The 144,179-nt window shown below is 39.3% G+C and overlaps 1 protein-coding gene across 4 annotated transcripts; it reads right to left on the bottom strand.

Annotated features, from left to right (window-relative positions):
• Positions 1–64,224: 64,224 nt before the first annotated feature.
• On the bottom strand, positions 64,225–129,803 carry SLCO4C1 (solute carrier organic anion transporter family member 4C1). Of its 4 annotated transcripts, none has more exons than XM_065045480.1 (13): positions 128,561–129,803; positions 124,890–125,153; positions 117,030–117,224; positions 114,632–114,728; positions 113,588–113,709; positions 111,701–111,816; positions 111,256–111,400; positions 108,604–108,799; positions 105,127–105,280; positions 102,784–102,971; positions 100,755–100,819; positions 81,993–82,111; positions 64,225–71,358 (listed from the first exon to the last, which is right to left on the bottom strand). In XM_065045480.1, the coding sequence occupies exons 1-12, from the start codon at positions 128,772–128,774 to the stop codon at positions 82,005–82,007; spliced, it is 1,863 nt and encodes a 620-aa protein (XP_064901552.1). In that variant the 5' UTR covers positions 128,775–129,803; the 3' UTR covers positions 64,225–71,358; positions 81,993–82,004. The 4 variants fall into 4 exon arrangements, with proteins under 4 accessions (XP_064901552.1, XP_064901554.1, XP_005502913.1 ...); XM_005502856.3 differs by lacking the exons at positions 64,225–71,358; positions 81,993–82,111 and adding exons at positions 94,242–97,545; positions 98,769–98,906 and having other exon boundaries at positions 128,561–129,801; XM_065045482.1 differs by lacking the exon at positions 64,225–71,358 and having other exon boundaries at positions 78,680–82,111.
• Positions 129,804–144,179: the final 14,376 nt, after the last annotated feature.

The raw sequence follows: 144,179 nt of genomic DNA, 5'->3' as shown, positions 1-144,179 counted from the left end.
TATTTTTTTAAAATCCATTCCCCTATTTATCACTGACACAGAGTGGTCCTAATCATTAAGTGTGGATGCTTTTGATGACTGTAAGCTGCTCTGAATTTCAACAGAATAAATAACAGTTACTGTCAACAGAAACTATTTCATTATATTCAGCAGGGCAAACTATGTTCCCTGTCACAATTCAGTGAATCTGGACCACATTTATATTTGTAATTTTAAAATAACTCTTAGATTATATTTTTTCTTAAACTTTTAATTACTTTTTTAGGAAGCTTATTAAAGTGTTGACTCTGAGTCTAACTACCTATAGTTTTAGCACTGAATACACTTAACTGTAGTATTTAAGTTATGGTTTATCACAGCACTTTCAGTCTGTAGTTGTATATAATAATTACTGTCTGTTTCATTTCACTATACCTAGAGAGTCCATTAAACTGGGATTAGTAATTCCTTTGCTGATGCTATGTAGCACTGTGATTTGCACATTATGTTTTATAAGATAGAATAGTCTGGCATTCAGTTCAATTCACAGGTTTTCTTAGACTTCATGAATAACATACGGATTTCTGCTCAGAAAAGGAGATAAACTTTGTAAAAACCTGCTTGGGTGTTGAACAGTTATTTCACTTCACACCAAGTGGGCAAAGAGCTTGAAAATAGATCAGATATTTATCCCTGTTACTATTTTCAGTAATACAATAAAAATAATCCATGGTTAATAACACTCTTTCCAAGTGCTTTAGTGTTATATGTGTAGGAAAGCCGAACGGGACAAAAATGTACTATCATCTCTCAGTATATTTCAGGAAGCACAGCTTCTCCTTCCTTAGTTATGCATGACTGAAGTCTGGAGAATCAGACTGAGATTACAAAGGCTTTGAAGGGCAGGTCTGCATTCAGTAATCAATTGTATTGATCCTACCTGGGAGGCTGTTAGTACATTGAGAAGTTACTGTCCACAGAGCAGTTAACCTGAACAGGCACAGCCAGGTGCTGCTCTGTGCTATGCTGCTCTATGTTCCTTGTATAGCTTCTCTTTCACGCCTGCATTCTGCTATGGATATCCCTTGGCTGTAAAATGAAATTAGCTAGCTAATCATAGTGGAGGAATTTGTAGGTAGTACTCACTTGACACTGCCTGAGTGTGCTTGTCTTTATCTTCGAATGACGGAGCATGATCTCACATGAACATCCTTTTCCCAACAACAGAAAAGATGAATTGGATTGTTTTCTTCTAAATAAAATCTTGTAAAAGCTCTAAAGACCAAAATACCGAAGAAAGTCTCCATGAAAGAGATATGTACAGTGTGCTGTGCCCTGACTGGAAGTCTGTCTCAGGGTTTCCAGCATCTGAAAGAACATAAGATTATAATCTTTTTCCTTCTGTAGTTAGTCCAATACATGGTATTTTAAACAATGCCTTATGAAGTCAGAGTACTTTTTTTTACTACAGTTATAACAAACACTTGTCATAGTACAGGAGTATGCTGTGATGGTATTGGGGCCTCCCTATTCTTTGCAAAACAGAACAACACAACATATGTTATGCCTTAAACAGCTGGTTTTTGCACCTTCTGACAGGACTAGATTAAGTGCTGTGGTAACAGAATTTGTGTTTTTTCCTCAAGGTCTTTTCAAAACGAAGGCATACATTTTTGAGATAAAAGAATGAAACTCAAGGCCTACCAAGGCCTCAGTCCTCATTCTTGACGAACTGATCTGGAAGCAAGGCAGGTTTATTCAGCAATCACTGAGAAATAATGAATCACCAGCTACCCCTAGAGGACAAAATGACTCACTTCTAGGCACTTTTGAGAGAACTGACCTGTTTTCCGAGACCAGTGACCTATTTCTGGGACAATATCCTTATTAGCATGAAGAGCAAGTAGAGGGAGGAGATGAGCCACCCTCTCCTATCTCACCTGCAAATAGACTGAAGTATAAAAACTCATCACTTGGGACACTTGTGTATGTGTAGCATTAACAAAGTTTCATTGCACCCACCACCAAGAGAGCTCATCACTGGACTGTCTGACCCTTGGAGTGGTGAAATCTTGACTTTCTTCTGATAATCTATCTCTCTTTTGTCTCTCTTTCTCTCTCTCTAACTTTGTCCTGGGCACTTAAGGGTAGTATTGTTGTGAGTTTTGTTGTTGAAGTATCATGAACTTTTATGATATAGCTACAAACTTTTGCCAAGCCACTATTCACTGTAATTCCACTGCGTTTTTAGTAAATTTGTGTTTTAATTGAACCTCTCGAGTAATTGTTGTTACTCCTGGCTACCACACAGAATATTGAAAAGTTAACTCTGGCCTGACCCCGCTGAGTGGAACAAGACATATGATACTGAGATCCATAGTGCTAGCCCAATTCATCATCGATGGGGGCTCAGGCCCATAGAAATATTTCAGCTTGAACTTAAAAACTAGATGGTTTTCCGGAGATGTAACTTGTTAGGTTTGATACAATGGGCACAAATCTGCATGACCTTGGTTATATATTATTCCAAAACCAATTTGAATTTCACTGCACTCCATCCAATACTCATTTTTCCAAGAAGATTTGTCACAGAGCAACTTCAGGTGTCTTTGCACAAGCTCTCCTTAGTGCACCAAGTGTGGTACAAAGCCTAAGCAAAGTCAAGTATTGAAAACCTATTAAAGGAAACAAAAAGCAATCAGCACCATAGCACCTAGAAAGTTGTACTCAACATATTGTGGGGTTTTGTGTCTTACCAGCTGATAGAATCTGATATCTGATTATCTTGGACCAAGTCTTACCTTCACATCTTGAACTCCGAAATCAAATGATTAAGTCAAAATTTGAGTTATAACCAAAACAACCTCAAGAAGTCAACACATAGGTTCTCAGTGCAATTACTTTTGCTGTGAAGTTGTGTTTCCCAAAGTGCTATTATTTACTTATGCTATTATAGCAGTCACTTCTTAATATAATACCATGCTGCCATGTGTGATGTAAAATGCATGCCCTCAGATTTCCATGTTCAGTTCACTATCAGTTCCCCACTCAGAACTAAATAACTGACAAAAAGAATATTTATGTTTCACACATAAATTACTACTGGCTGGTACCTTCACATTACTCTTGAACTACAGCATCTGAATTGAAGTGCTAAAACAACAGGGAGCTGTATGGTTTGTGAATTAGAAAGCAGCATAACATAGTTTAACATCTTAGCAAAAGGAGTACTGACAAAGCAAACACAGTTTATTCATCTCATTTATTTTATGTGTAATTGATTCTCATAAAAGACAAAATGAATTAAGGTCTGGTACAATGCTACATCAAGAATGCCTTCAGATTTCTAACTACAGAAATTACAACATTTCAAAAGTCATTGTTTTCACTATTTTTGGCCATATAGAATGGAAATGCCACTTCAGAATGGAAACTATCTGGTCCATAAAAACAGCTTAAAAAATCACAGAATTGGAAAGCTATGGTTCCAAATGTCATATTAAAGGTTATGATCCAACTCCATCCTGGTAATTAGCTTTCTAAGATTGTCATCTTATGTATTTTATGCTTACATTGCTGATTTAGCTTCAAATGATAATTCAATGGACTGAACAACTTTCATACAGTCTTGATACCAAAGATTAATTCCAAACTTAGATGCTCATTCTGCATGCATATTCCCTCTGTCTTCTTTTACTAGTATGTCTGAAAGCACTGAATAACTATAGGTAGGCATTGACCAAATCAATGCATCAAAATTCTATTTTTACTTTCACAGATATTTTTCTTATTGTTATGAAGCTGATAGTTCCAAGTATGAGAAAGAGGAATAACAGAAGTTGTCTTAAAGTGATGCAAAACCACTGTGTAGTAAATAGAATTTTTTTCTGATGGTAAAATTATTCTGGGTTTTTAGACCAGATTTCTGCCACATAGGTTATACACACCTTATTAATGCCCAACCATGAAAATATTTTCCTCACAGTCTTTCATTGAGTAATACCCTATCACTGAAGCAAACACCTAAAGCACTTACCTGCTTTACCTGGGAAGAAACAGACATGGTGTCAAAGATAGCTAATGCAACATTAGCATCTACTGAAGTAAGATCATCTTCCTCACTGAGAACTGCACTCAGACAGACTAGACTTATATAAAATATATTTTAGGAAAAATGAGATATGCAGCAACTTGAACCTTGTTGTATAGTTTGTAGCTGGTTTAAATCATATTATGCATTACCACCCAAAATAACATTTGCTTCTTGACATTCAAATATTGGAAAACATGCAAATGTAATGGTTCATTGTAAATGATTCCACAAGTAAAATGAAATGTCAACTACTTCTGTAAATTAAGTGTCATCTAAAAAGTAAATTATACCAAAATGGTCTATCATGGCAATCCTATATCTTGGCTCCAATTTCATGTTCACATATAGTCCTATCCGAACTATGGCTTGAAACCTCCAGCCTTTTGAAGAGTGTGAAGGATTCTACACAGAATCTCTTTATGCAGAAAAATCTGATGTAAGAGATATTGTCGAGCTCTTCCTTCTGCCTATAGAGAAATGGAATTTGCCTCATTAATGAAAACAGCTGTGAGTGCCTTAAGAAACTAGGGTTGTCCCAAATATCCAGATCTGATGACTTGCTAGTTTGATATCTCTTAGATGTTAACTAGAACCTTATCAAAGAAATAGCCAAAGAAAAGAAATAATAGGATTTTTCCTAAGGAAATACAGTTGCAGTCAAACTTGCTAGTACCTAACTATTAGAAGACAGTAAAGTGCTAGGGAAGGCGGTTTATATTTTCATACTAGTAAAAAAAAAAATAAATATATATATATATATATATTCTTTAAAAACAACTGTCTGGTTCTAGAGTTTCAAATATGTTTTTTTAGCAGAACAGAGAAGACATGTAAGAGATTGCACCCATCATATCTGACAAAAGACACTCTCAGATTAGATGAACATGTTGAATACCTGCTAGTTAGGATCACTTCTCATCCAACATGCAAACTAAAAAAATATTTTTCCACAAACAAATTAGCTGGACTATTTGTCTCAGCTTATTTCATAATAACTTTAAACCTTTTCTCTGTTATAAACAAACAAACAAACAAAACCACAACAGTGAAATATAAACAAAAAACATCAAAAATGTGATAAAAAGTGGTTATAACAGATGGAAAAATATAATTTATTTCAGAATTGTAAATCATGCTTCAAAATGACAGGTATTGGAGCCCTCTTATACTTTTATTATACATTTTTTTACAATAAATCTCTTTTGATATTTAAGATCAAAACAGTTCATTGAGTCTCTTTCTTGAAGAGAAAAAGAGAAAAGGACCCCTCTTGTGAATACTAATTGTTCAGAATACTTTTGTTGGCAACTTAAAAAGTACAATTATTTCTACCAATGTGATGAACTTGAGTTATTCCAGATGTAGCTAAACCTGACTTAGGGTAGAATAAATTACTGTATGATTTACTGAAATTCCTCACATCCAACCCCGTTTCCTATTTTCCCATCTCTTCTGTCTCTTGACTGCTAATCCAAAATAGAAAAAAAATGAGAGATAAAACACAGTTGTTGTCACAAAACCACAGTTGTTGTCACAGCCTTTCTTTTGAGCTAAATACAGAGAGTTAAACAAATTCATAAAGAGACCGGGTGATTCAATGGTGAATGTGTCAGTCTAGGCAAGTGGAAGGTCAGATAAGCCAGTACACAAAACATAAATTATGTGTTCAAATCAATTATTCCATTAAGACTCCTATGCTAATCACACAGCAGAGATAAATTAAAATGGAATCTTTCCTCATAAATTTATTTTGATTTAGACAAAATAAACTTATATCTTATCTAATTTAATTTTATTTTTTTCCCTCTAAAGTCAACTATTTTGCATTTATCTTTATTGAATTCCTTTTCACAAATTTCAGAAAAGCTCTCCAGTGCATCAAAATCAGTTTGAATTCTAATCTTGTTTCTCCAACCACTTGCAAACCTTGTTATCTGGCTGTTATCCACCAATAAATTACAAGTCTATTCCTTATCCAGGGATACATTAGTATGGGACAGCACTTAGATACCTGTTTCGGCATGTGTTTCCAAATAGGCACGACCATCCAGCTAGACAGAAAGCCACCAAAGACAACACATCAAGTATAGTTTTTGAACTGTCTGTGCACACACACAAGAGTAATTTCAGCTCTGCATTTGCTTTTTGTCTTGTATGGGAGAATGTGAAGAGCATATAAAGCTTACTGAAGCTTATGATTGCTTCTTCATATTAAAAGAACCACCATGCACTTCTCATCTTCTCTTTTACATACCTACACTTTAATAGCTTGTATCTTTCTGAAAATAACATTAGACTCACTTTTCTCTTGTTGTACACATCTCCATTCTCCCTTTTAAGATGTACTCTCTGATTTCTCTTCTTTGATTTTTGGGCATCACTTACTCTTCATGCATTCTCAGAAACAATAGCTCACAGCTCCATAAAATTCTTTAAGTACTCAATTTCAGTTCATCCTATTCAACTTAAGATGTTTAGCTAACTTAAAGCTTGTATAGTGTATTCCCCTACTGTGGCCAACATCTTCAGTTCCTTTGTGATTTAGATTACCCGTGTTAAAAATCCAGTTGCTTTATTACTTCATCCTCAAAAGCTTCTTATTTTATTATTTGTTGTTTATTTATAAGCTTTGAGCATACTTTCTTTTGTATATTTATTCCTAATATTTATATTTTTTTTTCCTATTATCCTTTGCAGGTTTTATTTTCCATTTTTCTGATTGTCTCTGCCCATGATTGTGTTATTAGTTTGTATTCATTCCTGACACAAAATACTGATTTCCTGGAATCTTTGTTTCTCTCCTTTTCTCCAAATTACAGATCTGTTTACACAATCCAGCAGGTCTTTGCTACATATGATTTGTTGCTGAATTAGATTTATTTTCTGTTGAGTGAGCCATTATTATCCACTCTTACAGGGATCTGACAGATACATTGCAGACTGTTTAGCTGTGCAAGCTTAAGATTTTACCAACTTTAAAATGTCCTGTCACTGGTGTGGTAACGAAATCAAATGGTGTGTACTTCAACAATCATAATTTACCAACTTTCAGACTACTAGTAAAGCTGGTTGAAGCTGACACCTAAACATTTCCCACTTCTGTCATCTGTGGTTTGTAGAATTTAGAGAAAAATCAGAATTGATAACTGAGAATGCCAAAATTTTGCACTTTGCCTCTCAGAGCCTTTTAAAACCTGCTAGTCTCTCTATGGCTTTCTCTTCCCATTGGAATCTCTTCCTAGCATCTCAATGCCTACTTTAGCTGATGGTTTGTTTGGAGGTTTTACATAGTTACCCACTTCTGCGTCTGTCACAACCTTCATTTTATGAAGATCCATCTGAAGTATCTCCACTTCCTGATGCCTGTGACATCCCACCCAAAAGCCTAAGTAAACAGCATTCCTCTATGAACTTGCTTCACATTCTGACATAATTTTGCTCCTAACATACACCAGGAGACATTACTAGCTATCATGCCTTTTCTCCTGTCCTTTCCAAAATACTTAGTTTAGTTTAAATTCCATATTATCAGGTCATGCATTTTAAATACTCCTGTTAAAAAGGCAAATAAAATTTTTTCCATCTCCTCCAAAGCGGATTAAATTATCATAATTTTAGCTTCTTTGCTTCTGGGTACTTTTCTTTATTCAGACACATTTAAAAGCCCTGATTTTCATCTCTGATGGGTGCTCAGGCAAATCTGTGTTTTGTTGATGTATAACATGAGGTATTTCCTCACCTGTTTCTCACTCTTCACGTTTTTTCTGAAAATAACATGCACTACTGTTTTCCTTGAAAATACTCACAGTGATTAGTGTTATAGAAGACTAAAATGAAATGCACTCTGTGCTAATCTTTATCTGTCACAGAGTGATTACTTATCTCTGTAGTCCAAAGGTGGTTTGCCCATCTGAAGCAATACGTTTTCACTGTATACGCATACGCACTGTATATGCATACGCATAGAGATCACCCAATCTAAGCATGGAACTAGACCTACCAAAGCAACTTGAGTGATTTCTCACAGAACAGAGTCCTACATCCCTATTTACCTCAGTCCACAGTTAAATCAAACCTGAATATCATAATTGTGGATGCTAAAGCATATCCATAAACATACCATCTATATATATCTTATTGACACTTGGGAAAACTGAGGTCTTACTATGTTACAAGCACTCTTGTCTTTTGAACAGGACATAGAAGATGTGGTACGTTAGTAAACTAGGAAAGAGAAGCATAATATATAACTGGAGTGTGGGGTCAGAAATACTTCACCTGAAAGAGATGAAAAAAAAATAATAATCGCAGTGACACAATGGATCTGAAAATATAATAATTATTAAACAGAGGGATCAAAATGGAGAATTGGAAGACACTTGAGACACGTGAGAGTTCTGAGGCATATTGTAGCTCAATATCTTCATTATCCCAAAGGAAAGTCTAAGTATAATGGAAATTACTGATGGATACCACTACTCATCCAGACTTATTGGGGAACTGAAATAACTCTAAAAGCCTGCTGAGCAAACATTAAGATCAAAGCACAATTTTCGTAACAGAAAGAAATAGATGACAATTTACAGGCAAGAAACTGAAATTTTTAGTGTTCTCTTTTTAAAAGTCTGATAAGGAAATGTAACAGCAATACCGCTTGTCTTCTTAATTTAGCTATAACCCCACCTTCACAAAGGAAGTGTCATTCAGTGACCTCTATTTTCTTGTGTTAGTGACCCAGTCGATATCTAAAATGAGCTCAGGTAGCTTGGAAAAATTCTCATTGTTGATTTTTACTGTGAAAGTAGTTACCCTAAACTTTTGTGAACCTTTTCGTATTTACTTCCATTGGACAATTCAATCTTTGAAATGTGCTGAGTCAAATTTACAAAGAAACCAAATTTTACATTTCCCACTGCTGCACGCTTGCATTGTAACATAATTTAGATGAGATACTGCATTGCCTATGACAACAGAGCAACAGCATTCGTAGAAGTACTACAGGTAGAGGTTTTTACCAAGCTTTTTATAATCAGCATGGTACACAACGTTTTAGTCTTTGGATTGCACTGAAGTTTTCTTGTTGCAAAAGTTGAAATTAGTTTCTTTGTGCCATAAGGCTAATGAAGCCCAACACGTCAAGTGGAAGTAGGTTCCTTAAGAAAATACTTTTGCCTAGACCTTTTTCAGGGTAGAACAGCAATTACAACAGGCAATCTAACAGGATTTGAAACATCCATTTAACAGTGGTGTCTGAAAGGACACTTGGGAAGACAAGACACAGGTTGTAACCACGGAAGATAAAATAACAAAAATGGGAAAAAAGCACATGGATGCAAACTAATCTGAAGAGCTCTTATTCATCCTTCCAGTACTTACTTACTGAGCAGCTTAGTAACAAAGGTCAGACAAAGGATTTCAGATTCCAAGGCAGCTAACGTATTTATAGGATGGGTCAGGAATAGGTTTAAGTCTGGACATTTCTGAAACCAAAGCAATCAGTGCAATTTTCACATCGATTCAATTCTTGACTTCTTACTAGATCCTCTTCTATCATTGGGAGAGAGGGTGAAGAGCAAAAAGCAATCAAGTAACTTTTGTAGAATCTGCACTAAGCTATTAGGAATGAACCTATGTTCATTAGGCACTTTACTACTCAGGAGCTGTCATATATTATATGTGGGTTAGAAGTAGGACATTAACCACTGCATAAAACAAAGCCTGAAAGAAAAGAATTAAAATACAACCAGTATGTCCAACCCTGATACAATCTGCTGTGTCTTCTGCTTTGATTTTAACATGTAAATCTCTCAAATTCGACTACTAAACCTCTGTTGTACAGAAGGCATTTTACTTGTGTATTTGTAAACAGAAATGTAGAAAATATTCTTAGCTTACTACATGAGGATAAATGACACTGAGTTTTGATTTTAAAGGAACACTGGGAAAATACTTCATACTATCTTATATCCTATGTTTACTAAGTAATCATAATTTCTCTGTCCCTCACTGTTGCTTTCAGAAGATTAATCAATACGTGATTGGTACAGATTATTTTCTTACAACTGCTTTAATTTACTTTCAAAAAACATGCTCCAGCCTTTGCACACAGGAAACATATTAGTGATTAAATGGTTCACTTATCTGTAGGATGTTTCAAGTACTCTATTAAATAAGGTATTCCAATTAAATATTAATTAGGCTTTAGACTACATCATTCTCCTTTTCAAACCATGCTCTTTTGTAGATGCCACCACCAAAACTTTCCTACATTTCTGACACACATTGTTTCTGTTTCAATAAACACACTTTGGTTACTCCCAAGTTTGACAGATACAATGGTAAAGCTCAGGTTATTAGTCAAGTCTTGTGCAATGTGAGTAAACATATTTTCAGTTCTATCCTCAAAATACATATACACACAGAAATTTATACTGTGAAGTTAAAGCACTCTTTAAACCAAAAGGTAACTAAACTCTTAATACTTCATGGAGAAAGGAAAAGTTAATTGCCTTAGCATTTTCTTTTATTGATTTTAATATGGATTTTTCAGATCTTAACGTTATTTTGCAATTTTTACAGCTAAGATTTCCATTATTCTAGTTCACTTGCTTCTGTGCTTGTTTGTGCAGGTAATGGAAGTAGGCAGTAAAGATTCCATGTCCCAGAAACTGGAGGTGAAAAAAAGAAAAATAACAAAACAAAAAATTCCTGTCAAGATCATATAGAAAAAAATGAGTTACTAAAAAGCCAAAAGAAAAAAATAAGCTTGCTTAGAGAAATGATCCCATGAACATCTCACAGAATCACAGAATAGTTGGGGTGGGAAGGAACCTCTGGAGGTCATCTGGTCTAAATCTCTCTGCTCAAGCAGTTGCCAAGGATGATGTCCAGATATCTTCTGATATCTCCCAGGAGCAAGACCCCACAACCTCTCTGGGCAATTTGTCCAGTGCTTGGACACCCTCACAATGTTTCCTGATATTCAGATGGAAGCTCCTGTGTTTCAATTTGTGTCCACAGCCTCTAGTCCTGTCAGCAGCCACCACTGAAATGAACCTCTCTCTGTCTTCTTTTCACTATACCTCCAGGTATTTATATACATCAATAAGATCCCCTTGAGCCTTACCATTTCCAGGCTGAACAGCCCAAGCTCTGAGCCTTTCCTCATATGTGAGGTACTCCAGGCCTTTAAATGGTCCTTGTCACCTTTCATTGCACTCTCTCCCATATATTCATGCCTTTATTTTACTGGGGAGCCCAGAACTGTACCCAGCACTCCAGGTGTGGCTTCACCGGTGCTGAGTAGAGAGAAAGAATCCACTCAACCTGATGGCAACACTCCTGCTAATACCATTCAGGACACTGTTAACCTGCTATGCCACAAGCGCACATTCCTGTCTCATATTCAACCTCGTGTCCACCAAGAGCCCTAAGGCCTTTTCTGCAAAACTGTTTTGCAATGGTTCCACAGCATGTATGTGTGCCTGGGGTTGTTCTGCTCCAGGTGTACTTCGAACTTTCCCTTGTGAATTCCCAGGTGAATCTCTCCCAGTAGGGCAAAGGAACCACAGTCTCCTGCATGACAGGTGTGGATACTCACCACTGTACAAACAAGGGAAACTAAGCAATATTTGACACACTATGCAGTCTTGAAAGAGCTGTAATTTAACCACCTCATTGCTACCATCATGTTATTTGGTAACAAAACATCTGCTTTCTTCAGGTAAACCTACGCACAAAAAATACTCTCTCTAATGTTGTTTTACCTTATTATTCTGTAATATTAACAGATATCATGTAGGAGAAACCAGAAGGAATAAAGTCTCAACTAATCCTGTAGCAATGAAGCAAACCAAAAATAAATTTTAGTTGTTCCTTCTGCCAGATATTAAAAGGTTTGGCACCCCATGGGAACAATTCAGCAATGAACACGAAATTCTAGGATGACATTCATAAAACCATTAGCTTTTGAAAAAATCCCAAATGTTTCTATAACCTTTACTTAAAATATGTTGCTCATATTTTTATTTTGCTTGTGTTTATGACACTTAACCAGTTTGAGATAGTGGCTTTTTACAAAAATGGTAACTTATAGGTATAGTCACTTCATTTCACTTCGCAATCAAAAGACATCTGATAGAGAAATTTAATTTAAAATAATAAACCTACTACCTGGAATACCTAACAATAAAAGAAAAAACTGTGATGTAGTTATAATACACAGAAAGAAGTTGAATTGTTTCCAAGCACATTTGAAAGGATACTATGAGTGATGGTCTTGGGTCCCAGATTGGTTTCAGGCTCAGGAAGGTTTCACTATGATCCCAAGAGTGAGATTAAGACACAAACAAGGTCAGATGCTGCTAAACAATCTATTTTATATTTGCATCAAAAGCTAGAATGACAGAGTAAAGGGGGGATGTAAATTAGAAGGAAAGTTAAGCAAGCGTGCAAGAAGATAAGCAAGAGATAGTCATCGCCAGGGATCCAAACCTCGTCTTCCATCAGGCAGCTCTCAGGTTTCAGGCCCAGTAGGACTGGCAGTTTGCAGGTCTCTAGTCATGCTGGTATCAGAGTCCAGGTCCCAGTAGTGCTGGCAGGTCTTGGGTCTCAGGTCTGCCAGTCTCATGTTACAGGTTTTGGTCCCAGTGGCTGATGGCCACATTTGCAAGTTGTAACCTGGGCGTTTATGGCAGTTGGTGGCGGCTGCTGCCAGAGCACACTGCAGGCCTGGTCCCAGATGCTGGTGGCTGGTGAAGCTCCACCTTGAATAGTGTGTTCAGTTTTGGGCGCCTCATTATAGGAAAGACACTGAGGTTCTGGAAAGAGTGCAGAGCAGGCAATGAAGCTGGTGAGGGGCCTGGAGCACAAGTCTGATGAGTAGTGTTTGAGAGAACTGGGGCTCTTTAGCCTGGAGAAAAGAAGGCTGAGGGGAGATCTTGTTGCTGTCTACAACTAACTGAAAGGAGGTTGTAGCATGGAGAGTGTTGGTCGCTTCTCTACAATAGCAAGTGATAGGACAAGAAGAAATGGCCTCAAGTTGTGCCAGGGGAGATTTAGATTGGATATTAGGAAAAATTCTTCACAAAAAGGGTTGTCAGGCATTGGAACAGGCTGCCCAGGGAAGCGGTGGAGTTACCATCCCTGGAGGTGTCTAAAAGGCATTTAGACCAGGTTCTTAGGGACATGGTTTAGTGCTAGAGTTAGGTTATGGTTGGACGCTATGATCACAAGGGTTTCTTCCAACCAAAATGATTCTATGATTCTGTGATTCTATGATATCACTAGAGCTTCCCTTGAGCTTACACAAGCTTAAAGCATTCTTTGAGTTTCAGCAATTCACAGTGATCACGCATTTTCTGCTTTAACTCATTGTATTTAACCATTTACAGCAAGCCAAATTTAGCAAGCAGTGTGAGAAAGTATTTTTCTGTAACAAACAGGCCTTAAGCAGATTATTTCAGCAAGCAAGCTTTGAGACAATAATTCACAATATCTCAGCCTTCCACACTTAAGCTGTGTGTTAAGAACCACCATCTCTCATACACACTCACATTATATGCTAAGAGCCACTGTCTCTTAAGGTGGTGGTGGGTGTTTACTGTTACAATTTACAAAAAATATGCATGCATATTCCAGAATGCATTAATAAATGCAGAGATACTTAGAAATATTGATTGCTGAATTTACAGGACTTCATTTAAATAGTCTGACCATTACTAAGTCTGGTCTACAGACTATAAACACAGCAACATTTATGTGTCCAATGGATAAAAAAATAGCTATAAAGTGTGTGATGGCTTGCATAGCAGAGCTCCAAATTAAAAGACAAACCACAAACACCTTATTAGAGGAAGTAAAGCATGAGACAAGAATAATGCACAAAACCAGGGCTGTTTTGAAAAAGTTAAACCAAATCCACATTCAACAGATAAAAAAAGATTTTTCAGTTATAAATATATCTAAGGATTATTTTTTCAGATGGCTGCTGTAAAGATGTAATATGAAAGTATTATATTGAAAGTGAAGGATAAAAGTTAGATTTTTTATCATTTTTTTTCAGCTTCCAAATTACAAGATATGTAGAAATGTAGTCATAGAAATAGCTTTTGAGAGTATCTGAGATTGCTTTTAGTCCCTCTGTAAATGTTGTCAAATAACAAAGGGCTCACATATGTGCCCCTTCCTATGAATATGTTATGTCGCAAAGCTAAAGCAATGAAAACATTAATTACATTTCAGTTTATTGACTGCCTGGAAGATAAAAATGGACATTTCCTAAATGCCATTTTTCTGCTTTCTCTACTGAAACTATGTACTGTATGTTGAGGACACCCAAGGGCCGATATGATTGAAGCAGATTTTTCTAGCTATAACTCTCAACCAAAACATATTTCATTAAAGAATTTCCCATTTACTATGCATCATTATTACTGTCAATTTGTTCCCAGGGAGAAAAGATGGCAGTCATTCTAGGTGATATTAGGGCCAATGGTTTCCTAAATTCACGATGAGATACTCTAAAGCCATGGCAGAGAATACAACAGAATTTTGTCATGATTCCTGCAACAGTGAAATGTCAGACCAGGCACTAATAGTGCAAGAAAACCCTTTCTATCAGGCTAGTTTGGTGGCAAATATATTTCTTCCTCTTAGCATTTTGCGGCTAGAATGCAGAAAAAAAAATTATACAGCCACCCTGAATCTTGTTCAATTAAACTATAAAAAGGTCAGTAACATTTTCATAAACATGTCAAGAGAAGAATGGAGATTATAAGACTAGCCAGAAGAAAGTCAGTCTTTACTTACAGATAACATACAGCAGAATTTGTGATATTGTCATCAAAGCCTAATGGTAATAGAGTTTATGATTTACCCTTATGGTATAACTTCTTTGGAGGGAATGCAGTTGTATTGGCTCCTCCAGAGCTGGGTATACTGTGGGACTTTGAGAGCAAATAAAGATAACCACAAAATTCTTCCTGGACCCCAGTCATTTTGTCTTATTATGGATTGACCTGAGTCCAGTCTATTGCCTGCTTATACAATCAGGGGGAGGTACCTTCACTTTTTAGCAAAAAGAATACCGTCAAAGCTTTTGTAATACACAGTAAGTGTGGGAAAACATTAATTGTTGATTTTCACAAATCCCCATGTGTAATGGTTGGGTGCTGTTTATCAATGAGTTTAATTACTGTGCTACACATCTCACATTCAGCATGGTAACACTGCACTCTTATTCAACAACCTTCAACAAAATATTTAGCTGCCATTTTCCTGTGCAGCAAAACAGGAATAACATCATTTGCAGGATACATAGGAAAGAAAACGTAATATACCAAGAAGACAAATACTGAAAAAGAAGGCATCTGTACTATTTCTTCAGCTGTTTTTGATGATAAGGCATTTTCAGGGATTTACCAGAAAATAAAAAGACTTACAGCTGTAGCCCAGAAACACCTGTATAGATCTAGGAAAATGCCCATCTACAAGAAGGACCAGAAGAAGGATCTGGGGAATTACAAGCGTGTCGATCTGACCTCAGTGCCAGGGAAGGTCATGGAGTAGGTCATCCTGAATGATACCCTATGGAACATACAAGACAAACAAGAGAACAGTCCCAGTGAGCATGGGTTTACGAAAGCCAGGTCCTGTTTGACCAACCTGATCTGTTTCTATGACAAGGTGACCCACTTAGTAGATGAGGGAAAAGCTGTGGATGTTGTGTATTTAGACTTCAGTAAAGCCTTTGAGACCATATGCCACAGCATTCTCCTGGAGAAGCTGGCAGCTCATGGCCTGGATGGGTGTACTCTGTGATGAATAAAGAACTGGCTGGAGGGCCAGGCCCAAAGAGTTGTGGTGAACAGAGCCAAACACAGTTGGTGACTGGTCATGAGTGGTGTTCCCCAGGGATCAGTATTAGAGACAGTTCTCTTTAATATCTTTATCAGTTATCCAGATGGGGGGGATTGAGTGCACCCTTAGAAAGCCAAATTGGGTCGAAGTGTTGATCTGCTTGAGGGTAGGAAGGCTCTACAGAGGGATCTGAACAAGCTGGATCATTGGGCTGAGGCCAATAGTATGAGTTTTAACAAGGTCAAGTGCTGCATCCTGCATTTGGGCCAAAACAACCCCATGAAGTGCTACAGGCTTGGAGTAGAGTGGCTGGAAAGCTGCATGACAGAAAATGATCTGGGGATGTTGGTCAACAGCCAGGTCAACATGAGCCAGCAGTGTGCCCAGGTGGCTGAAAAAGCCAACAGCATCCTGGCTTGTATCAGGAATAGTGTGCCCAGCAGAACTAGTGAAGTGTTTGCCTTTCTGTACTCATTGCTTTTGAGGCTTCACCTTGAATACTGTGTTCAATTTTGGGTCTCTCACTACAAGAAAGACATTGAGGTGCTGGAGAGAGTTCAGAGAAGGGATATGAATCTGGTGAAGGCTCTGGAGCACAAGCCTTATAATGGGTGCCTGAAGAAAGTCTGGAGAAAAGGTGGCTGAGGGGAGACCTTATCTCTCTCTACAACTAGCTGAAAGAGAGCGGTAGCATGGAGAGTCTTGGTCTCTTCTCCCAAGTAGCAAGTGATAGGACAAGCAGAAATGGCCTCAAGTTATGCCTGAGGAGGTTCAGATTGGATATCAGGAAAAATTTCTTCACAGGAAGGGTTGTCAGGCATTCAAACAGGCTTCCCAGGGAAATGCTATAGTCACTGTCCCTTGAGGTGTTTAAAAGATGCATAGATGAGGTTCTTAGTGACATGGTTTAGTGCCAGAATTAGGTTAACCCTCAATGATCTTGAGGGTCTCTTCCAACCAAAACGATTCTATGATTCTATGATCACATGTGGACCTAGCACTTGGACACAGATCCTAGTTTGGGGCCTGCCAGCAGTTCTTTGTGTTAACCGCTGTGTCCCTCCCCTCATCTTGTGTGGCCAGCTTGCCTGCAGAAGGGGCCATGAAATGGTGTGTAAGGATGTGAGGATGGTGTGGGGCTCTGGGGAGCATGGAGAAGATGAACTGCCAGCAGGCCAGGCCCTGTGGGGCATGAGTTGGGGTGAAGGAGCCCTGCAAGAGCACTGGCCCAGGTGCCATGGTACTCAAGGGAAAGAGGTCCTGCAAGAGCAGACGGTCTGACTCAGTGGCTCTCAGATCAGCACAAAGAGGCTCTTTAGGTCCATAGGACCAACCCCATGGCACATGAATCAGGAGGGCCCCTGCAAGAGCAGAGGGTCAGGACCCATGGTGCTGTGCTATGCTCTGGGGAAAGACGTGCTCAGAGAGCAGAGGTCCAGGCCCCAGGATAGTCAAAGCAGGGCAAAGAGGGTGTTCCAGACCAGAGGGAGAAGTACACCACACTAAAGTGGTATAACAAGTGCATAGGTCTGGTTGTCCTGAAGACTAATTCCTTTCTAATATTCACTTTTGAAAGTGTAGCTGCCAACCACAGGCCTTTCAGTGGTAAAAAGGGCACAAAGAGCACTGAATTATTCTTTTAGTCTTGACCAATGCAATTCTTTTATGTAGAAAACAAAGCAGAGAGCAGAATCAAAATAAAAATACCATATTCCAAAAATGCAGAATATCATATATGCATACATACACACATATATACATACCTGTATCTTATATATATTTGTTCTTCTTGTGTGGTTTACCTTGACAATGTTACAAATGAATGAATTTTCATATCAGCTGAAACTGAAGGACTGCAGAATCACTTCATGTAGACCTGCATGTTGAGAATATATATTTTGATCTCATGTCTCTTGGAACAAATACAGTAGATTTATTTTTTCATTTGATAAAGGTGAAAACTGCAGTTCACTTTTACTTACCATGTTCAGCAGTCAAGCAATGGTAAAACTTCAGTTAAAGGCTACATACTCTCTCAACTTTAAAAAAAAAAATTTTTAATGAACCAAGAATTGCAGCTTTTAAAAGTGCACATAACTGATGACTTGTTTACCCCAGGGATCGTAAATATATATTTCTAGCTGCTTACTCTATTTATGGGAAGTAAATAGTCACAAAATAACATGATTTGTTGATATTAAAGTAACTTCTCTCATCTGGTATCGTATAAGAAAGTGAAGAATCATTGTCAATATCTCTGTTTATCCTAAAAAACGTGGTACGTTACAACTTACAATGTTTAACTTTCTGCAAAGACCTGTATGCTCCCTCAGAACCAGACTGCTTTCTTGGAAAATAAATAAATACCGAAGACATTTCGCTAGAATGATAGTAATAAAATTATAAGTAATAAAATTGTTATGAAATATTTAAATGACTCCTCTGTATTCAGTGATTTTGTGGTGCTAGCAAAAATCCATGGTCGCCATAAGGAATCATATTCAGTGATTTTCAGTTTCATTTCTTCAATTGCATCCTGATTGTCTTACTTCATTCCACAGCTTTAGCTGTCTGATTCCTCCAAGCCACAAAATATTAATAGCTTATTAAAATAAATAAAACTAATGCCCTTGTGTTTGAGAACAGAAGTATTAGCCAAGCAATTCAGTACCTTTCAAAAGTGTTCAGAATATAAGAAAAAACTTCTATTAGAGCTGGAATAATTAAAATGTCAATCCCTTGTTGTAGTGGTTATTTTATGACAGGTCAATAGTAGCATGCATTGGAGTAAAACACCTATGTCTGATGGAACACAATTATTCTCATGTTCTTTTCAAGTATCTTCTAAAAACCACCAAAGCTTTGGAATACCTCAGTTCATCTTGCTGACAGGTTCTATTTCCTAATGATGTATGAAGTTAAAATGAGGCATTCCCAAGAAAGACAATGAATATTCAGTTCAATACATTCAGTTTATAAGTTAATTTCTTATTCTGAAACTATGAAGGCATCATTCAATAGCCAGACCAGATAAAGTAGCAGTAGATTATGAGCAAAAAAAGCTGACTGTTAAATGCAATGTTCCCAGAGGGTGATTAAATAAACAACTGTGAATAAATTGATTTTATGCCCTATCCATATCTGGAAAAGCATAATTTCTAGATAATTGATGCAAACCATCTCTTCAGTACCTACATGAAAGTTCGCAAGGGACAAAGAAAAAATTGTAAGTATTTTCCCAGCTTAAATGTTGCATTATTTCCGAGATTTTAAATAATGCAGAAGTTTATGTTCTCCCACCCTGGCCTTTTGCTCAAGTGCTCTGTATTTATCTCCGATTTAGTTAAATGTAACTCCAATCGCATGCCTTGAATTCTGCTGATTTTATCTTTGCATGGATCACACTTGGACTTCAGACATTTTATGAAGATGAACATTTAGAGGCTAATAGGATTCACAATGGGGAGCAGTGTTTTTTTCACTTAGTAAATGAGTGAATCCTAGATTGCCATTATGCTTGCTATGTGCCAAAATGAAAGTACCTATTATTGAAAACTCAAGGAAGCTGGAGGTATTACAGTCTGGCAGGTGTGTAGGCTTTCTTTCAAGTCATTCAATATTAAATCCTGTGCAATATCCATATATATTTTTGAGTGAGAAGTTGATATTAATGTTCGGTGTAATCTTGTCTCTTGATGAGCAGCAGAAGCCTAACTGCTTTGAAATAAATGGGTTTTTATTGTGAGCCTCAAGATAAACCATGTCTGGAAAATAAGATTTCCAGAGACCACAAGAGAGAGGACAAATGTTAGTCCACTTGTAAAAAGAATAGTTCTTTGGTAGCAGACATTTAATAGGAGCTCCTGTAAGTACTTCTAGTTCATAGCCTGCATAAAGTCTCCAAGTTGAAGGAGCTAACAGTATGAATATACTCAGCAAGTTTTGAACTATTCAGGATTTTAGTGCAAAATACCCTCTGGAATTTCCAACTGAAAATGCAGATGGTTGGCAACCAGCTGAATATGATTGAAAGTGTTATGAAAAGGCATTTCTTCTTTTTTTTTTCCTGCAAGAGGCATCTATATCAGGTACTGTGTGAAATGAAAAATTTGTAATGCAGTCCTGGATTTCATTTATGCATCTGCCTATATTAAAGATGAATTAACTATAAAATACAAGGGATTACAGCTTTGTCATATGTTGACCTAGCTTTTCTTTCCCTCATAGAGTAAACCTGTTATTGATGATGTTAAGCAGGAAAGGGATGCATTAAAAGATATTCTGAGATTTAAAAAACCACCCCAGTAGAAGGTATCTTGGAATGGATTGTTTCTGCATCTGTTCCTGCTTATGGCATTTACAGTAAATTTCCACTGCATTTCCCTATCTTGTTGAGTCGAGGGGAAAAGTATAGTCTCAAAGACAACCAAGTTAGGTCAATGTCAAAGGGTAGCTATAGATTAGAACTGGGAATAGATTGATGAAAAATAGTGATGTCAGAAAGGAGTAATTCTCCCTGAGAAATAATAAGAGTGATTCCACGGAGACAACAGGCAGTTGAAAACCTAAGGCCAGTTCAGCAATACAGTATATGGCTTAGAACTGCTATTTTTGTTCTGAATATAAAAAGTTACTTCTCTGGTAAACACACAAAAAAGGCAAACTTGAGTGGCTAGTTGACATGTCAGTTTTTCATGCTAAATGTTGACTTCTTTACTTTTATTAGTCAAAGTAAGCCTCCGGTGGTGGAAGTAGCTGTTAGTGACTGTTACAAGACAGGTGTTTAATACTCTTATGAAACAGAATGGACACTAGCTTTTTATTCAGAAAATAACCTCCATAAATGGAGCTCTGCTGGGATGTTCTTAATGAAGATGAAAAGCCGATTTGTGGTCTTTAAGGTGGAACAGTTACAGTGCTTCTCTGTGAGAATAAGCAACTGCCTTTTATTAGCTTGCAAGCTAAATATCATGAGCTTATAGCCTGATATGTCTTGTACTGTTCCAGGTATTCAAGTGACATTGTAATTCCATTGAAATGAAAAGGTTAGTCTGTTACATTTCTACTTTCTCTTATGTCTGAGACGTTAAACAAGATTTTGCATTAAACTACCAAAATTTCTAAAAAATAAAAATCTGAAAACTTGCTGATGGCAAATGGTTAATCAGTTAGTTAAGAGAGTTGACAGGGGTTTCCTGGTGCTGTATACCAGGAAAAATGCAGATGGCAAAACTCTTTAGCCAGCCCCCCTTACTTGTAGAAGAATGTTTGATATATTTTATGTTTTCATACAGTTTCAAATAAACCATCAACAGCTAAATTTCACCTACTTGTTAACTAAAAGTTTAATAATGTCCTTTTAAGGTGTTTGAGATGGTTGGCATAGTGATTCATACCATGCTTAAGAGCCAGGTGCTACTCAAGAGTAAACCAGCACAGGAACTACTTATAGCCTGTTTATAAATAGAGCAGGAAGTGTTTACAAGAAAAGCAGTCTATAGGGACCTGAGAACTTACGTACTTGAGGCAGACAAATCAAAGGCTGGTATTTTCCAGCTGTGAGAGTGCCCCGCAATGCTCTGGGAGAGTAGCATATTTGGAAAACTTGGGTCAAGATCGCTGGAGACTGAACATTGCCAGTTTAAAGATTATAGTGTTGTTTATATTCCAGGTTCTGACCCATGGGTCATAATACTTTGTGTACCATAAAAGGTGAACCACAACCTTGGGTCAGTGATGGATTATCTCAGGTACAGCATAATGAAATAACTGGGTGCTGATCGATTTGTTTGAGGCTACTGAGAGGAAACTTCTTGCTACCTTCTTTTTCCCTCCATCCTATTTTCTCTGACACTTATCAGAACTTCAGCTGAACTGATTCAACGTGCTGACCCGACATAAAAATATGGACCTCACAAGCTTAAATGGCACATCAAGCGGTCCATCAAGCACATAGTATCTGTGCTATTCATATGTAGATTCCTTCAGAGCTATGTTCATTTACTGTAGAAAACTGAAAATGTTATAAATGGGAAAAAGCCTAAATCTATTAATAGTATACAAATAATATAGCTAGGGGAAGCAAAAATGAGTACCATTAAACGTGTGTTTAGCTTTCAAACAAGAATCCTTCTCTCTCTAAGTCTTAAATATATTTACTAGCATTATCCAGGAAAACATTCGCGAAACAGTGTCTGAGAAAGTATATCTACCCAAAATAAGAAATCAAAAAAGGATGTTTCCTGATAAAACAAAAACTCATGTGAAAATTATAAGATACTATAAAGCAGCAAATACTACTTTGATAGGCTGGGATAGACTGAATAAAGTAAGTCACATAACCACAATTCATTCATAAGTTGAGTAAAAATGTGAAATCAGTATCTCCAGCTGTGTCTTGATCTGATATAAGTAACCAACCTATAGGCTAATCTTTTCATTTCCAAGTGTTTCATGACGTTTAGATAGCACTGTATCAGTGCCTTCCACAAGGAAAATTAAGTGGCACACTCTTTTGATGCCACTACTCTGGAGTTCACAGCTTTGTCACAAAGAAGCTATTGCTTCTAGCAGAAAGTAACATTCACTATTTTTAGACACTGACAATGTCTGGACTGTGGGTTACATGAAAGTCAGTCCATGAGGTATCAGATTATTAGAGCAGAATCTGAGGTGGGTCTCCGTGTCAACCAGCTTGAGCTTTGACATGATGTGAAGAATGAGATTGCCTTCTCAGAGACATCTTAAGAAATGTTTTGTGCTTAAATAAAATAGAGAGAATGGATCCTGTAAGACATTCAGTAGAAACTGCAAAAACAAAAAACAGTTTTTCAAGCCTGTTCATAGAATTCCAAGTGTATTTTCAGCTTTAATTAAAAAAAAAAATCTGGACAAACATTCTAATATTTTTAAATGTACCGATCCTAAACTCTGGACGAAATTGAATAATGAAAGATGCAGAACCTCTGAGAAAGGAATGGCCATATGACAACAAAATACTTTAGGAGCTACTGTAGGGTACATTGTCCACAAAATTCAGTAAATCCTGGATAAGCAGTAAAAGTCCTGAATGCTGCCTCAGGCAATATCAGCCAGCAAAGCAGCTAAGGCTGGTGCAGTGGCAGGATAAAATATCACTAGACTACAAAAAGAACAATATTTATCCAAGTGATTAAACAAAATAATTAAATGGAAAAGCACTGTGTGGTAACAAATGACTTTCCAAACCGTCAGTGTCCCAGCTTTGCAGTTCTGCTATGTTTTCTGCTAAACTTATGGATAATGTCAAAATAAGTCTTAGCCAAGAACTCTCCAATCATTAAGCAGAGAACACCACTCATGCATACTGAAATAAAGTTTTGCAAAACCACTTAAAAAAGGACATTTTTTTCTGACGTTTAATAGCAAAGATTCTAGCAATTAATGACTGAATTGTTTTAAGTTCATTGAAGTTATACATATGTATATCTATCTATATATATAAAATAGATCAGAAATATCTATTTTAACAAAAATAATTGTATATTCTTACAAATATTTTTGCCGTCTTCACCTATTATGCCAAGATAAAGGCGGTGAAAGGTACAGGGCAGACATTCTGACAGACAAAAATGAAACTCCATTAAGATCCCTGTAGAACAAGATATAGCTAAAATGAGGATTTCTGCAAAGACCAAATTACAGTTATCATTTCAGTCAACTTGTCAGCTAAAAATATCAGAGTTGATACAATTTCCCAAGATAAACCCCAAATGGAGAAAAAATAAGCAGACACTTTTCCAGGGAAAAAAGAAAATAACTAGTGAAAGATTATCTTGCAGATTTCAGGAAGCTGTACCCCACACCTCATCTGTGAGATGTGTCAGACACTGAAGTTACACACAGAAAAATTAGATTCCCTTATTAAGACTTTTCTTTTTTAATTTCCAAATAAAAATATGGTGATTTAACAGCACAGAACATTCCAATGGGCCAAATACGTATAACTGAGCTTGAGTTTTTACTGTCTGCGGAATCTTGTCAAAATTCAATGAGATAAAGTATTTCTTTAAAAGATATGTGATTCAACATCAAGTTAACCTTTAATGTCCTTGACTCCAAAGCACTCAGTTCACATCTATGACTAACTGCAACTCACAGTCATAGCTAATGTAATAATCTCAACAGTTTCTATGGCTAGATTTTCTCTTCTTGGAATGATGTCATATTCTGGAAAGTCTCTTTGACAAAGATGAGCTGAGCTGGGGGTTAATGTGGTGTACTTAATGACACTGATACTGACCTGCACTTTTTTAAATTACAGAATCACAGAATGGTTGAGGTGGGAAGGGATTCTTGGAGGTCATCTTGTCCAATCCACCCAGCTCAAGCAGAGCGACATAAGGCTAACTGCTCAGGATCATGTATAAATAGTTTTTTAGTATCTTCAAGGACAGAGGCTCCACAATCAGTCTGGGCAACCTGTGTCCGTGCTTGGTCACCCTCACAGTGAGAAAGTGTTTCCTTGTGTTCAGATGGAAGCTCCTGTGTCACAACTTGTGTCTATTGGCTCTGGTCCTATCACTGGACACTGCTGAATAGCGCCTGGCTCTGTCCTGTTTCAACTATCCCTCCAGGTATTTACCTATACTAATAAGACACCTCTGAGCCTATTCTTCTGCTGGCTGAATAGTCCCAGCTCTCCTCAGCCTTTCTCCCTATGCAAGATGCTCCAGTTGAACTTTCTCTGATACATCCATGACTCCTTTGCACTGAGGAGGCCAGAACAGGACTTAGCACTCCAGGTGTGGCCTCACCAGTCCTGAGCAGAGGGAAAGGATCACCTCCCCCAACCTGTGGGCAATGTCTACTCCAATGCAGCCAAGAATACTATTTGTCACCTTTGCCACAAGGGCAGATTATGTTCAACCTGGTGTCCACCAGGACCTTTTCTGCCAATCTTCTTTTCAGCTGGCTTGCCTCCAAGCATATATTGGTGCATGGATTCCAGCACACTTACTGAATCAGATCATTTAAAAAAAGGACAAAAATAAGATTTTTTTTTTTTTTGGGTGTATATTTTTCTCTACTTTTAGGTCTGCAGCAATTGAAAAACACAATTCAAGCTGAAGCTCAATTACAGCAGCCCAACTGCTTGCAAATTAGAAATATTTTCAGTAGAAAAAATGTCTTACTATCATTTTTCCTGTCAGGCTGATGATGCTGTTCCTGAACAATCAGTATGCTTGGGATTTTTATTATAACAGGCCAAGAAAGTCATACACAATTTGGTAACTAATGAGGTCAAAGGGTAACTACATCTTAAATTTAGAGAACCAATTAAATAATTCCTGATATGATGTCTTTAATTTCAAGGGTTACTAGTCCATTTACAGACGTGTATCAAATACACACGACACTTTCATAATCCGCAACTGAAATATGATCTTCTGTAAACTGAAACAAAGCCATTCTTTAACATACAGCATTATTTCTGTGAGTTCAAGCAACAAGGGCCTGCTCAGGACAAGTTCTGTCTAAAAGCTGGAGTAACCACCTGAATTTCGATTGACTCCTGGGCATGCTAAAGAAATTGATCACCTCATAAATGATGATATCATGATATTGCGCCCCAGTGAGGAAGCATTTAACCTAACGCAATTAAACTTGGGAAAAGTGAATGGACTGAAAATTACAGCTCAGCCTTGAGTTTAACCAAGGTTATTAGCTGCTCCAAGGGGGAGCAATACTTGCTCCAGCATCTATGTCAAATATGTTGGGGCTGTTAAACGTTAACTGCATTCTTAGGTCAAAGACGGTGGCTTCAGTTGGAAGCTTGTCAGTGTTCCTTAAAATAAAAATAATCTGTGTAGGTTTCCCTGCAGTATTGATCTCTGCAGCATGTATGTTGTAGAACACAAGAACACAGGGCAGTCTGGAATCTGTCTGGAATCCAACTGGCACACTCACAACTACACCAGAATTGCTGTAAATTCCAGGCTGAATGCTTAACCTTACGCCCCTTGAGGTAGCTGGATGTATATCAGCACTTTCTGCCAACAGAGTGTGAAAGAGTGAACTTCAACACTGTTCCCTGTTGAAGTCAGAGGTCCAGCTCTCTACTGCTTTCTCTATAATGCACCTGGTCCCAGGCAACAGAGGAGTGCAGTGGCTACAGCCTCACTTCCTTTCACAAAAGGGGACACTGGAGACAAGATTTCTAATTCACCAGAATATATTAATTTGTATGTTTGATTAATAAATCTTAGCAGAATATGTTTCTCAAGTCTTTCAATGCACATTCAAATGTATGGCCAGTTACTTTAGGCTTCAGACCAATAGGAATATTGGATAATACACAAGCCTGTGCAGCACAAGTATTACAGTATAATCCATTAAAGGCAGTTTGCACATAGTTACCTTGCAAAGACAGCTGTTTCATTAAATCATATTGTACATTTTTTATTCTCATTTTACATCATATTCATTGAGCAAGGGTTTATTCATTGCTTAAAGAATAAAATGTATCATATTCCTATTGGTGTCGAGGCACCTGTTCAAGTCAGGTGTGCCAAATATGTGCATTAGTCTTTCCCGCAGTGAGCAGCAGGCTGACATATTTCAGCACTTCAAAAAAATCCAGGTACTTGATAAATCATAAACTACAATAATGCTTAGAACTTCTAACCAAGCAGATATAGAACATATACACAAAGGTATATGCTGGCCACAAGAGAGAAACAAAGTGGCTGTGGCTTACCTAACATGACCAATTTGCAGCAGGATAGCAACTACAATCTAATCAAGTCTCAAACATGAGCTCCAGCTTAGGGAACAAATCCTGACCCTTAAATCAGTTGAGCTGGGGGTGGTTCAGGACTCATGCAGTATGGATAATCAGTGCGTAATCAGTGGAGTAGAAGCATAGAACACAGTCAGGTGCTCTATACAATTCAGACCATAAATGTAGCCGTGGCTTTTATTACTCTTATTAATTTGTTTTACATATTCCCAAAATGCATGCTTGATTTTTCCTTGCCTCTTCGCTCAAAAGTGCTTCCATATACAAGTTAGGAAAACAAATTTTTAAATAAAAATACTATCTCCTTGTCAAGTTCCTTGGCTCTCTAAGGTACCCTTGATATATGATACAAACAGCTGTCATTTTTTTGTTCAAAACCTCAGTTTTTTCATATACCTAGCCCATGACAAATCACAGATGAGATAATGCTAGAAGTGAGAGATATTATTATTTGTGCTCTGCTTCTTGAAGTTATATATGTATCTATTATACAGGAAAACCTGCCTTGTGCACCATATTTGCTAAATATGTCAAAATGACTGCTTTTTTTGCTGGCAGCCACTTCAGGGATCAAGCATGTGTACACTACTTAACTGTGCATCCTTTGCCTCAAAAGGGCCAGGGAACTCAGTACTCAGCAGATTCAACTTCTCAGACTGCAGTCTTGCATTGCTCTTTTCACTGAAAATGCAATCAGGTCTATATTCATTTAGCACAGTCTGAATTTCAAAATCCATGAAGGTACTTCATGGATTTCCAGTTTCACAAAAGAAACAGTGGAGAGAATGGACCCTACATATAGGAATTAATCCAGGCTTCTGAATAAGGTATTTTCTGTAATTACAGTTTTATTCTTGATAGAGTGACTTGTGTTTCTCAAGTTATAAGCTATATGATACAATTTGCTGGAGAAAGGCAATGAGCACATGTACCAAAGCGACTGTTTGGCTCATATTTGGATTGCTACAGAGCATTATTCCAGGATCATGAAGGGTTTTAAAATATATAGATACATATCTTCATGTGAAACAATCCCTATTTCAACAACAATAATGCAACCCACAAAAAACACAGCTGGTACACACTTCATTATTTGTATTTTAAATATTTTGTGCCATAATTTTAGCAGGACTATAAGGAATATTCCAGATGATGTCTGGCAGAGAAATACAGGCACAATGCTACAGTGACAAGCATTCCACTTCAGAAAACATTCCCACTGACATTCATTACTCTAATATGCTTTTTAATGCATTTATCTACTATCCTCTTTTGAGGAACAGTGTGGTCACAGTCCTGAAATCCTTATTTGACCAAATACTCCACTGCCACATAAGACTCCAAGAAAACTAACAAGTATTTTACAATTAGGACCAGATTTTTCAGCTTTCAGTGGAGTTCTAATCTGCCTTTCCTTTTATTTAAAATATAATACAATGTAACAAGAGTCATTACCTTTGCCATTCCTTTGAAAATCATACCAAAAGCACAAAATGTTCTTTTTATACAGGGAATACATGGCTTAAATTATATAACACTGTGGTCTTTCTGTTCAAATTAGCATGTAATTTTTGCAAAGCTCTAGCCTGTATTTCATGTTTAAGTAGGTTATCATTACTATACTCACAGTCACCACAAGGACTCTAAGCAATCATCCAAAAAAGCCTAAAAAACTACCCTTAAGCCACTCTTCATGTTGAGAGTTGAAGATTCATGCCTTTACCATTTTATTGTTTTTACCAGTCTAGCCATTCTGCAGAAAAAAAATGAAAGTTCAGTTCTAGAATGGTTATGTCACAGTTAGGCTTCCTGCATTCAGTTATTCACACTGAGCTGAATCATACAGAGCCTCCTTCTTCTGCCATTACAGCCAACAACAGAATACCCCTGAGAATCATACCAAAGACACTAAAAAATTCTACTTTTTTCTGTGCTTTTTTTTTTTTCTTTTTTTAATACAAGGCTGCCAAAATCAAACGTGGTCAAGAGGAGGTTCTGCTTGTGGGTTATATCCTCCTGTAAAATGAAGAAAGCACTTTTAACTCCTTGTTCTTACTCATGATTGCTAATGTTACTTTATAACTTTTAATACCTCCCTATTACACCAGAGAACAATAAAGCCTTATGTTGTCAACTTTTAACGCCAAATTACACCATACTGTAGTACAACTGTCACCCTTTACAGCAGGGTGACAATAAACCGTGGGAGACGCTCTCTGTTAACCCCCCACCTTCTCCACTAGGAAAGGTAATAGGAGGAAAAGAGAGAGGGAATTACAAATTGGAAAGTTCAAATGCTTCACTAATGCTACTAATAAATAGATAAAATAATACAAAATATACAAAATGAAGCTTGAATTTCTCCACATAGCACAGTGGTGGCCTGCAGCAAAACTGGCTGCTCCAGCAGCTACAGAGCAGGCACGTGGAAGTCCTGGGCTGGACCCACCAGCAAACCAGAACTGGATTCAGGGATGCAGGGCCTGAAACTGGGCCTAGAATCACAAGCAGAACTGGCAGGTTCCTCTTCTGATGCTTAGAGAAACTTAGTTGAAAGGAAAATTCACTGAAAGATAACAGATCTTCTTTTAAACAAAACCAGGACAACAACTGAAGAGTAAATCAACTGAACAGCTAGATAATCTTGGATCATAGCTTATATTGATGAATTATTTTAATTAATATTTCTGGGTTTTGCTCATACAGTAATAATTTGATTTTCATGAAGCAAGAGAGCCAAACTGGAGGAAAAAAACCATTTCAGTTACTAGGAGTTACCTCTACATTTTAGTAATTTTTAAAAAATTAAAAATTTCATCTTTATTCAGATACTTTTTAGAAGCCTAATTATGCATTCTAGAGGCTGCTAAAATTGGTGTTCTTGTCCAACAAAAACACAGTCATGCTTTCATCACTTACAATCTCCATGCAGCTGAACTAGCTGATTTGTTTTCTTGGTCTTTGTTTGGTTTCCAGGGTGGATGTTTAGGGATTTTGGGAACCCAAAATGTGGTTAGTGGTATAATGATTCAAGCAACAGCTTAGCTAGCCCATCATTATCCCTAGTATTCAGATTGCAGTACAGTGGGGACTGATTTTGATTTGTAAGATATTTGTCATGTTAGCATATTCCCTTTCCACATAGAGTACTCTGCACTAAGACTGAGATTTACAGGTTGCAGTGTACATCTTCATTTCAACATATGCTTTATGATGAACTATATTCATTCTCCATAGTGAGCTCACAAATCCTGATCGAAATATGTGGACTGAGAAATGCAAATTCCTACCAAATGCTACTAAAATGAGCTTGTTTTATCTATCTGTTGGTTAATACTGTTTTGTATTACATAAAATAATTTAACAGGTTATTCTTCTGCTGGAGAGGATGTATATTCTTCAAAAGAGCTTGTGCTGGCTTGACTGAAAATGAGTTAATTTTATTAATGTAGCTAGAAACCTTTATTTTTCATAGATAGCATGCTCATTATTTGGACTTAGTCTGAGAATAAGAGATAATTCCCCAGCACAGAGTTAATGTTTTTAATTGCCCTGGTCTGAGAGCCAAGGACACTCTGAGCCCTCTGCCCACAGGTGTGAGGCATCAAGGAAGGGGGGCATGGATGGGGCAGAGCTTGACTGACATCCAGACTGATCAATAACAGTATTCCATCCCATTAGTGTCATGCTTCATATTTAAGGAGAGTGGGGCCTTCCAATTTTTTTTCGCTCTCTCTCGGGCTCTCACTCTTGCTTGCTCTGGGGTGCTTTCTATCGAGCCGGGGGAGTTTTGGTTCAGGAGGTTTAGTTCGGCCTTTTGCCATTTTGCAGAGGCCTCTGGGCTTTTCTGCCTTTTTCCTTTTTTCTCTCTTTTGGATCGGCTGTTCAGGACTGGGGTATCACTTCCTGGGACTGGCTGCTCAGTTGTGGATGGAGTTCATTTAGAATTGCCTTGAGTATCTTTTATTTCTGTTTTATATATATTTACTAGCAGTGTATTAGTATTTTGTTATTTTATTAAACTATGTATATCTCAATCCAAGTTTCCCTTTTGATTCTTTCCCCTTATGTCACAAAGGCAGCCCAAGATTAGGTTAAGGGACAACAGGGTCCAGAACAACTTTCATTAAACCGGTGAGAAAGAGGGTTTTAGCACTCCAAAAGCGACTTGAATACAGGTTCGGATATCAGTTGAGGAAAATTATTAAGGGGCAGCAACTAATACAACAGGAGTTCCGTAGTGTGCATACACGTGGCTTCAGCAAAAACAATGCCGGAGCCGCCCCCAAGTCCGGGAAGAGTACACACTTGCCTGAGCCTGGTGTGGGATTATTTTAAAGGGATACATGTACTCGTATTGAGTACGGAAAGTGTACACTCGCGATTCTGCGAGGGTAAATTTATAATACACTCGCCATCCTGCAAGGGTTGATACAGATGCAAATGTGCACGGAATATTACACGTGCTTATGTGGAAGCATAGGAGGAAAATACACCCACGATTATGCGAGGATTAATTTTACATGTGCTCATATTGAGCACAGAAAGTACGTGTGTAAATGTGCACAGAAAGTTACACATGCTTATGTGGAAGCACGAGAGGAAAACACACCTGCGATGATGCGAGGATTGATTTTACATGTGCTCGTATTGAGCACGGAAAGCATGCGTGCATATGTGTACGGAAAGCAGATACACTCGCAGTCCTGCGAGGAGAAATTTTACTCACACATGTGGCAGCAAGGCAAGCTGAGTCTCCATCCCGGGGAGGGGGCTCTCAGTGGCAGCATCTGGCTTGCTCTCCCAGAGATCTGCAAGTGGAGTCTCGACGAGAATCCTGTTTTTGTAGCCTGATCAGATCTGACTGTAGGCATTCCAGAAGCTTCTCTGCACCCCCACACTGTTTGTGGGGTGCTCTGAAGCTTCCAAACATCCCCTACACTGGCCACGGGCGCCCAGTGGCTCCCTGGCGCCTCAGCACTCTTTTCTCCTTTCTGTTAACGGCCCTGGCCAGGGGGCTCCTGAGGCCAAACAAAAGAAGCTGTTAGCCTCAAGCAGCAGAGAGAAAGGGAGTTGTGTCTATCCCTTCCATGATGAAGGAGGGAGGGGGAGGGAGGGGGGTTTGCATTCTGCCACACCTTGTCAAGGTTTAAACAAACCAGGATACCTCTGTTGAGGAGGGGAGTGGGTGAGTGACCAGCTATCGTGTTTGTATTGATAGCTCGGGTTAAACAACAACAGAACTAAACATAGATGTTACAATTAACAAATTTTCACTTTCCTCTTCAATCTCTAGCAATATTAGTTCCAAAATAGGTTTGAATACTCTTTCCCACAACGACTTAGAAACTGGAAAAAATACCTTCAGAAAAAAATTTTCAATGGGCCCACATTATTACAGTGTACAAAAAGTCAGAACACCTCATTATCTTTTTTATACTGCAAAATATATGTTATTCATTCATAATTGCTTTCACAGTCAATGATCTCATGGGATTAGATTCCTTTACAAAGGTATTTCGTGTGACAGCTCTCTGACTAACTGCTGCAAGTGCAGGTGATTATGCTAGATTTTTTCACACTCCCAATATTTTGCTAAGCAGGCTTCTGCCAGCTGTCTCCCTCAGATTATCAGAACTGCTAGGTCCTATTGTAATAAGTCTAACAACAATTCATTTAAGGAATATTCAATAACCCATGGTTACTAAATCAGCTTTATGTTACTGCTGTTTTAGGCACCTACTCTGAAAGCATATCACCACAGATTTTCCAGTATATCACAATGTATATTACATACATAGAAATCATACTGATCTTCTATGCTGCATTCACATGTAACTGTTTAAATCATAAGGTAAGGCAATACCATCTTATTAAAGAGGAAAGAAGGCCCAAGGGGTCTAGCCTCTAGACATTAAGTTTATTTGTTACTCAGCATTACAAACAGTAACTCTTCTTCATACTGGAACCCAAGACACTGACACAGGCTTTTGACTATACAATACCTGTCATGTGCTTAAAGAAAGTTATTTTCAGCATACGGCAGGCCGTAGGCAGCACTGGTGACAACTCAACTGAAGAGAGAGGCACCTGCTCTCCCCATCCTTTCTCCTCAGCATCTAAAGCTAGTGAAGTCTTTTCTTACAACAGACAGTAAGACATATACAGATATATATATATATATCTGTACACATATAGATTCCTAGGCACATTTCAAGCTAAACATGGGAGAATAAGGTTCAACTCTCTATTCTAAAGAAACATTTTGAAAGCAAGCAAGCTCCAATAAAACAGAACAAGACTTCTACAACAGAGAGTAATCAAGTGGTTTCTTCAGACTAAAGGGCAAACTCCCTTCACCCTCTCCAACACCCATCAATAAGAACAACCATCACTTAGATGTACATCTGATTGCAGGTGAACCTTACTGTTGATCAAAAGAAGAAATAGGAACAAACCAGCCTACTATTGACTTCTTTTTTTAAAGCCACATAAGTATTTTGAAGTGAAAACATAAGTGTATAAAGATTGAGTCCAGACAGAAGCAAGAAGTCTTTAATCTAAAATTTTGAGAAACTCATTTCAGGAGGGTTCCAGAGCACTGGAATAGGCTGCCCAGAGTGGCTGTGGACTCTCCTTCTCTGGAGAAATTCAAAACCCACCTGAACACCTCCCTCTGCAAGCTATTCTAGGTGTACGTGCTTTAGGAAGTAGAAGGACTAGATGATCTCCAGAGGTCCCTTCCAATCCAAACCATTCTGTGATTCTGTGAGTTAGTCCTATTGTGAATCTACCTTTAAATTACTTGCTGAAGATACAAAAGGAACTCTGTACCAACAAGAAATCAGATCTGTCTTGCTGAGGTTTCGGGCTAGCTGTACAAATACTTATTACCTTGCATTTCTGTTAGTTTGAGTAAAAGCACTGTTAGGTCTATATCTGCATATCTGTAGTAATATGGTGAAGAGTACTTGTCAAACTAAGAAGCATTTCTTCTTGTTCCTACACTTCCCTAACCTCTTCACATTTTGCTCAAGATTTCTGTCAGGGTTACAGAGCTGTGTGCTCAAAGGAGCTGGTTTTTTGTCTATGTTCTACCAATGGCTGCCCTTGTTGTCTTATCAGGAGAGCTAACAAAACTGACTAGAACAAAAACTTCAGCCTCCCAGAGCTATTGCCTGCCACAGCCTTTGTATCTTAAATGTTCTTGTCTCTCGTTTAGGGCCTGCCCTGACTACTGGCCCAAACTACCTGCCTGCTGGAAACCTTGCCATTGAGGGAGCACCTATCAGAGTCTCCTGGGAGTGCAGATACTGCTTCCACAACTCCTCATTGCCCTGGGTGTGGAGAGTTCATTTCCTTTTCTCCCTCCAGTCCTCTTTGGTGTGCCCTCGTTAGCCCAGCTCAATCCCTGGTGCCTTACTCTGGGAGATGTGGGGGCGCTGCCACCCTCACAGCATTGTTGGTGGTGCAGGTATTTACAAAGGTGTTTGGTTTTATTACGCTGAAGGATCTGGCCACAGTTTCTCAGATGGCACATTTGTTGCTGCAGTTTGTGTCTCATGGCCATGGCCTGCTGGACAGCATGGCTGTGAATCAAAGGCCGTAGTTTTACGCTTAGCTCTGGAGGTACAACTCTGCATTTCAAGCCTGTAGCACCCACTGTCTGATGATCAGAGGGAGTGGGTGGACTAGATCCTGAGGCAGTATCTCCATTGTTGTACTAGTTACCATCATGATGACTGGGAATCTCTTCCTGCTGGCAAAATTTGCTTGCAACAGTAATGTCCACTCTTCCCTCCAGCAGACCATTTTGAATGTACAGCATGGTTTTCACCTCCATGACTAGCCAGCTACTCCAGCATTTGTCCAGGGGCTCTTCCTCTGCAGAACCCTTTGGGCGGTTGCTGCACACATGCTTGTTTCTTCAAGAGCAGCTGTGAAAAGAAAACGCTGGTTGTCTGGTAAACAAGTTTATTCGGTGTGCTCATCTTGTAAGTTGGACCTCCATTGCCTGGGCTCACAGAAGATCATGGCTTGGGTAAGTTAATGTTTCGTCTGCAGCTTCTGCATGCTCCCAAGATTCATATTGTTGTTCACGTCTCCCTCTTAAAACTTGTTCACCCATATCCCCACCTGTACTGGTGCCTAGGGTTATTCCTCCCCAGGTGAAGGACCCTACACTTGCCCTTGTTGAACTTCACTAGGTTCTTCTCTGCCCAGTCCTCCAGCCTGTCCAGGTCTCACTGAATGGCAGCACAGACTTCTGGTGTGTCAGCCCTTCCTTCCAGTTTGGCATCATCAGCAAACTTGCTGTAGGTGCACTAAGTCTCTTCATGCAGGTCATTGATGAACAGGCTGAACAAGACTGGGCCCAATACTGACCCCTGGGGAATCCAACTAACTACAGGCCTTCAACCAGACTGCACCATTGATCACAACCCTCTGAGCTCTGCCATCCAACCAGTTCTCTTTCCATACAACCCACACTTCCTGAGCTTACCTATGAAGATGTTGTGAGAGATGGTGTCAAAAGCCTTGCTGAAGTCAAGGCAGACAACATCACAGTATCACAGTATCCACTGCTTTCCCCTCATCTACCCAGCCAGTCATAACTTGAGAGAAGGTTATCAGGTCAAACATGATTTCTCCCTGATGAATCCATGGTGGCTCTTCCAGAATGAGTTGTTTCCATCACCTTTACAGGGATGGAGGTGAGGCTTACAGCCTCAAATGAGTACCCTAGAGTAACTGCTGCTGCAAAGGAGAAGTAACTGCTGCTGCAAAGGAGAAGCAACTGCCATGGTAATCCAAATACTACGTTCTATGCCTGTATCAAAGTATTTCTTCTCAGACCAGGGCAATGATATGCAAAGGGAGAGGAGGAAAAATAGAAGCTCAAGTTCCTCAAGTTCTCCAGCTTCTTCACACGTGGGCATATGTCTTTCCATGTACCTAAAAGTACGTATAGGGAACAGCAAACCAGGTGCTTTAATAAAGAAGACATTTTTCAACATAATTTTTAAACTGGTTTGTGGCACTGCAAGCTCCATAAAAGAGATACTACACCAGCCTCATTGCAATGTCTGTAGAATCCTGCTGGCTATGACATAAGGCACCCTAGCAAAGAACTACAGTGTGCTCTGCCTGCCATGTGTGGCCAGACTGTGCCCGGTGCCAATCACAGATGTTTCCAGGTGTCTCTGAGACCACTGTCAAAACCCCATTGCCTGCAAAAGAAAACCCTGCAGCCAGGCACAGGACCCCCTGCTCACACACTAACTCACATACACTTAAGAAAAAGTTGCAGCTGCAAGAGGCAAAAGTAGGGGAGAAGGCCCATGGAAGGAGACATTGCTGGGGACAGAGCTGGAGATGCATGTTTGAAAGAAGACAGTCCAGGACAGGAATATCGTTCAGGGACATTCCTGAAGGACTGCAGCACAGGGCAGCCTACACCAGGGCATGTAGACCAACTGCAGCCCATGGATGACACTTTCTGGAGTAGAAGAAAATTAGTAAGAAGCGAGGAGTGTCATATACACACCACTTACACCTGTGGCCGCAGTCCCCCAGGCTGCTTGTTGCTGCACCAAAGGGGCCGGGTTGGGCTAGTGTCACAAGCAGTGAAAACAAGGGAAGGTGAGACTAGGAAGGAAAGAGGGGAGTTGCTTGACTAAGTTGAGCCTGGCAAACAGTGAGGAAAACTATCTTAAGTGCTTGTTTAATTTTTTCATGTAAAGGATTGAATTTTAGTTGCAGTGTGATACAGTTTTTTGTTTATAGATGATTACATGAGTCTAGTTAAATTCTAAAACCAGCAGCATGCAGCTGTCTCATCCCTGCCGGAAATCTAAATTGAAGGATAGAAACCTCTGCATCTTGACAACCTGGTGCCACTGCCTTCTTACAAAAGTGAGTGTTGTGATTTCAGGGTAAGATGACATGTATTAAATACTGCACAACTGTGGGATCCTGGTCCAATTTCATGCTTGGGAAGGTTTCAAAATTATCCCAAGAGTGAGATTAAGATGCAAAAAAGGTCAGATGCCATTAAATAATCTATTTTATTTTTATGCCTGAAGACAGAGAATAAGTGGGAAAAATCGGGAGGAAAATTAAGCAAGTATGCGAGACGATAAGCAAGAGATGAGAGATGATCACCACCAAGGATACAAATGCTGCCTTTCGGGGGTCAGCTCTTGGGTCTCAGGTCTTGGTACTGCTGGCAGCTCTTGGGTCTCACGTCGTGCTGGTCTAGGATTTCAGGTCCTGGTGGTGGGTGGCCACACTCAGGTCTCTTTGTGAGACATTTTATGACAGTTCGTGGTGAGTGTTGCATGGACAAACTGCCAGCCTGCCCCCAGATGTTGGTGGCTGGTGTCACTTGAGCTTCACTTGAGCATACACAAGTTTTAATCATTTTTTTTTAATTTTAGCAGCTCACAGTGATCATACCTTTTCTGCTTTCTCCAGAAGCGTAACAAGCCAGCACTGAGTAAGCATTTTCCTGACTTGTTCCACAGAATAAGCAGGCCTTGAGACAATTCATATTATTCCAGTAAGCAAGCTTTGAGACAATAATTCACAACACCATGTGCTAAGAACGACCATCTCTCACAAGGAGATAACAGAGCCAGCTCAATTCACATGCTAGCTTTCAGCTCCTGGTGAATACAAAGCAAAGAGGTAACATAGCTACTGAATTTACAAGAAGTACATTAAGCAGCTTTGCCTTCTCAATGAGATTTTATGCAAACCTCTATCAGTTACCAGGACGCACTTTTAAGAACTGCTTGCCGCACTCTAACACTAATTTTATCACCATGAGATCAATTAAGCCCCCTCACCTCAAGAGAAGAAATGAGAGTTCTGTCACTTGAATCTTTTCCAACTAGATATAAGGAAGCATTCAAGATCAGGAATATATTAGAGAGTATTGGGAAGAGGCAACTAAATGACTTGATTCCTTTTCTGATTTCTGTGGTTTTATGAAACTGGAAACTTTCCTAACTTAGGCTAGAAACATTTCCAAGCCTCTGATCAGCAGTCCCTACTGGCTGAACCAATATTTTATTCCCTAAGCTCTCTAAGACTAGCTTTAATTTCCTACTTCCTCACAATATTTTTAGGCAATTTCTAAAAAATTTCAACATTTATAGATTCTAGAAATATCTTTCCTACTCATGTACCTGTTGTTTTATCAAGGTGCCTGCTTTCCACAAAATAAGTCCCAAATATAACCTTTGGGTTTTTTTTCTTCAACACTGAAAACTACCCTTCTTCCTGTATGATGAATAGTTAGTGCTCGATTTCTCATCCCTGTTCACTGTCCCAAATAATGCATATATGACTGCATTAATTTCTTATTTATTAGGGTGGGAGTGAGTAATACTGTCCTTATACTTTCTTAATGTCTGCTAAGAAAACAGCATCAAGAATTCTCAAAAGTGATCATTTTTTCACTGGAGTTTGCCAGAAAGCCTATTTCTGATAGATGATCTTCAGACACTGGTGACAGACAAATAGCATGAGTGCACAAATTTGGGCCACAAGAAGTCACACTTATGTGAGCAAAAATAGTAAATTTTGAGTGGTTGCTCAGCATCCAGGGGAGAGGGAAAGGCTGTTTAAAAGCAGGGGACAAAATCAAGGCACAGAAGAAATATGACAAACATAAACAGATGTCTCCACTGACATCTGCTGAAGATTATGTCTCCTGAGGTAGGTATGCTGAACAGGACTGGTCAGGAACAAATATATCAGCAAGTGGAAGAATGTGACTTGTCCAGAGAGAAGCTATAGGAAAACCCATCAGGTAGACCTGAAAATGGGGAAGGTCTGGGAGAGAAAAAAAAGACAGACTTTTGGGGGTACATGGCCCAAAGGATAAAATACAATCGGTACTGGCATCTAAAAGCATGGGTTTTTTTTTTTACAGAATCATAGTTAATGTGTAATTACTTCAGGTTTCCTCATTTCTGATGAAAATGGCCTAATAAGGAAATAATCAGAAAGGTAAACCTGTTCTACTAATTAAAATATTTACTATGCCTTCACCTCTGGCATCAGAAGTATTCAGAGCAGGGGAAAACTGAGCAGTATTCTGTATTTTTGCAGTAGAAAGGATAACATATTTCTGGAATTATAGAGGGGTTACACAGGAAGACTGGAGTATATTCTGTATATTCTCTAAAATAAGCATGCACAATGCAGTTCATATGCTTACAGAGTTATTTTTGCCTTATTGGAAATGGTTGAGTTGACATCTGCTGAGCAGTGACATAAGAGACAAGAAGCAAAGGTGTGTTGCATGACTTAAGTATTAAGGCTGGTCAGTGACAGGAAGAAGTCACAGCACTGTGAGAATGTGTAAACAGAGAAAGTGCTGCTTAAAGAAATTGGGTGTTTGGAACTCTCAGAAGAGGTTCAAAAGGGGAAGAAAAAAACAAAAAGCCCTGTTGGCTGCAAAGATGGTGATAAAATTCTGAAGTGGTCAGGCTATGGCAGCAATGCTGAAAACATATGCACATGTATAAGCATACCTTTTAATACAAATCTAAAGATCTGATATACTGTACTCTAGAAACTAAGATCAGTTACTTTTCTACTCATTATGGGTGCTGTTAGAGACTTATACCCTTACACTAAAAGAGTCACAATGAAACACAAAATATATTGAAATCAGTGCTTCCATGTCAGAATATTAGTAGGTGAAAATTAAGAAATAGCTTGCCAATACCTAATGTTAGTCTTAAAGGGACAATATAGATGTTCAAAGTCCATCAAATCCTGTGGCATAGTGACACACTCCATATAAAGCAGTAACTTCATCATCCAGGAGCTAGTCATTATGTACCCTTCACAGAATGAAATCTGGGGAAAACTGAAAGGAAATATGTCTTTTCTATCCTCAGTATGATTTCTAACATACTTTAATCAGCTACAATAGTTTCCTTTTATAAAACACTTCTAACTCCAGTAATGGGAGATAATAATATCAAGTTCCTATGAAGCCCATTTATACTGTGTTTTTCAAGTGATAGGGATGTGTCAAAAATCACACAAAATCCATCACATACACACAAAAAAAATCACAAAATCACAGGGAAGAAATTTTAGGCTGTTCAGCACTTAAAAGCCTTTCGCACTCTTTATGTCCAGCTGTGCTATAAAAGTGCCTGTTTTTAAAAATAAGCACTTATGCACAGCAGGACTGCTAGCCCACAAAGGGATTTAATAATCCCAAATGGCCCAACATTCTTTCAGACTGTGTGCTGTATTTAAAACAATTATCCTTTCCACCCTATGATTTTGCCTACAGAGTCCACAATGAGCACATTTCCAATGGACAACTGAGTATTAATGACCAATTTTCTTTCAATCAACAAGCAAACAAATGAGGATTTCTGGGTGATCTTTCAGGCCTCTCATGTTAGGTGTTATTATTTGTCATGAGAACAGGGAAATAGTTATATAAATTAACACTGTCTTGCACAGTTAAACTTTGAAACTATATCTTTTTCTTTTCCACCCAGAGCTTCTTCTGGAAATTTTTGTTAAGATTCATTTGAAAACACAGCATAATGGGGTACAGATCTATAGTTTAAAATGCAAAAATGAATGTTTATAAACCTGTAAAACTGTCCAAAAGCAGTAGTTTAAAATTAATAAAATTATACCATAGATCTGAGGTTATTTAAATGCAAAATGCCTTATAATAGACAGCAGGGTCTGGGAAAGAAAATTAGAAGAAAAAATCTTTGAATGAATTACTTCAGAAAATACATGTGAACTGTCTTTCTCCAATATTCCATTTTTTTTTCTAAAATGGCTAAAAATTCAACACCATTAACATGGCATTTTCATTATTCATATTATTATTTCTCTATCCAAGCACCTGAAAGGTCCTGTCAGGGAGAGACTAGACAAATGAGAGGCAGTGTAGAAACAGAGACTTAGAAAAATTATCCTTTCCCTGTTTCAGCTCAACACATAAAGGTAATTAACATTAACTAAAAACATTCTACACCTCAAATTTATCTAAAAAGTTGTTTGATGCAAGAATAAGGAAGGAAACAGCAGAAAATGCACAAAAATGTCTTGGTTGGTGTCACTACTGCATACAGTAGGGAAAAATTGTTTTATTTTAAGACCAAGAATCATCCTATCAAAGTTTACAAACAACATGAAAGAAATAAAATGCTTTCGGATTTCGCTATAAAAATGACACTATATGGTAATGAGTGTCTGTCATTACCACATTTGCATAACTTTCTGAAAATTATTTCCTATAAGAGGTACTAAAATTCTAAGATGTAAGACGGAGTTAGAAACTGACTGTTCTCTACACAGAGGAAAGATGTTAGAGCCTTGGCCCTATCTTATACATCTTTGCAGCTCACTTGAAAGAGAGATACTTATACTCTTCTCCTCTTTCAGGAAAAATGTCTGGCACCAAGCCCAGACTTTCAGCTGGTCTATGCAAAGCTGCTTTCCCAAGGCCTTTTAAGAGAACAGACAGAAAAGAGATAGCTACTTCCCTGCAACACCATGTTTTCTGGTGTGGCAAAGCTATGATCTTTCTCACATGCCATTTGCATCTATGATGACAAAACATGTTTAAGCCTGTTAATTAGCTCACATGTCTCCTCAGAAGAGCAGAAAAAAGGATTTCAGTTGTGAATGGGCCATTAGCTCAGGGTTGTAAAAGCTGGATACAGTGGCTTCCAGAATGAAAGCCCAACTACCCCACCAATATCACTGACCTTGAAAATAGGAGTTTTCTTGTGCTTTTTTCAACTGAAAAATGTAGAAGCTGTAAGAAATTATCATTATTTGGGAAAGATGCATACAAATGATGCTAGATTTTACTCTCACTGTGTTTCACTGCTTGCTTTGATTTAACAACAGACACCTGACACTTGGTTCAGATCTTTTGTACCATATTCAAAATTTCCTTGCCTCATATGCAGAAAAAAAAAAAATCAAACTTCTTCTGATGACATCATGACGCTTTAGACTGCAAGTATTAGATTTCTGGTATAAGGCTGAACATTTTCATGTTGATTAACCCATAGTAACTAATTATAGAGTGTCTAATAACTAGGGAATGCTGCAGTCTTAGGTAATAGCCCCAGAACAACACTGTTCAGAAAGTTTCTTTTCCCTAGGTTTCCTGCAGCAGAGACTCAGGCATGGATTCCAGAAAATCTTCTAAAATAAATAATTTAATTGCAAGGTACAGCATAGCGCAGCTTGAGCTGGGTGCCTCCTGAAGACAGACCCTCATTTAAAAAAAACCAAACTTGGGTGCTTATAATCCCACAGTCCAAGCCATCACTCCCTATGTATCACTCTGGGCCCACTGCAAAATCAGAGTCTGGGGTTTCCCCATGCTTCACTGGATCTCTTCATTTTCATGTCATCAAAGTCCTGACCTTCAATTGTTATTTTGCACCTAGAGCTGGAGAAAATATGTTCCTGGTAACAGCCAAAACATTCTTCTGTCTCCTGTCTTCTATTAGATGTAGTTCTGTTCCTTTACTTATCTCTAAGGATGCAGCTTCCCTTATCTTTTAGCTTGAAGACTCTGAGCCTTTTTTTAGTTAACAAAGCAGAAAGTTCTAAGATTCACAGCTTGCAGAAGTTTTGCTAAGCAAACTTTCTTATGCTAAGCAAATTCTATATAAGCAGTTGCTAAACAAGTTCCATAAGAAGCAGTACACTAAATAATTAAATAAGCTAAGGCAGTCTATTCTCTAACACTCTATTAGTCACATGTTTTTGCTTGACCTATCTGACTGAAATATGGGAAATGGAATGTTCAGGAGCTGACACTGGTACGAAGACTACCTCCATAAGGAACATATCACTAGTACTTTACTTGCTAAGCAATAATAATACTTTTTCAAACATATGGCTGCACAAAACAATACACAGTATTGCTTTTTGAGTTCAGATGTCATATTCATTTAAACATTTAAAACCCCAGGACTACCTGTACATCCAGGCCATCTCCTAGAAAGAGCTCTTGCCAAAAATAAACATATGCTTGAGTGTTTGTGAAGAGGTACATCAATTGCTCCTGCTGTAAAAAGAGACCAAGTGCTTTCAAAAGGTGTCACACTGTACAGATATACATTTTGGCACTTCCAGGGCATAATTCTGGGCAGCAGGCAATAAAACACCTTTATTATTTGATTTAGATTATAATGTGCACATCCCTGTGCTGTCTGGCACCTTATTCAAGCTCCTCTGGAAATATGGCAGGCAAGGTATTTGCTGTTTATGAATCTTAGTGCAGAAACTTCAGATAAATTCAAGAGGTCAGGAACCCATCAAATTTTTGAGTTCATGAAGGAGCAGTGAAAGACAGAAGAGGAATCCCAACAGATTAAATGAGGTACACTGCTCAATCAAGTAGTCAAGCAATTTGCAGATGGGGAAGAGAAGAACTTTTCCTGGGGCCACCTTAATTCAATGGGAAGACCCAAACATTCTCCAGGCCTAACATATCCACTAGAGTGAATTCACAGTTTCTTCACAATGACAAGAATACCCTTGCGCTTCTGTCAGCTGTCCCTAATCCTTTCCAGAAAAGACCCACACAGCTTTGGTGTGTGGTGGCTCCCCTGGGATACACTCCTTCACTAACTGCTCCAGCATGGGTCCTTCCCATGGAAGTTCTCCAAGAACTGCTCCAACATGTATCCTCTCCATGTGGTACAGTCCATCAAGAACAAACTTCTCCAATGCGGGTTGCCAACAGGCCACATTTACTGCCAGAAAATCTGTTCCTCTGTGGACTTCTCTCCACAGGCTGGAGCTTGTGCCAGGATCCTGCTCCAGCATGGCTGCAACTTCCTTCAGGTCTTCACTGTCCCTTCTCAGCAAAGGGATACATGCCTTTAACAAAGTCTTTGATTCATCCCTCTCTGTGGAGAGGAATTGGCTTTGTTATACATGTGTATGTTAGAGCAAGGTGAAAAATATCACCTTATCAAAAGAATACATTTATCATGTCAAAAACATTCATGTTCCTTACAGGAACAGAAACAGCACCTTTAGAACACTGCAGGTATACAAAGAGAGATTCACCACTAGTGAGGTAACAGTCCTGTGGGAAAGTTCTCACTTGCAAAAACAGTCTGTGCTCTGAATTAAGCAGAACAAAGACTTCAGCATAGGTCTCTTATTCCTGATGAATGTTCAGGCCACTACACTATTGTTTCTTATGTAGCTTGTATTGCTCTGACCACAATTTCAAGTACTTCCAATGGAAGCTTTTCAAACTGTACACACCTGGAAAGAAATCTGTGTTTCAACAGATCAGGATTTTCCAAGGTATCGGTCCCTTGATTGAAAATAAAGCTACCCACTGGTAACAGAATTCAACTTCTGTACTGCAGTTAGGTTTTCTCCCCGTTGGAGAAATCTTTTGCAACTCTGTCATTTGAAAGCCCATTTAAACCTCAGATTCCTTCTAAAGGACAATATATCATTTTTCCCATTCCTTCTGAGAAGGCAATTCAACATTTGGTACTAAGAATGGTTAAACTGCAGTGCATAAGCACTATCTCTTGATTTGTCTAAGTGCTATAAAAGACATTTTAATGGTGTTCCCACATGAACATTTGGCATGTAAGATCCATGATTATCCCTCATTTGTCCAACAGTGAACAGTCATTGTGAAGGTCCTATGAATACACCTCAGAAGCATTGTGCACTGCTGTGCACCTCCAACAGAGGAATGATCTCAGAAGAGCACGATTTGGTTATTTATGTTACACAAAGCTACAGATAAAAGCAGCAAACTGAAGTGTCTATATATTTTTATTTCACCACCTGAAAAAGTTTTCCAGGTATTTTTAATGAGTCTCAAGCTAATATTTGCACAACCTGTCCTTAGATAAATATAAGACAATAGACCATGCTTGCCGCCTTAAAAAGATATCCTAATCAAAGGTCACTCCAATCATGCTGACACACTTAAAGAAAAAAAAAAAAAAGTTTCACTATTTTTCTCTGAGATTTCCTCATGTCTATCTTGTTTGTTTTATTAAAAAGCACTTCTGTCTGGATATGTTCAGGAATAGCTTCACAGAAAAGTGTTAATTGTATTGTCCATAACCAAGAAAAAAGGAAGACAGAAAATCTTCAGCAATCACTAGAACTCAAGAGGAAAAAGAAAAAAATGTGCAGTACCTTAAGAAGAGTAAGAAGAACTGGCATAAGTTACAATGCTTAATTGTGATTTCCAAGCAAACCTAATCACAGCATCCTGTTGCCTGGAAGAGCATCAGACAGGGAGCTATAACTGAAGTATGCACATTGGAGCTAGTACTGAAGTGACAGAGCTCCTCCACTGGCTTGATGAGTTCCCTTGCATGACGGGAAGTTCTGTCTAAGACTCTTTGAGGTTATATTAATATGTCATGATACTCACAAAAGGATTAAGAACTTGCTAATACCCCTATTACAGATGCTCAAGATTATAAATAAAGAATCCAACTATTTTCCTGAAGTGTGATTCCCACTTTTGTGCCAGTTACGTTGTAAGTGGATTATGGAGCCACTGGTCAGGCAAAAATTAGTGCAAGATGAAAGATTAAATCTGTCTAACCAAATGGGGTGTTTCCACAGATGTCCGTATAATTATTCAAACATGTAATGCAGGAAACAAACTGTAGAAATCATGCATCATATTCTACTTTACAACAGTTAATTTTATAGTAATTTATAAAACAATGTACCATATTTAATGGCTTTATCAAATATTGTTTCCACTCCCTTCTATGTAACTGAAAAAGCTTTTCCTTGCTTAGCCCACTTTGTCAAAGTTTTTGATGCTCACTTAGCTGAATTCTGATTCCAGTAGTAAGATTTTAATACCTTGTACATTGTTGCATGATATGGTGGGGTGTCTAACATCCTGTATTCTTATTAAAGTTCTTAGCAGAAACCCTGCTTCAGGGAAGTGATAATACACACACAAGGATTAGAGAGTAGTGTGAGGTAGGAGGGACCTGGAATTACAAAGATATGTGCAGCTTTCAAATAGTATGTTTTTATTTAATGTCAACCTAAATCTGATAGGAAGAAAGACTATTTGAGACAGGAAGAATTTTTGAATACACTGAGTTCACTAGTGAAATTTCCTATTTTCTTCAACAAAAGGTTGGCTTCAATTTTATTTAGGTTTTTTTTCAAAGGGATTGCTCCATAATTTGGGAGGGGCTTGCTGGGGCTGACAACTGAAATCACTCAGAGAGCCCTGTCTGCAAGTGTATGTTCCTGTGACACACTGATTTTGTTGCAACTACATATCCTGCATGGTGTGTCTCATATAAATGTGGGCACTAAAAGTGGGCTCTGGGACAGAAATATGAGCATTGCTTGCAGACAGAATTATTAACATAAGCAGAGTGTTTATAGTAAAGGAAGAATAAAAGTTAAGTAAGCAAGACAACTGCTAGACAGTTGAACCAGTTTTATTTTCAATAATTCATCTGTAGTTTTCAAGGACATATAGAACCCTTTTTTTCAGCACAGTCTAGACTGTGTCAGAAATTACAAATATTAACTTGATTCAGCCTCAGATAAGTCAGCTCAATCAGTCAGCCCAAAACATGGAATTTCTCTTCATTAAAGTAAAGGCTGGAATAATACCTACCAAAGCTGGAAAAGCTTTAGACAGGTAATAGCTGTAGACCCACAGCTCTCAGCTCAGTTTCAACACACCCTCTATAATGTGTCTTCAGGGATAAGTCTGAAAGTACTTAACATGCAAAGCTGCTCTGAGTTTGCAGTTAAACACCTAAACCCAAAGCTGTGATCTTGAAGGCTGTAGCTCAATACTGCCTGACAGCATTAGTTACCAATTTTATCTTCCAGAGGAGCCTTCCTCTTTCTTTAGCATCCTTTATGGCTTTTGCCTCTGCACATGAACAGAAAGTCCCTCAGACTAGTCAGGGTTCTTCTCTTACTTTACCACGAGGCCCAAAAAAAATCTAGAAACATAGACAGTTATTGACTTGATCATCCCCCTTAGACCTGGGCTATCCGAATTCCTCAGCATGGAGATATTTGCAGGCATTCAAACGTGTACTTTCTACTCACTCAGCTGTAGGCATGAGTAGCCTGGAAGGATGAGATGAGTGATGTCCTGATGTCATAACTTCAGCTTTTCATAGAGCATCCAACATCCTTTGCATCAAAATGTGAAAATGGAAGAAAAACTGTGTAGACAAGTCTTGGGCAATCAGCTGGGGAGAAAGAGGAAAAGAGTAGAGGAGGGTAGACGAAAAGAGAGGAGGAGAGGAGAATATTTCAGCCAGAAGGGACCTACGATGATCGTCTAGCCCAACTGCCTGACCAGCTCTGGGGTGACCAAAATTCAAGCAGGTTATAAAGGGCATTGGTCAAAAGTCTGTTAAACATTGGCAGGCTTGGGGCAGCAACCCCAAGGAAGCCTGTTCCAGTGTTTGACCACCCTCTGGGTAAAGAAATGCTTCCTAATGTCAAGTCTAACCCTCCTCTAGTGCAGCTTTGAACCACTTCCAGGTATCCTGTCACTTGATATCAGGGAGAAGAGATCAGCACCTCCTTCTTCACTTCCCCTCCACAGGACGCTGCAGGGAGCAGTGAGGTTGCCCCTCAGCCTCCTTTTCTCCAAACTAGACAAACCCAGAGTTCTCAGTCACTCCTCACAGGACATGCCTTCCAGCCCTTCCACCAGCAAGGTTACCCTCCACTGGATGCATTCAAGTACTTTCATATTGTTGTTAAATTATGGAGCTCAGAAACACACACAACACTCAAGGTGAGGCCACACCAATGCTAAATACAGTAGGATAATCACATCTTTTGACTAGCTAGTTGTGTCATGTTCATAGAATCATAGACTCACAGAATCATTTTGGTTGGAAGAGACCCTCAAGATCATCGAGTCCAAGCATTAACCTAACACTGGCATTTAAACATGTCCCTGAGAAACTTGTCTATGCATCTTTTAAACACGTCCAGGAATGGTGGCTCAATGACTTTCCTGGGGAGCCTGTTCCAATGCCTGACAACCCTTTCTGTGAAAAAAGTAATCCTAACTTCTAACTCAAACGTCCCCTGGTGCAACTTGAGGCCATTTCCTCTTGTCCTATCGCTTGTTACTTTAGAGAAGCGACCAACACTCTCCATGCTACAACCTCCTTTCAGGTAGTTGTAGACAGCAATAAGGTCTCCCCTTAGCCTCCTTTTCTCCAGGCTAAACAGTCCCAGCTCCCTCAGCTGCTCCTCATCAGACTTTTGCTCCAGACCCTCCACCAGCTTGTAGTGAACTGGACTTTACCTTTTTGTGTTATATGGAATCTGTGAAAGTTTTCCCAGTTGTTCAGAAAGTTATGGATGACTATGATCCTATATTTGCATGTAAAAAAACTAACCAGCTACTAGAGAATTAATGCAACTAAATATCTCATTTTTAACATAGTAACCTGATTCCACCAAAATCAGTGGTTAACACTCTCTTTTAATTTAATAAAGGTACTATTTTACCATCAGGTTTGAAAGCATCATAACCTAGGTATGTATGCAAACCTAACTTTGTGTGGCTTCCAAGGAGCAGTGTTTCATTTATACTAATCCCACAAGAAATGCAACAGTCTTTAATAGTATAATATTCTGTTATAATATTCTGATACAATACAAATCTGAGCTACACAGTTAAAGCTATTCCTACCATTGTATGAGTAAAGCAGCTCATGCCTGGATGTCTAAATCTATGTACTTCAGCAGGTCAGTCACATGCTTACATAAAAGCAGGACTGGGTCCAAAGGCACATCATTCAGATAGTGTTTAAGGGAAATTAAACATGCCTTTAGGTCTTGGTAATAAGATTAACATTGCCCTCTTCTGGTTTAAATGTCCAAATAATAAAATTAACACAGACACTAATAATATATATACTATCAGTGATCAAGTGAGCCACAAATTGTGTTATTAAAAAATGATACTAAATTGAAATGAAAACCATGTGAAAATAACCCTGTTGATGATTAATAAAAAATAAGCCCATGTTTTAGCTGCATTACATCAAAATGAATGACTAGAAAAAAGAAAGAGAGCAGGAAGCAGAAAGAGCACACCACAACACCAGTCTTCGCAAACAGAAGCTGTAAAATTCTGTCATTTTCATGGTAAAGGTAGAATTATTTCATTATTCTTACTACCCTATTAGCAATTTCATTAAAACAAATCATCATGAAATTTTTCATATTACTACTAATACAAAATATGCAATAAGAAGCAAAGACTCAGGTAGTTTTCCATGGATATAAACCAGGTTAAAAATATAAGGGAAAAATAAGCTTTTAGGTCTTACGAAAAGCCTGTTCAAGTCTTGCTGTAAACCTGTCAGCATGGACAAAGTGTGATCAGTGTCTTAAGGATAAATGTTTGAAGAAAAGTCAGATGGGCATATTTTGAAGAGTCTTTCCTCGAAGCCAGAGAGTCGTGGTCAATGGGACAGAATCCAACTGGAGGCCTGTATCTAGTGGAGTGCCTGAAGGGTTGGTACTGGGACCAGTACTATTCAATATATTCATCAATGACTTGGATGAGGGACTAGAGTGCACTGTCAGCAAGTTTGCTGATGACACCAAGCTGGGAGAAGCAGCTGATGTGCCAGAAGGCTGTGCTGCCATCCCACGAGACCTGGACAGGCTGGAGAGCTGGGCAGGGGAAGATTTAATTAAATATAACAAGGGCAAGTGTAGGGTCTTCCATCTGGGCAGGAACAACCCCAGGTTCCAGTATAAATTGGGGAATGACCTGTTTGAGAGCAGTGTAGGGGAAAGGGACCTGGACATCCTGGTGGACAGCAGGATGACCGTGAGCCAGCACTGTGCCCTTGTGGCCAGGAAGGCCAATGGCATCCTGAGGTGTATTAGAAGGGAGGTGGTTAGTAGGTCAAGAGAGGTTCTCCACCCCCTCTACTCTGCCCTGGTGAGACCACACCTGGAACATTGTGTCCAGTTCTGGGCCCCTCAGATCAAGAAGGACAGGGAACTGATTGAGAGAGTCCAGTGCAGAGCAACGAAGATGATTAAGGGAGTGGAACAGCTCCCTTATGAGGAAAGGCTGAGGGAGCTGGGTCTATGTGTCTGGATTGTGAATAATTTTACATGACTACAGACTAGACAGTAATCCAGACTCCTTTTCTTCTTGAAATCATTCCAATTTCTGCACACTGTACTGAGATGCAATTTCAAGTATATTAGCTTCCCTACTGCAGAGATATTAATATTTTGTCATTTCATCTAATCAGTTCTTCCCATTTACTGCTTCTAAACCAGATGTGAAATACAACCACATAATTGCCATGCAAAAATGAGTCTACCTTTACTGATAGAAATGGTGATGGCCAGGCATAACATTGATGTCAAGTTAGTCTGTGGCTGACAGGCAAATGACAGATAAAGAGGATCAGTGTTGACTGGAAGACATGATATACAAATAACCTGTGTTCCTAAAAGCTCCCTCTGCAGTTTTTCTAACTGAAGTCTTTCCTCATTTGCGAGCACAGGGAAATCTTCAGCTCAAGAGAAGACCGCTAAGTGACTATTTTTTTCATTGCTGCATTGCTGTCCCTAACCCATCACACACACAGTGTTGAAACCGGTGATCTCTAAAAGAAAGACTCCAGGGTTTCTGAAGCAGCAGATGAGCACCTATTTCAAATGAGTCACATAGTTCAGATGAGTACCACCCTCAGCTTTTTGCAGTAGGCACTGGCTACAACACCTCATGCCTTGGATAATTTCTCAGTCTGGTTTCACTACACATTGTCAATCTGCCTCCATCACCACAAATTACTTTTGTCATAGCTGAAGCTATTACAAGTGGTTCCTTCCATCATTTTTTCAAAATGTCTCTTAGAGTATGGAGAAATATTGCAAAGAATAATCTTCAGTAATTCACTGTAATTCATTCACTTAAGGATGCCAGAACTCTGTGTGCATTGGCGGCTATCTACTGCCCTTGCAGGGGAAGCATTGCACTGTATATGTGAGCTTCGATTTCTAGGAATTAGCTTAGGGCACATATGCCTCTTACAAGGTGGATTTTACCACACTTCATGCAAATAACCTGCTACATATCACATAACAATCTACTAGAGAGACATAGCAAATACGAAAAGTCCTCCAATACTTGCTTACTTCACTGGTAGGGAATTCTTGCAGATATCTGCTTAGTTATTCCTATATTGAAGGTAATTTCAGGCACTGAATTTCTAGCTTTCCTTCAATCACTTCAGACAGAAGGGAAATACAAAGGTATCTTTAGTACAGTTTATCTCCTGTGCTGAGCACAGCTGCCTGGATATTACAATCACATGCAGGACTTCCTACATCTGGTAAAAATCTACCTCGCAAATTCTCAGAGCTGCTACATTGGCTTTCCAGGTACTACAATTTGAAAAGTCAATCCCTAACCTGTGTGAAAAAGGAAATGGAAATTCTGAAAAGAAACTTTTTCCAACATCATAAAACTTCAGTTGTCAGTCACTCAATGAAAATGAATTCCAGACTTGTGTCCTGCACATGTTGATTACTGCTTTGTTTCTCTATGTAGTAAAAAAACTCTAATTGCTTCCTTTTCACTGATCTCAGAATGTGTGACTTTCCTGCAAGAACTTTTAACATAAAGAGTGTGCAGCACCACCCAATAAATTCAAAATAAGAATAGATTCACCTTTTTTCTTCACTTTGCACCAATATATGCTTCAATTTTTGAAGTCAAAGCTTATCTACTGATTCCTACTGTGCTCTGCTACATGAAGGCTGAGTTTGAAATCACTATTGATTGTTGTAACTTTTCAGTTGAAGTCTGGACATACAATACCTTAGAAAGTACAGAAACACACTATTAATATATAATCCTAATTTTCAAGTTACCTTAAGAATTTGCATGTTCTTTCCAAACTTTGATGAAAATTGAGCATAAAATTTTTGAAATGATAGCATTATTATATCTAAAGAATATTAATTGAGCATTTTCTATGAACAATGTGACCTTTTCATAGAGATTCTAAACTTCTGCAAAGTATATGCTGCAGTACGCAGACCCTGCACATGAAAAAGGAAAATATTTCATCAGGCTAAAATTTCTGCTTGGGAAGCAATCCAGTTTTCCCACAAACAGAAATGCATGTTCCTTAGACATCAGGCCTGGAGATGAGACGTACCTGAAAAGCAGTGAATGGGTTGATGGTATCTGACAATGGGATGAGCTCTGCCTGGCAAGGACCTGCCCTCCCTGGGGGAAGCCCCCCTGACTTCCAGTAAGCCACCAGCCCTTTCTGTGCCCCAACAGTATTGTACACCCATCCCAAAGATGACACATCTGTTTTAGATATAATCATGCCCAATGAACAAAACAAACTGTTACAGCTACTACTTCATTTTACATGTATGTTCAAGAGTTGATGCAGTATGTCTACAAAGCTCTACCTGTATACATGAACAAAGATTATACAAAATTAAACTGGAGATATATAACATTCTTGGAGACTCTGCATTCCATCAGTAGTCACTTTCTTTTCAGCAGGAAAAAAAAAAAAGACTGATGTTGTGTCTATTTCTGTGAGAACACATTAGTCTCAGAAACTGTCTCTAGTTCTTTCTCACTCCAATTTAAAATTTCTTCAGATCAATTTTATAATACTAGTAGGATGTAATTGCCATCTTTGTGAAGCTTAGGGAAATGCATAAGAAATAAGATTAATATAAATTGAAGCAGACTACTGTCTTCTTTTTACTAGGGCATATAGTGCAGTATTTGTTTTATTTTCTCCTATTTTTCTTGCACCTTTAAGTTCCCCTACTTTCACTGTACTAAATTTTTAGATATGACACTTGAAATTATATCCCCTGGCCATATCTTCCCTGGAGTTGCTACTGAAGAGTCAGAAACCTCATTTTCCAGAAGCTTTCCTGAAAACAAAAGAGGTTGATCTGAAAATTACTAGAAAGATTTTGCAGAAATGTCGCAGCATTGTTGCAACATCACAGATTAAAACTTGTTAGTTTCAGAAGATAAACTATTTTTCCTTTTGATGACCTAATGTATTCTGTATATTAAAATATATATCATACTGTATTGTAAAAGTGTGAAAAGAACTCTGTATTTGTCCAAATATTAAACTTTGAATTTCTGATATTTAGGAAATTAAATATTTCAGAAATTTAATTTCAAAATTCATTCTAGTTTAATACACAAGAAAACATGAAGCTCCTTTTACCAAGTCTGCCTGCTGCCATCACAGGATCTAAGTCAATGACAGATACAATTCCAGAACTCTTCACACTCACTTCTTTGTCCCTTATATATGCTTTAGAAAGCAAACAGTCTGTCTGCCCTAAAACCAGCCATCTGTCATTAATGCCAAAAGAAGTGTAGCCATATTATCACTTCTAGTCTGGTCTCATTCACAGAGCTTAATACCACATCCATTAAGGACAACTGCTAAATCGGTGCAGAGACTATTCTAATTTCAGAAAAAAAATGTTTCACCAAGCTTTTTATTCAATTTCAAAATTAATTTAAATTAGCTTTTCAGAACATATATCAGACCATATTAAATTGACTAATTTAAAAAGATGCTATCTGTCCTTGGCACCCACAGGAAGTTCAGAAAAGCCTGTATCTATATCTATCTTATAGATATTCTGTATCTAGTTATCTACACCTGATTTACACAAAGAAAGTATAAAATCAGTTTTCTTTGTGATGATTATTTTCCCTGGAACACTTCCTACTCTCCTACTCTCCTAGATGTTTAACTAACTATGAATATATTAATAATATCCATATTAACATGTACATATGTTAATAAGAGCATATTAAATCATTAAAACTTGAAAATAAACCTTTATTTAATTTGCTTTCACATATTATGTGAATCAGTAAATTATAAAATATATATAATTATATAATAAGCAACCAATTGATAAGATGCCATAAATGATAGCCCATAAATCTCTAAGGTCCTAAGCACATAAGTCTTGGTGAGGTATTGTACTCAGAGCAAGAAATGCATCCTCTAATTACTTCAATCAGTAAAAAGAATGATCTGAAACTACAAATGTTCATTTACACATTCTTTTGGCCTGTGAGCTCTCCATATCCTGCTGATGGTGAATTGTAACTTAACACAGTTACAAGACCATGTAAGGAGTTTCCATAGAGACTCATAACAGTACTCTCATTATATACGTTCATGTTTACAGCATTTCAGTTGCATTTGTTTTCTATGTATAACTCCTCCACTATGTACAACTTTCACAAGTGTACTATGTATAACTTCCACAAATGCTGGAAACTTTCACTGCTACTCGCAAACTCAAGATCACTTGGTCAGCAGAACTGAAGTAACAAATGCACTGCTATTTGGTAAGGAATAAAACTGTCCTTTGAGACAGTGAATACCCTGAAATATCACTGGTTTACAGGCAGAATCTCATCTGCTGTGAGCCTTTCAGTAAGAGCACTCCGGCTTGACAGACTGGGCAGGGAAGGTCCTCTGATGTAGAGAACAGAAGTATCTCCTTGATGATGAGATAGAGCAAAGCTGAAGGCACCTACCCCCAGCCAACACCATCATGAGCGTATGAACAGGTCTTCAGCTTCACAAGTGGGCAAAATCTATACTGACCAAGAGAGAGAAGTGAGTTCCATTTGCCCTCAACACCCCTTCTGCAATCCATTCCTGATACAGAAATCACAGGTGAGGCAGTGGTGGTTCAGCATCACACAGCTCTCCACAGAAGATATGACAACAGGGCTTCCCAACTGCACTGTGGGATGTTGCTTCCTATAGACCTACTCCTACATTTATACAGTCCTAAAACTACATTTGGCCATTTGAAGGCAAACGGAAGGTTGATGTGGTCCCCAGTGAAAATGAGTTTGACACCCCTGCTATAGAATGCGAATGCATTCAGTAGCTGGAAACAGACATGTCACAGAGTACAAGTATGTCAGGCATGACAAAGGGCAAAATGCATGAATTGAGCATCCTATTGGAATTACAAGGTGGAGGAGAAGAGAATATACCTGTAAAGATTTCTGTCCAAAACAAATTCATGAATTACAACTTTCCTAGTGATTCACTCATGGTGAGTATTGAAACAAATCTAAATTAGGGACTGCTAGGGAAGGTAATGGGTTAGACCAGAGAAACTGGACTGTTAGTTTGAGGAGGGACTCGTAAAGGATGGGAAACTGGCCACTGCTGGCAAAACCCACAGCAGTGGCATAGTCATAGCAGAATCAGCACAGAACAAATACATCTACACATGGAAAGTTCTATTTATTTGTTATAACAAAGAACAAACACATCATGCACAGTGGTTCCTCACCTCCTTGCAAAAAGTCCTGTAATTTTGTATCCATTCTATCTAGTCTGGCTATCAATAGTGAACTACACTGATGCAGTAGTACCCGAGTCCCGAAACAGTGTCATACACATATAAGGAGGGAAGAAAAACTGAGTACATTAAACAAACATATTTAATTAAAAGTATAGGTTTAAACATTCCTGTTGTGATGATAAGAGGAAATGCATAAGAGGTATAGAAATTGAGATCGCACAAAGTTCTGATAATTATTTATTGCTGCCTGTATTATTATATCAGAAGGGAATAAAACATAACCCATTAGATCTGATAAAGAAACAGATTCATCATTCTTCTAAACGCTTTATCTTTAATAAAACCCCAAAGTCTTTTAAAGAGAAGGATATGGTTTAATTTAAAGTTTTAAAAGCTTAATAAGAACCAAAATACATGTGATATAATTCAAAAGTTTCAATTTGAAATAATTTATTTTAATTTTTTAAATCAATTTGAATGTAAAGTAATACAGGTAAAACTGAAAGTGATTTTCAAATGCAGAAATAGAAGGTTATTTTTAAGCTGTCAAAACTAAATACACCATTATTAAGATTTGTTTTCCAATTTCTTTCCCATTTGATAGATCATTAAACTGACCTGTTTCTTCCAGGAAGCTCTGAATTTGAGGAATTCACATTTCATTGGAAAATCCTGGACAGCGGTAGACTTCAAGCATATTCATAATATTTAAAACAGATTTGCTGAAGAATATGAACATAACATGATCAAAGGAGCAATCAATAATCTCTTCCCAGCTCATGCTTTTCCCAGCTTCAACTTCAGCATTTTACTGCTCCTACAGATTATTTTTTTAAACGGCTCTAAGAGGAATTGAGTTTTATTTTATTGATAAGAGCAAACAGAAACTAATCTGAGAATTGCTGGGGTCTTTTGTTTTACTTAATACATCTAGCCAAAACATGTGGTATTTGCACAGGGCTGAGATTATATTTCTAAGAATTTTCTTGAAAATAATTTGTTCCTCCCCCAACTCAGGCTATTGATCTTGTTTACTACAGTGTACTTCATATGGAAGATGGACAACATTGTTATCAATAATTCTAATTTCAAAAATAAAAAACACTGTGCTCCTTGTTACAGCACTAATTTTTACTTCCTGGGTAGGCAAGACAATTACATTTTATAGTGATGTCAATGCACTAAGAATATCCAGAGATGTGTACTACCTTTACAAATATTGATCTAGAGAAAGGAAGGAAGCATTCTGAAGCATTCTGCTTTGGAGACAAGATATGGACCGCTGATACTCACCAGAGTTCATGCTACAAGAGCCTGATAGGAGCCCAGCTAAATGTGCAAACTTCTCTTCCTCTAAATTCTAGACAACCAGTCATATCATTCCAAAGATGACAAAGATGAAATTCACACTCATTTTTGTTCTTAACTATAAATGAAGACTGAAGGAAATAGTTTCACTGCTGTCATTGCATGAGAAAATTTTCCAGTCGTGATTAATGTCAACAGCAAACATCCAAGGAGCTTCTATATCTGGATCACAGAGAGTTTGAAAATAAGAGTTGTGGGTCCACGACTGCACAGAACTGATTAACAAAATTTTCAGAAGTGGAAATAACATACCATGGTACAGGACCTGTGGACATACACTTCTCTACTGTACCACAACATGAGGAGAGTCAAAGCTTCCTCCTTCCCTCCCAACTTCACTTATCTCTCCTTGAGACATGTAGCTTTATTAGGAATGTGCTAATGTCTCCTGCAAGGTAGAAGTATGACTGAGCCATCTCTCTTGGGATTACTAAGGCAGGTCTTCTAGGGACTCTAATAAATTATACTGTTTTGTTCACTTTTGGTAGCCTTTTCCAGTTTCTTCCTGTAGCCCTGAGTGCTGGAAAAACAGTTTCTTGTTTAAAGGGAGATCTCTAAGGCAAGCCACATTCCTCAAGTACAGAGAAGTGTAAGCCTTTAAATCTGAGGTCATAAACTGGTGCACAAATGACAGGTATGTGTTACCTGGTTCTTATACTTGCACAGTGATGGGAACTCCTCCCACCAGGGAAATGGAGCATGATTTGATGACACTTAATGTGTATACTCCCATCATGCATAAGATAAAAAGTGAAATGCTGTTTCATATAAAGAGTGTCTTACAGTCAGAACAAGTTATAGTTACAGTACTAGTGGTTCCTGGAACAAGGGAAAAGAGTTTGAAATTTGGACACCCATGGTACTCCTCATAAGGCTTCCACTTTAAACCCCTCACTAACTTTATGGCCCTCTTCTGGACACTGTCCAGTAGCTTTTTATCATTTTTATTCAGTGACACAATAAAAGGAGCATACTTCCTGCCAATCAAAAAAGGAAACCTCAAAGTCTAATTATTCACAATTAGACTGGTTATTAAACTGTCAAGAATCAGGAGGTTCATTTCCTAGATTTAGACTTTCTAATTAAAGGAATAAGGAATACTGAGAATTAGTAAGCTATTTGGCTTGACAAGCCAATCCAAAAGGGTATGTAACTCCCCAGCCCCTTTTTTCCCCCTCTAATGACAAAGAAATTACTTAAATAAATGCTTTGACAACATAAACTCTCAGTTACTGTTAAAACACTTCATGCTAAACTTAACAATTGCTGGCACATGTTGAATACTCAGTCAGGCTCACTCTGTGTACCAGCTGCTTTATAATGTAATCAGAGACTGATTAATTGTGTTCACTGAGAAACTGAAAACAAATGCCTTGGCTATAATGTTGAATATAATAAAATGTGAGTTTGGAGTGAATGACGCATTTTAGAATAATAGAATCATAGAATGGTTTGGGTTGGAAGGGACCTTTTAAAGGTCATCTAGTACAACCTCCTCTGCAATGAGCAGGGACCTGAGTAGATCAGGTTGCTGTCTAACCTGACCTTAACCCCTCTGGGCAACTTATTCCAGTGTTTCACCACTTCCATAGGAATTTTTTTTTTCCTTCTATCTAGCTCGAATCTAATCTCTTTTAGTTTAAAACCATTACCCCTTGTCCTGTCATTACAGGCCCTATTAAAACATATGTCCCCATCTTTTTTACAAACGTCCTTTAACTATTGAAAGACCACAATATTAACTCACTGGAGCCTTCTCTTCTCCAGCCTAAACCACCCCAACTCTCTCAGCCTGTCCTCACAGAATAGGTGTTCCAGCCCTCTGATCACTTTTGTAGCCTTCCTCTAAACTCTCTCCAATAGGTCTGTGTCTTTCCTGTAATGAGGGCTGCAGAGCGGGATGCCGGACTCCAGGTGGGGTCTCACCAGAGCAGAGCAGTAGGACAGAATCACCTTCTGCTCATGCTCCTCTTGATGCAGCCCAGGATACAGTTGGTTTTCTGGTCTGCAAGTGCACATTGCCAACTCATGTCTAATCTTCCATTCACCAATTTCCCCAAATCCTTTTGCACAGGACTGCTCTCAATGCCTTCATCCCACAGCTTCTATCAATACTGGGTGTTGCATCAAACTACATGCAGGACCTTGCATCTGTACTTGTTGAATCTCATGAGGTTCACATGGGCACACTTCTCAAGCTTGTCCAGGTCCTTCTGAATGGCATCCTATACCCAAGTATGTCTACCACACCACTCAGCTTAATGTCATCTGTGAATTTGCTGGGAGTGCACTCAGTCCCATTATAGATGTTATTGATGAAGATATTAAATTGTACTTACCTGAATATAGACCCCCGAGGGACACCACTAGTCACTGATCTCCATTTAGACGCTGAACTGGTTGGCAATTCCTCGTCCACCAACTTCTCCATCCATCAAATCCATATCTCTGCAATTTAGAGAGAAGGATGTTGTTAGGAATCATATCAAAGGCCTTAGAGAATTTGAGATACATTACATCCATAGCTCTTCCCTTGTCCACTGATGTAATCACTCCATCATAGAAGGCCACTATGTTGGTCAGGCAAGACCTGATCTTGGTGAAGCACCTTTTATGAAAGTATTACATGATACACAAAAGTAATACAGAATGCAAACAGATAGTCTGTGCACTGCACACAGTGCCAGTCAGAAACCTGAACTAACCCAAAAATGACTCGCCCTAACTATGAAAGAATATTTCTGATAACTCAGTGTTCTAGTAACCTTATGTTCTTGTAGTGTGCTACAGTCATGTTCATTTGCTGCAATAAAATTTTACTGCTAAATATTGTTCCTCTCTATTCATTAGGGTACAAGGCCTGCTGAACAAGATGTCTTTTCCCTGAACTTCAGATGATTTTTATTTCTCAACATCATGCACAATATTATCATCTGCTATTTGCACATTAATCAGTCATTCCTGTGATTATGAAGATAACAGATGTAGAGAATACCTTGCGCTTCCAGTAGGCCTCTAATTTTCCGCAATTAAACAACTTGAAGTTTTACTAAAAGAAAGACAAAGCATGGATACAATCATACATCAGAACCATAGGATCTAGAGAACAAGCTTCTTTAAAATATCCAACAATATAGCATGTTTTGGAAATTAAAGCAATTCACCTATACAAATGACATCTCATGGAAGAATTCATTGCCAAAACGACAGTTCTACTTGATTAGCATGGAATTTATTTTGTGTGTGCTTAGAGATGTAGTTAGAATGCTTGCGAAATGCTTTACTCTCCAGCAAACTTCAAACCTAGTGATGGCTCTAATTTAATCCACAGAATTCATTCCAGAACATCTAGATTAATAATATTTTCACTGAATTTTCTAAGGTTAACTCAGAAAGTTCAAATTTGAATTTATATAACAGTTCCTCATTATTCAGGAAGTTTTAGTTAGGATCATAGTGCAGAATACCTAGGAATTTGTAGACAAGATAGAAGGACTTCTTCTTTTTTTTTTTTTTTTTTCTGTTATTCATTTTCCATTCTGTACTCAGCCATCACTTTGGTGATTTCTTCCTCCATGGACTGATACTGGATTTCAACCAAATGGTAGAATTTTGGCCTATATGCATATGTTTGGTGCCTTGTTTGGTGATGATATTAGAGAATATCCTCAGTCAATAAACTCTAATTCTAATTTTCATGAATACTAAAGCACAAGAAAATCAAGAAGCTTTCACAGGGTCATCTAATCATCATCAGATTGGATAAAATCAGAACAGGATCAGTATATCTGCTACACCATTGTGTGTCTTCCATGTCTGAATGCAGCTATTAAACTTGATGCATTGCTCTCAAAGTTGAAATATTTGTTGTCTGTTTCCTTCATTAATTGCTTCAGCTTCACTTTTGTGAGCCCTTAGAGTAATCCTGTGTAACTGGTCTTCATTTGAACCACTGCAAATAGCACTACCTGGTTCTTACTTTTGAAATGCTCCATGAACTCTTAGCAAACAGGATTTCAAGCTATCAATCAGTTTAAATAAATGTAACCTCCCTTTCCTAACAACATAATGAAGGCCTTCAATAAGCCAACAGATCTGCCAACAGATTTCAGCAAATAAAATACTTGAAAGTGAAAAACAGATCTTGTTTTTTTCTCTAGAGAAACCAGTGCATCAAGTCTTAGATTAAAGATAAACAAAGAAATAGCATAAAAAAATACTTGAGAGTTTTTGCAGCCTGAACAACTTAAACAAAGTTTTCAAATATTTTACAAATCTTCATTTGGGAGGAGAGCAAATTCCAAACAAAACAAAGAAGGGATTCTTTTATATTTGTGTTTATAAAAAACAGTGACTTCTTTCTACTGGTGTTGAGAGAACGTTACAATATAACAATGTAACATAATAAGGAATATATTTTGGAGTACATTTTCTGAGAAACAATAATAGATCTTTTTCTCTAACTAGTTAGCTATCACTACATCATCATAAACAGTTATACAATATGCAGTACAATGCCAGTGAACCATCTGCTTTATTAAAAATGGAAAACTCTCCATTAACTTCTCTCAAAGAAAAATTTTGTTTCAAGAATCTGTTGAGTTAGTAAGACCACTGAGGCTAAGCACACTCCACATATTCCAAACAAAATTATGTTTCTCTCCTGTAACTTCCAAAAGACCTTCTGAGCTCTGAAAAAAGTTGCTTCTTATTGATCAAAGACCACTAGCAGGACAGAGAACATCAGAGTAAGACACTTCTAGACATATTTCTTCTCTGTGCTCTGTACTTTGTTGACAGAAACCAATAGAAAACCCATTGACTTCAGATGGTGACGAGAGCTCCTGTCAATACAGACTGGCCTGGGACAAGAGGAAGCCTTGAAAAGCTCCATATGAAGGAGATGCTTCCTTGGTATCTACAGAGGCATATCAGGTCAGAAAGTGCAAGTCTTGGAAACTATCATTTCAGATCACGGAATGAATGGCGTATACAACCAGAATTCTGAATTTTTCAACAGTCTCAAGCATGTGCCAACATAATTCAAAATTCCAAATAACAGAAGAACGTGCAGTCATTCAGCATTACTCTGACTAACAATTTAATTGCCTAGAGGCCATGGATTTATAGAAGTTAGTATGGTATGTTAGCACAGATTTATAGTCACCCCTACAACCTTTAAGCCAGTAATTTATTACCAAAATCTGTGTGGGAAGTGCTTATGGAAGATACAAAAAGCATTTAAATACTTTTTTTAGGAAAAAAATCCCTGTATATTGCTAAGTCATGAACAAGATTCAGACAACTCAAATTTAAATGAGATCATGTCCAAGCATATCAGAGCTACAGTGGTATATAATAAAAAAACCAATGGGACAACAAGAGTTATTTTATTTTCTAATTTCCTCTTTTAAATGCTGATTGTTTCCCTAAATCACTGCCTTCAGCACCAAGCCTCAGCAGCTCTGTCAGCATGTTTATTGCTTACATTATCACGCTGAGAAAAACTGGAGAACCACAATTTTTTGAGAGAGATATTCTTGTCCATATGAATGAAAATCAAATGTTATCCTCCAAAAGAAGTGGTTGTTTATGGCCAGTGTAGCTCTTTAGTCCTCTGTGAATTGGCATGCACCATTTAGCTCCCTTTAATCTCTTCTTCTATATTTTTTATTAGCTTGATATATCAAGGTGAACAGACAGCACTGCCCAAACACAGTTCTTGTCCATCACTGCAATTCCATTTCTCTCAACCAAAACAGTATGCTGCTGAATATTTAAAAGATCTCAATCTATCCTTGGATTGGGACAGCAATCCAAAAAAATGCAAGGGAAGAGTTATGGTCAGTCTAAGAGAGATAAATTGTAATACTACCTTATGGGAAGATAGGGATCTCTTTTAGGACTATTCATAGAGCAAACTGGTCACCAGTCTGAGGCTCCTTAGGTTGTGAATGCCAGTTCCAGAAAAGACATGATCCTATATTTCATGGATTTATACTAAGCTTCAGTGACATTTGGAAACTTTACCCACTTTGATTTGTTCTTGTATGACCTAGGGGTAGCATATGGCATAGGTTCATGAATCTCAAATGGAAAAAAAATCTTACTATGGTCAGAAAAACTACCACAAGTTCATGCAGACTTGGTGCACACACCACAACATTTTTTAAAAACTAAACTATTGCTCACAAAGTAAGATTTCTAATCTTCATGTTTAAAAAGTTAATTTGTAATGCAAACCAATTGTGAACTTGTATAGACTTATTATGACTACAAAGAGGCTGGAAAATACTGTTCTAAGATATCATGTGCCTGGCTTCTCTTCAACGTGAAACCTGTGAAACCTGAGGCTTTAACAATTTCACTGCTGATTTGTTAAGAAGAGGTAAAGAAAATGGAATGGTTAATTTATCAGCATGGCAACTGGATGAGTAGAACAAAAGGGGTGAAGGATGTCACTGAAAAGGAAGAGGGATGGGGGTGGGTAGGCCAGAAGCCTGTTCCTGCTTTGCCTGCAGACCCACAGCTTCAGCACAAGCATGGTGCCCTGGTCACCAGTGAGGATGTGCTGCCAGCAGGGGATGAATTCCCCACCAGGGAATTCATCAGGACAAGCTGAGAAGGAATTAATGTCTGCAGGAAAGAGGAAGGTCATGGGACAGCGGAAGGAAACTCAGTCCTGCAGGGGCCAGAGACACCAACCTGCTGGCCTCAGATCAGATCTAAGCTTGCTGGTGACCCCGATTTAATACCTTAACTGGAAGACCATATTAGCGGATCGTATGGAGGGCACTCCCAGCAGCCTTGTGGATTACAGTGAATTGTGGTGAGCAGCAAGTAGAGCTGCCATTTAAGGGGACTTTGACAGGCCGTAGAAACAGTGGCTTGAATGTCATTTGTGCCCTGGCAAAATGCCCTTATCACTGTAGGGTTTGGGGATTTTTTTAACTTTTTCTTGATGGGAAAATTGTATACAGGTTCCTTATTCCAAATGGCAGTGCAGGACTAGCAGTCCTAATAAACAAGTCAGTTTAAGCTGATTCCTAAATATTCTTTCTTGCTAACCATTTGAGTGATTTGTATTGGAAGTCAGTAAACCTATATCATACTCTAAGAACGCTACCTACTACCAGTTAAATACAGCTAGCATTCTGGAGGTTCAAGCCTTCCGATTAGTTTTAGTTGCATATCATGCTAACTAAGCTTGAGGTAATCAATAGCCACCTAAGAGTCATAAATGTATTTGTCAAGGGTTAGAGTAGCAAATGAAGAATCATACATATTACTCCACCATTAAAATTTTTATAAAAAACCATATAGCTGCACAGTTGATGCAGTTTCATTTTGTCAGCTTTCTTTTGTCACTTGGAAACAAGTCACTGAATATACTTTGTTAGAGAGAAAATAATTCTGAATCTGGCTTTGTGTGATGCCTTCTTCAAAGGGACTAAAAACCACAACACCTCTTTCAATGTCCATCAGAAAAGACATAACAGAAGCTGAAAATGGTACACAGTTAAATAACTGTCTGTTGTAATGACGTTGCAATCATCTTCTGTCTCCATTTTCCTCCCACTCTGTATAATTAGATATAATTGCACATACATACATTTTTGATTGAACTACTGAATGGAAACATTTGCTGTTTCATTATGTTCCATGTTGTTGCACATAACATTTGTAATACTGCATTTCATCTGAACATTTTAAAATACGTGAACAAATACTTCAGAACATCAAAGCTCAAAAGCTATTTTTTTATAGTTGGTTTATCATTGAAGTATGGTTTTCAGTGCTAGTTTCACATTGTCAATAATATTAATGTCATCGGTTTAAGTTTTAATCCCACTAATGTGCTTGGTAGTGACCCAAGTGTAGGTAATAATATACGTATTTTAATTGAAGGAATGTACAATTACTGTTGCGTAACTCATCTTTACAAAACTCAAACGTAGAAAAAATTTTGTTCATTAAACATATGACAGTGTAGTCACTAATACTTGAAGCTATGAGACAGACTTACACCACGGGAGCATTAAATATTAATCCTCCTAGTTTCAATGCAGAGGAAGTAAAAATGTATTTGAAATTTGTAGCTAGACCACAACTAGTGATTTTGCTGTCAGAATTCAGAGATGCTTCTAATCTGACCTTCTGCTAAGCTTGCTGAAAATTTTGAATTTTGCAAGTTGCCTATTATTTTTAATCTATCAGAAGCCATCAAATATATTTTCAACATACATAGCAGTAAAGCGACAACAGAAACCAAGTTGCCAATAGAAGTAAGCTACAGGAAACGGCCCTGCTTAGAGCCATAAAAGGGTCTTGCAGAATGGTGCTGCGAACCACACTTTATGTAATTCATACTAAATTATTTTCAGTGGCAATAATGGCCAGTGCTCAGCTTGAACAGTGCAATTCATTACATTGTATTAAACAAACGTTGTTCCTCCACCAAAACCATTGTTAGTAACATGAGTAAATGCATCTATTCTCTGCTTATAGTTGCCTCCAATAGCACAGGAGAAAAAAGAGCCAGCTCTACTTTACAGAGGTTCAACAGAAGGAAGACTATAGACCTTTCTTTGTGTGAGCAGTAGGAACAAAGATTCAAACACATATCATGCAGGACCATTGACATAACTCTTAGCACAGCTCTCAGCTTTAAGGCACTCAAGTCTATTTACTGGACTGAGGATTTTAGATAATTATAAAAGCCTAAACCTTTTATTTATTTTAAAATCAACTTAACTGGATTTTAATATCATTACAGCTTTGTAATTCTCTAGGCATAGCTACAGCCTTAAATTTTAACAAGGCTGTACACAACTTTCTGCTAATGAAGATGCCCTCTTTATAACAAAAACCTCAAAAAATTGTGTATACATTCCAAGATGATAGCTACAGAAAGTCTTTTTTCCTAATTCTGCAATACTCAAAAGTTAAATTCCCTAATCTCTTACATTACATTTTACTGAACCACAGTGATCCAGCTCTAGAGTCTGCACTCTCTGAGCAGTATGTCTTCTGTTCTTTAACTACTCTCTGCATTCAGCCCTCTTTTCTCATCAGCCTACTCCTGATGGAGCCCTTCCTTCCTTGGACTTTCACATCCATGTTCATTGGCTTTAACCTGCCCCCTGATGGTATATTTTTCCTCTGTATATAAACCTGTTGAAGAAAAAGACAATGTGAGGCTGAAACAAATAGATAAATAGCCCTCCCATTTCAAGTGGCCATTTAGCAAACTAGTTATTTTTCTTAACCATGTTGTTGCAGGCTAGCTAGGAAGCACATTTTTCATACTTATGCTGCCCTGCATGCACAAAGTAGCAGATAGAGCAGTAGAGGACAGCATGTGCATAAGAAAGGAAGAAGGGAGGTTATCAATTTAGCCCAATAGCCTTGCAAATCCTTCTCCTAAGAGAACATTACTGAAATTGACTCCCTGAAAACATGCCATAGACCTTATTTTAATTGAATATGAACACAGAAGCCTTCAACATATTCAGATGTTTTAAAACAATAAATCATGTTTAATAGCTTCAAAATGAAACATTTTCAGATCAGAGTAGGGCAGCATATCATGAAGGGAAAAAGGAAAGTAACACCACACAGCTGAGTTCCAAGCAAGGTGGGTATCAAAATCTGTGCAGACATCTACTGTGGGTGGTCGATCTCCTCTCTTCCAGGGATCAGTCTGGACTCATTTTACTTGGGGGAAGTGTCATAGCTTAGCCCCAGTGCAGCCCCAGCCGGCAGCTAAAACCATGTGACACTCGCTCACCCTTCCCCTGCCCCTGGTGGGATGGGGAGGAGAACCAGAAAACTCATGGGTTGGAATAAGGACAGTTTAACAGAGCAGCAAAGAAAAAACAAACAAACAAACAAAACAAAAAAACAAAACAAAAAAAAATAAAAATAAAAAACACAAAACCCACCCCACAACAACATAACAAACAGTAACATCAACAATAATGGAAGAACCTACAAAGCAACAGACACACAGTGCAACCTTACCACGTGGTGGTCCCACTGCAGCCGTGTGCACCCCAAAGTACACCAGCACCAAACCATGTGGTTGAGACACAGAGAGGCACAGAGAGAAAGAGAGAAACAGAGATGCAGAGACAGAGAAACAGAGAGACAGACAAAGAGACAGAGGGACAGAGACTGCCCCCCGGCCCACCCTCTTTGCAACTGAGCATGACTTTATATGGTATGGAATACACCCTTTGGCTAGTTGTGGGTCAGCTGTCCTGGCCGTGCAGAAATTAAACCTATCTTGGCTGACTCATGACAGGAAGCAATCAGGAATATTCTGGATGTGGCATCATATGCCAGTAGGCCCCATATTGAGTGGCCGATAGGAAAAACAAGTTAAATTAGGAAGTGCAATATATCTGAAGCAAAATGGTTAATGAAGCAGTAGAATACTGTGACCTCCTGATGGCACTAAGAAATTTGAGACTTCTACAACATATTTCATATGAAGAGATACTGATCACAACTTGTTGTCTTGCGAACACTTTAATTTGAACCACAGATTGATTGCAATTTTTGAAAATTTAAACTGTAGTAAGCATGAAAACACAAAGGGATTTTGGTTATACTAGATTTTGATGACACGGGGCCCACACCAATAAGACGGCTGTGAGCTATTTGGTTTCTTAAATAAGACCAGGCCAGAGAGTTCTTTGAACATGAACTTTTCTGAAGTACAGAAAGCAGGACAACTTTCCATCTATTTAGAAACATTTACATCATGAGCTTCTGTTAAATATCCCTTGAGTATATACAGACGTTTCTGTCATCAGTTTACCTTCTCACATCCATATGATCATAAGCAAATTCATTGTTACTTGTCAGATGTCTTCAAATTAATGGTAAATCTCAGTCAACATTCAGACTTAGTGGGGCATAGCAACTTATTTCACAATCCCACGGGAAGGTGGTGCAGTGAGAAACTGAAAGGTAGAAAGTCTGTGTGATAATAGAGACCAAAATAAAAACAAAGGAAAACAAATTAATCTATTTTTGACCTGACTGTAGCTTTTAGGAACAGTAAGAGTAGGAGTTGATGTAAAAATTCAAGGTAGCAACAGGACAATCTTCCCAAAGCATGAGCTTCAAATGAAATCTGAACTTTCCCTCTTCTTTTGAGCATGGAAGTCACCATAAAGTTACAGGATGGTCCACTCTTCAGATACAACACACATCTGTTAGAGTTTACATGTTCCCACAAGTCATGAGTTCTTTCACAATACCTTCACTAAAGATTGTCTTCAAAAACAGAAGAATAGCCATCATGACATCACATTGTAGGTACCTGAAATATCTGAAGCAGCTTTGGTTTCCAGAACGTCCTAGGACAAGGAATTCTGCAGTTCAGCAATGAAAGAACTTTGTGTAAACTCTGATGAGAATTTAGTAGTGTACCGTCACCTATTGTGCATGCTCTTATAAGGTTTCCCTTTTTTTAACAGGTAATCCCCTTATGTACATTCCTTTTTGTTTATCAATACCTACGTTAATCATTTATTACTTTATAATTTGTTATTGTGAGATCCTTTCACAACATAATTTTCACGGACCTTACGTAGGTAATAACAAAATCTTCATATGAGGGGGCAGATACATATGCACTAACTTGTCCTGATGCAATGTCAACATTATACAAGTACCCTTTAAAGTTCAGATGAAAATGCTTAAGTTCTTACACTCTAAATTTGACAAATTTAGATTTCTATTCCCCAGTTCACAATCTCTGATCAATTCCAGAATTACATTAAGAAATCTTTTGAGTAAACAGTATATTTTTTTCTGTCTTCTTCCTTCCCTCACACTTTTTGTGTGCAACTAAGCATTTTGTTCTTGTCTACCATTTATTTCACAGCTGACAGATGTCTAGCCAAAACTGCCCCATATAATCAATGTTGACATTCAAGAAAAATATTAATCTCATACACTGTTTGCCTTTTTTATCTGAATATAGTACCAATATGAGACACTAACCAATATTCGAAGTGTTTGTCATTCAGACAATGCCTCACAGCATGTACTGTGCATTGTAAAGACAACATTGGTTTGTACAGTTATCTTCAAAAGGTTCTCCAATATAAAGGGCAGCAAAATATATGCCATTTGATAGTAATTTCAGCATCCAGTTAAGTGTGGGGACTACATAATAAGAATAAATGTGAACAAGATGTAAACTCCCTGTGAACAGAAGGCCTTTTGTTCAAGACCAAGTAGGATATTGAAACCTCTAGTTTATGGGCAGTACTCTTATAGGTTAAAAATTAAGATGAAGGTCACAGTAATTAAATTCAGTTCTTGGCAATTTCATACTAAGAATTTCATAAAATATTGAATGTTCCTCTCCTTCAGATGATTTATATCAGTGTGCTGGCACCGTACTAATACAAAAGAAAGACTAATCTCACAGACGTAGAAAGGAAAGTTACCAAAATAAGTCCAAGAATCAAATGGAAAAATTATTTTAAAAAATTTAGCTAATGAAAAGTAAATTGAGAATGTCAGTACCTAAAATGCCACAACTATGGGTCAGACCATTAAAGAACACATGTGAACAATTTTTTTTTTTAAATGGCAAGCCTTTTCTATTCAGTAAACATATTTGATTTAAATGGTCAAGTTTCAACTCCAGTGTGCTCTGGCAGTTCACTTATTTTCAAAGACAATGTAGGAGTACCTCAGACTCAGTGAAAGGTAACTGAAACTTAAAGCAATCATAGTTTTAAAACAATCATATTTTTAGACAACTAGTTTTACAAATAGTATGCCATCAATGGAAAAAAAAAAAAGAAAAAAGCATATTTGAGTGTTTTAATCCCAAATGACCCCATTCTTGCAGCAAATATCCCTGAAAAAAAGAATATTGTTGCAAGTTGTAGGGTCAGAACAAGAAATTAGGAAGAAATCTGTCAATACAATTGAAGATAACATCTGCTCTCCGTAGATATTTTCCAAGGGATATTTTTCATATCCCTTAAATGGTCCTTTATCAGTCTCAGGGAAGTTGGAATCACCCATCAGATGTTCAGCTCTAATGAGACAAGACTCCATGCTCAGCAAGTCATTGGCATCTTTATTGCAACTGTTTGGTGTACAGTTTTGTCAAAAACATTTATTGTTTCATTCTTTGTCTCTGAAATGCCAGTCCTGAGGGTCTGTGCAAAAATGAAAACAATGAGATCTTACTTGTTTGGATGACCTCTCTCAACAGCAGTATCACCCACTTCTGTGAGACTAGAGCTTCCAATCTCAGGACTATCTTCTGCTAGCTGCTCCTGAGGTGTGCATGCTCTTCAGAGCTCAGTCCCTAACAGTCCCTACGAAGGACATGAAAACACCTAGTGATACAGGGCAAGACTCACCAAGTGGTCAGGGATTCATCAGAGCTTCCCCTTAGTGGGAAGTATATATGCCCCTTTCCAGCATACATCAGGACACTGCTCAATATTTAAGGGCACTTTATCTAAATAAAAAACACTCAGTAACACATACAAATTTCAGTGAATCACCATGATCCTGTGGAAAAATTCTTTGTCCAGGTTCTCCCATGATTCCCCCTCAGTTAGTGCAAACTGGCAACAGAATGCCTGTGTGGTTGGCAAGGGGAAGAGTGTTGTTTTGTTTCACTTTTTGTTAACTCCTGGCACTGATCTGATGATCTGCTGATAAATGCTGCTGCAGGAGAAAAACACATAGCAGAAGTATAAAGCATGCCAGAAGTCATCATTTAATACCACATAGGAGCTGACACAGAACTAGTAGAATTCATTTTCTTGTACATAAGGGAGAACTTCTGTTGCTTTAATAACCTGCAGATCTTGGCTCCTTAGTCATTACAAAGACAGTGAAAAAACATGACCACTTTTTCCCAAAACCCTTCAGGAAGTTTATGTTGAATGAGGCTGAGAACATGGTGCATGAATTCAGTCATGTAATCCACTACTTGAGCATATGAGGAAGTTATTGTGGTTCTGCTACTGTTTTAGAAAATAACCTTGCACTCACATCTGTGATGTGCCAGCCATAACTATAGACTTCTAACCTGAATGATGCAAGAGTTACTTTTTAGATGGCTGTAGGGTCTTTAAAATCCATAAAATGTAATTTATGCTACAGCCTAGCTAGTTATATATTATTTGACATACAGTATAGCCAACTTCTCTTAAAATGTGATACGGATTTATGCTGTAAAGAAGTTTATAGAGGAGTTCACTAAAGTTGTAAGTAGAAGCACAGTGATTATTGTATATTGAAATAGCCTAATAAACAGCTTGGAGCAAAGACAGCTGCCAGCAGCCTATCTATCAGTGCTACCTATAATAACTTCGCTTCATTATTGCATTTCTGGTTTACTGTCATGGTAGAGAATACAAATTTACAGATCCATACCTTCATTCAATTATCTGTGCAATTTAGCTTCACTAGAGATTGTCCTGTGCTTCATACAAATGCAACATATTGTTATGATTACCTGCTTAGAAATTTCCTTGGCATGTTCATAAATCCAGCCCACCATTCACAACTGTTTTTCAAAAAAAAAAAAAAAAAATTAAGACCCAAGGTTCAGTACTTGTGTATTAACATTTCTCCCAACACATACCTTCTCATTTTAATTACAAAGTCTTTGTATCATCTCCAGTTGATAAATGAAACCACTACTAGTAAAAGATTTAGACTCAGGTTCTTTTATTTTCTTAGCAGGTGATTCAGTACCAGTTCATCTCAAGTGTAGTTCAGTGCTTTTAATTCAGTGGTTTCTGTGATCCCTGGGTACACTGACATTCCAGCTTGTTATGTTTTGCAGTACCTGCAAGAGCGTCACTGCACATTAATGTATAATCAGTATCATCTTCATATACCTATTATTATTTCAGTAGGAGATATACACTGTTGGCTCTGAAGCTCAGCCTTTTCACTTTAGAGAACTTTGGGAGATCCCACTAAAAGAGAGAGTCATATTGCTAATCAACAGATAGTAACAAGGAATATCGGAATTTGCCCACTGCTAAATACAAAAATTCATTATTTATTTAAATTTACATTCATTATTTATTTACATTTCACTACATGCAAGGAGTTAGCCTTTCATGTCCCATCCAGACCAAAGACACTTCTAATGTTTATAGTAGCTAAATAGCTAAATAAAGAATTGTGAGAGAAGTACACATCTTATTTCTGGAAAGCTTACAGGCTTACAAACATACAAACCATACACCATTAACATTTTTAAAATGAATTTACTTCTGTGCATTTGGGTAAGAAGATTTCAGTCCATTCAGATAGTCATAGTTAGTCTTAAATTCAGTCCCTCAAGAGTCTCTGGAAAAAAACTATGTCAGCACGTAAATCATGGACAAGCCAATAACTGTGAATATTCACTCCTCAGTGGTTTTGACTGAACACAAAAATCTCATTATAAAATTTTCCTTATTAGAGAGATCAAAAACAACTATGTCACAGCTTTTTTCCCACAACGGATATACAGTGGCTGCTGTTACTACTGATTGAAGAGTGAAAGTTAAAACAGCTTAGCAAATCTTTTCCTAAATACAAAATGCTGAAGACTTAGTTCCAAGTATTTAGGACTTATTAGGGAGTCCTACCTCCACTTTCTATGGCACACTTTGAGCTAGTAGTCCTACCCACAGGTTGTGGAGTCTCCTTCTCTGGAGACATTCAAAACCTGCATCTAGCTTTCCTGTGTAACCTCACCCAGGTGTTCCTGCTCCAGCAGGGGGATTGGACTAGATGATCTTTCAAGGTCCATTCCAATCCATAACATTCTGTGACTCTGTGATACCATTACATTAATATTGCTGAAGATATCATTGGATTTCTAATAGCAGGTGAACATCTAAAGTCTTATAACACAGGCAGGATACAGTGTTTAAAAACTGAAACTAATTTTCTTACTAAAATGAAAGGCAGATGACCAAAGGAAAAAAAATGCTGATACTTGACCTCTGCCTTGCACCAAGTGAGAAATTGTAGCTTGTGCAGTGTTACTCCCAACAGGACTGATTTTTGCTAAAATGCCTATTTCCCAGTGAGTGGACACTAGCTAAAAATTGCAGGTTCAAAGTTGTCAGACCTGTCAGAGAAATAGGGAAATAGATGGACTTCTGTCAAAACTTTGTGTCATAATTTCGTTTAATTATAATTTAATATAATGTAATTATAATCATAGAATCATTTTGGCTAGATGAGACCCTCAAGATCATCAAGTCCAACCATTAACATAATTCTGGTACTTAACTATGTCCCTAAGAACCTCACCTACACATATTTTAAACACCTCCAGGGATGGTGACTTCACCGCTTCCCTGGGCAGTCTGTTCCAATGCTTCACAACCCTTTCCATGAAGAACTTTTTCCTAATATCCAATCTGAACCTCCCCTGGTGCAACTTGAGGCCATTTCCTCTTGTCCTATTGTAACAAGCAGTTCCGAGAAATGTTTGTTCATTAAAGCTCCTGGAGATGTTTGTTTGAGGTCTGAGAAGTGTTTGTATGCTTACTTGCTTTGTCCTGCTTGATGTATTTACCTCATAAGTAACCAAAGTAAGGCGATTGAAACTGGCTACACAGCAGTCAACGCTCACATGATACGAACCTTCAACACGAGTGAAAAGTTACACCCGGAAGCTGTGGACCAGAGATGGACTATAAGAACCAGAGAACTGAATCAGCTGTGTGCGTGTGCCGCAAGGGAGACTGAGGTCTCTAGGCCGCACCCAGCGCTGTCTTTGCTTATTGCTTGATTAGAAATAAAACTTTTGTTACTTACAAGACTAAGTCAAAAATTATTACAATTTGGTGCTGTGACTCGAATGAAGGATATTCAGCAGCGATCCTTCTTGAGGGAGGCGCCCCGCTTCTTTTTCTAGCGGCCCTTGGAGGATTTTGTCGCCACCCTTCACCGACGAACCTTCTAAATTGCAATAAGCAAAGTAAATGCCAGCAGCCCCTTAAACTTTGTGCACGAAGACCCAAGTGAAGACGCAGGACGCGTGAGTATAGGCCGGATTTCCACTCGGGTTGGGGCTGGGATTCCTGGGGTACGACGACTGAGACATCCAATTGCGGGCGAAGCGAGTGCGGACCCTCCAGTAGTGCAGTTCTCGTAGCCCGCGAGGGAGCGAGTCACGAACGAGGGGAGCGTGTGTGAGTGTGCGTGAGTGTACCCTGGAAGATGGGACAGAAGAAAAGTAGACCTTCTGGTCCCATGGGTGGGGATTCGCAAGCGAAACTTCCGTCAATCCCCCAGGATAGTCCACTAGGATTGATGATTAAATATTGGAATGATTACCCCTCTAGACGGGGTAAGAGTAAAACAAAAATGATACACTATTGTATGGTAGTTTGGGGTGGTAAGGAAATTCGTAAGGACCACCTGTTTTGGCCAGTGTTCGGATCCTTTGAGGACTGGATTTGCCAAGCCTTGAACCTTTATGTTAACTCAAAGGAACCGTTTAGTCAAGAGGAGAGCGATTATGCACACTTATGGATAGGGTCAGAGACTAGGATCAATCTGTATCCATTAAAAGAAAAAGGGGGATAAGAGGCACAATAAAAAAAGAAACAAGCAGCATGAGGAAGAAATTTCCGTAGCACCCCCACCTTATGTGCCGCCACCACCACCCCCGGTGCCGGCCCCTAGTCCAAGTGCTCCACCGCTGGCACCGAACCTGGAGGAAACGGACCTTAGTCAACCCACAGGACCCGTCACTCGTAGTAAGACTAGACAGCAGCAGTACCAGATGACGGGACAATTATATCCGTTGCGAGAAATTGCGATGGGAGGTCCACAGGCGGGAATGGGGTATGTGGCGGTGCCCCTCAATTCTGGAGACGTTAGAGATTTTAAAAAGGAAATGGGGAGTCTATTAGAGGACCCGCTAGGAGTAGCGGAGTGAGTTGATCAATTCTTAGGACCTAATACATATACGTGGGATGAACTGCAAGCAATCATAGGAATATTATTTACTGCCGAAGAGAGGGGAATGATCCGTAGAGCCGATATGCAAATCTGGGATGAACAGCATCAACAGGGTCCTGCAGCCGACACTAAATGGCCGCTGCAAAGGCCCGACTGGAATAACCAGGACCCATTACACAGGGGTCATATGCAAGGTCTGCGGACTATATTAGTCCAGGGTATTAGAGAATCTGTACCGAGGGGGCAGAACATTGGAAAGGTGTTTAGTGAACACCAGAAAAAAGATGAAACACCCACAGAATGGCTCGAACGGCTTAGAAAGAATTTACAGTTATACTCGGGATTAGATCCCAGTACCCCGGTAGGGGAAGCGTTGTTAAAAACGCAATTTGTAGCAAAATCCTGGACGGATATTCGGAAGAAACTGGAAATACTTGAGGATTGGCAAAATCGTGGATTAGATGAACTACTAAGGGAAGCTCAGAAAGTGTATGTTAGGAGAGAGGATGAAAAAGAGCGGAGGACTGTACGAATGACGGTTGCAGCAGTCAGAGAAGGTACAGCTCAGAAATCCAAAGATCGAAGGGCAGAGTATAAGGGGCCTAGTCCTAAGATAAGACCCCTTAATAACGAGACTACAATGGAACGGGGTGAGCTGATAGAATGTTTTTACTGTGGAAAGAAAGGGCATATTAAGTGGAACTGTAGGAAGAAAATGGCGGATGAGAAAATGTTTAAAGCGGAATAGGGGTGTCAGGGGCTCTTTTTGCTGGGGACCCAAAAAGGAACAGAGCCCTTGATAAAATTGAAAGTGGGCCCCCAGCAGCAAGAAATTGAATTTCTTGTCGATTCCGGGGCAGAGCGATCTACCATACAAGCCTTGCCCAGGGGATGCAAAATAACCTCCGACACCATGCAAGTAATTGGGGCAAAAGGGGAGCCATTTCGTGTTCCCGTTATAAAGGAGGTAAGTATCAAAACCGACTCCAAAATAGGCGTGGGAAATTTGCTTTTAGTTCCAGAAGCTGAATATAATCTCTTGGGGCGGGATTTAATAATCAAATTGGGTATAAATTTAGAAGTAATAGGGAAAGAAATTCGGATAAGATTATGTCCCCTCAAAGTGGAAGACGAGAATAAAATTAATCCTGAAGTGTGGTATACAGAGAATTCAGTAGGGAAACTGAACATAACGCCCTTTAAAGTTAAAATCTCTAACCCAGAAATACCCATTCGGGTAAGACAATATCCAATATCTGAAGAAGGTCGAAGGGGGTTGAAGCCAGAAATAGAGAGATTGTTAGAAAAAGGCTTGCTTGAACCTTGTATGTCTCCTTTTAACACCCCCATTTTACCTGTAAGAAAAAAAGATGGAAAATGGAGGCTGGTACATGACCTGAGGGAGATAAACAAAAGGACTGTGAGCCGATTTCCTGTAATAGCTAACCTGCATACCCTCCTGAGTCATCTAAGCCTGGATGATAAGTGGTATAGTGTAATAGACTTAAAGGATGCCTTCTGGGCTTGCCCATTGGATGAGGAAAGTAGAAAATATTTTGCCTTTGAGTGGGAGGACCCAGATACTCATAGAAAACAACAGTTACGCTGGACTGTACTTCCCCAGGGGTTTATGGATTCGCCCAACTTATTTGGGCAAGCTTTAGAACAAATTTTACAGGAATACGAATGTAGCCCTGAAGTGGTACTAATACAGTATGTGGACGATCTATTGTTGGCAGGGCAGGATGAGGAGGGGGTTAGACAAGAGAGTATAAGGTTATTAAATTTCCTTAGTTTACAGGGACTCAAGGTATCAAAAAGTAAACTTCAGTTTGTTGAACAAGAAGTAAAATATCTGGGGCACTATTTAAGCAGGGGGACCAAACACTTAGACCCGGAAAGAATAAAAGGGATCCTGTCATTACCAGCCCCAAAGTCTAAGAGGCAGATAAGACAAATATTAGGACTGACTGGATACTGCAGACATTGGATCGAAAACTATACAAAGAAAGTGAAATTTTTGTACAAAAAACTAACACAGGAAAAATTAGTACAATGGACAGAACAAGATGAGGAACAACTGAACGATATTAAGAAAGAACTGGTGAGTGCCCCTGTGTTAAGTCTACCAGACACACAAAAGCCATTTTATTTATTTACTAATGTGGACTCAGGAACTGCATATGGAGTATTAGCGCAGGAGTGGGCTGGACATAAAAAACCAGTAGCCTACCTATCCAAATTGTTGGACCCCGTTAGTAGGGGTTGGCCTACATGTTTACAGGCAATAGTATCAGCTGCACTATTAGTGGAAGAAACGCAGAAAATAACATTTGGAGGGGATCTGCATGTATTAACACCGCACAATATACAAGGGGTGCTGCAACACAAATCCGAAAAATGGATAACGGATTCTAGGTTATTAAAATATGAAAGTATTCTAATTGAATCCCCAAAATTGACTTTGGAAAGCATCTCTTTACAGAACCACACACAATTCCTATACGGAGAACCTAGTGTAGAATTGACACATAATTGTTTGCAAGTAATTGAAGAACAAACCAAAATAAGACCTGATCTAGAAGAGGAAGAGTTATCAGAAGGAGAAAAATTATTTGTAGATGGCTCCTCCCGGGTGGTGGAAGGAAAGCGAAAGTCAGGATATGCAATAATAAATGGGAAAACTAATGAAGTCCTAGAATCAGGACCACTAAACCCTGGATGGTCTGCACAAGCTTGCGAATTATATGCTGTTCTAAGAGCCTTGCAATTAATTAGCACGGGTAGCGGGACTATATACACAGACTCAAAGTATGCATTTGGAGTAGTACATACATTTGGCAAAATATGGGAAGAACGAGGACTGATAAATTCACAAGGGAAAAATCTAATACATCAAGGACTGATTATACAAATCTTGCAAGAAATAAGAAAACCTAGAGCAATAGCAGTGGTTCATGTAAAGGGGCACCAGAAAGGTCTGAATCCCATTATTAGGGGAAATAACCTTGCAGACGAAGAAGCAAGAAAGGCGGCCTTATTAAATCTTGCTACTTGGGAGAAGAGACCAACACCCTCCATGCTACAACCTCCTTTCTAGTAGCAGTAAACAGCCTCCTTTTCTCCAGGCTAAACAGTCCCAGTTCCCTCAGCTGTTCCTCCCAAGACTTGTGCTCCAGATCCTTCAGCAGCTTCATTGTCCTTCTCTGAACTCACTCCAGCATGTCTTTCTTGTAGTGAAGAGCCTACAACTGAGCACGGTATTCAAGGCGGGGCCTCACCAGCACTGAGTGCAGGGTGATGATCACTTCCCTGGTCCTGCTGGCCACACTATTCTTGATACAAGCCAGGATGCTGTTGCCCTTTTTGGCCACCTGGGCACACTGCTGGCTCATGTTCAGCCAGCTGTTGAGTGACACTCCCAGGTCCTTTTCCAACAAGCAGCTTTCCAGCCACTCTTCCCCAAGCCTGTATAATTCTAGGAGGTTGTTTTGATCCAAGTGCAGGGAACCAGCCCTTAACCTTGTAAAGCCTCACATAGCTGCCCTTGGACCATCAATTCAGCCAAGTCCAGATCCCTCTGTACATCCTTCCTTCCCCTCCAGCAGATCAATACTCACACCCAACTTGGTGTCATCTGAGAAATGACTGAGCATGCACTTCATCCCTTCATCCAGATCATTGATAAAGATACCAAACAGAACTGGTCCTAATACTGAATCCTGGGGAACGCCACTCGTCACTAGCCACTAACTGGATTTGACTCTGTTCACCACAACTCTTCGGGCCCAGCCATCCAGCCAGATTTTTACCCAGCAAAGAGTATGCCATAATCTGCCCGCTTCTCCAGGAGAATGCTGTGGGATACAGTGTCACGGGCTTTACTGAAGTTTAAGTACACAACATCCACAGCCTTTCTATATAAATATATAGACCAGTGCTGCAGTCATAATTTACTCAACAGAATGCAAATGAAACTAGAAGAAACTTTCCCTACCAAAAAAAAAAAAGGTACTTGTTCTTGTATTTCACTAATTATTTTATTGCAAAACCTTGAAAATTATTTCTTAAAACGTCATTGATAGCAAAAAGTGCATGTTGGGAGGAAGCTAAAGTTTAAATTTCAAAGTGCACAGCCCTGTACAAGATGTATCCATTAGCAAAAGGCACAAAGTGTAAAAAAGCCAGGCTCCAAGCACATATCCACATGTATTTGAACTTTATAAATAGTCACATTGCAGAAAATACAAAATATTTTGCAGCATGAAACCAGGGTATCACATCCTAAGCTTACACAGAGTACAAAGCTGACATCTTTTACAGAAGTATCTCTGGCAGTACCATTTTAGTGTTCACTGATTAAAGTTAAAGCTATGCAACAAAATTAAGCACCAGATCTGTTGGATAAACTGCACTGTATCACTTAGTTAAAGTGGTTTTGGAGAATTAACTGTCATTGCTGGGTTTTGCATTGTGGGTTTAGTCTTATCTCCACAGGTTTTGCGTATTCAGCATGAACAGGAAACTAGAAAATTGTACAAAATTTGTAAAATATAAAACACAATATAGTTATTTTATCTCCAAAAATAGGTAAAAATAAAGCTAAACAAGTAACACTAATACTAGAATAGAGATCAAGCAATCTGACAAGCAATAATTAATTTTATATCCTTTAAAGTACTGTTTATAATATTACTCTGCAGCCTGGCAAGAAGCAACCTCAGGTTAATAAAACAAACAGTTTATTAACTCTGTCAGTTACACACCAATAACACCAAGAAGCTAAAGTATATGACATGCAAAAGACAGTCACAGAAATCCTAGTCACTTTTAAAAGAAATCCCCATAGCTACCTATAGCCAAACAATCAATTACTCATCTTCAACAAGCTTAAACTCTAGAATTGTGGATAAAATGAAATCTAAGTCTGTATTTACCTATCCCAAATGAGCTGTAGTTCTTGCACTTGTATAATATCACTGCATTGCCATGGACAACTCAGTGAGAATAACTGTTCAGTCCACAGAGGATGGTCAAAAAAAGAAAACACATTCAAATGTGGATACACACACACATCTGGGGGTTTGGGTTCATGGTAAGTTTAATAGTAGTTAGTAGTGTGCCCTGGCAGACAAAAGGGCCAGCTGTGTCCTGGACAGCATCAAGCACAGCATAGCTAGTGATTGAGGGAGGTCATTGTTCCACTCTGCTCTGCACTGGTGTGGCCCCACCTAAAGTGCTGCGTGCAGTTTTGGGCACCTTAATAAACCAAGGACAGGAAACTCTTAGAGTGTGTCCAGAGGAGGGAGACCAAGATAGTGAAATGTCTTGAGGGCAAGACCCAAAATGAATGGCTGAGGACACTTGGTTTGTTTAGCTTAGAGAAAAGAAGGCTGAGGGGTGACCTCATCACAGCCAAAAACTTCCTCAGGGAGGGCAGTGGAGTGGGACGTGCTGATCTCCTTTCTGCTGATCAGTGACAGGACATGAGGAAGTGGCACGAAGCTGTGTCAGGCTAAGCTCAGGCTGGACATTAGGAAAAAGTACTTCACTGAGAGTGTGGTCAGACTCTGGAACAGGCTCCCAGGCAAGTGGTCACAGCACCAAGCCTGTCAGAGTTCGAGAACTGTTGGGATAATGATCTTTGTCATATGGTTTAGTTTTAGATAGTCCTGTGAGGAGCACGGAGTTGGACTCAATGATCCTTATGGGTCCCTTCTGAAGCAAGATATTACTCTATATACGTAGACTAATGTTGAAAATGTTTTATGTAAATCAATGACAAAACTAATATTAAGTCCAGCCCCACCAGAAAACTCCATGACAGTAAAATTGTTTGAGATACACAGTAGAAGTGACAATAGACCTGAAAAAAAAAAAAAGTCCTTGCAAAGAGAGATAAAATGTCACAGCTAGATTGGAGAAAACAGTACTTAGAGACAAATGTGAAACAATTAATTAAGACAAAAAGAGATGATGAGCTGAATAATTCAGTTGGATCTGTCATAACATCAGAAAAAAGCAATATTCTCTGAAACTGGAAAGTGATAACTTGAGAATTGAGAAGAACCAGCTTTATGAGATTCAAAATAAACTAGGTACCAATATAGCTAACAAGAACATCTCTATTACATTAAAGAAGATAAAACCCAGTCTATAAACTCCTGTGCTGTCTGAAATCAGAGGCAAATGTTAGGAATGTCAAAGTTTCAGAAGCAGCTCCAACTTCATTATTTTCATAATTACATATTATGAGATCATAATGCCATTTCTCTGAAAGTACAGCCATGGTGACAGGAGGGCCAGTTGCAGAGTATAATAGATTAGCGAACAACAGTGATACAACGAGCAGAAAGCAGATGCAGGAGCTAGATGGCAGCAGAGCAATGTGTAGGAGCATCATGATACGCTCTGAATACTCAAGCATCTCCACAATCACTTTGATAACACCGTCAAAGATAAGATTCAGGAGCAAATTAAAAGCAAGGCTCACCAGGTATATAACTCACTTTTTTTCATGTCATGTTTTTTTGATTGATAGAAAATATGGTAATACCAACTCTTTTGTGGAATTTGTGAATCCTAAGAAAATTTCAAAAGCTACATTCTTGTTATGTGAGAATTTATACATAGACATAGTGTAACTTTTTAATTTTAAACAAACTCAGAAGTTTTCGGTTTTAATCATCTTTAATCCCACTCAAAAAAAAATTGTCCTTTTTCCTGCAAGATAGACTCCCGTAAGCTATTTAAACACAGGATGTCATAGATGCAAAGGCTTTCTAGAATTTAAGGGAAGAATGGACAAATTCATGAAAAGCCCATCTGCTAATAAACACAGAGTGCAGATAGAATCTTCGAAACATAGAATGTCCTGAGTTGGAAGGGAGCCACAAGGATCATCAAGTCCAACTCCTGTCCCTGCATATGACAACCACACAGTTCACACCATGTGTCTGAGGGTGTTGTCCAGTCTCTTCTTGAACATTGTCAGGCCTGGGGCTGTGACATCTCCCTGGGGAGATGTTCCAGTGCTCCACCACCCTCTGGGTGAAGAACCTTTTCCTAATGTCCAACGTAAACCTCTCCTGGCATATCTTCCTGCCATTCCCTGGGGTTCTGTCATTGGTCACTAAAGAGATGAGATTGGCATCTGCCCTTCCTCCTCCCCTTGTGAGGAAGCTGTAGACCGTGATGAGTCTCCTCAGTCTCTTATTCTCCAGGCTGAACAAACCAAGTGACTTTAACCACTCCTCATATAACTTCCCCTCCAAACCCTTCACCAACTTTGTAGCCCTTTTCTGGACACTCTCCAGTAGCTTTGTATCCTTTTTATCCTGTGGCACCCAAAACTGCAGACAGTGCTCCAGGTGAGGCCACACCAGCGCACAGCATAGCGGAACAATTGCCTCCCTCGCCCGGCTGGCAATTCTGTGCTTAACAGATAGAGAAATGCTGTGCTTCACAGAAATGCTGTGATTAGCAGATAGAGAAACCACTTACAAAATCCCTGAGTCAGAAAATTTCCAGAGCCTGCAGTAGTCCAAAGGAATCATTACTGTTTGCTGTACGTCTTTTTTCCATTTCTATTGCTCCTTTTGAGATGTTCTCTCTTGACCATACTGAAAGAGAGCAGAGGGAACACAGCTGGATCCAGCAGGGCTTATGTAACATTTACCTTACAGAACATTTTTGTTTTCTCTCAGATGCAGAAAAAATAATGAAACCAATGATATTACATGATCACATCAGTGAAATAAATGTCTTTGAAAAAAGTTGCAAGCCCTGCATTGCAGTACTCACTATGGCTTCTTGATAGATTCTTTATTATGTCCTTCAAATAGCACGGTATAATACATTATGATGCAATGGGATGAAATATGGTCAAATGAGGTCCAGGTACAACAGCATTCTCATCAGCTCCCAGATGTCCCATTCCAGCATTCCAGGTCCATTTTGAGACTTTCTTGCCTTCTTTTCCTTTGAATGTTTTCTACTTAATGCAACTCCACAAGGCTCTCTGGTGGCTAAATTTCTGCCTTTGTCTCTATGGCAGCAGAAAGGTGCATTGATTCACTTTATTCTTCCAGTGCTGTCCTTCAGCAAGGAGGTGGCTTCCTTCATCAATAATTTGCTTAGTAGCCAAATAATTTATGACATTGCAGCAGAAAAGACAAGTTCCCATTTCCTTCTTTCTAGATTTTGCTTTACTAACTTGAGGACTTAGTAGCCTAGGCATATCATGTTCAGCTTCAACCACAAATAGAAAGGTATTTTTTTCACAAACTAAGTTTTCAGCTCTAAGGCAGAAACAGCCTAGACGGAACAGGCCTTTTCTAATTTGAAGCAGCTCTGTTGTTCAGACTTTGTTAGACGTAAAAGGAAAACAATTACTTTTACCATACCTCCATCCCAGCCAGGACAGAAGTGTTTAAAAATATCTTCACATCTTTAGACATCAAACTCAGCACAGGACTTCCACTACAAAATAGTCTCTTATTGTGTTTTGTTTGTCAAAACACATTATTTGGTTTGTCCTTATGAAGATTAAGCCAAGGAGAAGAATGTCAAAGACTACACTTTGCCATATAATTTTCAAAGCTGATATGGGAAATCTGAAATATGGAAGACGTTTCATTATGAATTCTGCTATGAGTAGACATACTGTAGTATTATTGGGTAGAAATACTACCTCTTACGCAAAGAGAAAGAGAAGGGTCTAAGATTTTTAAATTGTAATTGAATAAAAAAAGAAAAAAAGAACAACAAAACAAAATAGTAATTTCTAGAGATTTTGTAATTTCCAGGCCAGTAGACAGAAATATTAATCATATTAAAGATACTTGCTTTATGTGGGAATTTTCCAGAATAAACTCACTAATAAACCTAAGACTTTCTCTCTACTCCCATCTTTTCTGATATTAGGTGCATTAATTGATTTGAGACAGTACAAAGATTTCATTATCATTAATCTCAAACTTATTTCTACAGTTGTTGCCCAAAAATAATAAAAGATGAATGTAAAGAAAAATACTATAACACATAGAGTGCATTTATGTGCAGTGTGCATATCCCAAAGAGCTATCATGGACACTGCAGAATCCCAATATGCAACAAACCCAAAACTATGCAAGTTATGGAGATTACTTGTAACCACCATCCTTGCCCTCATGCTATCCCCAAGCACACTGTGAAGGACAGAGAAATGGACTAGGTTTTATACAATGTTTCTTCATTCCTCAAGTGGATTATAAAGAAAATATAAATGGATTATAAGAAAATACTTTTGAGTAATGGGTCCTTCAATTTTTAAACTGGAATTAACTTTTATTTTGGTGCTTTCTTTGTTTACAGTTTAAGTGGTATCAAGTAAAAGGTTAAGTCCAGGCAATAGTATCACATACACAAAACAACTTCAGGGGAAAAAAAAAAAAAACTACAAGAATTTCAGAAAACATTAAAATACATTTAGATTGCAATAGTAAAATTCTTAACAGCAGGCACTTACTCAGTGGTTAATGGTCCAAGATGCGGTTGAGGACTATCAGCTCCTTCCAACTGATCATTAACCAGCAAAACAACAAGAATCCAACTATAATTATGAATCATTCATTTACTTCTTTAGTTATTAAGCCAATTTCTTCATAACCAAACATTAAAACACAAGAAATGTAGCTTTTCTGTTTCTCCAAACAAGGTTAAGGAAAGGAGAATCACCATCCACAAAGAATCATCATCATCAAGTTGTCAATACTTGCAGCTCACCAAAATAAACTTCCTGCCTGATAAATCCAGGGCACATATGCGTTCTCCAAAATCTATCAAAGGAACTATCAAAAAGGATGAAAGGGGAGGAAAAAAAAGAAATTCTAATGATTAGGTTCAGATCATTTAGTAAAGAAAAACTGATAGACTGCATACAGACTACCTCCTGCTGAATTGTAAGATACATTTTCTCTGGGAGACGAGGGAAAAAACTGCCAAATTTTACCACAGCCTTAATATATAATCTTGGACAGATCACTTACACTATTACCATAGGCTTGAAAGGACTTTTGGAGGTCATTTAGGTCATTTAGAATCCAAGTTCAAAAACAATATGAACTTGCCCATGGCCTTGTCCAGACAAGTTTTTAAATCCTTCAAGAGTTCACAGCCTCCCCTAACTACCTGCTTAGAGTAATTGCCTCTTCTCATTATAAACCTTTATTTATACTTTAGAATGTGCATTTCTGTTTTCCCTACATAGAACAAAAACAGAAAACTCACTTTCATCCACTTTTATTCCTGTTTCAATAGGAGGTTTTTTAAAAATAAGCGTGTAGTCACAAGTTAAATAAAATTAAGCAATGTTAAGTGATAGATGAAGAAGTGTACATCTTGACTTAGTCACATACAGAACTAGTGCTCATCAGACTTCCCACTCTCCATGCTGGGCTGGGTATGATTCCACTGATGTGTAACTAACTCCATCATGTGCACTAACTCCATCAAATACCATAAGAAGGTCATCCCTTCTCCTTCCTCCTCAAATCAAGTCAGAGAAGTGACCAAGTTAAAACAATTCATCTGAAATGGGAAATGTCATGATCACAGCTTGAAGTAACTGCAAAACTGCAGCCCTGCCCTATATGTACTCCAACACAGAACTGAACCTCTTCATACACAAAAGATGCTCCCTCCTGATTCAATGGTCTCTCAGTACTATTGCAGTATAATAAATACAATATTGTATCATGTTTTAAAAGTAGTGTGTAGATTTACTTTATATATAACAGTGACCACCACCCTTCTAAATATTCTCGTTACTTCCAAGTACTAATTGGAACGAGGTAATAGGCTACATTTCTGAGATTCTGGTCATTCTCTGAACCATAAAGTTTGTTTGATTTTGAACAGGGACAGACCAAAAGTTAGGAGAAGCACTAAAGTTCTAGGTGTCTATGAAAAGATATTTTTATATACCACGTCCAAAACATTTTGTTTAAAGTTTTGATCAAATGATTTTGAAAAAAATAAAGTCGTCATTTGCACATATATCCTCCTTTTCTACCTTCTGAGATACAACTGTTTAGATACTTTAGTGTCCAAATGAAGTCTATGGTATTAATCATGTATACTACTAATGTCTTACAGCCAAAATAACTGAGGAAAAGAAAGATGTTTCATTTACAAAACACAGTCAAGGGGCTTGCCAATGAAATTCTGCCTTCAGACTGTTTAAATTAGGGATTATGTTGGAAGCTGAATGAAAACACCTTGAATTTCAGATAAATCACTGGACATGCTTTACGGGCTGTTAGAAAATCTTGTTTTGTTTCTTCTTTTTAGTTGTTTCTTCTTTTTAGTGTCTGCTTTATTGTATGTTGTTGTATGCTACTATATGTATTGTGTTTCCTCCTAACATTAAAGCTCTTTACACAGTTATGGAATATGAAAAGATGAAAGAAATAAAAGTTTGCAGCACACAGAACATATTCAGCCTTTCCTATTCAGCATATTCCCTTATGTATGGAAACATTCAGTATTTGCTACTCAGAGAAACTGAAGGTACCACGACTGTAGACAGATAAGTTGCTCTGTTTGTGCTGAGCCATGCAATCATGTTAGTGTGGTGCTAAGCCTGAGATACAATATCTTTTCTTTTGTCAGAGCTTATTAACTTGAGTTTAACATCCCATTAATTAAATTCATATGTCTTTTGGTCAAGTCAGAACAGGAGCAGAAATAGTTTCTAGCTGCTTGCAACACACTATGACAATACCTTAATTAAAGCCTTTGTTAGGACAATTAGCTGAAAGGTACAATATATATATTCCAGCTCTAATTAGCACAGAAACGTAATTAGTTCAAATACAATCAGTTCAAATACAATTAATGAGACTTAAGGGCACATCCCTCAAGCATCTGGAGAAGCTTGCAAAAAGAAATTAATGTGCCTCTAGACTTTGTGCATTTCCTGAGATAGACAGCAACCACTCAGGGATCTCCAGAATCTAAAATTTGGGCTTCTGTCATGAACACGACTTTATTCCTGGAGGTTCTACCTCTGGCTTATTGTTATAGGCCTTGTGCGGATATTGCACTCATCTCACACTGCCCCAGTGTGCTGAATGCCTTTCTGAAATGGGCAAAGATTTTTTTCCAAATTATACCAGCAATTAAATTAGTCATGGCGGTACAAAAATTGCTCTCATATGAAACAGATATCTATATTTAGTCAATTAACATGACAAGTGAGACACTTTTGAAAGATGACTAGGCAGAAAAAAACTTCTGAAAAGCATTCATTTTCTGTCTCCAGCTTGCATTTCCATCATAGCTAAGTCGTTTCTTACAAGGTTTATGTGTTACCAAATCCTTTCAATTTTGTGACACCAACCTCCTGCAGCTGCATATGTGGTAAGTGCATCAAATATTAAATGATTGTCCTGCAATTTGTCCAAGCACCTTGATGCCCTTTAAATAAATGGCAAAACCTTCACTGTCTTCAGACCTACCGACCCTACTTTATGATTTTATTTCCAAACAAGTTGAATATTTCCTCACTTTGCTTCTTTAAAGACAATAGCAGAGCAAAACACTGAGGGCAAAACAAGTCCCAAGTTAGCTCAGCCATTGTTAGAAGTTCCTGAATAATTTGAAGGGAGTGATCTCTATACTCAGCTTGGATTTTATTTTCCTGTCTTGTATTTCACCTCTATTCAAAAGCTCCAATTCAAGCTAAAAATTCATATATTGCAGATGAATGCTTAAAATCTAACACTGATCAGAAAACCAACTTCATATATGCCCCTGGGACTTCCATTTTGTGCATTTCCTAAGATATTCTGTAGACTTGAGAGGAGGGGGTGTTTTATAACCAGTTACCAGCACACACATTATGCAGATCACAGAATCACAGAATATTAGGGATTGGAAAGGACCTCAAAAGATCATCTAGTCCAATCCCCCTGCTGGAGCAGGAATACCCAGATGAGGTTACACCGGAACGCGTCCAGGCAGGTCTTGAATGTCTCCAGAGTAGGAGACTCCACAACCTCCCTGGGCAGCCTGTTCCAGTGTTCTGTCACCCTCACTGAGAAGAAGTTTCTTCTCAAATTTAAGTGGAACCTTTTGTGTTCCAGTTTGTACCCACTACCCCTTGTCCTCTCATTGGTTGTCACCAAGAAGAGCCTGGCTCCATCCTTGTGACACTCACCCTTTATATATCTGTAAACCTCATATATATATATATGAGGTCACCCTTCAGTCTCCTCTTCTCCAAGCTAAAGAGACCCAGCTCCCTCAGCCTTTCCTCGTAAGGGGGATGCTCCACTCCCTTCATCATCTTTGTTGCCCCGCGCTGGACTCTCTCCAGCAGTTCCCTGTCCTTCTTCAACTGAGGGGCCCAGAACTGGACACAATATTCCACATGTGGTCTCACTGGGGCAGAGTAGAGGGGAAGGAGAACATCTCTCGACCTACTAACCACCCCCCTTCTAATACATTCCAGGATGTCATTGGCCTTCCTGGCCACAAGGGCACAGTGCTGGCTCATGGTCATTCTGCTGTCCACCAGGACGCCCAGGTCCCTTTCCGCTACACTGCTCTCTAATAGGTCACTCCCCAACTTATACTGGAACCTGGGGTTGTTCCTGCCCAGATGCAAGACTCTACACTTTCCCTTGTTATATTTCATTAAATTTTTCCCTACCCAACTCTCCAGCCTGTCCAGGTCATGCTGGATGGCAGCACAGCCTTCTGGCGTGTCAGCCATTCCTCACAGCTTCGTACACTCTACTCCCTCATCCAAATCATTGATGAATATATTGAATAATATAGACCCCAGTACTGACCCCTGAGGCACTCCACTAGATACAGGCCTCCAACTAGACTCTGCCCCATTGACCACGACTCTCTGGCTTCTTCCCTTCAGCCAGTTCACAGTCCACCTCGCTACCCGATCATCCAGACCACACACCCTCAGTTTAGCTGTGAGGATGCTGTGAGGTTGCTGTGGTAGACTGTGTCAAATGCCTTACTCAAGTTAAGGTAGACCACATCCACCACTGTGCCATCATCCATCCATCTTGTTATGTCCTCATAAAAGTCAATGAGGTTGGTCAAGCATGACTTCCCTTTGGTGAAGCCATGTTGAGTGCCCCTAACGACCCTCTTATTCCTGACATGCCTTGAGATGGCACCAAGGATAAGTTGTTCCATCAGCTTCCCAGGGATGGAGGTGAGGCTGACTGGTCTATAGTCACCTGGGTCCTCTTTCTTGCCCTTTTTGAAGACTGGAGTGACATTTGCTTTCCTCCAGTCCTCAGGCACCTCTCCCGTTTCCCAAGACTTAGCAAAGATGATGGAGAGCGGTCCACAATGACCTCAGCCAGCTCCCTCAGCACCTGCAGGTGCATCCCATCCAGACCCGTGGATTTATGGATGTCCAGATTGCCTAACTGCTCCCTAACCCAGTCCTCATCAACCAAGGCAAACTCCTCCATTGTCCTGCTTTCCTCTGGGGCCTCAGGGGTATGGGGCTCCTCAGGACAGCCTCCGGCAGAGTAGACAAAGACAAAGAAGGTATTCAGTAACTCTGCCTTCTCTATATCTTCTGTAACCAGGGCACCCACCTCATTCATCAGTGGGCCGACATTGCCTCTGGTGTTAGTTTTATCTGCCACATATATGAAAAAGCTCTTCCTGTTGTCCTTGACCCCTGTCGCCAAGTTTAATTTTAAGGAGGCCTTAGCTTTCCTAGTTGCCTCCCTACACCCTTTGACAACAGCCTTATATTCTCCCCAAGTGGCCAGCCCCTCCTTCCATGATTTGTAAACTCTTCTCTTCCACCTGAGCTTACCAATCAGTTCCCTGTTTAACCATGCAGGTTTCCTGGCTCCCTTCCTTGACTTCCTACATGTCAGGATGCTCTGATCTTGTGCCTGGTAGAAACAGTCCCTGAACACAAACCAACTGCCTTGGGCCCCTTTACCTTCAAGCAGCCTTGCCCATGGGATTTCCCTTAGCAATTGCCTGAAAATTGCTGAAATCCAGGGTTGCAATTCTGCTTGCTATCCTGCTCCTACCACATGAGATCCTGAACTCCACCATCTCATGGTCGCTGCAACCAAGGCAGCCCTCAACCTTTACCACTTCAACCAGACCCTCCTTGTTACTGAGGATGAGGTCCAGCAATGCACCTCTTCTAGTCGGCTCCTCCACCCTTTGCATCAGAAAGTTATCATCAAGGCACTGGAGGAACCTCATAGACTGTGGCTGGCCGGCGGAGTACTCCTTCCAACAAACATCAGGGAAGCTAAAATCCCCCACCACAACCAGGGCCTGTGATTGCAAGGCTGCTCTCAGCTGTCTGTAGAAGGCCTCATCAACTTCCTCACCCTGATCTGGTGGCCTATAATAGGCGCCCACAACAGTATCACCCTTGCCAGCCTGCCCTTTAACTTTCACCCACAGACTCTCAACTCGCTCCTCATCTGTGCCTGGACAATACTCAATACATTGTAGTTGCTCTCTCACGTAAAGAGCAACTCCACCACCACGCCTGGCTGGCCTGTCTTTCCTGAAAAGGACATAGTCATCCATGACCACATTCCAGTTATGTGTGCTGTCCCACCATGTCTCTGTAATTGCCACCAGATCATAATCTCCTGCCCTAACACAGGTTTCTAACTCCTCCTGCTGTTTCCCCATGCTCCATGCATTCGTGTGCAGGTATTTCAGAGAGCGAGCTGAGCACAATGATTTCACCCCAGGGGTATGGGAGGCCTCCCAGCCTTCATGAACTCTAGAGTGATGCCCTACTGATGCAAGCCCAGATACATCCCCATCCCCCTTTGAGTCTAGTTTAAAGGTCTCCAAATGAGCCCTGCTAATTCCTGTCCCAGCATCCTTTTGCACCTGCGAGATAAACCTTTCCCACGTATCACTGTTTGGACTGGTGTCTTGTAAAACCAGCCGTTATCAAAGAACTCAAAGCCCTGCCTGTAGCGCCAGTCCTGCAGTCAATTGTTTAGGGACTGAATTTTTCTATTCCCTCCCATATCATCACCCAAAACTGGAAGGAGGAAAGAGAAAATCACTTGAGCCCCAGACTCTTTTACCATCCATCCCAAGGCCTTGAAATCTTTTTTCATTCCCATCAGACTGTGTGTCCTGGTTTTGTTAAAAAACAAGTTTCTCTTTTAGTGATTTTGCCTGTCAGCTAAAGCTTTCATATTAGCTGCATTTTCCCGAAGAACCAGATACATGTTTTGGTAAACATAGCAATGGAATGCAAAGTTATTGATAAGCATGGATGGACATCTCGCGAGAGGGGCAATGAGAAACACATGACCAAGAAACTGACCAAGTGTGTATAACATTCCATTCACGTGAATACTTCATATAAAAATGGGAGATCACGAGGATCTCGTGCCTTTTTCCTTTCTTTTCGTCCCTTTTGCTTATGGCTGACATTAGGAGAGGACCTTGCTAGTCGTCCCTGCAAACTGAGGCCCAGTGACAGACTGAATCCAGCTCCGGTTGGCTGCAGAGTCTAATCCAGGACTCTGGGTGCCGGCTCTGCAGTTGCTGAGACTTTCAAGATTGGTTTTGTTTATTTTGTATTATTTTCTCTATTCTTATTAGTAGCATTAGTAAAACATTTCTAGTTTTTCCAGCTCTTCTCTCTCTGTCCTTCTTTTCCTCGTGATCGCCTGTCCTTAGTGAGAAGGGAGAGAGAGGGAAGGGCAAAAGGGGTAAGCAGGGGGAGCAGAGGGGGTTAACAATACATCTGCCAGGGTTTTATTGTCACCCCTCAATCTAAACCCTCGACACTGCGGGATGCAGCTTCCTCCCCATCTGTCTGGAAGATCAGCAGTGGGCAGTAGTCCATTGAGTGCACCAGGCTGGGGAGTGTCCTGGTGATGTCCCTGATCCAGGTTCCAGGTAGCCTGCACACTTCCCTATGATGAGGGTCAACTCTGCAGATTGGGCCCTCCGTCCCTTTCAGAAGGGAATTGCCTGCTACAATAACCCTTCTTTCTTTCTTTCTTATCTGAGGCAGTCTTGAGGCGTGGGGTCAACTGCCTCTTTCTATGTGACCTCGTAGGTGGGGCTTGCACCACATCCTCACCTACCTCCTCTTCAAGATCCAGGGCCTCAAACCTATTACGGAGGGGCACCTGTGGAAGCAAAGCAGGTAGGGAGGGGGATTGCCCACAGCCCCGAACTGGAACTAGCTTCCAACCCTCGTCATCTTTTCTATCCCCTTACCTCTGCCCGACAGCAACAGGGCAGGGGCTGTTCCAGGTCTTCTCCCTCTGTCCAACAGGGCAAGGGGTTCATCATCTTTTGGGGAGTATCCCCCTGGAGCCCTGCCGAGTGGCACACCAGGGAGTTACTCCACCAGTCGATTTCCTTTTCACACTCCCTGATGGTCCTCAGTGTCTCAATCTCCTCCTTAAGCTTTGCAACCATGTAGAGCAGATCTCGCACCTGCTCACAACTCACACAGACGAGATGCTGGCCTCCGTCATCCAGCAGTAGCAGGCTCTGGCACTCCCTGCAGCCAGAAACCTGAATAGCCACGGTTCAGGGCAGACAGTCTGTCTGAGTTACTACACTCTTCTTCAGACAAGCTCTCTTTCTGGTCGAGACCACAGTCGGCAACATTTTGAGGCAGTGGAAACAGGTGAGAGAGTCTAACTAGCAAAAGGTGACAACCTCTACACCCTAGTGCACGAGTTACCACACCCACTGCTGCAGCACAGCGTGGGTGCTACTCACCCACGTCACAAGCCGATTGCCCCTTCCAGCATCTGGTGGGCAGCGGTGCATTGCCACCCTCCCTGAGGCTTTTTCAAGACAAGGGGCAGGGGAGTGATCGCCCACTCCATGTCAGCTGCTCTCACAAGGGCTGTCGGGAGCTTCCAGGTCTCTTGAGAATGAAAGTGCCCGATTGAGAGAAAGAGAGAAAAAAAAAAAAAAGGCTTCTCTGTACCTCAAATATTTTGCTTACTCGGGATCCGCCAAGCTGCCTCCGATCAGCTGATCTCAGGAAATTCATACACAAGAGTAGGCAGTACAAATTCATAATACTTCATAATACTTCTCTGTATAGCAGACCTACTCTTCTTGGTACATTTGCCATGGGAGCAGCACACAAATAATGTATTCAAGTTTTTTTATGTCACTTATTACTGAGATGAAAGATTAATTAGGTTCTTCCATATTTTTGTAAAGCTTCTGTAATTTAACACTGACTCTTGTTAACTGAGGATTTCTGTCTTCAGGGAAAAAGAAACACAATAATCCATACAAAAACAGAGTTGCATAAAGTGCTACACAGACACGTTAAAAAAAGAAAAGAAATAATAAATAGGCATATTAACGTATTTACCACAAGAAGAAAGTCACTGCCACTGCCAAAACAGAAATCAAGCAGACAAAAGCCAACCATCTCAGTTCCATTAATAGAATATTTTTGCAAAGTCTGTATATTTACTGCTCTGTACTCTAAAGACCTGTGATGTTCCAAAACATCCCAAACAAAACAAATGACAACAAAAAAACAAACAAAAAACAACAACAAAACCCAAAACACATGACTGTATGTTCTGCTATTATAAGAAAAATTACAGAAGTATTTCACATTTATTCATTCCCAAACTGAAGTACTACCCAAGCCACAGCACTTTTGAAGATATTCAGACCCGAAAGATGTTTTTTAGTCTTTTTCTTACACTTGTTTACACCTGATCTACCCTTTACACATTTTATTAATAGATCAGGAAGCAGTGCAAGGTCCACTGTCACCCCCTCAGTAATGGTCAGCAACTGAACTTCGAATATGTAAAATTAGCTAGCGAGCTGCAGCACTCCTAAGGTTCCCACATTTCTGTCCATAGCATATCAGTAGACATACTTTGGTCTACTCTGTTTAGAACCAATCCATTTCAGGTTGTTTTGTTCAGATGCCTCTGTTAATGTACGAAGAGACTCTGCAAGCAAGGTAAGCATACAAGGTACTTTTAAAGTAATGATATGTGTGGTAGCCACATGCAAAATAAAATTCAGATTTTCCTTTTTCTCAATATCTATGAATCCAGGAAGAATGTTCTCTTGCCATTGCAGTGAATTTTGGTTTTAAGATATTTGCTCCATAGGAGTGCTCAAATACAAAAAAATAGCGTATTTCAACAGGGGCTCCAGCTTCCACTCTCTAAACAGAGCTTGAGGTTACCATCACCCCTCCTCTGCAGAACAAAGAGAAATGCAGTTATGATTTTGAGATAAAAGAACACACACCAACAAAGACAGTTTAGATCAGAAGTTAGTGTCAACTGTAACAACTAGTTACTGTCACTCCCTTTTAAGACTCCAGGAACTATACAGGTTTAGTAAGCAGAGGTTCCAATAAAATTTTGGAGACTTGATTTGCACTAGCTACGCAGGGCAACACACTTAGGCTTAGAAGCTTACTTCTGGCTAACAGACAAATTAAAACTTTTGCTCAACTATGATGTTTAGTTGGACAACCTGATTTGCCTTATGATGTTTCTAAAAATAATCATGCTAGGTAGAAGATACAACTTTCAAAAAGTTAAAGCACCTTTATTTTGGACAATACTTGAGATTCTTAAACCCCAAATCTGTTGTAGTTAATACATCTTCAAATATACGAGTCCACGAATATAACACTCCAAACACTCTAAATTGTAGTTCACAGGGCCTGTATAAATCACGGAAGACTGTCAAGTGCAGCCTTCACTGCTAAATTATGCTGTTTAATGTAAGATACAAGCTGATATTAAAAAAATTAAAAACCCCACACAAAAAACAAAACCAACCAAAGGACACTGTGCATGAACCGATAGGCCTTCCCTTGCAAGAATCAGTATAAAATTGCAAATCATATGGTGCAGGGAACAAAGGCCACACTGAGGAGCATCTCACAGAAATGCAGGACCAGTTAGGTTGGAAAGGACTGCTTGAGACCATCTAGTCCAACACCCATGCCCAAAGAAGGTCAGTTAGAATAGACTGTTCAGAACCCTGTTCAGTCAGGCTTTAAACAACTCTAAGCACGGTGACTTCACAACTTGTCAGGCAACCCATTCCAATGTTTGACCATCTTCATAGTTAAAAAAAAAATTGTGTTCAAAAAGAACTTCATGTGTTTCATTTTGTGTCCACCACCTCTTGTCCATACAGTTGGGCATTAATAAGGTCTGGCTTCCCCCTCTTCAAGGTTCAGGTACCCTCTGTGCATTCTGCTCCCCTGTCTGAAGAGTTTCCCCGGCTCTCTCACTATGAAAGACAGTCCAGTCTCTTAATCATCTTTGTAGCCCTGAACTATACCGCCTCCAGTAAGTCTGTAATACTCATTCTGGAGAGCCCAGAACCCGGCACTCCAGGTCTGTCCCCGTCAGTGCTGAGTAGAGGTGAAGCATCATCTCACTCAACTTAACAGCAGTACTTTGCCTAATGTGGCCCAGGATGCTATTAGCCTTTTTTTGCAGAAAGTGTGTATTGCTGCCTTGTGGTCAGCTTGCCCACCATGAACCCAAACACCTTCTCTGAAGAGCTGCTTTCCAGTTGGGTGGACCCCTACATGTTACTGGTGCATGGCGTTATTTGTCTGTGCACTTCCCCTTGTTGAACTTCATGAGGTTCTCATTCACCCATTTCTCCATCTTGTCAAGGTCCTATAGATGGCAGCACAACCATTTAGTCTACCAGCCACTCCTCCAGAGCACAATTTATCTCGTGATTCAGGTCATTAATGAAGACGCTGAACTGGATTTGCCCTAGCACTGATCTGTAGGGTAAAGCACTAGTGGCTTGACTTGAACTGGACTTCATGCTTTGACCCTGTAGGCCCAGACATTTAAGCAGCTTCTAATTCACCCTTCCTGTTCAAATAAGTAACACACACTTGTTCAGTCTGTCTGTGATGCTTACCTTCACTTAGTGAAACCTTTGACACAACATCTACTGCAGCCCACTATCTATTGTTATATCTATTAATTTAACATTGCTATGACACAAGGTAAATGGGTAAACTTATCCAGTCCTAAATATTTTGTCTCCTAATCATTGTGCTGCTTGTCCAAAACTAGCAAGGGTAATCTTTAACAAGTCATAGAATAGATTATAAATTGCAGTAGCCTTTAGTATTAACTGTAATTCTTACACAATGGCAATACTTCCTTCCTTCTCCAATCAATTAACCACTTCAGTCCAACTAAGAGTGCTGATAACTTCCTCAGAAGAGGAAGATCCTGTTGCTCTGCCCAAGAAATTTTGTAATCTGTGCAATCACATTAAGCAGGAGAAACCATAAACTATGAACTCACAGCCTGAGACAGAACAAGAGAAGCAAGTTTAGCAGTTTAGCTACCACACAGCACATCAGTACAATGATTAACTGATTTGCTATACCACACACAAACCATATTGCAAACTGAACTCAGAGTTTTAGGTTGTATTCCCAAACTTTATGGAAGATCAGTATTTAGTTTTCAACCAGAGCCAACCATTTTGCTATGAGCCCATTTACCAGGAAACTGGGTTACCACGAGACATTCAGCTAAATTGAGTGAGAGTAAACTCAGTTGTGTTCTGCCCCCTTCCTCCTGTGCTTCAAAATCCATTAAGTCTTGTGTTTTCAGCCAGCGTAGTCTATTTTGCTTTATTTCCTGACTAGTTCTTTCTAAGTGGTTATAGAGGATCTTCTTCCGGAGTTGTACACTTAACCTCTATTTAAACAGCTGCATTTAAAAAAATCAGATGAAACATAATACATATGCATAATACTTTGCTGTAAGACTTGTTTTAAAATTTTGCTAGTCAACGAGTATAGTCCATGTAACCAGATGGGAAGGGTATACCTGGCTACTTAAGAGTGTCATGCACAGCCAGTGCAACAGAAAGTTTACATTAACAAAGTAAAGAAAGTGCAGAGGACATCTTGCTCATTAAAAATTTCCAGTCAACATTGAATAAAATTTCAGTAGCAGGCAATGAAGTTTAATATCTGGTAAGAGTGGCTAATTTGTACCCTACATTCATTTAATAGCACACAATGTATAAGTTAAAAGGAACAATTACTATGTTTTCCTACTTTAGATGCTTGCATACATATTCTTTGCTAGGATTCAGCTCCTTGGAGTTGAGAAGCCTAAAATTCAGTCAGTTAGAAATTACATAGATTACACAGAAGTAATAAGAAAATGTTTTATTCTCAAATTTTATAGAAAAATACTAACAACGCTTAAAGAAAGCAGCTTGACAGTAAGTTTCTGTATATATTCCAGATAGAAACTCAGGCACTTAAAAAGTATTTTGCTGTTACAAACCCAGCTATCCTATAATAATTATTCACATTTTTCTACAAATGCTAAAATGTAAACTTATGCCATTGAGATAACATGTAAAAATATTTTTAAAATATGTCCATACTTGCACACTCCCAAGTGTATCTACAGTCAAAATCCCCAAAGGTACTGTCCCAGATTATGTGCACATTGAAGTTCATGTTAAACATCCACAGTTCCCCTTAATATATCAGGTTACTTGTTTTCTTCCACTGCAGTCTCACTTAAGTATTACTCTATAGGCAAGGGGAAAATGGGACTCAGAGTCAGTCCAATTCAGTTTTTTGTTTGTATCAGAGGATTCCACCCTGTTTCATTTAAGTTATAAACTAAAGATTAAAAATTAGACTGCAAATTTAAGTGTCACTTTTTTTGAATATACACACAGAATACTGAAATGTATGTTTAGGAAGTTAGAGAACACTACAAGTCAAATATTTTAAGTTGTTCAAAAATTGAATATGGTCTTCTATATCCAGATAATGGTGTACAAGAACTTTGGTACAAGCAATCTAATGGTGCTTATTCTTATAGGCTTCTTTTGAAAACCCCCAATTTGCTGATTATTTATGTGTGTACAGCAGATACCATTTCCGAATCCTTTTGTGACAGGGCTACACTTGCTGGTGGAGGCTTATACAAACATGCTGCCATGACAATAAAGATGATCGTGATGATTTTGCAAGCAGTACCTGAATGCAAAGAAGAGAAGAGTCCTTGTTGCAGTCATGTTCAATAGTAGATAAGAGTTTTTCAGCCATTTATAAAGTTTAACATACTGAATTACACTGTAGGAATTTAAATGGTTTCTGTGAACTTCAACATATTTTACATGAACTGTGAAGATCAGGTAAAGGCAGTGTTCCAACTGGCTTCAGACCCCCAAGCTGCCTGCCAGTTCTTGCTTGCAGCAGCTACTGCCATTACTTCAGTTCTGTATTTTTTCACCACATTCTAATCTGAAGCACAAATCTTCCTTATTTCTTGTTTCAGTACTGTTCTTCAATGCATTCTCTTTGCCACAAACTAAAACTCCCCAAGTAAAAACCTGTTAAGTATTCTCTCCTCAACTACCTTTAAAGTTTGTTCCATTTACTCATCACTAGTACCTCATGGTGCAACTAGTACCTAGTTTGTGCAACTTGGCGGGACAAGGAGAGGGAGAAAAGAGGAGGGATTGTATTTTATGACAAATATGCCTGAGAAGTAGTGAAACCTGAAGCTGTGACTCTTGCTTTTTTAATTTTCAAGATTAGATGTTAGTAGTTCAGTTTATGCACTGTATCACACTTGCTAAAAGACAGGACAAGAGCAGTTACCACAGATTCAAGCTTAGCCTGCCTTTCCTTCCCCAGACTTACATACCTCACACACCTGAAGGGAACAGATCATTAAACAACTTTCAACTAGCATTCAAAAATATTTTCAAGCTCTTAATATTCGTTTAGGGAAAATAACTGAAATATGACAAGAGGAAGAAAGCTTTTCAGATCTTAAGCTGACAACAGACCAAGCCAGATAAGACTGAAATGTGTGCCAATCCCTTGAAGTTCAGTATGATAATGTTCAGTGTGCCAACGAAGAAAGACCAAAAAGGAAAACTGTTTTGTATTAATGTTACTAAAACAAAAAAAAGTTTTTAATGTAATTTTTAAGAGCCATTTAATGTAGCCTTGCTCCTTCCATGATATTTACTATTTATGAAAAAGTTGTTGTTTTGTGTTGGTTTTGGTTTGGTTTGCTTTCTTTGTGTGTGGAGGTTAATTTTTGTCATTGTTCTGGTTTTGTTTTAAAAAAAAGACTACTGCTAAAAAATAAAAATTTAACGTTCTATTTTAAAATAGTTCCCATACGGCAGTCAAGGTCAGTATATCTATTACCTTGTATATATACTTAACAAGAAGTAGTCACTTACTTATACCCATCAGCAGATAAGCCATTCTTTTATTGTCATAAACCAAACAGGCTCCTTTAACTTTACATTCATTAATATCCCACAGAGTACAGCTGCTGTCTATAGCAACACCAAATAAAATTGGTCCAGGAATAGTACCTAAAAAACACAGTAATATGTCAGAACGTTTCAGTTACTTGGAATAGCCTTACCTGGTCTTGCTGTATACAGTGATATGCCAGGCTGGTGGGGAAGATAAAATTGGAGAGCCACACACTAAACTTAGCATTTTAATCAAAGTCATGGGGCTCATATTACACAGCAAGTGTTCATCTTCCATTGCTCCCAATTAATAGCTAGGACACATAGAGTGTCAATTCTTTACAGCTTTTTCACTTTATTAAGCAAGAAGTTTGTTCAAAGACTCGAGCTTCTTCTAACTTCCTCAGTTTTACTTGGAAAAGTATTACTAAAATTGGGGGAAAGGGGAATCAGCTAATCCAGGAAACAGGATTTTAACTGAAACAAAAGTCCCTTTCCTCAGATCACATACACTAACCTGTTCCAAATTCACAAACCCAAAATATTATGTTAATATGTTCAATTACACATTTCTTTTCATCCCTCAAATGCAGTTAAGCTCCTAGGAAAAAATTCACATAAAATTAGTAGCATTTAAAATTATTCCTGCCTAGAAGTTATTAGATTTGTATGATTTTTGTTACAACAGTCCTTTATGAAGCGTGTTTTGCAGCCAGGTATAGACTATTTTATGATAAACACTCCAGGTACATCACTACACATCTACCTAAGGCCTAAACTGTTCTTGAGCTAACAAGCAGCTGTCCTCACTACAGCTAGCTCTTCTGTCTAGCATGCCTGTGGGATTACTCAAGTCTACAGCATAGATATCTTATTAGTATTAATGCTGCTAGTTGCTGCCCCTTAAGCCTTGGTCAGTACAGGCAATGCAACAAGTTATATCTTATGCTCAACAGTGAAGTCAAAAGTTAAAACTGGGCTGTAGGTATCTTACCTTTGAGTAAAATAGAACAAGGAAGCCCTCATACAACACTTAACATCACCTCCCAGCTAATTTCTACCTGTGCGGTTTAGTCTTGTTATGCTTTATTGGTAGAATGACATAGATTAATTGGAGTTCCAAGAGATACAACAAAGCAGAACTCATGCTGCTAGATATCTGATCTCAAGTGGTAGGGAATGGCTACACTGCTGAATACTGACATAAAAATCTGAACAGTAACTGAGCCTCAACCCAGTCTTGAATCACCTATGCCATTTAAAAAGTGTTGAAGACTAAAACAAGTTTAAACTATGGCTGAGAAATTCAAATGTGTGGTTCAGAGAATGTCTAGATGTAGCTTTATGTTTTGTTTGAAGTGATTCACCTGTCTTACTGAGATCTTGCAGTTGCTTAAATTTAGAATTTAAGTAGATTTCCTCCATAAAACCCAGTAAATAAGAGTGTGGAAGTATCTACAACTTTTATAAAGACTAAAATTAGTCAAAGGAATTAAAGGGAAGAGAGAAGAGGGAAAACTCCACCTATACACTTTAAAATATACTGGCATGGCCAATAAGGATACAACTGCATGAGACTGGGTCACTTTGTTTTAACTTCTGGAACCTGAGATGTCAACTACATGCAGCAGTTTTCTACTACATCACTTTTTCTCATCTCAACTTTCAGGATATGCTTGCTTCTGGGGGAAGTGACAGCAGGTGACATTTGCTGAAAGAATGACAGTTACCTCTATTTTGCTCATGCCAATAAGAACAAGAAAGGAAAAAAACAAGAAAGCATGCGCAATTTAAAGAGGAATTTGAATCTCAATAGCATCTGCCTTATAAGAAGTGTACTCTATAAGCCAAATACAGACTGCTTCAAGCTCCTCTGAAAGATTCTTAGTGTGTCATTTTTAAGTGTATGAAAACATCAAATAAGCAGATTATTCAGAGGCAAATGCTTCAACAAGAAAGTCATACCCAGTATTCGCAGAAACACTGACTGTACTCCAAGAGCAAACGAGCGCTGTTTATCTGGCACACACCTGTAAACAAGATTTGCAGTTTAAGACTCAGTAAACAAGTGTTAACTGTTCTGTTTCTCTGCTTTGTCCCTCAGTAAATATGCTTGGTCTTAATATACTCTTTCAGCCTCTAATTGTAGACGGTTTTAGAAGTCTTGTGTGCAGAACATGTAGCAAAAAACTTCAAGAGGCATTCTGAGAAAAGATAAAAGCAACTCCTATAGCTCATCAAGGAATTTTTGAGTGAACTCATTTAACAGAACAGTATAAATAAAAAGCTAGCTTACCAGCAGCACCCCGATATACTATTGAACATTTTTTCCACAGACCAACCAAGGAATTAAGTACAGCACTAGGATGCAATCCTGAGCTACTATCCCTTAAACAGTAATACACTAATTGATACTAGGCTTCAGCAAAGCACAAGGTATTTCCCATAATTTTTTTATATAGTCACCTGATCTACCAGTTTTGGCCTGTTCTATACAAATAAATATATTTATTTAATAACTAGCAGAATTTACTTCCCCTTAGTGCTTACCCATTTCTTTCAGATATTTCTCCAGTAAACACTTTATCCTGACAGTGTCCTAAAGATACTACCATAAAGATTAAATACAGCCTAATTTACTTAATTTATACAGATTAGTTTCAGCACTTTAAAAAAAAAAAAATAAACTGTATCATTGAAACACTGTCAGTGGTAAAAACGAAACAGTACTCAGGACTTATTCCCTTATTCTAGAATATGTATAAGGATTAGACACAGAACAACATCCAAGATTAGCAGCTGTTAGGATCCCCCTACCCATAAAGGTGAGTAGAAGAAGAAGAAAGTGTTTTTGTCTAGCACTAGAACACTGTCATGAACACACAGGTTTACATCTAAAGCTATACAAAACAGGTCCACCGAAAAGACAACATAATATACATATATACAATTTAAATCAGTTTTTGCAGATTACTCTGCTCCATAAAAACTGTTTAACCATTTCACTTGAAGTATATAATAATTCAAAATTCCAGATGTTATTGCTTAGAAATATCTAAATAAAACTGTGTTAGCTCAGTTTTGAAGATAACACACCATTCCAGCATTATTCTGCCCCCACACTATTATGACAAGGTGTTAATTCCAGATTTGCATGAATTCTGAACAGGATGCTCCCACAAAGCACTGTTGCAGTGTATAATTTCCCTCCTCAACTCCCTGCCTGGAAAGTTCGAAAAAAAGAATTTAACCACATCCTCCCAAAGCATCATGTACACAGTGCATGTATACCTATGCACCATGAACTTTCTCTCTCTAGAAATATTAGAGGTACAAGTCAGATGTCAACATGAAGTGTAACATCTCTACTTTCAGAATGAGGACAATGTTTAAAAAACAAAAAATTATCTAGTTTTGTGAGTATGAAAGACAGTCAAACCACTGGCTAACAGACACATACATCCTGTCACTACCATACATACAATGTCAATATCATATGAAAGGTAGTCTACAGCTCTTGACAGATCACAATTTTGCAAGTCAGAACTCTGAACTGAGACATGAATCAAAGGCTGATAATACAAAACTGGTATCTATTTTGACCTTTTCTTGATACAGTTGGAAATCCTACCACTACTGATACACAGGCTAGTTGAATATTTTCTTCATCCAAGCACATGGCACTTTATTCCTTCTTGCTTTGACTAAAAGTCAGGAACGCTCCCATTAAAGAGGGATTTTGCTACAAGTAGGAAAGAATTTTTTTTTTTAATAGATTCAAACAGTATCTACTAACCAAATGTTATTAGAGACAGTGAACAGTGTATGACTGTCCCATGCTTTGAGTACTGCCTGCTTTCTATACAAAGTACTACAACAGAAAATCCCACACACATTGGTTGAAGTCCATATTCCAAAGTAAAATAAATCAGAGTACTTCACCAATCTGAGTTCTCACAAGAATGCTACCTATTCCTCAGCCCCAAAAACATACCTGAGGATGGCCACAGTTGTTGGAGTAACAGCCATAAATGTAAAAACAACAGCAAAAAAGAAGAAGGTCAGGAATAAAGATAAAAATTTGCACTGTGTTGGACATTTCCCAGGGGCAGCTTGATAGAGAAAGTCTTCCAAATCAGTTTCTCTTTTTGGTTTCCCAACACAGGAACAGTTGTGGTATGTCTACAAGTAATTTATAAAACAAAATTTAGCTCTAAGAACGATATAAGTGACACTAATATGGCAGACGTTCATTGGTTCTGCACCACACTGAACACAAGAATAAATCCTGACTGTACAGTATGGGAAACAGTTCATTTCCTGCTGATAATATAACACTATAACCTTCATTTTTGAAATTGGCTCATCAGAACTTGAATAACTCAGGTCACCTGAGGAAAAGCTATTTTTAGTTTTGTTATCTAAAAAGACAGTGGTATTCACTTTGTATGAAGCAAGCTTTTAAGTACAAGCACAAAAAAACTAAAGAAGATTTTAGAGTTACAGGCACAATCATATGCAGTACATAAAACTATGCAAAACCACCAGTGTTGGTGAAATGCTAATTTTTGCACTCAAATCTTATTACAAATCAGTGAAGTTAATGCTGGTTACTGTATACAATTAAGAGAGGGCAAACTACACTGTTAAAAACAACATTTTCTAAATACTGATATATATTGAGATTAAAAAATGAAAATATATACTTTTCAAACAAATTGCTTTTTTGAAAATGTTATAAACACCACAGAGGGTGAAGGGTTGGAGGAAAGGAGAAAATGTCCCTTTTCTCTTCTTTTTTCTTTCCCTGTATGAGACTGGTTTCATTTGCAAGGTGTAACTTCTGAACAAAGTATAGCCAAAAACTGCAGTTACCTTACAGCAGAAGATATCTTACATGACTCTCAAAAAGTATTTTTTCCAATACCAAAATAGGTTAATGTTAACTGTTTATTAACCAAAACTGCTGTTTGTTTCTGCACAATTCAAAAGTTACACTTCAAAAACCTTTAACTTTCCTGACTACTAAAAAATGTTAGTTGAACCAGTTTCATTCTTTAGATTCACATCTACTTGTGCCACTATTACCTCATGCCTTATTTTTCAAGCTTATATAACACATATCTAGTTAGAACAGGAGCAGAACAAACTGGAAACCACAAAAGTTCACATTCTTCAGAGACGTTAGTAAGTTCCATATCAAGCTTGACAGTCTTGTCTATGAACAGGCTGGTTTTTTACATTTGGCTGTGCCTGACAGGAAGAGAGGTGAGCTCTACTCTTAATCAAGATTGCTTTTGTAAGCAGGCCAACAAACTGTAGTTTTATGCTCTTCATTTACATCCACCAAAGTTTGTTTTCAAATTAAAAAGAAAAAAAAAAAAAAAAATCAGTGAAGTGTGAAGCTTTCACAGTAAGAAGTAGTCAGTCTCCTACATTTTCTTCTAGATAATATCTCCTTTCATTTGACACTGGTCCCCAGAGGCACCCTCTGGTGCAGCTTTCCTGCTTTTAGGATCTTCCTACATTCCTTTCACATCCCTGCTGACCAACAAACCCCTACAATGGAAGAAGACTCAGTAAATGGAAAAGGGTTATGTGCCCATGAAGCTCACAGAACAATGCAGACTGTGAGAGAGCACAGCTATTGCAAAGAAAACTATGCAGAAAAGAAACAGCTGAGTGGCCCAATTTGTGGTGTAAATGTTTTTCCCTGAGCTCATTAAGAGTGTGAAAGTCTCCCAAATTTAGCCAGACCAGCATGGCAGGAGTGTGGCTCAGCCCAACATAACCTATAAAAAGCCAGGCAACTAACAGAAGAATTTCAAAGAGCAACGGGTTTGAACTTGGCTTCAACCCCCGCATATGCTTTCCCAACAACTGGAGAGGCTGAGCATCATGATGGTGAGCAGGTCAGAGACTGGTAATAGGAATCACACTAGTATTGTGACTGAACTGTGTATTGCAATTGGTGAATTTTCCTAAGTGTAAACTCCCTTTGCATTGTGTTTTCAGTATATTTTGTATCACACTGCCAAATCAGAAATCCTGTGTAACATCATCTGTCCTCACATAAACAAATAAGATATTGAACATCACACCCTCCACAAGAGGAGCATCTAAAAGCACCTGATCAGAGAGTACTGGATTCTGATGCATTTCATCCTACTTAGACCTGTATTTCCAATCCATACCAATTTTTCTTGTAGTAACTACAACTTAGATTCAGAAATACTGTGATTTCCTGTCATACTAGTAGGAGAATGCTTTCAATATAAAACACATTTTGCAGGAAACCAGAACAGACCATGTGAGCTATCTTCATAGCGTTAAATACCTTTTTTATGTTGTTAAAAAGATGTGATGAACATCCTGCAAAACAGGGAGAAAAGTACTGGACTTCATCTCTGCCACAAACCGGGTAGTACATAGAGCGCAAACAGCTGCAATTAGCATTGCATGGTGCTGTTAAGTTATTTGGCACACCTGTTCTGAAAGGCAAAAGTTAATAAGCTTTTACTAAAGTAATTTTAAACAGCACATACGTAACTTAGTAATGCAGTATTTATAGGATAATACATCTCAAAATATTCAATTCAGGTGATTCATGCACTAAATTGTTTAAAATAAGCCATATTCCTAGCAGCTACAGTTCTAGAGGAAGTTCCCATTTATTCTGTACTTATTCTGTATTTGTGTGTGCTATTGTTACTTCCATAGATTATTCCTCCAATTTCCATTCACAAAACAGATGATGAAATTCTGTGTCCCAATCCAAGTCTTCCATAATTTCCTCTCTCCCACACACCGACACATTTAAATTTGTTCAATTTACAGTTTTAAAAGAATGCAACAAGATTAAAAGCAGTATTCAGTATTCTTTAGTCTATAGATCATATTAAATGGTCTTCTTCCTGTTTTGGATTCAAGCCCAGTTGGAAACCCACTCTATTTTTATTATTTTTAACACTGATATGCAGAGTGCCATGACATACAGTCAATTTTATCACACCCAAAAGAATTACCTCTGGCTGTTCAGGGAGTAAGTAATGAAGAAGAGAATTTAATTTAAGTCTTGCTTACTATAATTACTGTCAATTTAGGTCTTTACTTCCAGTATAAGCCATAGTGTGGCTATATTTGAAGTAGTCCCACTATATTATTAGTATCAAAAATAAATTTGTGATGTGGGAGGATCTTCCTAAGATATAACTGGAGAGAATAAAAATATCCTTTGCTTTTCTAATAGTAGTGCATTAATCAGTAAAGAAGCTTCACAGGTTAAGGATTCAGTCAGCTGAAACCAGGATAATGTCACTGCCAGCAGTTTAAATATTATACTGTAAACTGAAAGTTCCAGATTCATTACCTGAAAGGCAGATTTCTTTTAGAGAATTTAAGATGGTCACAAATCCAATAAGGAGAAATAATTTATCTAGGAATTTAGCCGGTCACTTACACAGAATTCAAACTGCACATGGAATATTGGGGACATCATAACTACATATATATATATATACACATACTTAATTTGGTGGTAGTATAGTTGAATCCTACTCAGTTACATTAGTTCATTCTTCAAAGCTAGCTTGTTCTGGCTTAAAGCACTACAGTGCACCATAGCCAAATTAGTTAACCACAGATTTGTTCATACAGTGCCTTGTTACCCTATGAGGCATGCCAGACCTAGAAGTATTTAATCAAATCAGTGGCAACATTTGTCTTATTTACATGTGCAGACAATGTCTCTCTTCCCTGACCTACAAAGAGAGACTGAACCTGTAGTTATGCATGGTCAGAGAAAATTATTAAAATAATGAAGAAATACACTTTAGTGTATATAGGTTTTTATGACATGGACCTTCTTGTTCTAACCTAATTTTTCTAAAGATGCCTAGCAGATGAGGCCATTAAATGGTCTTTAAGAGTGCTATAGTTCGGGTATTTTTTTACAGCAAAACAAAAAAAGGACTCCCAGAGACCTGTGTGAATGAACTGACCTACAGAAATAATTGCTGCATTTCTGTTCAAGCTTTCAAAGAAATACTGGGTTAAATAATTTGGCAAAAAAGAATGAAAGACCCGAAAGATATCTGGTTCCTCTTTCAAGTAACTTTGTATTTTTGGGGAAAAAAAAAAAATGTAATACTTGTTAGTTATGTTTATGTCAACACTTCCATTAAAGGACCTGGGAAAATTAGTAGCCTTCATACTCTGTGACATTTGTGCACTTAGTTGCCTCCATGAGTAAGATGTGATTTTTCTGCAGTCTTCTATTTGTTACATGTTAATTTTAATGCAGTCAAAAAGCATGATAAAAATCAAGTGATGAAATTATATAGCTAACAATTGATTAAACGTTTATCATTTTTCCCTAAAAGTATTACCAAACTGGATGTGCATTACAGGATACAAAACCAATTTCTTCCTCAACCCATCTTCTGCATATCATGGTGCACTTCATGGTGTTATGTCAGTAAAATCCTATTCCTTATCCTACTTAAGTTAAAATGCCTTTTTATGCACTAGTGTATAACCTATGGATTCTGCTTTTGTACAAGGTAGAGGTGCTTAACCCTTTTCTAAAATGCGGGGTTTACGGAAAACAACAAAAAAGTATTGGTAGGTTATTTACCCACTTGTACAGCATGCTGCTCTTGCTTATGATTTTTTCAAACAGCATCTAGTAGTCCCTAGCTACCAGCCTACTAGAGCTATTTTGCACAACAGCACCTGGCTCTCTGGCAGAACCTCAAACAGCTGGAGTTGCCTCTGGCTCTGACAATTCGTGTCAGAATAACTGAGCACTCAAGAGCACAATTTTTGCACAGCTAGCTGCCTTCTTGCTCTTAAACACCGATTATCCTACTTAAAACTATTAGAATTGAAGCATTATAAACTTATAGTTAATTCCTTAATGAGGCATGACTGGGCATTTTATACAACATAGTGCCTATGTTGGTGATTCGATCAAATATATTCAATGTTGAAGTTTTAAAAGTGGACCTAGAAATCCATTCTCTAAAGAATGCTTATGCTTGCAGATATTTATTTTTTATCTTGCTTCATTTTTATTTTTCTTATATTTTTTCCCCTACTGCCATACCAGTTTCCAGAGTAAGCTTTGTACACAGCAACAGGAAGAACATTCATCCTGGAATTTCTATTACAATTACTACAAATAACTAGAAATGAGCAACAGACTGAATTCTCATTCAGAATGAGAATTGCGTTCAAGTATTAATTGTTTAGAGAAGTCTTTCCTATACATGTTAGCCAAGAATATTTTGAATTATATTTCAGTTAACCATGTTAGTCCACCCATCTTATTCTTCATCTTCAGTCACTGAGCTATGCTCTGTTTGTATTAAATTTCTACCTCTATAAGCCCTTTTATCAGGAAAAAAGAAAGCATTCTTTTTAAACGGAGGCTAGACATGCTAGAACCTGGTGCTAAAACGTCTTTGGTTTTCTGGGGAAAAAAATTTAAATTAGTCTAAGTTGCAACAAACAAAATTAGCTGTAGTCAATACTGTCACTACTACACCTAGAATGGTTACAGAAGCTGTTTTTTTTTTTTTATTGAGCAGGACCAGTCTGCTCAACACATTTTGCAGGCAACGTATCATTATGTTTTCTTGTCTATGACATCATTACAAAGATTCCAAAATCAAGATTTTAGAGTACCATAAAACATCTCAGTTTCATACACCAAGGCAAAATATAACATTTAAAAATTTTTTGTATTCTGCGATGTAGCTTATTTATTTTAAATATTAATACCAAACCCAAAAGTGCATTAAAATGTATTTACCCATTATATGTTTCAGAGACACCTGCGAACGGTTCATTCCCACATTTAGCAAATAAAAACGCTGTGTTTAACAGTAAGGCCACAGAACAAGTGCCTATCATAAACTTGATTATGCTTTTGCAATCCATTTTGCATCTGGAAACCAAGATGCCACTTATGATTTGGCCTAGTGCTGCTGCTGGAATTAATACAAGCCCTAGAGGAAAACAAGACACCAGCAATTACACAAAAATGCAAGATATAACTAGTAGAAGCAATTTAGAATGCAATTTCATGTTAAAAAAAAAAAAATAAAAATACATAACAAATACCTGTATCTAGAGATGCAGTCAATGTCATGTCATTATCAAACCATCCTACCAGAATATACTGGCATGATTAATTTGCTCTACCCTTAAATTTTCTTTAGCCTTTCCAAAAGTTCAACTTGACAGTGTAATTTATAGTTCAACACAGCAAAACTAAGTTACTTAAGATCACTACATATTGGCCAGGTATCTCTGAACACCAGTTCATGAAACTAGAAAATGTTCTTTCATTGTTTCAGTGTTTTGTTGGTTCTTTGTTTTGTTTGGTTTTTTTCACATGTCCAAGTTCTATGTTACACATTTGTGTTATTAACTTTTAAATAAGAGAAAATAATCACTATTATACAAGAGACAACACAAGATAAAAATCTTTCTGTAGATGCCTTATTGTAAAAGTCTAGCTCAGTGGGTCAGTTTTGCAATCATAGTCCATATAGTCCAAAATAATCTATCCTCTTTGCAGTGTTAAGATTTGCAATAAACAACTGAGCATTTTTTTAATAACTCATCTAGAATATAACACAGAACTCAGAGTAGCTTGCACCAGCCTAAGACAGCTCAGCTACAGTGGCAGAACTGCACAGGCCACAGACACACATAGTTTAAACAGTTAACATGACTGTTGATAACACTGTGCATTGCCAGCCGGGTGAGGGAGGCGACTGTCTCGCTCTGCTCTGCACTGGTGTGGCCTCACCTGGAGCACTGCGTGCAGTTCTGGGCACCACAGGGTAAAAAAATATATTAAACTACTGGAGAGTGTCCAGAAGAGGGCTATGAAGTTGGTGAAAGGTTCGAATGGGAAGCCATATGAGGAAAGGCTAAAGTCACTTGTTTTGTTCAGCCTGGAGAGGAGGAGACCTCATTGTGGCCTACAGCTTCCTCACAAAGGGAGGAGTAAGGGCAGGAGCAGATCTCTTCTCTCTGGTGACCAATGACAGAACCTGAGGGAACGGCAGGAAGATGTGCCTAGGGAGGCATAGGTTGGACATTAGGAAAAGGTTCTTGACTCAGAGGGTGGTGGAGCACTGGAACAGGCTCCTCAGGGAGGTGTCACAGCCCCAGGCCTGACAGTGTTCAAGAAGAGACTGGACAGCACCCTCAGACACATGGTGTGAACTGTGGGGTTGTCATATGCAGGGACAGGAGTTGGACTCAGTGATCCTTGTGGGTCACTTCCAACTCAGGACATTCTATGATTCTAGACTGGCTAGCTCATCATTAGTTCAGGTACAGCTAACTTTGAACATTAGTGCAGGCATTTCTTTGAAGCTCTGCATTTGATTGACACTACCAATATTTTCAGCTCATGTAGACAAAAAAGGAACATTCAGTTTTCCACTTCACTGATTACTCTTTAACGTTTTAGTATATATTCCAGTGTATTTTTATGTAAAACTTGCAGATACTTTGTTTGAAGCAATTATGTCTGAACAGTGATAGTAGTATCTAGTACTATCCAGGGTATTAAGCCATTCAGAAGTCTCTCTTGAACGTATTTCTGTTGGAGAAAGAGCACTTTAACTTGCATTTGCTTATATTGCAGCTGTATACAGCTGAAGTAATTTAGCAAGACTTGTTCCAGAAATATAAAGTCTGCTGTATTGCAGATCTGTTGGCCTATCTGCCTTGATCTGGTTCTTGTTCTTCAGAAGTAATTGTGTCAGCCATGTGACCCTACCTAGTGCAGGTCTTCCATCAGATTTTTCTATTTGTTTCTCCAATACCAAGCTTTCCATAGCCCTTCTCTGTTCCACCTATTACTTCTGCACATCAGGTAATAGGAATAAGCGACAGCAAGCCAACTACAGAAGCAGTTGCCCAATAGTTTTACAGTATATCCTGATTAGTCATGTTATTGTAAGCTATCCCACTGTAACATTATGGTGGAACTGAAAAATGGAAAGGTCAAGTCAACCACTTACTTGTAGTAAGCACTGCTTTTTTGCAGCTGCCCTTTTTGCTTCCTTTAGCAGGGACTAAGGCTTAATGCTCCTTCAGCTGATTTTAAATGAGGAAAATTAATTTTTTACCAAGAACAAGGAATAAATTACAGTTTCAACAGCACACAAAATTGTCATTCTACTTTGAATATGAGTATCAACTCTTCTGAACCTATAGACAACAAGCAGATTTCCACCCTTGACGAACTAAGTACTGCAGTTTTCATAGGGCAGGCAAGAATAATACAAAAATACTATTTCTGTTGTGGAACCTACATTTCGTAAGTATATTCACAAATACCTCAGTCAAACACAAGATGCCTCTATAAGCTTCCCCATTTAATGTTAAAAAGGTTTTCAGCACAATATACTTCAGATTTAAAAATTAAAAGCAACATTACCTCCAAGAGTTGCTGAAAAACTTGATGTCTTTCCAAACTGATTTTCTATAATTTTTGGTAGAAAAGTAGCAAAGCCAGTGGCAACTAAACTTTCTGAAGAACTGGCTAATATTAGAGTCATAAGCACTGGATTCTTCAACAGTATCTATGGGGGGAAATTACCATAACAGTCAGGAAATTATTTCATTGTAGTACCACATGAATTAGAAGTCACTATATTTTAAAGTAGATACTCTTATGTGTAACTTCGCTAATAAGCTTTTCTTGCTTTAACAGTCTTAAGCATCAACAAAATGAATATGCATTGAACTATCCACAGCAATGGAGACTTCCCTTTCACAACAGGATAAAGAAGCAATTACCTTTCTAAACACTTCTGTACTACCTGAAAAACAATTTCATTTCTCAGAATATATCACTTCTAGTAAATTCAGGGTATTCTTACCAGGAGAGCCACAGGAAAGTCTTTAAAACTTTTTCCAATATTCTTGGTCTCAACAAGTGTCTCACTTCCATCATTATGAGTTTCAGAGATTTTTCCAGCCTGTATTTTTGCTGTTCCTACAAATGGGCATATTTATTGACAATTAAAACACTGAATACTGCTGCTCTTGAAGTCAGAAAAAGCATCAAAATAAGTGCTTCCTTTCCTTGGGAAAACTAGATCAGACATTGTAAGACTTCTTGAATATTTTATTAGTACAGATCCATAGAGAGAGTAATAATATATTGCTGTGAAAAGAGGAATTTGGCTGAAAGCTTCATGCTTCCATTGGAAGGCCTCGGCTCTAAGACATTATCAGGGATATCCTAAGAATTTCAGACCATCCTGAAGACCATTCATTTTCTGTTTCTAAATCATCCTCACATTCTCCCTAGTTTCCTACTTAATTCTTTCTTCTCCATAATTTCTCTTTGCAGATAAGCATAGTAAGTTCCTTTAGATGCATTCCCAAGGACTCCTATATAATAGTTGCCTGAACAGAAATTACATAAAAATTATTCTTTTTAGAAGGGTGCTCTGAAATACTGTGATTTGTGTTTTATTATTCCACCCAAAACAATAAGACAATAACACATGAGCTAGGTCAATGGAATTTCCTTACGATTCCTGGTAGGTAACACAGTGGCTTTAAATAAAGTCCTAGGTTCTTAGCTATAAGGATCTTCCAAACTTTGACGACCAGTTACCATGCTTTACCTGTTTCCGGTGCTACCGCACAGCATTACATACACAAGATCCTCCCTCTAGTCTATTTGCCTTGCTTTAAAGGTAGCATATTGGAAACAAGGTATTTATCAGCAGGTTTAAGCCAGACAATTAACTCGGAATCAAAGAGGAATCAAAGAGGAATCAATCACTCAGTCCATGTCAGAGACTAGAAAGAATTATGTCTCAAACATTGTGCCAAAACTGGTTCCTCCAGCCTCAGGAGATGGGAGACTGTCAAAGGCTGAAAAGAATCGTGCCTCAAATCATAACAGGAGATATGTCACCCAGGATAAGGTGATAAGGTGAACTGTGATTTACATAAGAACAACAAGCTAAGGGGCCACAGACAAAAGCCCGGCTGGCTGATAGTAGGAGGTGGGGGATGTGCCGGGGGGCACATAGCTCCACTTTCCCTGGCACAAAGGGAAAAGCTGAGACCCTTCAACATGGCTCGTGACCTGTCAATCTTTCGCAATCCACCCCCCCTGCCCCCCACCCCCGACTTTTCTATCTTTTGCAATAGCACCTCCACAAAACACCAAAAATTATGCAAGCGGGCAACCCAGAGGGTTATAAAGGCTCAGCTTGTGCAAGCACTGGCAGCACCCACCCACCATCCTGAGGACCACTCTGCCCACCAGTCTCAACGCATGAACTGAACAAGACACCAGAGGATGCCACTCATCACTGGATCCAAGACTGCGAACTCCATCACACATAAAGCAGAGGCATAAGGATGGTGAAATCTTTCTCTCTCTTCTCTTTCTTTCCTATACTTCTATTTTTTTTGCTTCCCTTTTTATAAGTAATATAGTAACATAAGACTTACAACCCTGCATATGCTGCACACTTTTTACGTTTACCAATTGAACCTACAATAACATAAATCCTTCTGCCACCAAATAATTTGCCAGTTGGGCCAAGCTGCAAAATAAAAGCCTTTCGTTTGTGGACCTTAAGTACTGTGTGTACTGTTTTCCAACTATGGGGGCCCCATGAACCTGAGTCACCTCTCCGCCACTCACACATCTGGGCTGGACATGACAGTCCAGCAGTCTATAACCCACAAGCATAAACAAATCTGTCTTCCAAAGTAGCCCATTATTGTTAAACATTTACCTGGTAGGTGTTTCGGAAAGCACGAAAAAGGTATCATAAGAAGCCAAATGGCAAAAAAGCATGCAAGAAATGCTATCCACCATGCTCCAAGCCAGCGTGGGTCATCTTGATCTATCTCTGTACTGCAAAAATAATTTGGAAAAAGTAGGTTTACCATTCATGAATTCAAATCAGCAATTTCAGACATCAGTGAGGTGAATTTTTTTAATACTGATTTAACATAAATCTTTTAATATAGTTACATTTTTATTTTCTACATGTATTTAATTTGTTGTTTGCTTGTTTAAATCACATTCATCAGCTCTATTATAAAAATATTTTATTCTACCCAATATAGCTTTCAACTCATTAGATAAATTCATTCTTATTAAAGGCAAATATTTGGCCCTGATTTCAAGATCTTGTAGCATTGCTAAAATACCGGAGAAGTTGTTTTTAGAAAGAATCTTCATAGTAAAGGAGTTATGCAAAAGCCAATACAGAAGTTCAGAATGCCACTGTGTTGATCTGATACTCCTAAAACACAGGACATAACAATGTAAATGAAGCTGTTGGTTTGGACAGTCCTACAATTTATAACCCTATCTTTTCAATAGTGGGCTGTCACTCCACTGGTACATTTTCTAGCAAGCTCTTCCCCAGAGGTTAAGTAGCAGTATCCTACCCCTCATATCCCATTCCAGGGAAACATTATACACAAGAAATCAACTGTTACAATCTAACCTTAAATGAGTAACTAATCAAATACACAACATTTTTTGTTAATGAGCTTTAACATAGCTAGATTTCAAAGTGCTAGAACTAAGTATTTGCACTACAGAGAAACTTTTCACACACAATAGGCTGACTATTCACTGCAGGAAGTAACTCACTTGCTAGAAGCCCTTGTGAATGCAATTTGTTAACAAGCTAAAGAAGTTCTTGAAAATGCGGTATTTTCCAAACAAAAACTCTTCATCCTTCTAACATGGAGAAAAGCTGAATATTTTAATATGAAATATCGGGAAAAGAAAATAGAAAGCAAAAGACTAAGCTGTATCTTGCCTTTCTGGGATCTGGATATCAATATAAATATTAAGTAGCTGCCCTCCTAAGACATAGCCAATAGCAGGACCCAGCAGTGACATGGCATAGCCAATTCCTAGAAGAGAAAATACATCAAATTCACCATATATTTTTAAGGCTTTCTTTTAAGGAAAAATTGCAAATCAACTTCAGACCAAATGGTTTCTGTAATTCATCCTGTTCTTTCACTGTCATTACTTTGACTATAGCATGTAAAGATAAAATGTGTTCCTTGACAAGAAAATTTGCAGCTCTCATTAAAAGCTTCTACTTACAGGTTTAGCAAAAGACGCTTCACTGACAGCATCTTTAGGAATTAGATTGCCTTTTGCATATCTTGTACCTACAAGCATAAGCTAGTTTGTGAAAGTTTATGAAGTGACGTTGTTACAAGCATCAGTTGTTAATACTACATGCCCACAATGAGCCTTTTTTTTTTTTTTTCAATTTTAAGCTGGGTTTTAGATGTGCCAAGACAAGAAGCTAGAGTGTAATCATTCCCTACTAAAGAGCACTCAGGTCTATCCCTTTCTCTTGGTCTTAGGATGAGGTTTTCTCAATGTCACAATAGTCTCCCTGCCATACCAGCCAGATTTCTGTGGAACCTTACCACTGCTGGCAGAAGCACTGCCTCTGCAACTAATAGTAACTAGATCTCTCTAAATAATTGGTCCTTACTGAAGATACACTATGCTCTTCCCCAGGCTGAAGAATCTGGATTTCTCATTTATTTGCAAAATGCCTTGATCCTGAGTACACGTTCATCCTACAGAACTTCAAACCTAGTTTAGAAGATGCCTGTTTCCTCCTAGAGACCAGCCTAAACTACCATTTAGAAGTGCTTTTCATTGGCTTCAGATGTAGATGGCTCAGTTCAGCAAGAGGAGACCAGTCCTCATTAAAATGCATGCAGTTTCCAAAGAGAAAGAAAATACCAATTTATGAGTTGCAAGCTCATAGCCTAAGATGCTAGCAACTATTTACAGACACTAGCAGAAACTTCTGGGGTTTTTTTTTGCTGCCTTGCACAAGCCTTCTTGCAATCAGGCAAAGCAACGCAACATATTTTAAATCCTAAATCCACTCCATGAAAGCAAGAAAAGGAATTAAGGTTTAATGTAGCTACTTGTCCACTAACTTGTCTTCCAGTTTTGTTATATTAGGCAGAATACACTGTTCTTCTGAACTCAGCAGTTGTCCAAAGATTACACAAGCATTAGTTCATTGTATTGCTCTGTTCTAAGCATGAACACTAACACAATTCTCCTGAATTTTCAGGCCATTTCTTGATCCTCTAATCATGTAGACAGCCCTAATTCTGCTCTATTTATTTCACTGGCCTCATAAACAAGTGTGGTAATCTTCTCTCTCAATATAAAGAAACAGCAAAAATAAAAGCTGTCTTCGATATTTAAGATTTAACATACACAACTATTCTATTTGTTGGCATAAAATGAAGTGGCTTGCCTGGAATAATTAAGCAAGAATTGCATACAAATAGATGATTATTTCAGTTTTGTTCCCTAAAATATTGATGCAGTCTGGAAAACAGTCCAGGAATATAAAATGCTTTGGATTTCTCCTGCAAGTTACCAGTAAAGCTAACATACCTTTATCAGTTTCCAAATAAACTGGGGAAAATACCAAATATCTTCATACCCACAGAAAACACACCTGGACTGCAATGAACTTGGTAGCAAAAATGTGCATAGCCCAGAGAATGCTGACTGGAAATACTAAAAACCATTGCTATTCCATTAGTATTTCTCAGCTTCCAAAAACCCCCACAGAAACACAAACACATCCTCCATGTCTCTAAGTAAACTCTTGACTTTCAGCTAAGGAAAGATACTTCCAGTACTTCTTCCTGAAGTGCCAAATTTGTAAGTGACTAGAGAACTGCTTTGATCGCATGATGGACAGGAGCATCCCTGAACTGAGGGGACAGCATGCTGTTAGAAGGTAAATAAATAAAACTGGTAAAGGATACAGTAAGGTCTGACTGCTGACCTGATATACAGTAGTTTTCAACATCTGTGGCAGTATGAAGTAAGAACAGAATAAGTTGTAGCAAAAATTTAACAGGCAGGCTACATAAACCACCTAATCACTTTCAGTTACTGACAGGAAAAAAAACTGCAGACATGCACAAAGTAGCCTTAACATGCTCTCCAAAATAACTGTGGAAAATACTTCATATTTACAGTAGACTGATACCTAACTTGCAGAGTAACTGATATAGAAACATTTTACGCACATAAATGACAATGTGCAATGACAAGATTAATTTAATTATAGGAATTCATAAAAGCATTTGAAAGACACTGCAGTCTATGGTCTATACAGACAACGAGTTGCAAACCGTTTTAGAAGTTACCTATATAAAAGGAAGACTTGTGCTTTGGAACACTATCATCAATAAAAGCAGTCCCCAAAGTATATAGTGGAGTTCCTCCAACTCCCAGCAGCAGCTGTGCCAGGATAAAGACATACAGATAGCTGGAAAGTGAAGACTTCATGCTGGCACTGCAAGTGAAGTTAGCAGAGCTTGTTCCTGGAATTTGGCACGTGTCTGAAAGACAAAGACAGTAAGACTTGAAAATTATGACATCTAGCTCACAGTCCAACTGAAGAAAACCTGCACTGAAATCTAAACTACATATGAAGTGTTGTTAGTGTCAGGCTCTCATTTTCAGCCCTGCTAATATATCCTATATGACAGTGCCCTAACCTTCCGTGATATCATACCTCCCCACCCCCACAAAAAAGGAAGGACAGTAAACAAAATAGCATTAACTACACATTTTGGCTTTTTGAAAACATTACTGACCAGGTGTATGCAAAAGCTGTCAAATGGTCATTCCAAAGGTTAGTAAGCACTCCTAGGTAACAGATACTTGATTTTGTTCTTGTACTTTATAATGATCCTGAGAAGCACCAACAACAATTTCCATTCTTAAGTAACAGAGCAGACTGAATGACCTGAGGGAAGCTGGACTGCTAGTGAGGAAAGTGCAATCATCAGAGTTGCAAGCAAAGATAATTCTCCCTTTTTATACACCATTTTGAGAAGCGTTTCCCACAAAAAAAAAAAAACTACACAAAAACACACACACCACCACACCCCAAAAAAACCCCAACCCAAAATAAAAACCAAAATAAAAAAATCACCACCACCACACAAAACCGCACCACTATTTCTCATAGTACACAAGAACACACACTGCCCTGTCTCCAGAATATGAAGTAAATGTAAAGCCTCTGTTCTTGTTTACACACACACTTAGAGGGAAGCAGAACAGGCTAAGGTTGTGTGTGCTCCTGTAACATTTGGCACTATGAAGAGGGAAAAGAAGAAGTGAAGACAGGGCATTTGTTTTCTCTAGTCCTTCCTCTTGCTATAATTGCAACTTTCAGTGACAAGATCAAAAAGAGAAGCATGGTTCTTTCCAGGTTTTTCCACAGAAGAATATACAACCCTAAGGAAGAGGACAGACCCATTATGTTGATGGAAACAAGCTATACTGACCCAATATATGAAAGCATCCTTCAGATCAGATGAGCAAACTGATCAATTCTTAATACCTTGCAACAAATTAAATTGTTTTTTCTCAGGCTCCTTTACATTTGGGAACACCTTTTACTTCAGCAAACAAAGGGCAAGCTTGTTCACACTTTGGACTCACACGGCATAAAACACAAAGAAGTGCTTGCCACACAGCAGATAAAGATAACTGTCTATGCTGATGTTATAAATGCATCCATGAGCTTTATCACACCTTCCTCCAGAAGGAACAGCTCCATAGAGGTGGTGGGGTCACGTAGCACACAAGAGGTAATTCAGTGCTGTTGCACAGAAAGTGGCCAACATAGAGGGATGGGAAAAACCTCACTTCAAGAGGAGTTGTTATTACACTTTTCCCTCCTTTCCACTAAGGAACAATCCTTATTTTAATGATATGCTGCAGCCACATGGGGAACATTTTACTATCACTACTTTTAAAATTAAAGCTTTTAAAGTGTATTTTCCATTTATCGTCTATCTGCTTTCTTGAACAATATTCCTCTTTTCTGCAGGAAATTAGGTATCAAATCAGGTTCACTTTGTACTATATACAGGCACCTGAAACTGACTATCGAAGGACACCATGCCCTATAATACCTTGTTAATATACACATATTTGTGTACAGCACATATATAGAATATACTTGCAGTTATATGTTAGCCTTGGGCAAGTCTAAGCCACCATTTATCAGACAGTGGCTCTTCATGAATCTACATCCCCACCCCACTATCAATATCTCAGTTCATGTCAATCTAAAAGCCCACGCCATTGTGTAACTAATTGATTATAGCCTTTCTCCTTCAGTTTTCTAGCTCATCAATTTATAAGCCCTAGGAAATTTATCCTGACATTGATATAAGAGAAGCTGATGACACTAGTTTGTTTTCAGAACCACATAGTCTGGTTTAGATACAAAATTAAAATAATCATCAATATACTTTTAATACAATTATAATCCTTTTATTTGCATCAGCTATCAGACTACCCACACCACCCTACCCCTTTTTTCTTGTGTGTGTCAAGTACACAGTACACAGGCACTTGCATAGTGGAATTGTGGACTATATTTCATGTTTTCAAGAAACATTTTAAAAGCAAAGGCGATTTACCACAAAACTATGAGATTAGTTTAAACCAGCATAAGTCAAAAACCGCTATCAAACAGTTTACCTCAGCCACTGATGCCATCCCCTTACTGTACCAGCCCAAGGCTTAAGCAGATTAGCAGGGTGACACAGGTTGAATCCAACCTGTATTAGATCCATAGGCCTGTTCACTGCTGTCACAAGAATGCTGGAAAGAGCAGGCATTGACTTACACATGATCAGAAAAGCCTAACCTGAGATAAACAAAGCTCTGGGAAAAAGTTTAAGATGAGCCACTGACCATTTTTAACTACTTTTTTTTCATTAAACTTGTTTTCCTTTTTAGAAGGCAGTGGATTAGACCTGCATTTTAAAGAGCAGAACTGCATTAAAGGCAATACCATCCAACAGAATTAGTAGTTATAAACATTCTTGCATGCCTTAATTTAACACATCTACCTGAATCCAAGTTATAAGAGCCAAAATAATCCCTAACATCTAATGCAACATACTAGCCAAGAAGGCAGAACAAACTGAGTTCCTTTAGCAATTACATTAATTAGAAGACAGATCAATACTAGTTTTACTCCCATCTTAAACTGCAGCCAGTGGTGTGTGGGGTTTTGGTCTTTTGAAGGACAGGGAATAGTTAAAGGGGGACGTGAGGAGCGATAAATAAAAAAAAAAGCTTGGTTTCCATTTCTTTTTAAACTTAAAAATTTGCCTCCCTTTAAAGTCTCAAATAGGAAAGTCAATCAAAGCTTCAATGAACATGTTGAATGAGGACTAAGTTATTAGTTTCTAGAGGCAGGCATTACAGTATTGCGGAACACCTAAGTGGTGTAGAGAAGAAGACCAAGCAGTGTAGAGAATGGTAGCACTAGCTATTATTTGACTAATCTCTTCAGAGAGCAAAACCAACAGGAAACCACAGACATACTGATGGTACAAAAAAAACAGCCAAATTACACAGATCATACATTCTGCCACCATTAGTGACCAAATGCTATAGTTTTCTTCAGTCTTCAATTGTCCCTAGCATGTTCTGTGAAAGAAGACCAATTCACATCCTTCTGAGAAAATTCACCAACTCTCAAAGACTAGCTGACTGATCCAACAGCTAAGATTCCAGTAGAACAGAGAACTGAAAAAAGGTGTTCAAGTCATTCTCCCTGTTCTCTAATCACACCACACACATTTCAACTCAAGTGGCTAAGACTTAGAATCACAGAATGTCCTGAGTTGGAAGAGACCCACAAGGATCACTGAGTCCATCTCCTGTCCCTGCATATGACAACCCCACAGTTCACACCATGTGTCTGAGGGTGTTGTCCAGTCTCTTCTTGAACACTGCCAGGCCTGGGGCCACATCTGCCTCCCTGGGTAGCCTGTTCCAGTGCTCTACCACCCTCTGGGTCAAGAACCTTTTCCTAATGTCCAACCTGAACCTCCCACAGAATCACAGAATGGTTGGGGTTGGAAGGGACCTCTGGTGGCCATCTAGTCCATCTAGATCATCTAGACTCTGCTAAAGCAGAGTCACCTAGAATAGATCACACAGGAAAGCATCCAGGTAGGTTTTGGATGTCTCCAGAGAAGGAGACTCCATAACCTCTCTGGGTAGTCTGTTCCAGTGCTCTGTCACCCTCGAAATAAAGAAGATTCTCCTCATATTCAGATGGAACCTCCTATGTTTCAGTCTCTGCCCAATGCTCCTCATCCTATCATTAGGCACCACTGAAAAGAATCTGGTCCCATCCTCTTGTCATGTACCTTTTAGATATTTATAAGCATTGACAAGATCTCCTCTCAACCTTTTCTCCTCCAGGCTGAACAGGTCCAGCTCTCTCAGTTTCTCCTCATAAGAAAGATGTTCCAGACCCTTAATCACCTTTGTAGCCCACCGCTGGACTCTCTCCAGTAGTCCCTTGTCCTTCTTCAACTGGGGAGCCCAGAACTGGACACAGTACTCCAGATGCGGCCTCACCAGAGTAGAGGAGCAGGATAACCTCCCTCAACCTTCTGGTCACACTTTTCCTAATGCACCCCAGGATATCATTGGTCTTCCCGGCCACAAGGGCACATCGCTAACTCATGGTCAACCTGTTGTCAACCAAAACTCCCAAGTCCTCGTCTGCAATGCTGCTTTCCAGCAGGTCCACCTCTAACCTGTAGTGGTGCTCAGGGTTATTCCTCCCCAGGTGCAGGACCCTACACTTGTCTTTGTTGAACTTCGTCAGGTTATTCTCTGTCCAGTCTTCCAGCCTGTCCAGGTCTCGCTGAATGGCAGCACAGCCTTCTGGTGTGTCAGCCCTTCCTCCCAGTTTGGCATCATCTGCAAACTTGCTGAGGGTGCACTCAGTTTCTTCATCCAGGTCACTGATTAACATGTTGAACAGGACTGGACCTAATACTGACCCCTGAGGAACCCCACTAACTACAGACTTGTTATTAACAAAGATAATTATTTTTACCAAAGACATCATTCACATCCTGTTACAAAAAGAGACTCAAAGAATAATTCAGGTTGGTAGAGGCAGAGTTGCCTAATCCAACCTCCTAATCCAAACAGTGCCAAAACCAAATGCAGACCAAGTTGCTCAGGACTTCACTCAGCAGCATCTTGAAAGAACCCTGAGATACAGACTGCATAATCTTTCTGGGTAATCTGCCTTGTCTGTCTTCACAATAACGTTATCTTCATGGTGTCAAGTGAAGATCAACATTTCCCATTTGCTGTGACAGACATCTTTTACAAATTTAAACGTGTTTCAATAAGATTTAAGACAAAGTTAAAAGTACATTGCTTATAGCATCTGCAGTTTTTACAGTCTGTACTGTCCACGTATAATCAAATACAGGATGGTTTCATCATGACAAACCACTAGATGGAGCTCCTCACTACAAATGTCAGAGCCAGCTGAGACAGACGACCCAAAACAAGCCATCTGTTTCCTACAAGGATGAAATCTCACAACAGCAGCACTTTGAAATGTTTGTATCATTGTAAACTACATTACAGCTTCACAAACACCCATTGTTTGTTATTCATATACACTCTCCTACCACAAAACCGATTGGCAAAAATCGGTTGTGATGTATGTGATGAATCACTTATGTCTAAGTGGTACAGCCCAAATTCCCCCTGTAGTGAAACACTTTACAAGTATGACCCAAAACATGCTAAATTAGAAAGAATCTATGTTATGGTCAAATCACTAGTTAATGGTCAATGGGAAGGGCCACATCAATTGATAACATAGGGTCGAGGTTATGCTTGTGTCGTTATAGATCAAGGTTTGCAGTAGGTGCCTGCACGTTGTAGCAGACCGTTCCTGAAGAAGCTCAAGTGAACAGCTGAAGAAGCAGAAGCAGCACCTGGTGGTGAAACCGATTTGCTACCTGACATACAGCTAGATGACAACAACGGGGAGTGATCCACAATTGACTAGTCCCAACCCTTTGGGACAACATAACATAGCCTCTCTGATAATCTGTACAGCATGTCAACAATGTTGTGGGTATTGCAATGCATAGTAAACATCATCCTAGTATTGTTGGACATTAGCAATGCTTTTTGGCTTCCCTCTCAACCAGAGACTAATATTTGGATAACTTTAGCCAACATGACAGCATAAGGCTCTATCTGTTTAGCTACTGCATCTCTGAGCAATCCTTTTTCAACATGCTTGGTCAGTGTTCCACTAGACACCTGACCTATCCCCAAAAACAAGAGGCAGTGGCCTGGTGGTGAAAATGTGACAAATAATTGGGATGGCTGGGTCGTAGACCCACCACAAGGTGGTTTGGAACTCCAATAAATTGAGTTACTAGGATCAGTAAAAATGGATTTTTGTCTATATTTCAATTATTCAGGAAAAAATACCTCTCTCGTGCAAGTGATACATGTCTCATCAGCTGTATATCACAATCAGATTTTTTTGTGTAATTATACCAGTCCCAATGTATCTAAGGCCACCAATATCCCCTTGAAATTACCCCATGTTCTTTAGGGAGGTTAACCTTGTTATCTCCAAACACATCAACCATTTTAATGCATAAAAGAGGAAAAATAAGTATTCACACCTTTGACAAAGATTGTAAGGATAACACAGAATTTTGGGGAACGGGATGAAATTATATTGGCTTCCATTTTTGTGTCCAGAGTTGCAGTAGCAAACACTTTGAATACACTAAACAAATTAGGATGTTGGTTAGCAACACAAACTAATGCCACCCCCTTAGCATTGTCCAGGCTTTTAGCAGATGTTGATTCAATTAGACATGCTATGCTTCAAAATCATGCTGCCATAGGTCTTTGTTGTTAGGACAAGCACATGGTTGTCAAGATTTTGATGGGATGTGTCACATGAACTTGTTTGACCATTCTGAATCAATTCACAAAGCAATCAGAAGGCTAGATGGTATGACCAAGAAATTAACCTATGAAGACTGGGGTTTAGACAAATGGTTATATGATAGGGCTATTACAGGATGGATTAAGGATCTAATAAAAATGGTTTAGTTCTATTGACGGTTGCATTAGCAATATTAATGCTTGTCCCTTGTATCTTACAATGTGTACAACATACAGTAGCAAAATATATGAAAGGTCTATGGCTAGTTGAAAAACAAAAAGGGGAAATTGTGGACTATCTCACAGACAGTCATCTTGAGTTACTGGAACGACTTTGGCCAAAATATAATGGGAAACCAGAATGTTTTTGTACAAGAAAAGATATTTATAATGTGTTAGCCAACCTGCCAGAGCATGTGCAAGATTAAGTAAACCAATCACAAGACAACTTTTTTTTTTTTAGCGTGAACAGCTAGCATTAAACCAATTAAAACAGAAAGTTAAACGCATGTACAACAGCTACTAACTATAAATGTAAATTAACTATAAATTAAGCTCACTGCACTTAAAGTCTTGTTTTATGAGAAAAAGATACGTAAGATCCAAGATCTGGCTACTCCCACAACGTCAGCACTGTTTTGTTCAGTATAGTTCAGTACTGCTTGTTTCCTCTTTATTTCAAATAAACAAGTTTTTATCAACATTTTAGAAGAACTTAGTGAAATCTGTTAATAAATTACTCAAGATGCCTTTACATGTTGCAGTTTTTTGGGGTTTGAACTATTAGTCACCTTTCAAGAAGACAGCAGGTCTAAGAGCTTTCCTTTAACATTTGTTCTACACCATTGATCTAACTTGCTTTCCTATTCACAAAAAAATGCCAGACCATTTTTCACTCAAAGTGAGTTTTAATAGCATTCATCAACGCAAGTCAAAAGAGCATTTTATTCTAATGTTGCTTATGAGTGAAAACTGATATTGACATTCAGATCTCTTCTGAAACAGAAAGTTCACTGTGCAGAGGGACAGCTCTTGAACTTACAGATTTCAGAGAATCATTTTATTTTCTGTGTTAGAAATAATACCCTGTTTTTAAGACTTAGAGATTAACTATGTTGTACAAAATTAAGAGTTGCACCAAATTGCAACTGAGAGGCTTGGTTTTTGTTTTTTGTTTGTTTGGGTTTTGATTTTTTTTAATCATTTTCAAAACATAATGATAAGCTTACCTTCAACTTTAGCTCCATAGCGGTATTTTCCACTACTGAAGTGTGGTAATGAAAATATGAGTGAGCCCAACCCCAGCATAAATGCTGAGAGAGCAAGCCATCGTGGTTTATGCCCTCTTTCTCCAAAGAAAGATACGAACAGTGACAATATACAAAAAGCAATGTCATAGCTTGCAGAGATTAAGCCAGTGAGGGAACTGTTCAACTCATAACGTTTCTCAATTGTTGAAATACTAACATTAATCAGGCCATTTACCACAATACCTACAAAAAAAAAAAAAAAAATTAGTCAAAAGTACTTTAATTTGATAGAGTTGCAAGGGTAAACTTACCATTGTGTGATGGAAGGGTTGAACTGAATAGATTTACAAAGCAACATTTTAAGATATCTGTTAGCTTTAAACTTCAGGTGTACAATAGATTGATACAGTGCCAACTTAAGTCAGCCAAACTGCACAGGACCTATTCAATTTTGTTCTCTCCTGCGGGCATTAAAGATTCAAAACTCAAGTAGTAAGTCAGCAAAATACTATGCCTCAAACTCTGTTCACATATCAAAGTTCTAGATTCAGTCTGAAGCACAGACAGATTTCAAATAGAATGCGTAACAGTGTGACAAGACACCGCATAAATTAAAAGGAAATCAGTCAAGATTATTACTTGTATTAGAATACAAGCTACAACTGAAGCAAATTCAAGACATAGCTTTCAAATAATGATTGCCAAACAAACATAATTTCCTCCCTGCCATCACAAAGGGAAGATACAAACAGGCTTTTGAACAGGTATCTTTCTCTTATAATTAAAAAAAGTGTAAAGCTATCTGAAAATACTTTGCAACTGTTTCAGAGCAACTGAGGAGATTAACTGAGAAAAAAGTTGAGTTTCTGAATCTTGAACTTCACTGAAGCACAAGTATCAAACAACCCGGAAAAAAGGCCTTGCACAAGCTGCCCTACTTAGGCACAGGTAAACTCCAAAAACCTGATCCAAAAGCAGAAGCAATTGAGCTGCAATTGCCAGAGCATGCTTGTATACACTGTCCATTTTTACAGGAGTGTTGTTTTTAGATATTAAGTTGAAATCCCCATCCTGCCTCACATTCTGTTTGTATGGGAAACAACCAGTAGTTAAACTTACAGGAGTTTACTTCTAGTAGTTCCAAAATAGGATTCTCTTACAAGTGAGACGAATAGTTATACTTCTTAACAGTGCCAGATAGCTTCATGGTAATCTAACTAAACTGTGGCTGTAATAAAATATATGCCCTGGAAAAAAAGTTAGTAAGTCTTGGAGGCACAGTTGCAAATAAAATTAAAAGTTCTCTAACCTCACAGATGACTGATGAACATTTCTTATGACACAGGCCCTACAGCTATTCTTCCTTCTAAAATCCAGACATGATTCTCTACCGTCATTCTTACAAAAAACAACACAAAACGCCACTGCAGATGACTGGGGACAGCAAGGGATTTAAATCAGTTTGCAACAAGCAATGCACTATCCGGAAGGGCAACTACACAGGCTGAACTTCAATAGATCTGCCTACAGTGCTCTACATATTAAAGAAATCCTCCAAATCTGTGATCAACCAGCTATTTTCTTTTAAGCGCAATCCCCACCACAGCTAAACACTTCAACTTTCTATAAGGAGATAGCTCTTGGCACAATCTTAATTTTCCAATAACCTACTACAGCCTCTTTAAGAAGGATGGCAATTTCGCCTTTCAGTCTGACCACCACATTTAAACTCACATAGGATTAACAAAAGTATTCAGATGTTCCTCTGCTGCCATTAATTATATCTATTTATACCTTTAGCAGTTTTTTCTTTTTCTTTTTTTTTTAATAGGAGCATTGACCAAAGAACAATACTAGTATGAAGGAATGAAGAAACAATTTTTTTTTTCACATTTGCCAGCACTTCAAACATTTACTAAGACTCTAAAACATTCACATGAAGTAAGTGTGCTATGTTGCTAGTTGATTACAGAACTGGAAGACATTGTCTTTTACCTGTAGTTTAAATTGCCATCTTTAATGATATCCTAGAAGCCATAAACCCTGGGAACCTATCCACACTACTAATAAAAGAAAAAATTTAAATGATACTGAATTCATTATTCATCTGAGCAGACAATTAGACCAGCATAGCAAACTGGATTTTAAGAACTATTGCTATAGCAAATTTAGAAGTGCTAGAAATGTTCAAGATGTTTTGTGTGGTGCAATATAATCTGAAACTTTCCAGTGTCACAATCAGGGCATTTTTGGTTGCCTATCTGCATTCTTAAGCTACAAAAATATACATGCATGACCTTCTAGCCTTCTACTACTCAGCTGCCACTGAAATCTGCTATATAAGAAATTCTTCCACCCTTCCCTTTGTTTTTACTATGTTAGAGAATATAAATTTCAGGTAACAACAGGACAATTGTAACAGTAATCACCTACTGGTTCTACCAGCTGTAGACAGTCAGATCCTCCTCGGTTTTAAGCAGAACCTCCTACTCAGTTCTCCTCAGACCATGCCAGTTACCTCAGTTTGGTTCCATGCAGGAACACCGCCATCCATATCCCACATGACTTTGTCAAAGGCTGCCTGCTCTTCTGGCACTGAATCTCTTCTTCCACCACCCCCGTACAGCACTTTCATTCTTTATGAGCAACAAGGATGAGCTTTAAAGCCTCACAACTTTCCAGGAAACACAGTTTTCTCTTCTAGCTAGTCAAATACAGTCAAAGGGTTCTGAACATTAATGCAATAGCTCCGTTTAATGGACAAATATCTAAGCTTTAAAAACCTCAATTCTGTACATTTGGTACACTAATGCTTCCCCTCAGCCATTTTTACTACCTTCTAAGCCTAAGGCTTACCAACAAACTCATAAATCTTCTTACAGAAAACCAAAAATATGGACAATGATATCTGAAGGTGAACAACAAATTAATAAACTTCAGGTTTCCCCGAAGTTAAGCCATTAGTTAAGTGTTAGAAAGATGGTTTCACTGGGATCCACTGAATAAAACTAGATTTTTTTTTTAAAGCTGTCTCAATTACTCAAAATCTCACACAACTATGCCAAGGCACCTTTTTTGTTGTCAGGCAGGTAACAAAGTACATATCAGGACACCACAGTTTTGTCTGTTGGTTTATATCATATATTTTATTCCCTGGTTCATATATCTCAACCTGTTAGGCACATAGGGAACGCTATTTCCCTGTGAACAATGGTGAGACAATACAAACGAAAGCATGAAGCACAGAGCTGATGACACCAAGAACTCAGCAATGGTAAAAAAGGTACGCGGGAAAAGAAGACAAAGAACAGAGTGAGATACAGAAAATAATACTGTATGACCAACTTCCCCATTCAGGGCAGCAGGGTACTTTCTTCCCTAGTAAAGCCACTACTGTCACTTTTCAGCAACAGCACAAGACTTGGGCAGCTGGAGGAAATCTGCCTCACCTTAGCCACCACCCAAATCAGCACCACTCTTCCCCTGTCTTTCACAGCCCAGGAACCCACCTGGCTTCTACCAGAGCTCCAAGATGGGGAACAAGACATGCCAAGGGCAGAAGAAAGCCTTCATGTGTCAGGTCCCACAGGAAAGGTTGAGGGAAGGGCAGCAGATCTGCAGCTCTGGACAAAGTGGTTGGGACAAGTTACCTTGGAAGATAGCCAGGAAGCTGTAGGCCGCCAAGTAGCCCTCCGGGTTGTTGCAGAGTTGCAGAGCCTTAGGGGTGCACCGGCCCCACCCGCAGGGCCCCTCCTCAACCTCAGAGACACCGGCATCTGCCCCGGGGACGCTCGCCTGACGCTGGCGGCCGATGTTGGGGCTGGGTGGCTCAAACACCGGGTTCTCGATACCATCACTCTTCATAGCGCTAAGATGCCGCTGCCCAGCACCGGCTGCAAGCGACACCGAGCCGCAACGTTCCCGTAAATACCAAGAGGACGGGCGGGTCCCAACAGCGGCAGGTAGCGACACTTTCCCCTCCCGCCGAGGAAGGCGGCTCTGCCCTGCCCGGCCCCGCCCCGCCTTGGCTGCTGTGGGCCCTGTCCCGCGGTTGCCGGCGTCCGGTGGGAAAGTCGCCTTGGTGGTGTCGCCTCCGAGCCCGGGCCGGGGGCTGCAGTGGTCGTTGCCGGCGTCCCGTCGCTCGCGCCGCGCATCTGGCCTTTGGCCGCTCGGTCAAAACGGCCGCCAGCCCTGCCGGCATGTGGCCCGCGTGAGCGCCGCTCGCTCCCTGAAGGAGGATTCCCCCACACCGGGAGCCACGTCATGTTATTAGCAGCGACTAACATTAACGTTAGGCGGATCAGGTTGGGGTGGGGCGTGGGCTGCGTCGTGTTTTGTTTCAAGTTCATGCGTTCAGGTCAAGTTCTGCCTTAAAACTTCCCGTTAGCGGCTGGTGGAAATGTGGCGTGGCGCCCACCGCCCGCCAGGCAGAGCCAGAGCCACGCACTGCAGGTGTGGGGAGGTGAGGCGGTGGAGATCAGCGGATGCGAGGGGCACGAATGTGGCAGCAAATAGAGCACATCGATTTTAACTAGCAATATTTGCTCTGGGGAAAAAAAAAAAAAAAGGGCACCTGAAAACAGTTCTCATCAATGTTTCTTCTGGGAAACTAGAAAATTCAAAATGTTTTTTTGTAAGTGTTGGAGAATATGAAAGTGAAGCTTTTTCAGATATGGTACTTTCCTCTTTTAGGCAAGTGAGTTGGCACCTGAACATTTGTAAATTTCAGCCTTTGGAAGTTTCATTCCCCAACTGCAGCACAGGAAGTTTCCACCTACAGGAGCTTCCAGGCAATGAACAAGTTAATTCAGTTGCAGACATCAGCCATGTCAGTCAAGCGTACAAGGAAGTACCAAGTTTGTATATAGCGAGTATCATTTCTCTCAACTACAGAAGAACACTGGGAAGGAGGCCAGGGATCAATTAACCATAACCACTGGTGTTAATCTCTAGGCAGTACAGGTTTGTCCTGGAGAGTCCTTGCCCTTTTAAGACTCCAAACTGCTTTATAGGCAAGTGAAATAAGACTGAAAATGGAGACATCAGCAGTGCCTTTGGTTTCACAGTGAAAGCCAAGGCACACTGCTGCATTCCCAGTGTTGCATCCTCTCCCTGGTGTCGCAGCTCTTTACAGAGAACCACACATTTTCAAGTAATCCTTAGCAGCACAGAAGCTACATGGAGATCACCTTCTGCAAAAAGAAAACTGGTAGGTTAGAGAACATGTGTCAAATTATATTTGCATAGGTAAACTGCAAATGAGAAATCAGCTGCTCCTGCTGTTGATCCAGCTTGCAAGGGCAGTGGGTAGAGGGCCATGGGCTTCCTTGGCAGTGGGGCTTTCCCCACCCTCCACCCTGGCCACCTATCCCAGCCCCACAGCCCACCATGACCTCTCTGAGCCCACAGGAGCTCAGACAGCTGCTTCCCAGTGAAACCTTCATCTGCTGGTCATTGAGAGACCCTCAAACCCTAAAATTAGCTTATCATTTCAGGCTGTAGTCTGGAATGGGTTTCCTCAACTGGTTATCAAGATACAACTCATTTAACAGCCTCTTGAGAGGTCTAAGCATGTGCCTGAACCAGCTGACACACTAATTTGTTTCACATAAATCTTCTTTTCCTGTGTTTGCATTTTATTAATATTTTTTCTTACCCTTCATTAAAATGAAGTAGGACATGTCATTGGAAATAATATCCTGACCTTCACTACAGTGTCTACATGATAGCGTAGTAAGCACAATCCACAAACTTGCTACATGATTATACTGCTAATGAGATGTAAAAACCTCCCTTGATCTGTCAGGTCAGCTAGATTTGTTGTTATCTTCATCTAGTTGTTTTGGTCTTATCATCACAGGAAGGTGATGGAGGGAAAGGGAAAGGAAAGGAAAAAAAGAAGTGAGTGGATCTCACTATGAAAAAGATTGTGTTCAGCTGAAGACAACAAAATTTTTAAGAAAATCAGGAAGTGTAGCATTGTGGTGTTCCAGCTAGGCATAGTATGGGAATTACATAAGGAATTAAATAATCTGGGGAATTAAATAGGAGTGGACTCTCAAAACTTTATACCATGCTAGTAGAATACAGATTTTAGGAGAAAACCATCGGGATAGGAAGAGACAGAATAAAAGATTATATGTTTTTGCACAGATTGTGTTGCCTGAGTGGTACTGTTGCTCCTCAACAGGAAATTTAGACAAATGCAGTAGATCCAGCCAGCTTTCATAAACTGCTTTAATATGAGATGTTACTTAAAGCTATTAAAGAAGTTTAAATTTCTGACATACTGGATACACAACCTACCTGAAAATGGCAAAATGCAACTCGTTTCTAGGAAAGTATGTAAAGTGCTCAGATAAAAATTGTAATAGACCATGAGGTCTGTCTGCTGGACTAGGCAGAGGTAGCTCATGGAAAAGGCAAATATAACTTACAATTTATGTGTGTATTGCTGTCAGAGATAATGGACACCTGCTGAAGTTTTTCTATAAACTGCTATCCATCATACTGTGTACCACTTAGATCCTTAGCTTCCCAAAATGACTTTTAAAGGAGCAAATGTGCTAGAGAAGTTTATTTACCAACAGAGAATTGAAAGAAACAGGCTTGTTCAGTCTAGCAAAGTGAAATGCTCCATGAAGTAATAAGCAATCATAAGGACAAAAGGCAACAGAAAATTTTAAAACAGATGTGCAAATTGTTCATCATTAATTTTGTCTAAGAAGTTAGAAAGCTTTTGATTTTCCTTAGATGGAAGTTTTGGAACAAACTTCAAATGGATTCAAAAAACTTTAGATGAAGCTTGATCAAATTATGACTAAAGACATGAGAACTTATTAACTAGGAGGTCTTTTTCTGATCCAAAGTTCCTATAAAGTAGAAATTGGAAACTAAAATGATAGTCTAGGAACAAACTGATGGTTAACTCAGAAGAATGTCGTAAAACCTGTACTGGAACACTTTGCAGAAAGTTAAGTATTTTAAAGAAAAAAAAGCTACATTTGTGAAAGGATTATAAAACGTAGCCTTCTAACTTCACGGCATTGTATTTGATCAGCTACAGCTTCTGCATTCTCACAGCTGTAGGAGTTCTGCTGCATGGTATCATGGTGTGTCATGTTTCTGATCAGACGTAAACCCACCACAAGAATGCTAGATAAGACTTATGGATTTCTTTAAGAAATAGAGTTGCATTTTTAAAAGTCTGAGAACTGCCATTCACTGAACTGCAAAAGTGATTGAGTTTTTGGCATCAGATATGAGGGGCAAGAGGAGCATATTTAAAGCATTTATTTTCAAGCATCTCAAAGCCATCCCTTCTCATTTAAAGGCCCAGTGGCACACAGACCCGCTCTCACCTTTTAAGAAAATTGTCTCCCAGAAACATGGCACAACATTTTGCCAGTATAATGCTCCCTTCAACTCTACCAGCTATAAAATAAGATGCAGAATAAATTACCTGGGATCCTTACAATACATTTTCAGGCAGCTTTTCAGTGTTTGCTGAATGTTTCAGATGTCAAATTCTTCCACAGCATTATTTCTGACAATTTGGCACTGTGACTAAAATTCTTCTCCTCTGGGGATTATTTTCCCTCTACTGTGGTAGCTCCCTCCACACCATTTTCTGTTATTTGGCCTAGGTCAGAATGCATTCAAAAAATGGGGGTTCCTTTTTAAATAACACATCTTACCTTGTATCTGTTTTATTTTTTTTTTCCTTTCCTAGAAAAGCCTCGGGTCTTGAATTTGTATCTAGTTTATGATATTTAAAGATGTAATTAACACCTCTACCAAGTGTATTTCTGTTTCAAAGAGGCATGTGGATTGGGATATGTTAGCACCCAGAGAGAAACATAATAGAGCAGAAATTAGTCTGCCTGCTTGGCTTGCAGAACCAGGAATTTAATACAATAGTTATCTTTTCTCGACTGTCGTCTTTGTTTCATATTTCTAGTAAAATCTTAATTCCATTTAAGTCCTGATTATGTGTTTGTTTTTGGAAACAATGTGAAATCAGCATTTTGACTGTCTGGGTGGAATTTTCTAGTTGTTTATGCAAAATGATCTGGCTTTGTTTCTTTTCGAACACATTCTTTTGAAGGTCAACAAAGCAAACCTACAGCTGTGTACTCTTGTACTGTAGGATCTGAACTAGCTCAAGGTATTTTTAAATTACATTGTGCCTCAGGCCATCACGTGCTTCTGACAACACAGCATTAACCTCTCTGCTTGTTCAGAGTTTTGTATCTGTTAGCTAATGTAGCTCTTAATCTGCCCTGTGTCTAATTCTGCCACTAGTATAAGCCCAAAGAAGCAGCAGCAACTTTTTCTCTGTTTTGAAAATATGAAAAGAAGACATGTTGTTGAATGATTACCTTTATTAAGACATTAGTAATGGATCTTCAGTTCTCACTTTTGTGCCATTTTAATCCTTGGGAAGTCCAACCAACCTATCCTGCTGTGAAATCCATTAAAGTATATGCATGTTTACTTGGTTAGTGAGAGTAAAGGGATTAAACTGGTATCCTACAATTAATTCCCATCATTTGCTAGACTGTGTAGTGAATATAGCTCAGTGTGAAAACTCAAGGCATCTCCTGTTTTTATCTCAATGCTGTAATCTTTTACTTCTGACCAAGCCTTCCCTGTTTTCTGTAAACTTCATGTTCTTTGACCTGTAAACATATTCAGAACTAATGTGACAAATCCTTTATCACAGTCACTGATTTTTCACATAGGAAGTCCCACAGATTGTTTTCTAATCTAATCTAATGAGTAGGTGAATAGAGAAGAAATAATTCTTGAACTTATTTTCAGAAGCACTAGTTTCAGTGTTTTCTAGAACTAGGCCATCTCTTCAGTTTTCTTTCTGCTTGGTTCCCAGTTTCAACAAAAAGAAGTGAAATTTTAGCCCCTCATATTTTGTTTCATCAGCAAATACATGGCCTTTAATGACAGGCAGTTAGTAACGATTTGTGATGTACATTAACTTCTGCATACATAGAGCAGAAACTGGTAAATCCACAAAATCTCTCTCTTATATGCTATGCTTACCATGAAGGCAACTCCTTTTGAGCAGTGAGTTTAATTATTTATAATATTCATATGGCGGGTGAAAATGCACACCCTCTCTGCGTCCATTCTGCTTAAGTGGCTTCATCCTCAGATCACTTCTATTGAACACTGGTGAGGCCACACCTCTAGTAGTGTGCCCAGTTCTCCTCAAAACAAGAGAGAAATGGAGCTAATAGAGTCCAGTGAAGGGCCACTACAATGGTGAAGGGACTGATGCGTTTCTCCTATGAGGAGATGCTGAGACAGCTGGGACTGTTCAGCCTGGAGGAAAGCAAGTTCTGGGCGTGAATCTCATCAATATCTATAAATACCTGAAGGAAGGATGCAGAGAAGACAGAGCCAGGATTTCTTCAATGGTGCACAGTGACAGGACCACAGAATCACTTCGGTTGGAAGAGACCCTCAAGATCATAAAGTCCAACCATAACCCAACTCTTGCACTAAACCATGTCCCCTAAACACCTCCAGGGATGGTGACTCACTGACTTCCCTGGGCAGCCTGTTGCAAAGCCAGACAACCCTTTCTGTGAAGAATTTTTTCCTAAAATCTAATCTGAACTTCACCTCACACAACTTGAGGCCATTTCCTCTTGTCATATCACTTGCTACTTGGGAGAAGAAACCAACAACCACCATACTACAACCTCCTTTCAGGTAGTTGTAGACAGCAATAAGGTCTCCCCTCAGCCTCCTTTTCTCCAGGCTAAACAGCCCCAGTTCCCTCAACCACTCCTTATCAGACTTGTGCTCCAGGCCCCTCACCAGCTTCATCACCTTCCTCTGCACTCTCTCCAGCAACTCAATGTCCTTCTTATTATGAGGGGTCCAAAACTGACCACAGTATTCAAAGCAGGGCTTCACCAGCACCGAGTACAGCGGCACAATCACTTCTCTAGTCCTGCTGGCCACACTGTTCCTGATACAAGCCATGATGCTGTTGGCTGCTTTGGTGACCAGGGCACACTGCTGGCTCAGGTTCAGCTGGCTGTCAGCCAGCACCCCCAAATCCTTTTCTGCCAGGCAGCTTTCCAGCCACTCTTCCCTGAGCCTGTAGCGCTGCTTGAGGTTGTTGTGACCCAAATGCAGGACCCAGCACTTGGCCTTGTTAAACCCCATACAAATGGCCTCAGCCCAACAATCCAGCCATTCTAGATCCCTCTGTATGGCCTTCCTACCCTCCAGCAGGTCAACACTCCCACCCAATTTGGTGTTATCTGCAAACTCACTAAGGGTACACTCAATCCCCTAATCCAGGTCATTGAGAGATCAAACAGAACTGGCCTCAATACAGAGCCCTTGGGAACACCACTCATGACTGGCCACCAGCTGGATTTGGCTCCATTCACCACAACTCTTCGGGCCCAGCCATCCAGACAGGTCTTTATCCATTGAAGAGTACACCCATCCAGGCCATGAGCTGCCAGCTTCTCCAGGAGAATGCTGTGGGAAATAGTGTCCAAAACTTTACTGAAGTCTAAGTACACAACATCCACAGCCTTCCTCTCATCCACCAAGCCTTGTCATAGAAGGAGATCAGGCTGGTTAAGCAGGACTTGCCTTTCCTAAACTGATGCTGACTGAGCCTGACCACTTGTTTGTCTTGTATGTGCCATGTGATGGCACTCAGGATGATTGACTCCATGACCTTCCCCAGCACCGACATCAGACTGACAGGTCCTCCTTCTGGCCCTTCTTATAGATGGGTGTCACGTTAGCCAAATTACAGTCAACTGGGACCTTCCCAGTTAGCCAGGATTGCTCATAGATAATGGAAAAGGGCTTAGTGATCACTTCTGCCAGCTCCTTGAGTACCCTTGAATGGATCTCATCTGGCCCCATAGACTTGTGGGTGTCTAAGTGGTGTTGCAGGTCACTAACCATTTCCCCTTGGATTATTGGTGCTTCATTTTGCTCCCTGTCTTCTGGCTCAGGGGGCTGTGTACCTGGAGCACATCTAGTCTTACTATTAAAGACTGAGGCAAATAAGACATTTAGCACCTCATTTAGCATTTAGCACCTTAGCACCTTATCCTCTGTCACTACATTTCCCCTCGCATTCACCACCTCTCCTTTTGTTGCTGATATATTTGTAGAAACATTCCTTGTTGCCTTTTACAGCAGTAGCCAGGCTCAGCTCTAGTTGGGCTTCTGCCCTTCTAATTTTCTCCCTGCACAACTTCACCAGCATTCTTGTATTCCTCTTGGGTAGCTTGCCCCTTTTTCCAAAGGTTATAAATTCTTCTTTTATTCCCAAGTTCCAGCTGCAGGTGGAAGGCCATTCTGGCCTTCTTCCCCACTGGCTCACCTTCCGGCGGACAGCGACAGCCTGCTCCTGTGCCTCCAAGATTTCCTTATTGAAGAAAGACCAGCCTTCCTGGCTTCCTGGACTCCTTTGTCCTCCCAAGGGACTCTGCCAACCAGCCTCCTAAACAGATCAAAGTCTCCCCTTCAGAAGTCCAAACTAGCAGCTCTGCTGACCACGCTCCGTACTTCTCCAAGAACAGAAAACTCTTTTCATTATCACCGTACCCAAGGCAACCTCCAACTGACACGTTATCCACAGTCCTCCTCTATTTACAAACAGCAGGTCTGGTGGTAGGCTTACAATGCAGCTGTGCCAGGAAGTTGTCTTCCGTACACTCCAGGAGCTTCCTAGACTGTTTCCTCTCTACTGTGTTGTATTTCCAACAGACGTGTGATATGTTGAAGTCCCCCACAAGAACAAGAGACTGAGAGGCTACTCCCAGCTGCCAGCAAAATATTTCATCTGCCTTTTAATCCTGGTTGGACAGTCTGTAACAGACCCCCATCAGGATGTCAGCCTTATTGTGCTTCCTGTTGATTCTTACCCCTAGAAACTCAACCCTATCATCACCCTCTCAATGAGCCCTGCTAACTCCTGGCCCAGGATTCTTTTCCCCTTTTGGGAGACAGGTGCATCATATTTATTGCTAGCAGTCCTGGTGTCACATAAGCTGACCCACGTCAAAAAAAACAAAATTCTGCTGGTGACACCAGGCCTGCACCCAGGTATTGATCTGCTGGGTCTTCCTGTATCTTTCCGCATCACGCCCTGCAACTGTGGGGACAGAAGAGAACACTGCTTGTACTTCTGATCCCTTGACCAGTCATCCCAAGACCCTGAAGTCCCTATTAATTGCCTTAAGTTTTCCCATTTCAGTTTCAGTTTCATCACTGGAAAAATTATAAGGAGATAATAATCTGATGGCCTAACCAGGGCAGGAAGATTTCTTTTCACAGCTTTAACCCTGGCCCCAGGGAGGCAGCAGACTTCCCTAAGAAGTGGGTCCCTATGACCACAACCTGCCTTTTTTACTTTGTGGGAGCTGTTTTGATGGAGGATGCAGGGTGACTTATCCTCTGTGGCACCTCCAGCTTGGTTGAACCACCTCCCTCAGTGGTGTTGTTTGATTCCACTTGCAAGGCTTCATACTTGTTTTACAAGAGAACCTGGGAGGGTGGGGTGGTCACAGCAGGAACCCTCCTCCTTCTACGCCCAGCAGGAACATGCTACCATTGCCCCCTACCCCTCCAGTCACTGCATTCCACATCCAGAGCCTCTTGCCTGTTGATCAGAGCCACCTGGGAGGGTGGAGTGGGTAAGGGGGTGTTTCTCCTGCCACCCTGAGTGTGGACTTTCTTCCATTCATCCCGTTACCTTGACCTACTTTTTTGATCAGGTGAGGGGAGAATAGACGCCTCCCTTGATCATGGGTTCTTGCTGGTGGTCTTTCCTTTCTCTGGGAGGCCAGAGCTTGATCCCACCAGTCTATTTACTTTTCCAGCTCAATGATACTTCTCAGCCTTTCTACCTCCTCTCTCAGCTCTACTACCAGGCTGGGCATGTCATCCACCTGGTCACACTTCACACAAGTGTTTTCTCTACTGCCACTCCAGACCAGTGAAAGGCTCTGGCCTTCTCTGCAGCCTGAGGTCTGGGTGGTTACATGTTCCCGTGGCAGCTCTATCTCAGTTGTTGCCTCTTTCCTGTTGAGTGCAGAGTATCTATCTTTGCCCTGAGTGGATACTATTGTCATCTCCTTCTGCGAGGGTGATAACAAGCAATTGAGGTCATCACTTGAGCTGGCAGAGTTTCCTTGCCATACCTGTGTCAACTGCCTCATCCCTGTTTTCTGATCCTGTTGGCTGTGTTCCTGGTTGCCTGCATTCCCTGAGGGCTATTTAAATCTCCCTTGGTTGCTCCTGGCAACACCCCATCTGCATCAGTCCCTCTCACAAGATCAGCTGGTTCCCAGCGATTGTCTCTACAGGACTATAGGTTTCCATGGCTCCAGGATTCCCTTGTCTCCTCAATCCATGTCCAGCCTCAGCTCTTACCGTAGCAGCTACTGTGTTCATCATTTCACTACATTTAAATCTCTGCTCTGTAGCCACTGCTGTGCTTGTCGCTTATTGTTGACAGACCAGAGGCAATGGGCACAAACAGAAATACAGGAGGTGCTGTTGGAAAATGAGGAAACACTTTTTCACTGTGAGGGTGACCAAGCACTGGGACAGGCCGCTCAGAGAGGACATATTAAAAAGCTGCCTGGATGTGGTGTTGGGCACCTGGCTGTAGGTGGTGCTTGAGCAAGTGATTAGACCAGATGACTTGCAGAGGTTCCTGCCAGCCTCACCCATTCTATGATCCTGTGATCTCTCACCAAAAAAGATCTCAGCAAAGTGCATTTTTTGGGGGCAGGATGGTGTAATTCTCTTGTGTGACAGTTTTAGGTACTATTGACTTTGTCTGTTTACTAGCAGAGAACACTGCTATGAATGTGCATCTAGTAACAGAGTATGTGAAGTCTTTCCATTTGGGCTTTTTAAAAAATCCCTGAAAGAAATATGTACAGAAAGAAACTTCCTAATATTTAGATATGAGGCTGCAGAAGAAGTCTGATCAATGTTGAAGCTGTACACTCTATATACTTAAAATTTTGGAACTAGGTGACAAAATCATATGATTGTTAGAACTGAGGAGTTCTATTGCAATACTTGATGTCTGCTGTCTTAAAAACTGACAAAAGACTGTGATTCTCCGTTTTCCCAGGAACCTCAGATTTTTCTGAGAAAAGGATGTTTTCAGTTTTAGAAAATCCATTGTGTTTTAAGGGATGGATTGACTGATAAGATATTCTTTGCAATTCAAGAGATCAAGATTATATGGGGTTTGTAGCAGTTTTGAAAATTATAGCCACATAGTACATGAACAAGTCTCCTTATTGGCTAGATATTTCTGTCTAGATGTCAGGTGTATATTCAGATAAATACATAAATCCTGAATTTGATGCTTTGACTTTCAGAAGTGTCTTAATGTCAAATATCAAACTGTTCTAGACTTTTACAGGAAATTTTTACCATTAAGTGTAATAAAGCTGCCATTACACAATTCTGCTTGATGTTTTTATTGATGCAGCATGAATTTTCCCAGGGTTTTTCAAGGATTTTTCCCTCTTTCTGAACATATAAATTTTCTGTTTGTTTAGGAGACTTAAGTCTTCACTATTATCTTCCTGGCCAAAAATAATGTTTCTGTGAGATTCTTAGACAGGCTTTTTTTTAACATGTGCTTAGTCATGATAATTATATATGTGAAATATAAAAGCTGGGAAGTATTAGTGTGTATTAAAAATAGAGAATTTACGCATGAAGATTGTTAAATTGATGAACTCCCTGGAACATCTCTATTAAAAAATAACCTATCAACAGATCAAGCTTTAAAAAATTGCCTGGCACAGATAAAATTCTAAAAAAAAGGATTTCCATTTGATTATTACCTTTTATATCTCTCTTAATCTAGAAAAAACAATAAAATACTCACATTAACTTTAAAAAGCAAGTACAAAAATTAAAAGCTGTAATTAAAAAAAAAAAAAAAACTCAAAGTTAATCACACTGGAATTAAAAAATAAAATTAGCTGCAGGTTAAGCAATTTTCCTGCTCAGCAGCTCACTGAATATAAAGTTGATCAAGTAGACTTAATTCAGAGGTTATATAAAAATAGATGTAAGGAAAAAAGCCTCAAACCCTTTGTATGTTAGCTCTTACCAAATGCAGTAGCCAAATTATAAAGTGAAGCCATAACATTTTTTTTTTTTTGCAAAGATTCTCTAGTCATTAAGTGATTCATTTGACTGGAAAGGAACTCTTGTTCTTCAATAAATGGTTTATTTTTAAGGAAACATTTTAGAGAAAGTGATCATTAGGTCCCTGATCCGAGAGGTAAAAGAACCCTCTCTCGAACCCCATCACCACCCTTGGTGCCCCTAACAAATAGATATGAGGCCCTGGACCCTGAAAATCAGGCAGAGGACAGCCAAGAAGATCCACCTGGAGAGCCCTCTGGATGGACCTCATCAACAAAAAGAATCACAACTGCAGCTGTAAGAGGAAAAAAAAAAGAAGAGTGGTAGTAGTCGGCGACTCTCTTCTGAGGGGAACAGAGGGCCCTATATGTCGCCCAGACCCATCCCACAGGGAGGTCTGCTGCCTTCCTGGGGCCAGGGTGAGGGACATTAATAGAAGACTTCCGGAGCTGATTCAGCCCTCAGACTACTATCCCCTGTTAGTAGTCCAAGCTGGCAGCGAGGACATCAACAGAAGAAGTATCAAGATAATTAAAAAGGACTTTAAAGCACTGGGTCAGTCAGTTCATGGGACAGGAGCACAAGTGATATTTGCCTCAGTTCCTGTGCTAGTTGGGATGGACGAGGAGCTAAATAAAGAGAGGAGCAGAAAAGCCCATCTCATCAACAGGTGGCTTAAGGATTGGTGTCACCGTCAAAATTTTGGGTTTTTTGACCATGGGCCAAGCTCCGTGGTACCCAGTCTCCTCAAATCAGATGGGCTTCATCCTTCTAGGGAGAGCAAGAGGACTATAGCCCATAAGTTGGCAGGGCTGATCAGGAGGGCTTTAAACTAGGTTTGAAGGGGGAAGGGATTGAAACTGGGCTCTCCAAAGATCAGCCTACGGATGGAAAGCCCAAATTAAGAGGGAAATCAGCAGCCCACTTGAAGTGCGTGTACACTAATGCACGCAGTATGGGCAACAAACAAGAGGAGCTGGAAGCCATCGTGCAGCAGGAAAGCTATGACATAGTTGCCATCACAGAAACATGGTGGGATGACTCATATGACTGGAGTGCTGCTATGTGTGGCTACAAGCTCTTCAGAAAAGATAGGCAGGGTAGGAGAGGTGGAGGGGTGGCTTTATATGTTAGAGAGTCACTCGACTCTGTTAAACTTGAGGTCAGCAGTGACAAGGTTGAGTGCCTGTGGACCAGAATCAGGGGGAAGTCCAACAAGGCTGACATCCTGTGGGTGTCTGTTATAGACCGCCCAACCAGGACGATGAAGGAGATGAATTATTCTACAAGCAGCTGGCAGATGTCTTAAAATCGACGGCCCTTGTTCTTGTGGGTGACTTTAACCTGCCGGATATCTGCTGGGAGCTCAATACTGCACAGAAGAGGCAGTCTAGGAAGTTCCTAGAGTGTATAGAGGACAATTTCCTTCATCAGCTGGTAAATGAGCCCACCAGGGGCAAGACCCCGCTAGACCTACTGTTTACAAACAGAGAAGGGCTGGTGGGAGATGCAGTGGTTGGAGGCCGCCTGGGGCATAGCGACCATGAAATAATAGAATTTTCAATACTCAGAGATGCAGGGAGAACCATTAACAAAACCTCTACGCTGAACTTCCGGAGGGCAGATTTTTGCCTATTCAGAAGTCTAGTTCAGAGCATACCCTGGGAAACAATGCTTAAAAACAAGGGGGCCCAGGAGGGTTGGACATGCTTCAAGCAGGTGGTTTTGAGTGCACAGGAACAGGCTATACCAGTGTGCCGAAAGGCTAGCCGGCGGGGAAGACAACCGGCTTGGCTAAACAGGGAGATTTTGAATGAAATCAAAAATAAAAAGAGACTTTACCAACTGTGGAAAAAAGGGCTAGCTACTTATGAAGAATTTATGGAAATAGCTAGATCATGCAGAAAAAATATCAGGGAAACAAAAGTGCAATTTGAAGTTAACTTGGCCAATTCTGTCAGGGATAATAAAAAGGCCTTCTTCAAATATGTTAATAACAAAAGGAGGGGCAAGGAAAACCTCCATTCTCTGTTGGACTCTGAAGGAAATATAGTTAACAAAGATGAGGAGAAAGCTGAGGTACTTAATACCTACTTTGCCTCAGTTTTTACCAGTAAGACAGGTGGCCCTCAGGACAACTCATCTCTGGAGATGGTTGACAGAGATAGGAAGCCAAATAGGCCCCTTGTGTTCCAGGAGGAAATAGTTGGTGATTTACTGAGCCATCTGGATCCTCACAAGTCTATGGGACCAGATGGGATCCATCCTAGGGTGATGAGGGAGCTAGCAGAAGAACTTGCCAAGCCGCTCTCCATCATCTTCCAACAGTCCTGGCTCACTGGGGAGGTCCCATATGATTGGAAATTGGCCAATGTTACCCCAGTGCACAAAAAGGGCTGCAGAGCTGACCCTGGCAACTACAGGCCTGTCAGCCTGACCTCAGTGCCTGGCAGGGTTATGGAGCAGATCATCCTGAATGGAATCACACAGCACCTTCAGGATGGACAAGGGATCAGACCCAGCCAGCATAGGTTTAGGAGGGGCAGGTCCTGTCTGACCAACCTGATCTCCTTTTATGATCAGGTGACCCAGCTGGTGGATGAGGGGAAAGCCGTGGATGTGGTCTATCTGGACTTCAGCAAGGCCTTTGACACTGTCTCCCATAATATACTCCTGCAAAAGCTGGTAGCCCATGGCTTGGACAAGTGTACTCTACGCTGGGTTAAAAACTGGCTGGAGGGCCGGGCCCAGAGAGTGAATGGGGCTGCATCCAGCTGGCGGCCAGTCACTAGTGGTGTTCCCCAGGGGTCAGTGTTGGGTCCAGTCCTGTTTAATAACTTTATTGACGATTTAGATGAGGGGATTGAGACCATCATCAGCAAATTTGCTGATGACACCAAGTTGGGAGGGAGTGTCGACCTGCTGGAAGGCAGGAGGGCTCTGCAGAGGGATCTGGATAGACTGGAAAAATGGGCTGATTCCAATGGGATGAAGTTCAATACGGCCAAATGCCGGGTGCTGCACTTTGGTCACAACAACCCCCTGCAGCACTACAGGCTGGGCGCAGAGTGGCTGGAGAGCAGTCAGACAGAAAGGGACCTGGGGGTACTAATTGACAGGAAGCTCAACAAGAGCCAACAGTGTGCCCAAGGCGACCAAGAAGGCCAGTGGTATCCTGTCCTGTATCAAAAACAGCGTGGTCAGCAGGACAAGGGAAGTGATCCTTCCCCTGTACTCTGCATTGATGAGGCCACACCTGGAGTATTGTGTTCAGTTCTGGGCCCCTCAGTTCAGGAAAGACATTGAAGTGCTGGAGCGGGTCCAGAGAAGAGCAACACGACTGGTGAAGGGACTTGAACATAAGAACTATGAGGAGAGGCTGAGGGAGCTGGGGTTGTTTAGTCTAGAAAAGAGGAGGCTTAGAGGTGACCTCATCACTCTCTATAACTACCTGAAGGGAAGTTATAGCCAGGTGGGGATTGGTCTCTTCTCCCAGGCAGTTAGCAATAGGACAAGGGGGCATGGGCTTAAACTCTACCAGGGGAAATTTAGGCTGGATATTAGAAAGAAATTCTTTACAGAGAGAGTGGTCAGGCATTGGAATGGCCTGCCCAGGGAGGTAGTGGACTCGCCGTCCCTAGAGGTTTTTAAACTGAGATTGGACATGGCACTTAGTGCCATGATCTAGTAAACGGACTAGAGTTGGACCAAGGGTTGGACTCGATGATCTCTGAGGTCTTTTCCATCCCAGTCAATTCTGTGATTCTGTGATTCTGTGATTCTGTGATTCATTTTAGAGGTCCAGAGCACAATCATTTCAATTACCTCTTAGTTTATACTTAGAATCAGAAAAAAAAGGCGTTGATCAGGGGAAACCTTAATAATAGATTTCTATTTCTGAATTTCTGATTGAGAGATTGTATCTACGAGTTTTTAAGAACTGCTTCATATACAGTTTAGTTTTGTACTAGATTTTTGTTTGGACTTTCATAATGAGTAATGTAATGGAACAAGAAGATTTCTGTTTTGGGGCAAGTAACTAAAACATTCTGGTCGTCATTACCTGTTTTATTGAAA

Source organism: Columba livia, chromosome Z (genome assembly GCF_036013475.1).
Source record: "Columba livia isolate bColLiv1 breed racing homer chromosome Z, bColLiv1.pat.W.v2, whole genome shotgun sequence".
NCBI classification, from domain to species: domain Eukaryota; kingdom Metazoa; phylum Chordata; class Aves; order Columbiformes; family Columbidae; genus Columba; species Columba livia.
The sequence above is the reverse complement of the archived record's forward strand: the minus strand, read 5'-3'. Positions and strand labels throughout refer to the sequence as shown.

Bases quoted from the DNA above. Each gene is read 5' to 3' on its own strand.
- SLCO4C1 (XM_005502856.3), bottom strand. From the start codon at position 128,774: ATGAAGAGTGATGGTATCGAGAACCCGGTGTTTGAGCCACCCAGCCCC. The intron at 125,154-128,560 runs GTAACTTGTCCC...TTTTTTTTGTAG, and splicing joins CTTCCTGGCTATCTTCCAAG to GTATTGTGGTAAATGGCCTG. The intron at 100,820-102,783 runs GTATGTTTTTGG...TCTTGTTTACAG, and splicing joins ACAACTGTGGCCATCCTCAG to GTGTGTGCCAGATAAACAGC.